Here is a 144179-nt window from a genome sequence, read left to right on the forward strand (position 1 = left end):
ACCTACGTTTTTTTTTCTTCTTAAGTTAAGCGCTCTGTGGTGGTTTCTTTAGATTTTCTGGGGTTTGTTTTCTTTGAAAATGTTTAAAACAAATTATAATATATAAAAATAATTTCAGTTTGTTGAACTTCCGGGGGCCAGGAAAAATATGTTCTCTTGCCGGATGTGACCCGCGAGTCGTAGATTGAAGACCCGTGGCCAAGTGTCATCTGTCGTGCTAGTGCTAGTTGTGTTAAATACAAATGAATTTCGGACCCGTATAAAAGTAACCTGGAAATTTGTACAAACAATTTTGTTTGACGCAATATAAAACGTAAGCACTCATTACACGAGTATGTTTACTCCTATGTTTTTTTGACAAATAACTTTTGTGTACCTTTTTTGTTTCGTAAATGTATTAACTGTTTGTGTTATGGATGTTATCTCTACTAATGGTTATTAACAAGAATTATATTGTCTAGAATGTATTCTGTCGAATCTCGCCACAATGTGATTCGACTTACGCGAAATAGCTATAACGAGAGTTTTTTTTATGAAGAAAGAATTTTACAGCTAACGCGAATTCCTCTTTCGCAACACGGAAATTTTCAGAAGGGAATAGCGGTGCGTAGGTATCGGTCTCGTTATTTCCTCCTAAAAATTGTTTTTGTGGATTTACCTTTATCCTTTTGACATCACTGACAGCTGAAGTTCCAGCACCGTACTAATTTAAAGATGGCTAGATTAGTGTCTACAAATAACTACTCCACACGTTCATTGTTTTTTTTTTTTTTTTTTCATTTTAAATATGAAAGTTGCTGAAATATATTGGCATTAAGAGCGCTGTTTCACATAAAGTTTGGGAAGATTGAAATAAAAAGAGAAAGTTCTCGACACACACAGTCAATAAAAGTAAAGATTTTCGAAGTGCTTGTACTTAAACAACTAAAATGTGCGTCGAAAGCAACCCAACAGTTTGGTACGAGTGGATCTTCCAGATCTACAACTAAAAGTCAAGAAAAGGATATCCTAAAAGTTCAGAATTTTCTTTCAATATTGAAGCTTGCCGAGTCTCGTCTAAGCAAAGTGTAAACGTTATGAAAAGAAACTAAGTAGAGGGGTGTTACCATAGATGGAAATGTTAAAAAGGAAAAGGCAAAGCAACTGTATTTAGAAACATATTAGAATAACGATCTGCTCACGCAGCAGAGATCATTATCATCATCTTCATTTTTTAAGCTGTAAATATAATTACTGTGTCTAGTGTACTGTACTATTATAGCGCAGCATCTTATTATTGCTACATATTGAATGAACTGTACTATTTTATATTATGTCTCTCTCTCTCTCTCTCCCATTGATAATTGATTTTGTATATTGTAACAGTATTTAATGCTGAACAATGCAGTTTTTTTTCTTCAAAATACAGTAAAAATTCAATTTTTTTAATGAAAGGAACAATAACATGCAGTTAAAGAATGGTTTAAAACAGCTATAAAGGTGTTTACAAGCGTCTAAAAAATTTGGGTATGTTTATAATGAATTCGCGAAATTTCGACCTACGCGAGGGGGTTTGGAAAGTTGAGACTCGATTGTAAATAGAAAGTGTTTTAATATGAATTCGCGTTTTTCTCTTAACCAAAACAGCTCCGTTAAAACATGAGAAGGGTAAAAGGGGAAAAGAAATATTATTTTCTTGCACTTCTGCTGCAACTGCGATAAGCATTCCAGTACGTCAATCACTGAGTCATTTTAATGATAGTGTATTGGGAACTGTTAAAAGTGTTTTGTTCAAAGGTTGAACTTCAAACTTTGCTCTGTCTGAAAACCAAGGTTTCCGAAGTATACTCATATTTTTCCTACGCTATTCTACCAGTTTGTAGAACAGCGTAGGGGAAATTGTCTCTACTTTAAAAAGGTCCTTGTTACATTGCCTGAAAGTAAAGATGCAAATTTGAGCACAAAAACAATATTCACTTCCCTTTTTTATTATTTATCTTTAAAACAAAGCGCAAAACTCTAAAGTATAGCTAAAGCATTACTTTTATAATTTTTACATCATATCGACTACATCCAAACGAACTGTAGGTTCAAACTTTTAGCATGATTATGCAAAGCTTATGATGAAGGGTAGTATATTCATGAGTTAAATGCTTTCAAAGCTTGTCAGTTTCTGAATTATACTCAAAATTGTGTGCTATCTTCTCATATGTCATCTAGAGGATGGACCATTCCGTACTTCTCCAGAATACAAGGAATCAATAACAGGCTTATAATAATTTTCAATATTCTTCCTTCGAAGTTTGAAGGCTGCAGTTACCAATCCTGATTCTGGTGTCCATTCTTCAGAACAAAGCTTCACTTTTCCAGGAACTTCAGCTCCAAATAGATGACCTAAGCAAGAAAGATTTTAAATGAGTGAAGCGAAACGAGTAAAGTTAATCTGGTGTACAAAAAAAGCCTTCTTTCAACGGAATTAAATTTAATTTTCTTAAAACGTTAATTACCGTGTTATCTTAATTGGTAACTGTAACCTTTGCAGGCTGAACTGAAAATATTGGCAGATATATACTACACACATAGAGGGTTCTCATTGGAGGGGAAAAAGTGGGTGAGAAAATCTCATTCTCAGTTGAAATTAGAGTGAGATTTTTAAAAAAGTGAGTTTTTTTTTTTTTTTTAATACTTATTTCACAAAAAATTACAACGTTTGAGACAAAGTATTACTACCCCATATTTTTCCATAGGTGAAATTTATCACAGGTTTTATACTTAAAATATGACTGTGTGGTACTTCATGGTATTCAGACAATTTCAATAGGTAAAAAATAATGAGCTTTTAACAATTCATCTTGTAAACAAGGAAAATTTCTCTGATGGATGTCTTATTGAAGTTAACCAGCTCCTAAATTAATCTTAGACTTTTTCGTACACATATTTTCAATAATTTATTCGGAACTTGTTAAATGTCATCCTCATTCCTTTGAATATAATACATGGCTTCTACTTTTTTGGAGTTTATTCCTCTCTGATAGGACATTTTTGTTTAAACTTGTAGAATTAAAAGGTTCTTCAGTCCCACCCCTTTGAAATGCCTTTATTATTCTTATTATTAATAATGTACAGTTTGGGGTATGCTGTTCGGTACTTCTTTTAAAACTCCGCGATTCTTGCTGTCTCGTGCTCCATCGGGAGTCCTGCATACATACATTATGTATGTATGAATAAATAAGTTCATAAATATATGCATACAGAGACATCAATTGGATTTATTTCAAAGCATGAAAATACTACTTGGCATTTTTACATTTTTTAAAGGAGTGAAATTTATTTTTGAGTAGTAAAATATGAGAAAGCAGTGAAGGCCATAACAAAGTACAATTAAATAAAAAAAAACCCAACTTTCTAAGGATGAAATGGAAGCTAGTAGGTAAAAAAAAAATGTTTGCTATTTTGTTTTTTAACAGAAGAATTTTTAAAAATTTTTGTATTGAAAAAAAAAAAATTACTTGTTCCTCATTTGCCACAGTAATAAAACTTTATTTAAAATACAAAGCGGGAAAATACTTTCGGGTAAATTTTTGCAACTTGTTTCCAATAATACTCTTTATAGGTATTAAGAGTCATTTCTTTTAAAGCTGGACGAAGTAAATGGGGCCTGATAGTTGACACCTTCAATTTATCTTAAACTTTCAGGATATTTTACCAGTATTGAGATAAGAAAAATTGCAGCTTCTTTCCTCTCAAATTTGGCTTGTTGGCCCTCGAGTGGAGGTCAAAGTTTAGGGTCGTGAGAAAAAAGAGCTAAATATTTGATTGCTTTTCTTCAAAAGCAATGAGTGCACCTAGCCAATTCTTTTAAATAAGGATAAAATTACTTGTTCCTCATTTGCCACGATAGTAAAACTTGATTTAAAATACAAAGCGGGAAAATACTTTTGGGTAAATTTTAGCAACTTGTTTCCAATAATACTCTTTATAGGCGTTAAGAGTCATTTTTTTTTTTTTTTAAGCTGGACGAAGTAAATGGGGGGCCTGATAGTTGACACCTTCAATTTTCCTGAAACTTTTAGGATATTTTACTAGTATTGTGATAAGAAAAATTGCAGCTTCTTTCCTCTCAAATTTGGCTTGTTGGCCCTCGAGTGGAGGTCAAAGTTTAGGGTCGTGAGAAAAAAGAGCTAAATATTTGATTGCTTTTCTTCAAAAGCAATGAGTGCACCTAGCCAATTCTTTTAAATAAGGATAAAATTACTTGTTCCTCATTTGCCACGATAGTAAAACTTTATTTAAAATACAAAGCGGGAAAATACTTTTGGGTAAATTTTAGCAACTTGTTTCCAATAATACTCTTTATAGGCGTTAAGAGTCATTTTTTTTTTTTTTTTTAAGCTGGACGAAGTAAATGGGGGGCCTGATAGTTGACACCTTCAATTTTCCTGAAACTTTTAGGATATTTTACTAGTATTGTGATAAGAAAAATTGCAGCTTCTTTCCTCTCAAATTTGGCTTGTTGGCCCTCGAGTGGAGGTCAAAGTTTAGGGTCGTGAGAAAAAAGAGCTAAATATTTGATTGCTTTGCTTCAAAAGCAATGAGTGCACTTAGCCAATTCTTTTAAATAAGGATACTACTTGATGATAGGTACATGCTAGCATAAATATTCTGGTGGCGCACTCATGGATTTGAGGGCAAAGGTCAATTGAAACTGCTACTTTTTTAAAACTTTTTTTTGCCTTGTTTAGGCCCGAATATCTGCTAAAGCCGTGAGTAACCCTCGGAAACAAGTATATGATTAAATACTCACCACAGTATAGTACTAGGAAAAATAAAAAATAGCTTTAGTTTCTCTTGGCTTTAGTAGTTAAACGGTCTCAAAGTCGATGATTTTTTAAAAATGCCCAAGTTTAGAGATCAATAACTTTAATCGCGACGGGTCAATAACTTTGGGATACAGCTGTAATAATAGTCCGAGTGTCGTAGCTTAAGGTCCAAGTTAAAAACCCATTTCAACTAATCAACTTTTTTAATTACGCGGTCTCAAAGTTGATAATTTGAAACAAAAAGAATCACAGTTTTAGGTCAATTACTCAAAAACGCATGAGTCAATAACTTTGAGCAAAAGCTGTAATTAGGTTCTATGTGATGTAGTTTTAGACTCTTGTCAGAAAACACTAAGATTTAATCATCTTACGTAAATAAACGGCCTCAAAAATGTTGATTTCAGTATAAAAGAGCGTTTTTTCACGAGTTTAGTTATATGAGTGCTACTCAAAATCTTATGAGCTCAAACTCACATAAATGTTAGAACGAATCAACAGCAAATGTACTTTAAGCTCCCAAAATTTCATGCTTCCAGTGTTATAAAATTTTCTGTAACCTTAACCACAACATGGCAATTCTTCTCACAAAGTTGATCCGCCATTTTGGAGCACTATATCTTGGAGATCCTAGATACTCAGGATATGGATCTCGGAAGCTGAAAATTTACATAGGGTAGTTTCAAAGACATCTCTACACCTGTATAAAATTTCATCCCATTCGGGGATGATCGAGCAGGGACAATTTGAGAAATTTAGGGCAGTTGACGTGGAATCACCCTGATATAGCATTGTGACAATTCACATGCACTTTTTGTTATTTTCGACTTTATAATGATCATAAATCAGTGCTATATTTTAGGAAGAGGATTGCAGTTGGGTAAGAGATTGAGTTCATAATTACAGTAGAATTTGCATATACACTACTTAGTAATAGACTTATATAAATTGACAATTTATTAAATTATGCTCAAAAGTAAAAATATATATATAACATAAAATAAATAAATAAAAAAAACGCAGGTTTGTTAGACAAAAACAAAAGCTGCAAGTTAAATGTGCGTAATGATTAAATCACCGATTCCACGTCAACTGAACTGATTTTTCAAACTGTCCCCGCTCGATCATTCCCGAATGGGAGGAAATTTAATAGAGGTGTAGAGATGTCTTTAAAACTAACCTGATGCTAATTTTTAGCTTCCGAGAGCCGAATCCTGAGGATGTAGAATATCCAAAATATAGTGCTCCAACATGACGGATCAGATTTGTGAGAAGAATTGCCATGTTGTGGTCAAGGTTACAGAAAATTTTATTACACTGGAAGCATGAAATTTTGGTAGCTTAAAGTACATTAGGCTGTTGATTCGTTCTAGTATTTATGTGAGTTTGAGCTCTTAAGATTTTGAGTTGCAGATATATAATCAAGTGAAAAAACGCTCTTTCATACTGAAATCATCATTTTTGAGACCGTTTAATTACGTAAAATGATTAGATCTCATGGTTTCCTGACATGAGTCTAAAACTACACCACGTACAGCATAATTACAGCTCTTGCTCAAAGTTATCGACTCATGCGTTTTAGAGTAATTGACCTAAAACTGGGATTCTTTTTGTGTCAGATTATCAACTTTGAGACCACGTAATTAAAAAAGTTGATCAGTTGCCATGGGTTTCTAACCTGGACCTTAAGCAACACCACTTGGACTATAATTACAGCTGTATCCCAAAGTTATTGACTTGTTGCGATTAAAGTTATTGGCCTCTAAACTTGGGCATTTAAAAAAAATCATCGACTTTGAGACCGTTTAACTACTAAAGTCAAGAGAAACGAAAGCTATTTTATATATTTCTTAGTACTATACTGTGATGTGTAGTTAATGATATACTTATTTCCCTATGTTACTCACGGCTTTAGCAGATATCCAGGGCTAAACAAGGCAAAAAAAAGTAAAAAATGTAGCAGTTTCAATTGTCCTTTGCCCTCAAAGCCATGAGTGAGCCACCAAAGTATTTATGCTAGCATGTACCTAGTATCAAGTAGTACTCACATTTAAAAGTTCACTCATTGCTTTTGAAGCAAAGCAATCATATATTTAGCTCTTTTTTTTTCACGACCTTAGACTTTTACCCCTACTCAAGGACAAAACAAATCAGTTTTTTAGAAAAAGAAACTTCACTTTTTCTTATCATAATACCACTAACACATCCTGGAATTTTTACGAAAATTGAAGACATCAACTATTAAAAGTGTCTAGCTTAAAAAAAATAAAAATGACTCTTAAAAACACACACACATATCGGACTCACACACACAAACACACATATATATACATAGATAATCAGGAATAAAATTCACTAGTTACTCACACTTCTTAGCATAATCTTTAATCGTTTCAGTTGCTTTTTGAGTAATCTCTGCATCGGAGCACATCTGCTCAAAAGACAAGCTTTCTTTCCCAACTGATCTCGCTATTGACTTCAGCTGCTGCGGATTGGGAATTACAAGCGCGATGAGATACATGTGCAAACCACTTCCGTAAACACAGATATTTTCCACTAATGGGCTAGTTTTCAATTCAGCTTCCACTTTTCCAAGAGCAACGTACTCTCCGAATTGTAACTTGACTAAATCCTTCTTACGGTCTGAAAAAAAAAATAAATAAATAAATAAATGAATGATGTTCACGAAATAGGTGAGATCAAGAATGCAGGGAAAACATCGAAATCGATTTCAAACATTCAATAGTATTTACTTCTTTTATTTTTATTTGATGAGAATAAAGGTATTGAAATATTCGATTAAATAGCTCAACTGCTACGCCACTAATATTTTTAAACTGGAGAAAATATGTCTTATGGCTATATTTTTTCTCTTCGTAAATTTTTCTATTGCTATTTTAATAGTTGATCTCTCTCTCTCTCTCTCTCTCTCTCTCTCTCTCTCTCTCTCTCTCTCTCTCTCTCTCTCTATGTCTCGGACATGGCTTTGTTATTTTCGGAATTGATTTTATTTCGTAACGTTTCAATCTAAAACTGTTGATTGGTGATGTTTCGGGCTTCCTTATGCTGCTTATTTGTGCTTTTGTTTGTTTTCTGTTAGATATGCGAAATTTATTATGTTTTAGATGCGATCTTGATAGTTTTTAATAGTTGTTTGACAGTGTATTATGCTATATAAATAAATCGTATTAGTTTGTCATCTTACATTCAAGTAAGTAGATTCAGGTAAATTGATGTGAAATTGACTTATTTCTATAAAAAATATACTTCTTACAGGAAAACTGTAAAAAGTAAGGAAAAAGAAGCACTTTTTAAAAACAACGCTGCAAAAGTAAATAGTAGCTATATCAGCACATTTTGACGTAGAGACAACCCTCTTGGAATGAATATTGAGGTCAGAAGAAAAAATGCGAAAACGGAAGTTCGTCGTATTACTCAATTTCTTCCTATGTGGAGATGTAGTGCAAACGCACTCACATTATTATGCTAACTGTAAGCAGAATTATTTTTCATATGCAGTATAACTTCGATTTAACGATTTCCTGTTTAATGATACATTTCACTGGTCCGGATTTGACTGCATTGAATGTCTATGCTCCTCGATTTAACGATATTCTTGATTTAACGATAACTTTTCCCAGTCCCTTGACAATCGTTATATCAAGATTATACTGTATGTGAGTGTATGAAAAGTAGAAAGTTATAAATAAAATTTTTAGCGTAACATTTGTCTCTTGGTTGTTTTGCAAATGGTCAAATAGTAGTGTTAAGAGCAAGTGTTCACTATCTGATATTTAAACAATCGTGATTTAACGGCTCCAATGTGTTTCCCATTATGAATATCAAAATATAGATAGAAGGTATTAATTTTTTTTTGCCTAATTCAATAATTTCACAATACTTGGCAGAGCTGCTTAAAAAAGGAAGATATGTTACTGATCGCAGACTCTTCTAATTTACTACGTAATCTGAAATAATAAAATTACCGACTACACCTTCTGAAATTAGCTTCTTTAAAAAATATTCCATTGCAAGCATGTATCATCATAGTTGAAATACTCTCATATAAAGTAGAAATAACTTACGCTAAAAATTCAATAATTTAAACTGAGTGTTGGTCACTTTCCGCCAAGTCAGCGGGTTTAAAGCAGGGCCCAAGTAAGCTGACTTTCAGGATGCAAAAATCTCCAGCGTCCATTTTGTATGATTATGCTGCATGTTACACACCCGTTTAGTATCTTTTTGGCTTAGATTTTCTCGGCTAAATTTTGTTCGTTGTATAATACGCATCGGAAGAGATCTGGGACTTACATCTGGTATGAAACGGAGAGTACAATTTTCAAGCGATAACGGCTTCCGCTGATAGTGGTGCCACATGAAACGATGGTGTTGCTAGTCCCTATGACATGCAGGTATGCAAATGGTGAGAAGCCAATGCGCAGCCGCATTAGGAACGATGAACGTCACATTTTATACTGATTTGACAGCAAAACTTTTGATTAACTTTTTATACCACAGTCATAGTCTAACTTAAAACTATAGTTGTACTTACCAATTATTTTTAAGGTTCCGTTGGGAAGCATTTCTCCAATGTCACCAGTATAGAACCACCTGGTCCCATTTTCAATCTTGAAAACTTCGTTTGTTAGATCTTGGTTTTTAAAATACCCATTTGTCAGACAGTCACCTCCTACCACTATCTCCCCTCGTGGGTTTGGTTTGTCCGTTACATGATAGGAACCTAGTTCAGAAAAAATATTTTAGTCAACATGTTTTCTGAAATAAGTGCCTAGTTTGGTCAGCGCCTTCCAAACTGTGGATCGCCGGCCAATCTTTGGTGGTTCACAGCGTTTGAAGTAACGCAATAAGTCAGCGAGCGAAATTTGACCTCAGACCCATTTATTTTTAACTTAAAGTTTTAGGACGATACCTAGCAGACGTAACAGGAGTAGCAACTGCTATTCAATATGTCGCTACCTTTAACAATAACACACTAGTGATATGATACCACTTCTCAATACTGTGTAACAATTCATACTTTTCTCTGTCTCCCGCATTGGGAATGGAGTAGGTGCCTACCATGGCAACAGTAGCATTTCTGGGTAGGGAGTTTTGATGTCAGTCGAGATTTAATTGGTGGCGGAATTCTCATGTTTAATGTTTCTGCTAAAAAAAATCGCAACATACTGTACACTCTTAAGTTATTTCTTAAAATAAAAACAAGCCTCGAAACAGAGGAAAGTAGCAAATAATTTTAAAAGATTTAAAAAATGATTTCGACATAAAATAAAGGCAATTTGGAAAAAAAATCATAAGGATTTTGGCTAATAAACTGTTTTTATGAAACATTATGTGTGTTTAAATGCTCAATTATGAAAAATGCTATGTGCAGTAAAAATATAAACTAATCAATGTCTTTAAGAACGACATTCAAAAGTAACAAATTTTAGAGTAAATTTAAGAAAATTTTAACATTTTACGTGAGAAGAAGTCTAGTTCAATTTAACAGGTGAAAGACTTGAAACGAACACTTTTTGACATGATTTTCTAAGTTGTTTTTTGAATTTTTCAATTACAAAAGGGGCAAAAATCAATATCTCTGCTTCAAAGAGGAAGTGAAACACTATAGATTGGGTTTCAAAGATGTAGTTCCCTTTGAGAACCTCTGAGCTGCACTAATTATTCCGTCAGTTCTATATAAAGCAGTGAAAAGTAAAGGAATCCAAGTGGACTTCAGTTTTGACCAAAATTATGTGGTTCAAACCATGGGTTGGCTTTAATTTAAAAGTTTTTCTAAATCATGCAGTATAGCAGCACCTACTTGGGCTACTAGTACCATCTCTTTTCCTAAAACAAGAAAGTTTCTTCTACCTTTCGTACTAGTTATCTCCAATCCAACACTAGGGAACATACGTTCCAATTTTAAAATACGAGTAATTGCGGTTCTTATTGGCATACACACAACTATGAAAAGCACAATACTACCATTTACTGTGTTGTGGAAATTTTTTCTATATGATTAAATTGATCTACTATAAAAACAAACACATATTGCTCATTTCCTACCTTCATCCCAATCAACTAGTCTCAACTTGCAGGTAGATAATGGTGCTCCTACTCTACCACTGGAATAATCATCAACTACAAGAAACATAAAACTTCATTATTTATGCTTCAAAGTATATTAGTAAACAATTGATAAAAAACTAAATGTACAATTAATTTCATAAAAACTTATTTATTTATCCGATGCTAGTCGTATGGCTGCTTGGCCATTAGACTACAGGCTCTTACTTTTCCACACGACAGGAAAAAGAATATAGTTCAGAGCATTCTGCCGGGGGCAGGTAAACGGCAGTGTCTGCAAGAAATGAGTTTTTGAGATATTTGAAGAAACGCGTTTTGGATTCAATGCTAACGAAAAGGAAATGTTAGAATTAGACGTTTTTCTCGAGCTTTTTTCTCTGCCGAAATCAAATAAGCAAGCTTGTACAATGTACAATAAAACTAACGTAAAATAGGTAACAAGAACGCAAAAAAAGACACTAAATTTGACTAAATATGAGCATTTTCGTTGTTGCAACATGCTTCATATGTCAATACTTTTCTCTACGCCCTACATTTAGCCTAGTGCTTTAAGATTAACTTATAATTTTCATACAGTACAGTAACCCCTCGTTATATCGCGCTTCTCGGGAGATAACAAAAAAGCGCGATATATTCAAAAACGCGATAGAACCGAGATCATAAAAATTAGCCATTAAACTAACTTAAAATTTAATGGCATGTACATCTACATAAATACTAGTTTTCTTAATGAAAACAAAATAAAATTACTCTACCAATTTTTCTTTTAAATTGAAGGGAAAAAAATATTTAATTTTATAGCTTTACAGTAGAATATATATGAATTGAAAGTTGAATCTGAAACTGCAATGAGTTAAGTCTATGGAAAGTATTTTAGTTTTGTTTGTTTATTTAAAAAAATGGAAATAAATTTTCTATGAAATATATATAATTTTGTTTTTGGTGATATCAAAACGTTAAGTAACTTTTACCCTCTTAAACAGAATTCTTCAGTGAACAGAGGAAAAACGCGATACATCCGAATGGGTGATATAACGCAGCTCGATGTAGCGAGGAGTTACAGTACGTTACACAAGGTTTTGACTAAGATTGTTTGAATAAAAGAAATATCTTGTAAATGTTAATCAAAAGCAACTAACGTATGAAATTATGTTAGTTACTAAAAACAAAAAAGTAGCTACTAATTAAAAAGCGCCTGCTGAATACAGGCAACTGTTAACTTAATATTTTAACTTCCATCTAGCTGACATAAACTTTATTTAAAAAGTAAGGAAAATTTTCTCACAGAGATTGGATGAAATTTTGATACATTATTCTGAAAAAAATAAATAAATAAATAAATAAATAAAATAAACGGTGTTAGAGAAATTATCGTAACAATAATCATCCTCATCATTAATCGGCCGATTGTGAACAGCCGAGCAATCGGTAAGCGGCCAATTTACTTATGAGCGCATCTTTAAATTCAACTGTAAATTATATCAATTAAATGTCATCACGAGGTTTTTTTTTTTTTCACACGTCATTCAAAAAAGCATAATACACGAATTCAAAAAAACAAATTGAAATCATTCCTTTCAATGAAAAAATAACATTTTTACTTCCTACTCTTTTGATGCATTTTTTCCACGAAAATGTCCTCTGGTTACGACGAAAAATGTAACACAAAATGCACTTTCTTATGCCTCGTAAACTCATCAGACCAACACCGCTAACCAAAATCATCTGTTGTGCCCAGATGAGTCAAACTCCAAAGGCTGCATTTAGTCCGTGGAGTTTGTGACAAAAATACACAAAACATTTCACTTCCGGATACCAGTCTGAAATTTTGCACAGTGCTTATATACATATCTAAGAACAAAAATCCGCCGGGAGGCATTTGATCAGAGGTCATGAACCCCCTGCGATGACGTCATCAAAATGGCCGCCTGATTAACGTAAGTACGTTCGTTCAATTGCTTAGAACTCCATTATAGATCTTAATATTGTGATATTAAAGTATATCATTTAAAAGCTCTTTAAAAGAACTATTTAATAGTGATTGATTTTTTTTCCTATCACAAATAGTTCGAGTTATTACAATTAACGTCATCAAAATGGTAGCCTGATAAAGGTAAGTTCGTTCGTTTAACTGCTTAAAACTACATTACAGATCTTAATATTGTAATATTAATGTAAATCATATGAAAGAACTGTTTAACAGAGATTGATTTTTTCCTAAGACAAGTAGTTTTAGAGTTATTAAAATTTCCATCATCAAAATGGCCATCGTGAAGAGGTGAAAAGTTTCGTTTAACTGCTCAAAACGCCATTAGAAATCATACTTCCGCAAAATATAGGTACACACTATTTAAAAGCTCTAAAATAAACTATTAAAATATGCATTTGTCCCCCTCCCCCGTAAATAGTTTTAAAACTTTCACTGCAATAACGTAAATACAGGGGACGGGGGGTGGAGCATTCTCATTGAACTGTTCCAACTGTTCCGCCGCATCTAACCCCACTGAAACTTTAAACTAAAAATTCCTTACCGAATTAAATACACATTTGTATTTTCACATAGTAATTAATTTCTCCTGCAAGTGCGAAAGTCTGCCTTCTAGTGACAAGAGTCAGAACGACTACTCGATATTTTCCCGACAACAAGCTGTAACTTTAGATAGCAGTCAGCCTAGCTCATTTCTTTACAGTTCAGCTGTTCTCAGCAATAATTAATTCTATGGTGATATGTTTATTATTCAGATATAATTTTCAATAACTGAATATTTGACTGGTTGATGCTGTAGCAAATAATATCAAAGGTGAGTAATATAATTCTATTACGATTTGAAATCGATAACTTCGATTTTGTTCCATCTAGCATTAAAATTATCATATAGCTTGTATTCATTACTTAATGTCCTTTTTAATAAGCAAAACGTATTAACTCACAATATTTTTTAGAATAAATTTTTCTCCTTTATTTGTTCCATGTGACCTCAAAATACTAACATAGCTTGCAATCATTTCTTTAATGTGCTTTTTAAAAAGTAAAATATTTAATGAATTGAGTGTTTGTAATCTAGGTCCCATCTACGCTCTACTAAAATGTATTCAGTGGGCTATGCCGAATGAGTATGGCAAGGATAAAATGATGGTCATGTTAGGTGATCTCCACATAGAAATGGCTGTTTCATCTGCAATGGGTACATGGTTTGAAGGAAGTGGATGGACTGATCTCCTAGTAGAAGCTCATGTAACAACATCGGGAAGAGCAGAAGGAATACTAAAAGTTTTTCTCGTGTGAAGAGAAGTCGATACGCTCACGAAGTTTCAGTAACCACTCTTCAAGTTCTGTTAGAGAAAGCGTATCAAAATCGAAAAGAGATATAGACGAAACATTTACAGACTGGGTTAAGCGAAGATCAGAAGAATCACCTCAGTTTAAGTACTAGAAGATGGAGCGAGAATGTATGCTTTCAAATCTGCTGCGCACTATTCGTCAAGGTAATTTCTCAGGTTTTATTGTCACTCTTGAGAACATATGTCCATGAATGTTTGCTCTTGATCGTACAAATTATGCCCGATGGCTTTCAGTATTTCTGTTCAATTTGATGCAGTTACCAGAGATGCGTCCAGCTATTTTCCAGGAGTTTCAAAGGAGACTGGGCTGGCTCCAAAACTAAGAGGAAATTTTCCAGTATGGCACACGACTATTTGCATGAGCAAAACAACAAATTAATTTAAAAAAACATCAACTAATCTATCACGTTTAAATCATGAGGCGTCATTAATACAATGGATGGTTGCTGGCCCCGAAGTTGTGTGCACGATTGGGGAGTTTGAAGAAATTCAGAGCCTGGGGGGGGGGGGGAGGTCTGACGTCACTACTGAAGAGCACCATGAAGATACTAGAAGCTTTTGTATTCGGTATCGTACTCATGTTTCCAGGCTAGTTGAAACATTTGAAGAACACGGGAATTCTTTCGAAGATGATGAGTTAACTACAGTAAACAGCAGAGTCATTCCATTTCAAATCAGGCAGGCAGGTATGAAAAGTGTCATATGACCATCACCGATTTTTTTGAAAAAAATACAGTAGTTACAATTAAGGTATATATGAACTATCCCAAAAGGATTTTGCAAGAAAAACTTTTTTTCTTCAGTTACAGCCTATTAAAATTCTGCACAAAGTCCGCCATTTTGCAACCGGCAAAACACTCCATTTGAAATGGACACTATTTCAAAAGTATTTAACCTATTTGAATAATTCTTTTTTCTAAAATAAATAAGGACCCATATATCCTCTAGACATCGTTTTTGAAAGTTTAGTTAGGTTTTTTGATAAAGAAAAAAATTCATTTTTGCCGCCCAAAAAACTGCATTTTTACCAATTTTATGATTTTTTTTCTCCATGAAAAAAAAGTTTTTTTTACTAAACGGAGATGGCAGTCTAAAGCCCTTATATGATAGTTTCATAACATATTTTATTAGAATCCTTGAGTGCATACAGCCTCGTAAATAAAATTTAAAATTTTGAAAATTTTCAAAAATTAGCGATTTTTGAAGTGATTTTACTCAAAAAACCCATTTTTTAAAAATCTAAAAATTGGCTCATTTGTACCCCATATAATGCTTAACTAGTGGATAGACACCGCATCCGGTATTTTTTCCCATAAAATGTTTTATGATTTTTTGAAAGTGACCTTATCGCCCATGGCATGCATGTAAAATAAAAATGTCTAATAATTTCAGTCACTGAAAATCTGATTATATTAATGCCTAATAGCTACAAAAACGGTGCACTTTATCAGGAACAACTAAAATCTTACTGACTTTTAATAATATATCAGTAACAAACTACTTTTGATGATCCAGTCAATTCGTCTTTTTGTAAGACTCTGTGTGTAGTTTATAGGTAGAAGAGCCTTTGGTGATTATATTAATGACTAGCTATGATAATGATGTACTTTATCAGTAACAGTTAAAATCTTTCCTTTTTTTTAAATAAATATTTGTTTATTTCGTCTCCAAATCTATGCATTCACCGTTACTTTCATATGCAGCAACAAATCATATTTTTTCTCTTTCAATAGTCATTCTCTTCAACTCGATTACACGACAGGGGAAATCATCAAAGGGAAGAACAATACAATGCATTTAAAACGATTAATTTTAATTTCGTGCTTTGGTTGTCATTGGCGAATGATGTCACATAATTTTTGGATCCTACCTCGTATGATTACTTTTATACGTAAGAATATTTATACTAAATTCAAACCGTAAAACTCACTTGTAGTTTAAGAATTTAAAAAGCCCACCTGTTTTATGAGAGAAGTAATCAATTGAACATGGTTGTAAGTTGAGGTAACCAAACAGATCTCACTAAAGGTGACTATTATAGCCAGGGATCCAATTTCTAACAAAAGAAGTGCAGGATCCCTATAGTCTTCAGAGCTTTTTTTAATGCTTAAGTGGCCTGAATTCGGTCAAAAATACAAAAATTCGAGTAAAACAAATAAGGAAGTATGGGAGCTCAGCTCCCATAACAATTAGGCGCTGATCAACAGAAAAATATATTTATATAACGAAATACAAAAAGGCGAATTGACTGGGTCATCAGATATTTTGAAAAAAAAAAAAAAAAACTGCTGGGTTTTATTCAGAATGGCATAGGAATGATGTGGAAAAAAAATTGGACTTCATATTCGAATTCAGTTTTGCGTTATTTTGGTTTTACTACAAAATTTCAAGGTGTACGAACGCTTTTGGGAGCCACTGAATTAGTCATTAATATAATCACCAAAGGCTCTTCTATCTAAAGGCTACACACAGAGTCTTACAAAAAGACGAATTGACTGGGTCATCAAAAGCGGTTTGATATTGCTATATTATTAAAAGTCAGTAAAATTTTATTTGTTGCTGATAAAGTGCACCATCATTGTAGCTATTAGGCATTAATCCATTAATATGATCAGATTTTCAGTGACTGAAATTATTAGAAATTTTTATTTTACATGCATGCCATGGGCGATAAGGTCACTTTCAAAAAATCATAAAACATTTTATGGGAAAAAATACTGGATGCGGTGTCTATCCACTTGTTAAGCATTATATGGGGTTCAAATGAGCCAATTTTTAGATTTTTAAAAAATTGGTTTTTTGAGTAAAATCACTTCAAAAATCGCTAATTTTTGAAAATTTTCAAAATTTCAAATTTTATTTCCGAGGCTGTATGCATCCAAGGATTCTAATAAAATATATTATGAAACTATCATATAAGGGCTTTAGACTGTCATCTCCGTTTAGTAAAAAAAACTTTTTTTTCATGGAGAAAAAAAATCATGAAATCCGTAAAAATGCAGTTTTTTCGCGGCAAAAATGAATTTTTTTCTTTATCAAAAAATCTAACTAAACTTTCAAAAATGATGTTTAGAGGATATATGGGTCCTTATTTATTTTTAGAAAAAAGAATTATTCGAATAGGTTAAATACTTTTGAAATAGTGTCCATTTCAAATGGAGTGTTTTGCCAGTTTTTTCCAAAATGGCGGATTTTGTGCAGAATTTTAATAGGCTGTAACTGAAGAAAAAATTTTTTTCTTGCAAAATCCTTTTGGGATATTTCATATGTCCCTTAGTTGTAACTACTGTAATTTTTTCAAAAAAATCGGTGATGGTCATGTGACAGACCCTGCCTGATCTGAAATGGAATGGCTCACAGAATTATTCTCTCGGAAGAAAGTGCCATTTCTGTGGTGTCAGCGCAAGCAATCGGAACAAGCCAATTCAATACATTTGTAGAAGGTCGCTTAGTGTTAATAAAATTATCTGTCCATGAGGTTATTAAAAGAAACAATTTCCTCTTGATGAGCAGCAAAAAAGTTTCTGTTAAGTCCAAATACAAGCAAAAAATTGTTGATTTGAGGAGGGACAGCACTCTTTATGCTAAGCTATATGTTACCTGCCATCCTGCCAAGCAAGGCAAATGAACGCAAAAGAATTTTTTTCCCATGAAAACAGCTCGTGCACACCTTCTATATCCAACCTTGGCAAACTTAGGAAACCAAGTACAGTAAAACCTGTAAAGTTGACCGCCTTTGTAAGTTGTCCACCTGTGTAAGTTGACCGCTTTTGTCAGGAACGGAATTAGTCCTATCTTATGTAATGAAGGAAACCTCTGTAACTTGACCACCTCTCTGTCTTGACCACCTGTCTATCTTGACCACCTGTCTATCTTGACCACTAATATACACCAGCTTTGGTTTGGAGTATTGTAAAAAGCCCTTTGTAAGTTGACCACTAGGCAAAAGCATTAGATTGTACTAAAAGTTTCATCAGTTATGCCTCAAATAAGTAACCAGACATTTTAGAAAAACCTATGAATATATGAATATTTATGTTTCCATCGAAAAACATTGGGCTAATGTTAAGTCCCAGAAAATGAGCCAAACTTCAATAAGAATTTATTTTGTTGAAAAATAGATTATTATGGTTACAAATGTACAAGAAAAAAATCAAATGAAGAATTTGAGTCACTTTTGACTTGTTATGAATTTTCAGGAATTGTTAATATCAAGTAAGTAGTTTTTCATAAGCAATGGGGCTTTTTTTTTATCAATTCACAGAAATTTTAAATTTGTATGATACTTTACGCTTCGTCCTGGTAAATAATCTCTAAAAATATTTAAACAACATATTTTCTTATTGTTTTAAAGTAATGTTAAACAATGAAAGTGAGTTTAAAGTATTCCAATTAGTTAAAAAATAAATGCATAGTACAAGAAATGACAAAAAAAAAAAAAAGTTTTCATTACTACCCTCTGTAAGTTGACCACCTGTCTAAGTTGACCACCAAAGTACTGCACCGCAAGTGGTCAACTTACACAGGTTTCACTGAATAACTCCGACGCAGTTTCCTGTATCGTCCAATCTACTGGACTGGATTTGACGGCCATTCCGGAACCAAATGCTTCTTCTCTAATCATTGATGGGACTGCACTGATTCACATGCTTGTTCCTCAGTCTACTCGAACTGTCCAACAATACTGCAATCAGATTGTGAAGCCGTACATTTTAATGAGACTAAAAAGCGTTGATAGGGTAGATTTAGTTTTTCACCGGTATTTAAAAGGAAGTTCGAAAAGCGACACGAGACAATCGAGAGGATCTGGGCCAAGATTGAGTATTAAATCCAATGTTTTGATACCAGAGTCATTTACTAAATTTCTTGCGAACGATAAAAATAAAGAGGAGCTTTCGAATTTTTGGCAGAAAATCTCGTGAAGATGGATCTACCAGATGGGAAGCAGGTTGTATGCACCTACAAAGACTCTGTAATTGCTTCAGTCAAAAACAATTTTGAAATCATATCTCCGGTATCCCACGTAGAAGACGATGCGAGACTATTCCTTCATGTGTGGCATGCAATAGAATACTCAGGTCATGCAAAGATCACCGTGAAAATTGTTGACAGTGGTGTTGTAGTGATTGCTATATATGTTTTTTCCAGGGCTGCGGAGTCGGAAGGAAAATGACCGACTCCGACCCCGACTCCGACTCCTGGATTTTTGAAACGCCCGACTCCGACTCCAACTCCGACTCCGACTCCAGATTAAAAAATGTTTTTTTAATTGTATTTTTTCATTTCCCTCTCTCCCTTCAGGGGAAGGGGGAAAACCTTTAAACAGAGATTGAAATATCATTTCTTTTTTAAGAAAATTTCGCATTTTGTTTTTTATTGTAAACCCAAGACGCATACAACGTTTTAAATTCAATTCAAAAATCAAATTTTTCAATAGTTACGAGTTTAAATGTGAGATGACTTAAAAATCCCTTTAAAAAAATTGAAAAGGATTAGCTGTAATTTGCCCCCCCCCCTCCCCCCCTTTAATGTTTAACAAAAATATATTGATCAAATCTTGTGCTTTCAATTTTTGAAAGCTGTAACTTGAGAGAAAAAAAGCTTTTTTTCAAAGTTCAAGTTCTTGAGAGGGAGTGGTTTGGTCCGTGTGATACTCATCTGGTAGGTGACACCAAAAGTTAATTTCAGAGTTAAAGCAAGCAAACTGAGGGACGGCTACAGAAAGTTCAAGCTAGATGATTGCCATAATGGCAGTTATTTTCTCATTAGTAGCTTTTTATACATATTTTATTGCCTAACATTTCAATTGGTAGTCAGTTTTTAAAAAATGCAAGGAGAGTCAGTGAAAATGAAAGAAAAAAAGAAGCCCGGAGTCGGGAGTCGGAGTCGGCATGTTTTATAACGACTCCGACTCCGACTCTTTTACCCCAAAATCAGTCCGACTCCGACTCTTCGACTCCGACTCCGACTCCGACTCCACAGCCCTGGTTTTTTCAAGAGTGCCGAAACTGAAAGAGCTATGGGTGGAGTGGAAAATATCTGCGCTATCTTCCTATCCACGTCTTGCATCGTACAATTCCACAAGGTGTTCCAGATTTTCTGCCTTTTTTCCATGCCTTTACAGGAGCTGACACGGTGTCTAGTTTTGCCAGCATTAGTAAAACTACTGCATGGAAAACGTGGATGACGTTTAGAGATGTTGACAAAGCTTTTTTGTACTATACTAAAGTACCCAAGAGCATCAATGAAGAAGATGAGCATTTCCTACTTATTCAGCGCTTCGTCGTCCTTGTGTATCATTCATCAAGCTCAATGGAAACCGTCACACACACACACAATGAGGCTAGGAGAATTTTCTTCACCCAGCAAAACAGACCAATTGAATGTATTCCACCATCTAGCAACGTTCTTCTGCATCACCTAAAGAGAGCAATATTGCAGTGTTCTCTATGGACAAAATGTCTTCAGCGAAATTTTCAGCTCTTGAATCCATGTCAGAGGGGATGAAAAAAAAATCGGTAAAGAGTTTGAACCTCTTTAGTATGTACACCACGAAATAACAATGGAGAAATTACAGGAGGAACTTACTCGTATATCATGTAAGTGCAAAGAGATGTGTACACGCTGTCGATGCATTAGATCAGGTCTGAATTGTACATTTTTTTGTAGTTGTGAGGGTCAGTGTAATGCGTAAAACATTCCTTAAAAAAAATTTACATTACAATTTTCGTTATAACTGGTACTTTTTCTTTGCATTAAAACGTGTAATTTTCGTCCATTTCTCTTATATGTTCAAAATGTAAGCATTTTAAACGAAATTGTTTCATTATATGCTAGTATTAATAGTTCAGTCCTCTATCCATTTGGGGTGGTGACTTTAATTATTTCTGCATTTTGACTTTTCTTTCATTCAATATATAGGTAAAATACTGACTAAAGGTATTAAAGCATGAAGTACAAATTTAAATTTAATGAAACTGGAAAGGTTCTTTCATAATGCAGGTATAACAGTAAAAGTTTTACTCCAATATCGGAGAATACAGAAAAGTCACTGTTTTCTTATCAATTTTCACGTTGATATTGTAATAATTATTAAACTATTTGTCTTAGAAAATAAAACTAAGCACTGCTGAAGAGCTTTTTAAACGGCTTTTAGATAATGTATTTTAATTTTACAATATTATGACCTATTATGTAGTTCTAAGCAGTTCAACCACCGTACTAACCGATACATGGCGGCCATTTTGATGACGTCACCATGGGGGTTCTTGACCTCCAATCAATTGCCTCCCGGCGTTTTTTTTTTTTTTTTTTGCTCTCTTATATGAATATAAGCTCTGTACAAAATTTCATATTGGTATCCGGAAGTGAAATGTTTTTGCACAAACTCCACCGACTAATTCCTACAGCTCTCTTGTGACAAAACACTTTTCATATAATTGATGCCATCTGAGCCCATCAAAGGTCCTAAGTTCCTTCGTGTACTTTGCATATGCCGAATAGCCTCCCGAACCCCTTCTTTATTACTCGAACGATGGATCGATTCATTCATCCTTCATTCTCTTTTAAAAATTCCCGAGAGCCTGTCGCCTATGTTTTTTTTACACCCCTCCTCTGTTTGTTGCACCTCTTTTTTGCTGCATTGACAGACCAATCTTTCTGTCTCTCCATTTCTTCACGACGCGGCAGCGTCCCAAGGGTCATTAGTAGACGATTGCCCGGGAAATTGTTGTTTGGAAGTAGCAAGTCACAATTAACGAATTTTATTTGCAGCATTGAACAAACATGAGATCAAAAGTGAAAATTTTTAGCAATTAATGTTTCTGCATGGATTTTTTTCAAATTCCGCGACGGAACTAGGAGTTTTCCTCGACGGGGGGGGGAGGGGGGGTGCAAGAGGTCCCGACGGGGTGGCAATTGCCCCCCTACCCCCTACTTAGCGCCGCCACTGTAGATGGGAAAATCATTTTTTTAATTCGACATTTAAAATCGTCTGCGCCAGATACTAATTTTTTCTAAGGAGTGAATTTAGCTGAGTGAATGCCATGTTTTTGCCATTTTTTCTCAAGTGTGAACAAATAGAATTCTTCAACTGTTTTTAGGCCTTCTCTAATAATGATGGATTTTTAAAAACTCCCCCCCCCCCTTTTTTTAACGTCTTTTTATTTGATTGTACAGCCTAGAGAGGATCGCTTAAAATTTTATTTTAAATTTGTAATTGAAATTTTCGTTACTGTTGCATTTAATCTTATCTGATCCAAAATTTACAATTTCAAAGTTATTCAAGAATAATAACGTTATTACGCTGATGTCGTTTTTGAGAAAATAGCATCTTTATTCCAATGGGGAGATTTGAGAAATGTTGTCCTTATTCAAAAGAGAATTTTTCAATCCTATATTTTCAATCCTTGTGTTTTTTTTTTTATTTGGAAATTTTTCTCTGTTCTCAATGTGGTTTTTGGGACTATTTTCCGCATTTTGATAGAGATTTTTAAAAAGACGGTTGGCGAAATTCTAAAACTGATAGCCTTGGATATCTCTCCACGGAAGAGGGAGTCCATTGTGACATTGAGTGAAAACCTAACTGCACAACAAAAGAAAAAATGATTTGTGCTTGCTAAAAACATGGTTTAGAGATCAAGAATTCGAAGAAAAGTGCAAAACTCTAGTTGACTCTATGCTCAGTAGAGTGAAAGTGGTGCTGGACAAAAAAAAAAGGGAGAGGGGGGGGCATACTAAGTGTTGATTTTGATTTTATAACTAAATGATTTGAATAATGGTGATTTTGTTTAAAAAATTGGCTTGATTCCATTATTTTTTACAAGGGTGTACTGTATTTAAGAAGCGTTTTCCATTTTATTATTATTTAATCGGCATTGGGAGAGTGATTATCCTCATTTGTATAATAGCCAATGATAGAGTAACGCTCCTGACGTCATCAACTATGAAACTTCGCTCAACGGCCTGATAATTTGATAATATGTTTTGGTAATGTTTAACATGCAGGTAAAGGCTTTATTGTGACAAGGCTGAACTGGATCCGGTAACTTAACTGTTTTACTGGTAAGACTCATTTCAGGGGAATGAAGAAATGAAAAAGTGGTTAACAATAAATGCTATCTGCTGGAGTTTAGGGTTAATCCACTGGAGTAACCCTAAATTTCAACTATCAAAATATCACCAAATAGGCAATTGCTTCGTTCAAATGTAGAAGCAATTTTCACCCGTCATATCTTGAAGGGCGATTTTCTAGTGAATGAATACTTACAATCTTGAATCGTCGAGCTGGCAGCAGTTTCTGTCAATCCATAACCTTGCAGAACTTGTACGTTGAGGCAGCAGCGAATGAAACTTTGTGTATCTGAAGAAAGAGGAGCGCCTCCACTCATAACAACACGTAAATCTCCTCCCATAAAGTTTCGATAGGTTTGTAAAAGTTTTCTGTAGAAAAATATTGCTTATTTATGTATCATAATAAACTTACTGGAGTTCGTTACAAAAAATACTATGGGGGGAAAAAAATAGAAAATTAATATCATTTGATCCGATGTAAAATAAACCCCTTACATTGGAGGAACTGAGTAGATGAAATAAAATAGATGACCAATGATTTTTCACAAGCAAAATACGCATGCGTTGAAAAAGATGTGCCCAACTAATAAAACCATAAGTTCACTTAAAAATATAGTTGGGGAATGTGGGGTAAAGTGAAATGGTTAAAATCACTTACTTTTTTTAAAAGAGCAAATTGGAAATTTGTTTTGAAAATTACGGTACATAAAGAAAGAACACTATATTTTATAATAAAACTTGCACTGAAACATTATTTTTTATTTTTGACAATAAATTTGCACCTTTAAAAAAAGGTGGAAATTTTTCCCTTCTTTTTTTCACGGGTTAAAGTGAAAAATAAATATTTTTCTAATGAAATATTTTCTATTCGATTGTTAAAGATATTTTTGATTGAATAAATGAGTAAATAAAATAATGAATGAAGAAATGAACATTAAATAAATTTATAAACGAATAAATAGATACATAAATAAGTTAATACATGAGAAAAATTAAATGAATTAATAAAATAGCAGATGAAGAAGAAAATAAGTCAATGAATTAACAAATAAGGGAATTTTTAAATGAAAGAATGTGAATGGGGGGAACAACTAATTATCTAATACATAAATGATTTTATAAAAAATTGAATAAGTAAATGAAATGGACTATATTTCACTTTGCCCCATCCACTTTGCCCCGCATGCACTTGACTAACTCTACAAAGTATTTGAAATACAAATAAGCTTAATATTAAGCAAATAAATATTGCATCGTATATTAGTAGGTGTCAATTAATATTTAAAATATAAATAACAATAACTTTATCATTTAATAATAACAAAAATAATTTTTAACTTACAACAAAATATTACAAAATGAGTATCATTTTTTAAAAATTGCTTGCATTATCATATTCTTTGATTTTCAGGGGTAATTTTTTCTTGACTGGAAGAGACTACACGTGCTACTACATAGTTAAAAAAATTACTAGGCAAGTGGCGTTAACAGCAGAGTAAATATTTGAACATTTCACTTTGCCCCATATTCCCCTACTTAATTATTTTTTCGATGAATGTTCTCTTTGGTTGATTAAATACATTGAAAAATAGTAGCTGTTATTTGTTATAAGCACTACATATTTAAGTGTACAATTTAGGAATCCTATTACTGGTTCGTCAAAAATTTACTAGGCTTTTTGCTGGAACATACAAAATGGTAAAATTTATTACATTTTTTTTTAAAACTAAGGTACACTTTTCGTAGATTTGTGTATTCTGCCGTGTGCAGGTAAATGGCAGTATCTGCAGAAATGAGTGTTCGAGATATTTGAAGAAATGTGCTCTGGATTCAGTACTAACAATAGAACCATGATGGAATTAGACGTTTTTTCCAGCTTTTTTTCAGTAGAAACTAAATAAGCGAGCTTGTACAGTAAAGATAACGTACAATAGATGATAAAAATGCAAAAAAAAAAAAAAAAAAAAAAGAAAAAAAAAAGAAAAATTTGCAGTTACTGCCTGCACACGTCAGTATTAATAATAATGCATAGAAATTCAAACAATGATGGACATATAATCATATGACAGAATTTTTAAAAACCGTAACTTGATCTAACTTAATGTCCATAAGTGGCCCTTTGTATGTACATTAACCTTAATTTTACAATGAAAGGAAAACAACGAGTTATTTCCTTGTCGTTTTGGTGGAGTGTCGGTCATGATTTGGGGAGCGTCTGCTGCGAAAGTTTAAAAATCTGAAGCATTCCTAAACGATGCATTTTAAAAGCTACAAGATAATCTGGAAAGATGTTTAATTTATATTTGTCATTGCTGAAGAGGACTAAATTGAGTGCAGTAAAATTCCAATCATCCGCATTCCAGCTATCCGAATCGCTGATTACACAAATCCCTTTCAGAATTTCAAGAAAAAGACAATTTTAGGAAAACTGGACTGACCTGTTCCTTTTTTGTAAATGGAAGAAAATAAACCAATTTAATTGTGTTTGTAATGAATATATTACCCTTATGAAAGGCAAAGAGTATTATGTAAAGTGGCATTCTGACGCTAAGTGAAGCATGTGCCCAAGGTGGACGCAATACAAGAATAAGTCTAACTACATAAGGTGCGAAATTTAAAGAAATAGTTAGAAAATCATGATTTCTTGTAAACTGGGAACAAAATGCCGAAAAATAATGAAGGGTTAAAATTAGTTACATTACTTCTGAACAAATTTCTAAAAAATCAAAGTGATATTGAGTTTGTAAAGCATTGCATGGAATCCGCAGCTGAAATTTCTGACCCCTTCCCTCTAAAGTTCTTGTTTTCAAAAGTTTGCTTACCTGGAATTACTATGGGTAGGAGAATTTTAAAACTGACTCCAGATATTGAAAACACGCAAAAAAAAAAAAAAAAAAAAAAAAAAAAAAAACCTAGCTGTTTTGCTGTAGAAGTTCGTTTTTTATTGTTAGTAAAAAGGCTCTTAAAAATACAGTGTTTTTTTTTTTTGGTTCTCTCATTTTCAACATGCGTATAAGCATTTAATTAAACCCGACCCTTTCTTCGGAAAAAAATTCAATTGTACATATTTTTGATTATCCGAATCAAGTCTGGTCCCAATTGATTCGGATAATTGTGTTATGTATTTTAAAAGGACCCCCTTTGAAATACTCAAAAGCGGTTAGTCTTTTTCAAATAAAGCAATCTGACACTTATTAATTTACATATTAATTTTGCGAAGTACTAGTAGACCAAATTTAATATTTGTCCAGCAAGTCAATTTAAAAACTTTAAAAACAAAATTTAGCTGCAACAGTGTTAGACACTTGTTTATTAATATTTAAAAACGCAATTTTCATGTTTTAAAGTTAACGAAAAATTCAATAGTGAATTTTCCCCACTCTTACCAGTCACTTGTTCCAAAACAGAAATCATTACCTGTTAAGTCTTGGGGTCTGGAATCCAATTTGTGACCAAAACTTTTTATAGCTCACTGCGAAGTCGAACATCAAACGAGTAAAAGTCCCTTCTCTTCCCGCAAGAAGCATAATCATCTTCCTTATTCTGTCCAACATGAGCTACAATCCAAAAAATGTTACAAATAAATCAAAGATAATGTCTACATTGCAACTATATGTATCAAATTTATGTTTTATCAGTTTATGTAAAAGTTTACGTTTAATTCCAGGTTGAAATCTGAGCGGTAAAAAGTTGTTTCCTTCCTATTTTACTGATGTATTTATTTATTGTTACGTATTCTTGTTATTATTATTATTATTATTATTGGTTTATTTATTTGTTTGTTTTATTTTAATTAATTTTATTTTAAAACTCTTAGTAAAAAATTGAATTAATATTGAATTGCTAATGAAACAAAATACATTTATTTATATAGCAGAAATAAAAATGTTTAACTATAATATTTATAATTTAGCAACTAAACTTCCTAATACCAATGCTAACTCTAAATGAGTTATCGTCACCTCAGAGCAACAGTAGGATATCTTAGTGTTATTCCTGGGATTAGTTGTCTTAGTGTTGCTCTGAGGCGATATTATGGTTAATTCATTAGTTTTATGTGTACTTTTAAACTATCAATATAATTATTTCGTTAAAAATCCTTAATGTTATTGCTCCCACGATTGAAAAAAAAAAAAAAACATGATAATTTTATAGCATAAACTTCAACTGCTAGGGATTTTAACAACAAAATAAAACTGAAATTTTAGAACAAGTAATCACGTAAAAAACAGATAAAGTATGAATATTTTTGTACTCCTGTATTTGTACATTTTCAAAATGTTTCTAATGATATATATATATATATATATATATATATATATATATATATATATATATATATAGGATAGCTAGTTTTTCCAGTAAATTTGTAAAGAATTGTTACTACACATTTTCATCCTTAATTAAAAGCTCTTTTCAAGTTCAAGTGTTTACAGATAGTTTCAAACCGAGAGGAGCAAGAACTAAGATTTCATTATTCAGCTTCTGCCGCTTATATACTACGTTCAACACTTCCTTTTTGTTCGCAGAACGCAAGTGTAGAACAATGATGGACTTCGTTTTTGTCGTTGTCGTCCTCAGTCTGAAGATCCGACGTTAAAAACTAAAAATGCTACTCAGTTTGGTTGCCGGGTGGAATTTAAAAGTAAAATAGAGAAAAATAAGATACGCGAAATGGGGGGAAGTTATTAAAAATGTTATCGACTAAAACGTTGTTATATTCATTGCAATACAGCAGCACTATGCAATATAGAGAAAAAAATAAATTTCTAAGTAGACAATTTTTTTACGCAAACGCATTTAACGAAGTCAAATTTAAAATAATCATTTAATATGCTTTTGCATTTATAGAAGTCATTGTGAATGCCTCATCCTTAATTTATTGCTTTCAACGTTGGAGGCAAAAGACAGAAGATCTAAGCAGTTTTCTTAGCTTATTTCTAACACACATTAATCTTCTATCAAATGAATGATTAACAGCTCTTCATCATGAGTTATTTATTAATGCACCACATAAAATATTAAAACTTTTAGATTTAATATTTTATGTGGTGCATTAATTCAAAATTTAGGTTCAAAATTTAGTCCCCTTAAATACATACTTTGATTAAAAAATGTACTTTTAAAATCTTAGAAAAATATGATTAATAAATGCTACTTGCTTCTTACCGGTACTGATACCATCAATGTTGGCTTCAAAACTTTCAAATCTCCCTTTGCTCCACTTTTTACTGCTGTGCTCTACATAAAAAAATAATAATAAATTAGAAAAATAAACAGATAGCTGCCGTCTAGACACTTTCAGTAACTTGAACATAAAGCAATTACTACACGGTTGCTTTCAAAAATGAAGCATTTGTGTTGCTCTAATTTACCGACTGTGCACAAAATATGAATGAGTGCCATTCGAGAATTGAGGCGGCGAGATGCAAAGGGATGAAAACACCAAAATAAAATTTTCGGTGCCTGAAAAAACGGTTCAGAAACGTTTCTGGCAAATGATTGACAGCTAATGTGTCCAATCTCTGCCAGTAACGTAACTTGCAAGAACCAGGGCCGTTCTCCCGTGAAAATCAGTAACCTTCCTGAAATTATCCCTGTATCTTTCTGAAGAACTTTGGAAATCCCCTCGGTTAAAGCCAGTCTAGACTTTTATTGTTAGGTTTAATGTAATTATTTAGAACTTTCCTGTGTAGAGTTACTAAGAAAGCTCCAGAAGCGTTAATACAACCATGGCCAAGGCTTAGGAGGAATTGATAGTAAGGACCAAGCATCTCCTTTGCCTTGCAGCTATCCAGAGATTTACTCTCTCTCAATGAGAGCTTTGTCAACCTGGACAGACCGTAATCGAACTAAAGCCGATATATTCATTAAACACTCTGAGTCAATCTTTAAACTGGCAGCTAAAAATACTTTTTACAGCAATGAAAAGTCTGCATTATAGCAATTCAGGAAACGTTTTTACAAATATATTTGATTTTGCGGGGAAATAAGTGAAAACCCGTGAAATCCCGAAACGTTCCATGGAAATAATCAGTGACTTTTCGGATTTTTTTACAGTGTGATTCTTGTGTAAAGTTCAAACCGTAGGTATACTTTCATTGAAAAATTTTTCATTATCCTGCTGTATAGCGAGCACCTGCCAGCGTGACTTTCACCATCACTTGACCAAAAACGGATGAGAGTTTTTCTTACTATTTGTGCTAGTTATTTCCAAATTTTTATTTTAGCATACCCCTTTGCTTCTAGGCGCTGTATTCAATAATTTTTCAAAATTGCGTTCAATAACTTACAAAATCTGTCAGTGTTTGTGGACTGGAGAACCCCACTTGTACACCAGATGAGGATAAATAGCATTCTGTTAAGAAATTATTAAAAAATGAAATTATAACTTATACACTACTTTCAATCGCAATTCTCAAAATAATAACAAATAATTGTCGTGTCTGGATTGAAATGGAATCTTACCTGATGCTAGCTCTAAGACATGAGCAGCCGGAAGATATGCCACATACGTGTCATCCTCACTGAAATTAAAAGTTAGTCTCAAGATTATTTTTATTTCAAAAAGAATCCAAAACTTTTATTCACATATTAAGAAACGGAGATGTATGATACAGTACAGGAATTAAGACAGGAATAACTGACTTAACTACAGCTTAAAATGACTTGTATGTATTAATTATAATAATAATTTGATAAAAAGTTTACAAAATATTAAATGGAAAAAGATAATTGAATAAAACTTTAACTCATTTTTTTACATTAAATATTGCATAGTGTTGCATTACATAAAATTTTATCAATAAATATCACGAAAATTCTTCGACTTACAACTGATACAGATATAAGTAATTACTTACAATTATGGGAAAATGCATTACATGTTTTAATTTAAAACGTTGCCTGTAAAATGTTGGACGATTTCAAAAATTTTCATCAACGTTACCAGTAAAAAATAATTTTTATGGCAGCCTTTGGCGGTTTCTTGGAAGGTAAGTCATTCTGGTTGAAGGGTATACCAAGAACGTAAAAATAAACTTAATGTAGACGTGTGAACAGAAACAAGCAAATCATGGAAAAATCATTCAATCGGATGCAATGCAGAAAACGTGTAGGATATGAAGTGTACGTTGAAGTATCATTTCATTCAATATTTTCATGAGCTGAGCTGTTAGTAATTAGTGTCTAGTAGGTGCCAATGTGCCTTAGAGGTGCCAAAGTTTCAGATAGCACCATACGGCAAAAATTCTGAGGACATGTCATTTTTTTCTATTCCAAACCACGTCAATACACATAAAAGTAGCACCTAGTGCGCACCAAGTCACTGTAGTTTTTTTTCTTTTTCTTTTTTTTTTTTTCTGCCCCAAATTGACTACAATTGGTTAAGGGTTTTTCCTTCAACCCTTCACTTGTTGATATCGGAATATCTAACAGACAAATCTGTATTTTTTCTTATACAAATTTCATGTTTTGAAAGTATCTATCCTTAGTCTTCCAAACTGCAATATTTAAATTTCAAAATTTACAGCGGTTTGCTCTCTTCAAAAAGTAATAAGGCATAAACCTACTAAAAATGTGCCTTTAATCGAGCGGTTGTGTGTTTTTACACTATAAATTGATATTTAAAATTGTTAAGATTAAACAATAGGAAATTTGTAGATGCTTAAATCATGGCAAAAGGTGAAAGTGCGATTGAAAATACAGTTTCAGCAAGTTATTTGAACTCAACAAAGGAAATTTCAATTCTAAATGACAAAAATAAAAACTCTAATACCGTAATTGCAGAGATGAGTTTTTCAATACATCATCGAATCCCTTGACAGTAGTTATTACGTTTTTATGTGTAATCATCACACCTGAAACGAAAAAGGTTTGCTTGAGTATGTAATTGTACAGCAAAATACATTCAGTAGGAATCTAATAGCACAGTGACTATGATGAGACATTTAGGTGACCTTCGCGTGACGACCAAGAACCGTCACCATTAGGTCATAACAGGTTGCAAAAACTTGGGAAACTTCAGCGGCGACGTCACAAATTGACGTTACCGAGACGTCTTCACATTGTCACAAACCGACCGGTCGCAGATTGATTGTCACAGCTTTATTTCTGTGAGATGTGAGTTTTATCACTTGTTGACTATGACCATTATAACTTCCAGTGACATCATTTTCTCGAATTATTGCTTATCAAGTACGCAAAAGTATCTAATTTTGATGCCCTTCACTTTTTAAATAAATAAAACTGGAACATATCTACTTTAAAAAATCACAGACATAAAACCAAGTATAAACTATTCTTTTAGGAGTGATTTTGAAATGCTATCAGCAATGCAGAAAGTCCAGCATTCCATTAAATTCTTAGGCATTTTACAGAATGCCTGCACTGTCATTCTATAGCCTAATACAATAAACCCTCGTTACTTCGCGGCTCGTTATATCAATCCCCGTCTGGCTTTTTTTTTCTCCCCTTTTTCATTCAAGTGTTTGATTCATTTCCTGTTAGCGGTTAATGTCTCGATAGCGTTAGAAGTTTCTTTTGGTTTTTAAACTATGGAAAAACTTCATGTGCATTTTATTTTGTTACTCTTGATTAACGTTTATGAAACGATTTTGTTTTTACGTAACTGTAATATCCCAGAACATTTTTGACTCTTCATGTAAAAAATCCATAAGTACCTCTATACTTCATTTTCGACACGGTCATGTTTTAGTAAATGTATAATTTCTCACATTATTTAAATAATTACTCGTCTTTAAACTATAGCATATTTGTGACAGCTCTTTGATACCAAGGGAAGGGGTAGATATTTGTTGTTTTATTAAGTTTTAACGTTACTTTGCAAAAAAAAAAAAAAAACTGATCAGAACGCCAAATTTTTTCACAAGTTTTTAACGGTCCCCGAGTTATTAGTATTATTTATTTTATGAAGTTTAAGAAAACGATTAAGATTTCACTGGTTCGAAAAGTTTTTCATTTGCTTTTACCGGTCCGTGGGTCAAAAGAGGTTAAGAAACACTGAGTTAGAGCACGCTCAGATGAAATAAAGCAATCAGCACTTCTTAACTATGTTGAAAACTATGAAACATGATCAAATGCTGTAATTACAAGTTTTAATCATTTCCAGTACTGAGTTCAATGTGAAAAATGTCCAAAACGTAGAATATCATGAATCAAAAGAAAACTATTAAAAAAAAAAAAAAAAAAAAACACACACACACACACACAACTGCATTCAAAAACGCACACAATACGGGGAGGGGGGAAGAGGATCTACAGCAAGGGTTCCATTTCTCTCTCTGAAGGTTCATTTTTTTTCACCCCGGCTGCCTATTTTTTAAAAGGTGCCTGTTTTTCACTCTATTTAGAGGTGCCAATTCGGCTCCGTATTGGGTGCCGCTGGTGAACAAGCGTTTCTCCCCTGAAAAGTGCCGAATGCATCCTATAGTTTTAACAGTGTATGCTATGTTTTCCATCTAGCTAATCTCGCTGCAGTTTAAACTACAACTTCTGACCCGTTTTCCAACATAAAACATTCAAAATACCTTTTTTTTTTAAAGGACAATTGGAAAGTTAATTTTCTTATGTTTTTATTGAAAAAATCGTCCTAATATAACAATGATGTTTTTGTAGGTGAACGTGTCATTAATTTGTACGTTAATTAATTCGTTATTTTTTAGGACCTCCGTTATATCGATTTTTCATATAGCGCGCTTTCCTTTGTTGTGACCAGACAAGAGCGATATAACGAGGGGATGCTGTACTTCAACAAATGCCACCATCATGTGCATTGACGATAACAGATGCATTTGAACCGAAACGAGGCATTTTAAGCAATTGTCATATAATATTTTAAATGATTTTGCGTTGTTTTTGCATTTGATGCTCACGTTCAAATTTTACGTGGACATACTACTCGTCCAGAGAAGATAGTAATACCACTGCCACACTGAATCATTCAGATTTCAAATCACTGTGATGAATCTTAAAAATGTTGTTCGAAGTTCCGTATTTTTACAGAGCATTTAAATTAATTTTTTTTCTAAAATTTTGTATTGTAGATGTTAATATCGCTTCTCGTTTCTGCCAATGACGCAGACAGATTCAACTGGAAAATGTATTTCCAACTTTAGGTGCAATAGCACTCAAACAAAACCGAATATCAAACTTGAACTCATGCAGCTATCAGTTTCTGGTAGTTCTACATTTTATCAAACATCAGATAAGCGCTGAAAGAGGCATTTCCCATTGTTTGACAGTCGACATGATTCCACGTTTCTCAATTCAAACATTTCTCAAGCTGCTCATCTCCTACCGAAGTATGGAAGCTGCCTTCTCCTTTCCAAATAATTTGTAATTCTTAATTGATAATAGTATGGAAATGGACACAGTCAAAGAAATAACGAGAGTTGAATAAAACAGTCATAGTAACAAACACATGAAAAATGACTCAGACTTCAAGGGGAAAAGATAGCAAACTTAGACGTGATGTCTGTAAGCTCAGATGCGGAATAGTTAAAATTCAATCCAAGATTAAATATTCGTCACATACTATATAATCTTGAAATCATATTGCTGCGGGAATTGACTGAAATGATTAATAAAAACGAATCAAGCCCTAAAATATATAAAGATGCACACTACAGTATTTGAAAAATAAGTAATGTTTCAAACTTTAGGACATTTTCTGATTTGACGTTGCGTACGATTATCGATGCAGCTGAACCAAAACCGAAAATGCAGAGTTATACATAGAACTGCGTTAAGCAGCAAAACAAATAGCATAAAGGTACCTTTTGGAACGCCAGTAGAACCACTAGTGTACATAAGAATAGCCAAATCGTCTGGTGCAGGAGGTATGAATGTTGCATCTGTAAAAAAAGAAGTATCTCTTTTGTAGCATATTTCCTAAGTATACGATTGTTTAAAAGCTGGTGAAAAAAAAAATTGAAAAAAAAAAATAGAACCGACTTCAAAATTGCTCTAAAAAGTGAAAAATAATTTTATTCTTTAAACACCATCGACAATACTTTTAAGCATAATTTTTGAAGTTGGCGCAAAAGCAAAAAGTAAAATCCAGTGTAACCATGCTAAATAAAAATTTTTTCAAAAAATCATTCAAAATTAGGAAGAAACTTGGCCTGGTTAAATTTATAGTTGCAGTCGTTTTTGCGCCAACTTCAAAAATTATGTTTAAAAGTATTGTCTATGGTGTTTAAAGAATAAAATTATTTTTCACTTTTTAGAGCAATTTTGAAGTCGGTTCTTTTTTTCTTTTCTTTTTTTCAAATTTTTTTTATTTCATTCTTTTTAGTGTAAATGTAGATATTTCAGTAAAAGTAAGAAATTACCATTACGAAACTTCACCATAATTTTTCATAAAAATGCCCCATACTTAAAAAAAAAGAGAACTATAAGTACGCCTTAAATTTTAAGCGATTGGCACTAAAAATTTATCTTTGTTCCTCTCTGGAATTCATTTGTGTGTTAATTTAATTATAACCATTCAAATATTCCGTTTTCCCTAACTAATTTACATTTCACAACATACAAGTTGCTTGTGATGCAATCATGTATAGTTGAGGTAAACCTAACCTGATAATATTGTGATGGCTAAGATGATCCTGATTACTGCATCCCCTCGCTTCCAGGTTAGGTTTACCCCCACTGTGGAGCAATGACACTGAAGAAACTTGATGCTTGCTTCAGAGAAGCCTTTATTCAAAATTATCATTGCAATTACTATTAATGTTACTGTTATATGGCACCAAACTTTTTATAACAATAGGTTTGATATTTAATCATTTAATAGAGAAATTGCATGAAATTTACTGTTTTTCGCCCATAACTTTTTTCTAAGGAACAAATGTGGTCAAACAAAGTAATGTGACCTAAGTTAAGCCATCCCCTATCCATTAAAAAAAGAATAATCAAAATCGGTTTACTAGTTGAGACGCTGTGAGTGGACAAACAAAAAAAAAAAAAAAAAACATACATACGGTATGAACTGATAACCGCCTCCTTTTTGAAGTCGGTTAAAAAGGTATACCAAAGATAACACGGAGTGGATTGTATTAACTCAATTAGCACATTGGTATATACAATATATATATATATATATATATATATATATATATATATATATATATATATATATATATATATATACAACATATGCATATATATATATATATATATATATATATAGTATATATATATAGATAGATAGATACCGAAAGAGCTCGTAAAATTGTGTTCTTTTGCTCCTCTTTTCCTTTTCTCTCTCTCTCCTTTATTTTTATCGAGTACTTGTTCATATAAAATTTACGTTTAAACTAGCAATAATTATCTGTGCACTAACTAAAAGCATTTATAAATGCAACATAATATGGAATTAAATACGTTGTATTTTTTGATGTGAGCTTTTTATGTTTGACGTTAAAGTAATATAATCGTGTTACGCAAATCCTTAAATCGAAGTTATACTGTACATTCTGAGGAAGTTATTTCTTCTTCATTAGCGTTACTTTAATCTTGAAGAGGGAACAAAATTCTTTTTTTTTTTTTTTTGGAGTTGAATATAGAATTGAATAAAAGAATTTGAAAGAACTTTCCCAGAACCATCTTCCTGGAAAAATGCCCCCCCCCCCCAGATGTGTGAACATACAGCTGAAAAAATTGGCACCCTCCGACTAGTTTCTAAACCGCCCTCTTTGGAGGCCCAGTACGGGCCTGCGCCAATGTAGACAGCTAAGCTTTATTCCAGAAATCTTTACACAGTTTGCACATTTTTATATCAATTACAAATAATATATTACACTTAACGTATTTTTTTTTATCTAAAAGATCTTTAACGGATCTCGCAACTGATTTCATTTCTTCAGTGATTATTTATAGGAATGATCCTGGGAAGCAAACTTGGCAACAATTCGCTTTTTTTAAGATTACAAAGTGAAACAGGGACTACTTAATATTTAGGAAGTAGAAATAAAAGTAAGAGTAAAATTAATTCATCTTGGTGTGTGATCAATGTGTATAGATTTTTATAGAGAAAGTTAAACTAGTCCTAACATAACAAAAAAAGTTCCTATAGTAACCTAATTAATTGTGTATCAGCAGAATCTTCTTTTCTTTCTAATGGGGCTGCAGTTGAAGCAATGCCTTTTGCAAACCTAGTGTGATCCTGTGGCATAGCATCCACTCTTTTACCTAGCACCACTATCGGTGGGATGCCATCGCCACGAGAATTTTGACGCCCAGTTTCTCCCCTAGATGGAGGCACCTGGGATCTATTCGAAGCGAAACTGCACAGAGAATTTAATTTTACCAAGAGATACTCCATGCCAACCGCGTACTCGAGGGATTTTTTCATGAGGCATAATCATATGACATGGAATCTGTCGATTTTCTGCATCTTGAAAATCCACAAACTGGAGCCAGGTTTGATCCTGCGCCTTTGGGAGTGAGAGGTCATTGTCTTAACCACCACACCACTCTGTCGGCGTCATCAGAACCCATACTATTAGAACCTGTGCGTGTATGTGTGTGTGTGTATCTATGCGTGTGTCTTGTGTCTGTGTATCTATTACCCTATCTCCTCCAGACTAGCAATATCAACCAGATCAATACTCATACCGTTGGATAAAAGATCGAGAGGAAGCCATTCCGCTCTGTCTCTCCCCGCTAAACCTTAAGGGGATGACATTCCGTACTGAAGAAAGATATCCCAATGGCATCCTCGTAAAGCATTACAATAATCAATTGTCACCTGTTGCAAGTGGCGAACCGAGATTGGCGACCAAAACGAGATGGAGGCGGAGCCTCCTAGTATGTATTAAGCCATAAATTGTTGTATGATTGTCTGGAGTTTAATGTTTGCGCTCCCTTTTTGGACGGCCCTATACAAGTAGTGCAGGAAAATTACTTTAAGTAATTGGGGTAGAAAGTAACGAAACAAAAACCTTCTATATTCTTCAGTAACTATGCCTATGGTTAGTTTTTTGACCACTTCACGCATCTGACCTACTGGAATCCTCTTGAAATCGCTGTTGAAGTAGTTTCACATAATATTTTTGCATATCTGTTCGTTGTAATGGCTTTTATTGTTCTCCAGGAAACTAGGACGACAAAGACAGAAATGATTTTTTTTATTTATAATGGCAGATTATGAACAGTTACAACATGAATGTAACAGAAACAAAAGAAAAAAGGAACTGAAAACTAAAAATGCTGCAACGAAGTTCATTAATCCAGTTTGTCTCTAGTCTCCCAGTAACGCTCTGCTTGAGAAGTCTTACAAAGACGGTACAGTGCAGTAGGTGGACGCGGTCCATGACACAGATTACATGATGGGGAAGGAATAACTCCGATTCTGAAGAGGTATTTTCGAAGGCAGTCATTGCCATTGGCCAGTCGGAAATCCGCAACTTCTCTGCGTCTTGGGCCATCACGTAACATCAGAACAGCACCTCTCCAGTTTTTATGGAGTACCCGACTATTAAGTTCGTCTCGTGCACGGGCCCAAATTGCATCCTTAACAAGTTTACTAAGACCGCAAAAAGGCATTGGTCGAGGAGTACTCTGTGTGAAGACAGAAATGATAACAACCCTCATTTTTTCACTTGCTGTTTGCACCGAACCAGGAAGCTCAGCATTAACACACCCATAACAAAAATTTACTACCCACGAACATACACTCTTTTGATGTCAGAAAATAAAGATATTCAAATACGAAATTATCAGGGAAGGGGTAAATCGGTGCTGTGTAGTGCCCTCCCTCTCGCTCCTTTTTACTTTCTTCTCTCATAAGAATAAATTTTGCGTTTTGATATACTAATTATATGAAAGTAAATCGCGTTTTATGGCATCCTCTCAACTTTTTTTGTGAAATCTATGTAATAATTGATCCATGTAGAAGAATAAATTATTTCTTACCTTTGTAATTTTCTCCCTTTTCTTCCAAATCAGTGAAGGAAACGATTTGAACACCTTCTGGAATGTCTTCCGTTTGAGGAGGTGTCGTTCCTTCCATGTACACGACATGAGTGATAGCTGGCGCTCGAGGTAAAACATTCTGTCAAAAACAACACGACAAAAAATTCTGAGACGGACTTAAAGAATCACAAAATGTATGTTTCGAAACAATTTTTTACTCAAAAATGCAGATAACAATAAATCCCGATTCAGTCTTAGTCTTGACCTACTCACACGCGTATGGAGGCGGCCAGGGCATTGGTCCGATCCGGCATTTGTTACCGAACGGTATACGGCGATTACCACAAGCATGTGATAGTGTTAGAGAACGATTTGTTGGGTCACATAAAGACCTCCTGTCGTCCTTCTAGGCATTATGACGGCTCGCAGTTACGTGAACGACATTCTAATACCGGGCTGTATTGCCTATGCTATCGAATCCTCGAATACCATTTATCAGCAAGACAATGCTCATTATTATTGGTCAGCTGCATGTGTAATATCACAGCTTTTAATTGGTAAAAACAACTTAGGAGCACCCTTTACCAAAAATTTATAAATGTATGAAATTCGTTTTTGAAAAATTCATTTTTAAAGAGTATCTACTAGCTAAAGTACTGCAATGAAGTAATATCTACCGTTTAGTCCAGACTGGTGTCCCTTGAAATATCATGATGCCTCTTTTTTGTATACAGGGTGTTTCTGAACTCTTGGGCAAAACTTTAAGGGGGGATAGTAGACATCTGGACAAACAATATAATGGCAAAAATAAGGGTCCCAAACGTCTTCCGAAGGAGATAGGCGCCATTAAAGTTTACAGTCTAAAATTTCAAATGATCATTAAAAACGGAAAAATTGGTCAATTCGTTTGTGGTATTCGCTAAAATTATTCTTTTTATCAGTATTTTTTTGGAGATAAATTTTGAAGATATAGTTTAAAAATGCCGATAGAGGGCGCTTTAGACTTTGGAGTAAATAACAGCTATTTTTTACCGCTATTTTTGAATCTCATTAAATGTTTTCTAACGCTTGGACTTAAACTTAAATTTTGATCTCAAAATCTGAATTTTTGGGAGTGATTAAGTAGCGAAAACTGAACTGTCTTCAAAGGTTGAAATATACTTTGTCACAAAAAAATATATGCATCAAGAATTAATTAAGCTGCAACCAACAAACTCGGCAGGATTGTAGTTTGATAAGAGATGATTTAAATTTTGTCGACAGTGACGAAAGGGTAAGCGCGCTATGCGCATACAAGATGCGCAGATATGTACGATTGAAAGTGTGAAAGTGTGCGTTAAAGGGTACTTCAAACAAAACTGTTGAGTTGTAAGGACGCTATTGTGACTAGGACGACCTTTTAGATGTATACGAACAAGTGTTGGACTTTTTAAAGGAACGTACAGTAGGTCTCAAAGAAGCAGGTTAGTTTGTAATTATTTCATTATTTTGTCATAGGCCACATCCATTTTAAGTTTCGTGAAGCTCGCTCGTTTCCTTGTGGTTTAATGTATTTTTTTTTTTTTGTGACAGTGTATTTCAACTTCTGAACACAGTTCAGTTTGCGCGACTTAATAATGCCCAATGATTCTGATTTTGAGCTGAAAATTTAAGTCCAAGCATTAGAAAAAATCTAATAAGATTCAAAAAAGCGGTAAAAAATAGTTGTTCGTCACTCCAAAGTGTAAAGCACCCTCTGTCTGTATTTTTTAAAGTACATCTTCACGATTTATTTTCAAGAAAATACTAATAAAAAGAATAATTTCAGTGAAAATCGTTAACGAATCAACCGATTTTTTCCGTTTTTTATGATCATTTGAAATTTTGGACCCTAAACTTTAATGGGGCCTATCTCGTTCAGAAGACGTTTGGGACCCTCATTTTTGCCATTTTATTTTTGTCCTGATGTGTACTATCATCCCTTAAAGATTTGTTCGAGAGTTCAGAAACACCGTGTATAGATAAAAATTTTTGGTGTTTTCTATAAGAATTCCACGTGCTGATTCCATATCAGTAGAGTACAAGACGCTAAACCTTGAGCGTTTTTACCAAAATGGTAAAATTCAAGATGTCGAACAAAAAATTTGTAAACTTCAATTTTCAGACATTCATCATTTTTTTAAGCTATAATAGGTCTGAAAATAGAAGGTTTTTACAAAGATAAACGTTTACACTGATATATTGGGAGCATAAAAGTTTTGGTTTAGCTCAACAATAAATTCTATGGGAGGAAAAAGGTTTAAAACATGTCCGGTAAATTAAATAGTAGTACCTATATGCGTTGTGGTCATGGGTCAGTCATCAGGTATTATTGGCAAAACGCTAAATAAACAACAGCTGCTACTTAGGCATTATTACTTGGAATATTGAAAAGTAATTTGAAATTATTGAAGAACGGTGAAGTTTAAAATGTACTAACGGTACATTTCATACCGAAGAGCGTCACACTCGTATTGCTTCGGACACATATGACAGGCTAAAGATTCATGAAACACTTTTTATTGGCGTTGGCGGGTTGACGTATTAAATAGCTCATCACCCAAAGAAGGGAGTGGTTAACATTTACTCTGGTATGATTATCAATGATACAATTTTAAATGTAGAAGACTCTTTAAATTGCAGTAGCATGCATATGAGAAACAGTGCTCTCGAGAATTCCACCAAACATTAAGAAAGACGGTTAAAATAATGGCTGTATTCACCAAAAAGAAAACTAAAATCGGTGATTCACATCATGCGCTGGATACAGGATTTTTATATGCTAGAATAATTGGTTTAATTACATTATCAAGGGAAATAGACTCCTTGCAGAAAATATTTAGTCATGAGCTAGTTCCTCATCCTAATGCTTTATATGATGATTATGGAAATATGAGAGATTCAAATAAATCTGCATTGAAGTCGAAATTGAAGGTAGATTACAGGCAAGAGAGAGATGTAGGAGTCCCCCAGAAGACTGGAGAATGCTTGGAGTCCCCCATTCTTGACGCAGAGGCAGTATCTTGTCCCGGCACTCTAGCAGTGGTAGGTAATTATGTTAATGCTGTAGAAAACCATATTAAGTACGGTACCAGGGGCATACTTTATGTTTGACAGATGTGTTGTGTTGTTGCTTGTCCCACTTGGCAGACAGAAACATCATACCAAGTCCATGAAGCCGTGCGAACATAGTCCCTCCAAAACAGCAGAAGGGTCGGAATACAGCTGATTCAGGTCACAGCCGATGCAAGAGATAATATGGGCGGGAGCAGCCTGAGTCAAATTGCATTTTGGGCACAAGGGGAAAACCTTAATACCAGCTACATGTCGCTGTGCTCGAGTGTGTCCACTTCTCAGTCGGGCTAAGACGGTTTGATGTTCTCTACTACTTGCCCGAAGTAAAGCAGCGCCAGGGCGGGATGCTTTGTACCATTCATGAATAGGGGGCTGTCTCCAAGAGTAACTGATGCTTTGCTTAACACGGGTGTCAATTTCTGAAAAAGAAAGGCATTCGTTATGGGGAGAGATCTCTCGGCTCCCCTGACGAGCCAGCCCATCAGCAATCTCATTTCCAAATACATCAACATGTGACGGTATCCATTGAAAAGTAATGGTGAAACGTTTAGTCAAGTGTTTTAGATGTTGGATTGTGTTTAGAGTCGTTTTGTCACCCTGTTTCCACCATTCAGACAGATGTTGAATAGAGCTTCGTCTATCACTCAAGATCCAAATATCAGTACTGACACTTTCTGTGACGCAATAATTCAGAGCCTCCTCAATAGCTAGAAGTTCGGCCCGGAAGACGGAGCAAAAATCAGTGTTTTTAATACAAATCTTAATGCCGTTTCCGTCTGTGATATAAACACCGCTACCGGAGATAGCGCCGTCACCCCTGCTACTGTCAGTATATATTTTCAATGCATCACATGGGATTTGGTGAATAACCTCCAAAGCAAGTTGTCTAAGATACTCCGGGTGTTGGGAGCTCTTGTTGGTGTACGAGCACAAGTGAGGTTTGAAGAAAACTCGTTCATGTAGTGATGGGGCAGCATCCAGACCACAAGTCAGTGAAACATATTCAACTTCATTAAGAAGGAAACCCTCGCTTTCAGCAAAGCTAAGTGGACTCTTTCTCTTAAGGCGTTGATTATTCTTCCAGTTTCGTACATAACTGGAGGTCCTGTTCTGGTCACCGTAACTAACAAGCTTAGCAAAGTATTTAGCCAGGAGATATCTGCTTCGGAGTCCTAGAGGTTGCAGGTCAGCCTCATACAGAGCAATATCCTTAGGGCAACTATTTCGGAGGCCAGTGATGATTCTTGCAGCAGAGAGCTGAACCCTTTCCAGTTTTTCAAGGTTACTGGCAGAGGCAGCCCGATATACTTGAAACCCATATTCCAAAACGGAACGAATGAGAGCAGTATAGTTTGACAGATGTAATAACTTTAGCACCAAGTCACAATGTCGAGCCACACGAGAAAAAGGTTTCTGTCTTGATTTTCAACTTAACTAAGAATCGTCACATGCCCAAAGAGAAGTCAGCCAGAATGTAGCAGCAAATAAGACGAAGTAATTAATTTTGGTTGTCAGTAAACTGAATTTAATGAATGTTCCTCCCCGCTAATGGGTAATTGCTACTAGCACTAATATTTTACCAATTGAAATTAGTGTAGGACCGGAAGCAGACTCCTAGTTCTCATGAAGAAACTGATTTGATTATGGTATACCACATGATATGCGAATAAGCAAATGGAAAGTCACATGTAAGAATAATTTAAGATGACACAGATGTTCTTTGCATCTTAACTCATCATCTTTATGTAAGAACTGGAATAATGCATCAGGGAATTGAGTTGACCGCGAAGAGATGCTCACATGCTTACATCAATGAGTTCATGAGTGTAGCGAGTGCAGGGCTTAACTTGCCCTTTATCCGCTTTGGTTCGTTGAAGATTTAGTGAACTCTTCTGATTAATTTTAAGAACTTTTATTTACACACATTCACTAATTTTCTGTACAATATATACACAAGAATCAGCATAAAGCATAACGCACAACATGAAACAGATCAACTACCGGTCCGAGCCAGCGCACAACACCGCTGCTCTCTATCAGACCTCAGTCATCTCTCTCAAACATCCCCTCTTCGCTCCTCCGCACCCGAGCACCAGGCTGAAGTAATCGTGCGACCAGGAGAGTGGGGTCGAAAAATGTCTCTGTTGTGGTGCCGGACACTACACCTACCCCCCAAGATTGTGATTATCACTGCAGTCGAAAATCACCATCTGAGAATTAATAGTTCGGCAATCCCAACATACACACATAGTAATTACACACACCAAATTACTAGCACTTTACATTACAATACAAGAACAATACAATATCAAAAATCCTCTCCTGTAATAATCACATATGTAAAATTTTAACAGATACTAAAATTTACCTTCAAAAAATGCTAACATATTTTCTTGATGACATGCAATAAATTACCTGATTAGCGTAAATTAACATAATACAACTCTGTATTTCTCCAGTCTACGTACTTAAAGTCTATTTTCACACCTGTAAAATAAACTAACATACGAAAAGTAAGTTTTAAGTTTTGAAATATTATAGCACACAGTAAGAAATTGTCACTATGATAACTAATGTTCAAATTAGTCCAAGTTCGTTCGTTAGTTCAAGTTCTAAATTAGTCCACAGGTAACCGTGATAAGGCATCTGCATTTCCAAGTTTGGCACCTGGGCAGTGTCCGATTGAAATATCGTATCTCTGGAGTGCCAATGCCCAACGTTGTAGTTTGGCTGATTGAGGAACTCCCTTGGTAATAAATGTCAGAGGGTCATGATCCGTTATCAGCTCTATGTGAGCTCCAAAAATCCAGGTTTCGAACTTCCGAAGGCTCCAAATGACGGCATAGGCCTCTCGCTCTACAGTAGGCCATGCTTGCTGCGTCGCGTTCAACCTTTGGCTAGCGAAGCTGATGGGACGTAGGTCTCCTTCGTCATCACGTTGTGATAGACAGGCTCCAATCGCATATGCAGAGGCATCCGATTGAATGACGTACGGCTGATCCAACTTAGGTGTAAACAGCTTAGGTGCGTCACATAACGCATTCTTCAGGCTTTGGAAACAGCTTTCGTGAGACTCTAACCATGGAATATCTTCTTGTACACCTTTCTTTGTGAGTTCTGTCAATGGATATACTAATTTTGAATAACCGTCTATGTACTTTCTGTAATAGCTACAAAGACCTAATACACTTCGTAATTGGGTCTTTGTTTTGGGGGTTGGTAGCTTCTTGATTGCTGAGAGTTTATCTGGACCCGACTCGTGCCGGCCTGATCCAATCACGTGACCCAAATATTTCACATTGTTTTTGGCAAACACACATTTCGTCACGTTAACTGTGAATCGCAATTCTTCTAATTTCTTCAATATTAAATCGAGATGCACTAAATGTGTTTTCCAATCTTGAGAGAAAACTGCAATATCATCGATATATGCTTTACAATATTCTTGGTGGTCACTTAAAGCTGAGTTAATCGCGCGCTGAAACGTAGCGGAAGCGTTTTTAAGACCGTAAGGCATGACTTTCCAACGATATTGGGCTCTGTGTGTTTTAAATGAAGTCAAGTCTCGACTTCCTTCTTCAAGCGGTATCTCCCAATAGCCTTTTAAAATGTCTAAGGAAGTTATTACATTCGCTTGTCCGATGCTATTGATTAAGTCATCGACATTTTGCATAGGAAAATCGTCTTTCTTCGTTGCAATATTCAAAGATCTAAAATCTACGCAGAGTCTTATTGATCCGTCTTTCTTGTTGACACATACTACTGGATATGCAATCTCCGCGTCACTAGGCTCAATTAAATCAAGGCGTTCTAATTCCCGAATTTGTTCGTCTACTTTTGATTTTAAATTTTCAGGAATACGGTATATGTAAAGTTTCTTCCTCGTAACTCCTTCTGCAAGTCTTATTTTATGCTCGGACACTCTAGCAATTTGTAGTTCCCCTGAGAACACATCACCGTGTTTCTGGAGAACTTCTATTAATTGCTCTCTTTCCTCAGTATGTAGATGACTTAAGTCTAACTGAGACATAAGATCAAGTCCATCCGATCTTTGACTTGGCGCTTCATAGATGTCTTCGAATTCATTATCTTCGTCAAAGACCACTCCGACAGTTTGAGCGCGAGGATAATATCTCTTCATTTTGTTCACGTGCACATGACGAATGCTCCCATCGGATAGTTTCACTTTGAAGGAATGCTCCGAACAACGCTCTATCACTATACCAGGACCCGTCCATCGTGCATATAATTTATTAGTCGAGTCGAGAATTAATAAAATTACCTGATCGCCTATATCGAATTTCCTGACCGATGAGCGTCGATTAAAATAATCCTCATATGACTTTTGCTTGCTCGCAGCTACTAAAGACGCTTGTTCTGCCGCCTTCTCTAAGTTAATTTTAAGATTTTGCAAATAGTCTACAGCGGATTCAGTTATATTTGTAGGGATATGTACTTCTCCCGCCCACGTAGATTTTAAAATAGCGAGTGGACCTTTAGCCTCCCTACCATACATTAGTTTAAATGGTGATAGTCCCGTTGTTCCATTTGGCACTTCCCTATAAGCCCATAGCATAAATGGTATTTGCTTATCTCAATTCGACGGATCCTCCCTTATTGCATGGTGCATCATATTTTTGAGAATTTTGTTCCACCTTTCCACCAAACCGTTACTGGCGGGATACCCTGGAGTAGATAAGCGTGGAGAACTGCCTATTCTCTTCATAAATTCCTGAGTTAAACTAGCAATAAAATTTCTACCACAATCACTAGCTATTATATTCGGAATTCCAGTACGAGTAAATATTTAAGCAATGCGTCGCATGTAGCTTTTGCAGTAAGTGATCTTAGGGGTACGGCTTCTGGCCAACGCGTATGCTGATCCATTAAGCATAATACATAACGGTGCCCCCTTGCTGAAGGTGGACTGATTTCTCCAACTATGTCAATATTAACTACTTCGAAAGGTAAAGATGGCCTAACTACTGCAGTAATAGGTGCTCTATCTGAAATCTTATTTTTCTTTCTTAATTGACAACTCTCACATGTTTTGCAATATTCCTTTATTTCTTTTGCCATTTCCGGCCAATAAAAATTATAACGAATTCTTTCCTTCGTTTTCCGCATTCCCATGTGACCTCCAAAAACAGATTCATGTGCTAAACGCAACACTTTCTCCTTCCTATTATACGGTAACACCAGCTGCATCACTGTTTCTCCCAGAACCATATCTTTGTGAAAAAGAATACCATCAATGCAACAAAAGTTTCCCTTTCCCCTCTGGAAATCTTTACGCATTCCCTCTAATGTGGGACATCTTAATTGCTCTTCCTTCAACTTAGAAGACTCAGAATGGGATGCAGATGCAACACTTTCACTTTCCAGCCCTTGGGATAATTTACGATCTCCACCACCCACTTTCGTTCTAGCCTGGTGGTCATTTCCCACGCTCCCCGAGTGATAACAGGACAGCTGCGTTTCTCCTTCCTCCCCCACGAAAAAGACCCCTCGTATTCTGCCGGTGGGGTGTCGTTTTCCTCCTCTTGAATGTCCGTTTCAAAAGTAAAAGTCGGATCATTCGCGTTTATAAGCATTTGGTGAACATTTGGGGGTATTAAACAAGGCACATTTAATTTATCCGTTACAGCAGCAAGAATTTCAGTTTGCTCTAAAATACAATTGCCTGGACTGTCAGATTTTAGGGACACGGGAATTCTACACAATTTTGCTTCAAGTTCTTCCCCGAAAGCAGAAGTTAAAATTACTTTCCCTCGGCTGATTTCATTCAAATTTGGAATATTGGGTTGTTCGGAAAGTCATTTCGTTTTTTTTGGGGAACATGAAAGACAGTTTTCGTATAATGAATAAATATTTTATTAAATTATATATTGGTCATTCTGGTCCAACACCTTTTGCCATCTTTCTGGCAGTAACATAATTCCCCTCTCATAAAAGTTTTGGTCCTTGCTGGCAAAAAACTGGTTCAGGTGGTTTTTGACATCTTCATTTGAGGTAAAGGTTTTGCCATCCAAAAAATTTTGCAGGGACCGGAACAAATAGTAGTCGGAAGACGCCAGATCTGGAGAATATGGTGGATGTTGCAGTACGTCCCATTCAAGCTGTAAAAGTTTTTGGCGAGTGACCAAACTTGTGTGAGGCTCCGTAAGGACATGGGGCACCCACACATCGAGCTTCGAGGTTAACCCCATGCCTTTCAAATGGCCATAAACAGTCGAATTCGACAAATTTAATCTCTCACCGATCTCTCGTGTGGTTATTCGCCCATTTGCATCAACTAATGCCTTTATCGCATCTTTGTCAGCTTCGACCGGCCTTCCAGACCGTGGTGCATCTTCGACATCAAAATTGCCGGATCGAAATTTTGCAAACCAGTTCTGGCACTGGCGTACTGTTAACACGCCTTCTCCATACACATCCGTCAATTTTTTTCTCGCTTGGACAGCATTTTTACCTTTTCTGAAGTAAAAAAGTAAAATATGACGAAAATGCTGCTTATTGCTCTCCATATTTAAAAGGGCACCAACCAAAAACTACTGCGTAGAATTAATAGAACTTTTTCACACACAAGCCTTGCAATATCAGCTCTCAAGACATATAATGGTTATGCGGCTTAAGTGTGAAGTTGGTTTCGAAATAACGTAATTAAGTCCTCTGACGGGAAAAAACGAAATCACTTTCCGAACAACCCAATATATCTAGAATTCAAAATTGGAATCTGAGTTCCACTATCAATTATTGATTCAATTTCTTGTCCATCAATTACAATATTTGCGTACTGCATTGGTTGAATCGGTATTTGAGGCTCCAAAAATTTTGTTTCGACTTTGGCTGCCAAACATTCATTGTTGTTTGTCTTGGGTTTAGAATTTTTATCCCTCGACGAATGCTCATCAGAATTTCTATGACGCTTATTACAATCCCGAAGTAAATGAGTAGTCGATCCACATAAGTAGCATTCCTTAGTTTTGCCCTTGTTACTCTTAAATCTACCCTTTTATTCTTATCATTTCTTAAGTGAGGTGGGACGTATCTAGTATCTTTCCCAGAAGTGTGAGGTGTGTCTACATCAGTTTTAAAGTTATATCCCTCCGCGTGGTTGGTTTTATGGAATGATTTGCCCTTAGATGCTAAATAGGTATCACATTCTTTTCCCATTTGAACAGGTTTAAACCAATTTTCCCCCTGCCGTATGCCAATGTGCATTTGCGTTTCCTGGTCCAGGGTTTCGTACAATTTGTCAGACACCATCAAATCTACAATGCTTTTGACATCACTACACTCCCTCAATTTTAAATAATACTCAAAATTTGTTTTTAATCTAGATGCAAACTGTACATGAGTTTCGTTACTTTGTCGTTTAGCACGTTTGAAATTTGCTAAACAAATTTGAGCAGTGGGCTCGAATTCTCTTAATACTATCGCTTTTATTGACTCATAGCTTTTAATTTGTTCATCGTCGATATAAATCAATATATTCGCTGCCTTTTCCCCTAACAGATTTAGTAAAATCTCTGCTTTGTTTACTTCCTCAACGTTCTTTGCCACAAAAGCACGTTCTAAAGAGCTGAAAAACAAATTCCATAGTTCGGGCTTAGACGGACATGGAGTTGTAAGTGACTTAATTGTTTTAATAATTTCATTCAAACTACTAGCAGCACTTTGGGCGGGCCCTAATTTTGTGGGATTTTGAGCATTTAAGATTTCGATTTGTTTCTGATGCTCCTCGTGTTCTTTCCTGTCTTCCACAGTGGTGACCAAAAATTCTTCTATAAATTCCTTATTTTCTTCGTAAGTTTTCGATTTGGTAATGAGATCTTTTAGATCCACTATCTTTAGGTCGGGAGTAACATTTAACCCACATTCCTCAGCTACTAGCTTCAAATCTTCCTTCTTTAAACCTTTTACACTGAACATTTTACTTTTTAGAATTTAATCTTCTTGTTTGAATAATCAATGATCCCCCAAAACAGAACAATTAATATGAGCTCACCTATCCATTTTGTCATCCAGATGGCTGCGCCAGTGTAGCGAGTGCAGGGCTTAACTTGCCCTTTATCCGCTTTGGTTCGTTGAAGATTTAGTGAACTCTTCTGATTAATTTTAAGAACTTTTATTTACACACATTCACTAATTTTCTGTACAATATATACACAAGAATCAGCATAAAGCATAACGCACAACATGAAACAGATCAACTACCGGTCCGAGCCAGCGCACAACACCGCTGCTCTCTATCAGACCTCAGTCATCTCTCTCAAACATCCCCTCTTCGCTCCTCCGCACCCGAGCACCAGGCTGAAGTAATCGTGCGACCAGGAGAGTGGGGTCGAAAAATGTCTCTGTTGTGGTGCCGGACACTACAATGAGTTTCTAAAGAAGTTCTTTTGCCCTTATATAGAAATTTGGTAAGACCTCATTTGGAGTATGCTGTTCAGTTTTGGTCTCCTTATCTTAAGAAAGATATTAATGTATTGGAAAGGGTTCAAAGGCGGGCTACAAGGCTAATAAATGGACTTTCTCATTTAGACTGTGATTGCCAAGCTTAGAAGGCTAAAAATGTACAGTCTTGAGCAAAGAAGAGACCGAGGGGACATGATTCAGTTGTTTAAGTTTATTAAAATGAAAGATGTTACGGGGCTGAAGTTTAGCACTGAAAAAAGAGCAAGGACTCATTGTTTTAAGCTATTTAAATCTCAGGCTAACATGGATATTAGGAAAATTTATCATTATAGCTGGGTAGTGGAACCTTGGAACAGCTTACTGGAAGAGGTGGTAATAAGCAAGGAAATAGATAGTTTTAAGAGGGCCATTGATCTTCACTGGGGATTGTAAATTGACTAGGACCAGTCTAGCTGGGCCCAGAACCTGTTGCTGGTCGTCACTTTTGTATTTGTATAAATAAGAAAAACATCATGCCAAACCTCCCAGTAGAGCACGCTTTAACTGGCTGTGATACAGTGTCATTTCTTTCTTCTATTGGGAAGTCAACAGTCCTTGTCCTGTTGACTTCCCAAAAGCTAAGTCTGATGAGGACAAAATTCATCTAGGTGTTCCAATGGCGACAATAGATTATGTGATACATTCAGCATCAAAATTTATTTCCCCTGTATATGGCTTCCAGCAGGATGAGCGGCGTCTAGAAAATTTGCGGTAAATTATGTTTCAAAGGGAGATATGAGCGGAAAGAGGAATTTATATCAAAACGTTGCAGCTTAAGTACCTTCTACTGCAGCTGGTTTTTAGCCTCACTGCCTACTTGAATTGGCTCTCACTTGATTGTGGCTGGAAAAATAATAATAGTGAATTACAGCCAGTGAAAGTCATCCCATGATAACTGCCAGCTCCAAGCGAAATGCTCAATTTAATCAGTTTCAGGTGTACTACTGGATGCGGAGTATACTATGCTCATGCCGAAAATTATCCATGCCATGTCCTGGATTCTGCTTATGTTACAAATTTGACTTCATTGATAATTCAAAACTATCAAATGACGATAGTGATAGCGATTATGATAGCAACAATTAAAAAATTACTTTTAAGAGAAAATGAAAACACAATTTGTGCAAAGTCATATGAATCTATCATTTTTCTTTTGCCAACTAAACTTTGTTTCAGCAACAAATCGTTCTATTACTGTCTGTATGTGAGCATAATGATTTTGTTCGTACCCCTTTTACAAATATATCCTTCCAATAACAGTAGAATCTTATTCACCTGGACTTATGATTCAGGCCGTCTGAATTAACAAAAGTAAGAGTTAAACAAAATAACCTATAAATTGAGTCAAAGTTCATGAACAAACTACTGTACTACGCAGTAAAAATTCTCAAAAGCACTCCAACTTGCTGCTTTTGACTCCATTCATTGTCGCCGGCAGGACGGTAACTTCTATCGCCGCACAGTGGAGTATTTGACTGAAAATTCGGGCCAAAATTAGTTTGAAATTTTCACTCTTCTGAAGGCGACACCCTTGTGTGCGTTTGTGCGCTGTACGACGAAGCTATCCCACTTATAGACACGAAACTTGATATACAAGTTGTTTGAAAGGTCTGATGTTACAATTTAAATCTCGATTTTTTAAATTTGAATTTTAAAATGTAATATTTAATATTTTATCCACGGTTTAGACTTTTGCATGTTTACGACCATGAAAACGATCGTAGTAAACGTAGAAAAAAAAACCAATGCATCACTAAATAGGAAAAATAATTTTCTTCAAGAATATGGTTTGTTTAAAGTTCTAACGTAATCAACTGAATTTCTAGGAATTTACAAAGGGAGGTCACTTTTTCGACTTTATCAATTATTCAATCAATGTAAACTAAAATTCCTGCATCCAATATTCTAATAGTGTTATGGCTCTGAAACTTTTTTAAGGAAATAATATAAACACCTTACCTTTATTTACAGCGAAAACGGTGAAGTTACGTTGTTTCACTGATTTATAATGAATTTTTTTTCAATGAGTTGAAATAAAGATTTTCAATAATTTTCACTCGATCCGAAATGGATGCCACAGTTGGCTCTTTGCCAATAATGCTTAGACAAGTGATAAGTAAACATGTTCGATGCGAATAGCTGTTTTCCTTTGAAGATATGTAATTAAGTGCACCGTTCGAGGGGTGGGAAAAAAGCAAAAAGCGGTTTAAAAACCCTAGTAATTCTGTAAAAAAAATTTTTTTCCAGATCATTGCTGCAAATAATGTGCCGGGGGAGGGGGGGTCTTTTCCCCTTATACGTAGCAAAAGGGGGAAAATCCCCCACCCCCCACTTAGCGTTAGGAGACAATTGTAATTGTCTCCTAACGCTAGCTAGCTATCCACATTTAAGACATTTTACCTACTCATTCTGAAATTGAACTTATATAAAATTTTAGTTCCAAGTTTTTGTTCGTACAATTTTTAGCGGGACACGTCACGCTATGTAAAACTAAGGATCAACCCAAGGTACGAGTACAATATATACAATTCAAAACCAAAGAGCTTTTGAATATCTATTTTCGAGTATTTTTACAGTTATAACATCCTAGTTCGTTTATTAATTATTATTTTTTTTTTACAATATAAAAAAGGTTCTTTGTAACCCCAAAACCCTTGTCTTTAATTCTTTTTGTGCATGATTAACTCAGGGTTTTAATGATTGAAACCAAACGAAAAGAATAAAATTGATTATTTTTTTGGTTTTAAATTAGTGTTTTTTTATTTTACCTAAAATCTATCTCAATTTTAAGGAAGAGTAAATTTTTTTTAGCGAGATCACGAAATAATTTAATTTATTAACTCATTAACGTACATGAGAAAATTAACACAATTGAACGCAAGCACATGTTTTAGGGGTGCAATGAATCTCTTTAGCGATGCATAAAGGTAAGTGTTTCGAAATTAATTGGATGATTCTCATTCCATAGCTTACATCTTTATACATTGTTGAAGCGGTTTCTCGTAACCCTGAAACTCGTGTCTGAAATTTTATTGTTGTTTGTGCGCTCAAATATGTCGATCTTTTCATTCAGTAGTACTTATGGTAACTTTTTACAAATGTATTAAATTTTTGTAGGTAAATTCAGTTTAAAATCATGACTTGTCACAAAAAGATCGGATTATGCACATTTAAAAAAAAAATCATTTAAAAAAAGGGCAGTTGTAAGCGGACGATTTTTTTGATGAAATTAGCACTAGAGACTTTGCCAAATACGATGCAACTTTCAAAACAGCCCGATCAAGCCCGACACCCATTTAAAAAGCTTTCTCTAGTTATAAATTAAGTCGAAAAGCCTTTAAAAATCTCACGTACTAAGTTTTTTATATTTTTTTTCACAAAAAGAAAATAAAAATATTTACTTTGATTTATAATTAGCACTAAGCCCTGACATTTCTTTATACCGTAAAATTGGTTTAATTCATTTCCATTCATTTAGAAAGCCACAAAAAAAATCTACATTGAAACGTAATAATTAAGCTGAAACGTAACAAAAAAGCGAAAATTCTTATAGAAATATCATCTTTCACCGAGACTATGAGCAATTGTACATGACTCAAGTTTAAAAAACAGGTGCCGATCGATGGCCAGTTGTGGATATGATAGTTGACTAACTGGTGCCGATGCAGCAGTTAGTCAACTATCATAGAATAAATTTTCATAAAAATCGGGTAAATTTTTAATTTTGGACTATTGGCCAGGATTTTCAGTCAAATACTCCACTGTGCGCCGTGCCACAAGCATATATAACACAGACCTAAAACATATATATTTATTGCGCCAACTCGTCTTTTATTTGTACAATCTGTACATCTAAATGTACATGGCAGATAAAGCGAAGTTCGGTTTATTGGGCTTCGGACGAATGAGGGTTTACTACAAATTTTGTCCTGACCAAAAAGTTATATAATTTTTAAATTTTAATTTATTTCATCGCATTTATGTTGCCTTTATTTCGCTTCTCACGTTTTAAAGCCGCCATCTTAGATTTGGACAATTTGACAAAAACACTCAAGGTTTAGCGTCTGGCACTCAACGAATTTCGAATCAGCAGGTCAAAATAGTATAGGAACAAAAAAAATCATACACATTCGAAAAAGAAGTATACGGTCTCCTAGCCTGGACTGCTTTTACAAAGTGGAATAAATACTTTTTGCAGTAAGTTACCACCCTAAGCAAGAGCTAAAGCAGAAATACATAAAATACGTAGCCAGCTCAGTCATTTCATCCGAGGACTGCAGTATCGTGCTTTTTAGCACTCATCAGCCTGGAATAGGAAGTAACTGAGCTGGAGGAATTACTAAAAAGCACGAAACTGCTGTCCTCGGATAGAATGACTGAGCTGGCGGTGTATTTTACGTGCAATAAATACGTTTTAAACTTTGTCTAAAACATAGTTTGAAAATATTTAGATCTTTTGCATATCTGAGTTCGTTTCTATCACTTTTTGGCAACTAAGATAATTTCTTACACGCATAATGAAACACTACTAAAAAGATTCTCTTACCTTTAATTTTGAGAAAAGTTCAGATGACGTAACAATGTGTGTAACTTCAGTTTCTAGAATACCGTGAAGCAAACCCTCTTCTCCAAGTGTAGCATAAAGTGTTACGACTGGAAAATATTTTTAGAATTAAAACTGGCCACAGCATATAAACATCAATGTAAAGCAAACACAAACTCAAAAAAAAAAAAAAAAAAGAAAAGAAAATGTTTCTGACAAATTTAAATTTTTGCAATCAAGAACAGCAGCCAGTTTTTAAAAATAATGTTTTTCTATTTTTTTGAAACCGAAAGTTATACCTTAAAACATTGAAGCAGTCATTAAAGACTAAATCATCGATGCATTAATAATATTATACCAAATAATAATATATACTCTAATAACATATTCTGTTGACACTTAATGGGCATTTTCGTGATATATACAACCGAAAAGTTCTATTTGATGCCGTTAACCTTCTGCAATAACTCATTCTTAACAAACTGAATGAAATATTTCCGTTTGAAATTCCATTTCACATTTTGCAGACATGCCATTGATCTGTTCTAAGTTCCTCAATGGCCACCTCTGCTGAGGATACCCCCCCCCCCCCCATCTACTTTTTACTACTGCCATCTTTGCACAAGAATAAATTTCCCCCGATTTCTAAACAATATCCTTTTGGCCCAGCAGTTTTTCCGTCCTAATGTTATAGTAGATGGTGTAATGGTAATGCATTTGTATTAATTAACAAATAAATCATTGCAAAAAACGTCCAATAGAAAGCTCAATTTTCCATAATAACTATATTTTTAAAAACCTGTAAACTGTTCGCACTTAACCTATAGCGCGAAACTTACATTTTTCAATAATTTTCTTTAAAAAAAGTTATTATGCTTATTTCAATGTTATAAAAGCTACCAGACATAGAAGGGACAAGCAAATCATGCTTTTATACAGGTTATGAGAGTAAAATAACTTGGCTTTACGTTGCTCAGTCTTCATTTTTTCAGTTCTTAACTTGAATCAAAGTATTACCTCTTCGACCCACCTACGATTTTAGTTCCGACAAATGTCTGTAACTGTTTGGTTGTCAATTTAAAGTCTCAAATCGGCCAGGAATAATGCACTTAGTAGAGCTTAAACTTACGAATTAATTTCATAGGCAATAAAAAGAAGTAATATTTCAAATATTTACTTTAAAAAATAATGAATAAATTGAAAAGATTTCTGAAATCGTTTCCATTTTATTCATAAACTGTTTGAACAGAATGTGGACGGATATTTGTGGACTGTTTGGGGGGGGGGGGGAGTGTCATGATCCCCATGACCCTCCCCTTGTAATTGCCCCTGCTACGAGACACATCATCCTATGCTGTTCAGTTTTTATTTACGATGCTGAAGAAAAATCTTCACTTATAACTGTCTTTTTTTTCCCGTTCCAGCTGTTTATGCGTAAAAACGTCTTCATTTACATTTGAAGTAATAATTCAATAGTTTGAAATAATTGAAACTAAATAGATTACTCTAAAAGAGAAAAACAACCAATTAGAACAAAGAACACGGTTGATAGCAGTGAACGCAAAGAAAGGGCACTCCAGAGTTGGCAGAGCATGAGCGGTACGTGCACTTAGTGCAGATTTGAAGGACATTTTACACTTGCCTAGGTCATTCATCTAACTGTACATTAAGTATTTATTTCTATATGGTTCCATTTTAACCATTCATAGTTTCAAATGAGAGATAATTATTTTGTCAGTCCATTTTTGATAGTTTGGTAAAAAATCTGGCTATATACTTAAAAATGAAAGTCAAATAGGCAGCTAATGATATTATTTGATTTAGCTGAAATTTTGTATAATAAATAGGCTTGGTAAGAAGCAAGTTTTAAAGATATAAGCGTTACATATTTCAGTTTTGTTTTTTTTCACTCCACCCTAGTGCACATATATGATAAAAAACATTCAAACTGGAATCTAAAAGAAGAAATACTGCAATGTGCAAAATAAGCTAAATAGTCGATTTTGGGTTAATTCACAAAACGTTTAGGCTTTTGCGCGAACTAAACACTGTAAAAAAATGTAAATATTTTCAAAGATATATAAAAAAAAGTGTTAAAAGGACGAATTAAAATGGTATTGAACAAAAATGTCAAACATTTGGATTTTCATGAAAATATTTGAAAATTAACCGCATTTTACCTTTTTTATCATTTTTGCAGTCAATACACGATTTGAAGACATAAATGTTAAATTTTTAAATTGTTTTCCTCTTATTTAAAATTGCAGTACACAACTTTTTTTTTCTTTTTTTTTTTTGCTATTAGAAGTTGCTTCTCACAACATTATCCTTTTTTTTTCTCTCTCTCTTCCCTACTACTTACACATGCAAGAAATACAACAGTTTTTGAAAGTCTGTTCACTATTTTTCAATAGCTTATCTGATGATTGTTAATGCCCCCCAAAATAGCTGTTTCTATTCAACGAATTAATTTTTAAAAAAAAATCTTTTTTTTATGTCCAATGATTTGTTTTTATTGGTAGGTTTAATTTCTCTCGCTAAAATGAACAATTTTACTAGAAAGAAAAGTAGTATGCCCGAAAAATTGAGCCGTAGTTTAGAACTAGATTCTCAAATGTGTTTTCTTTTCTTTCTATCTTTCTTTTTCTTTTTTTGAGAGGTATCTTTTTGAAATAAAACATAATATAATCAAGTAGCTGTTGTAATGTTTTTGAAGAAAATGCTGAGGTAACTTTTAACAAAGAAAATTGAACGCATTTGTAGAATATTTCCAACTTAATTACGAAAGAGAGAAAATCTTTACATGGAAGCATCGGTTGGCCAAAAGTCATCACTAAAGGGGACATTTACCGTCGTTTCATAATCATTGCGATAACTTTGCGTTAAGCATAAAGATATTAATAAAGAACAGAAATTTATTTATTAATAATCATACCTCATAATTAGTCCGATGTGGTATGGATGAATTTAGTGACAAATAAGTTTTGTGTGATCATTCAGATGATTGCTTACCTGGCACATTAATTCTAAAACAAGCTTGTGCGGTTATAATCCATTCCACTCTAGTTTCTGCCAAAAGTACAACAGGCGTCTTTGACTTGATTCCCAAAGACAACAAACCTTTTCCAATGCGCTCTACCTTTTGGTTAACTTCGTCATACGTCAGCCATTTGTAATCTCCAAGCGATAACTTAAAGAAATGCAAATGAAAAAAAAATCATGAGCATCTGATAAATGAGAACAAAAATGACACCCGAAGTATGAAAATAAAACTTTAAAAAAAAAGAAAGAGTGTGCCGATAAAGACATTATAAAAGTGAAACTTTTCTACTATAGGGAAGCATAAATTTAGGGAAAGGTTGACAGTTGGACGAACTTGATGAACCAGTGACTCGTCCCAGAACACCTAAAGGCAACCCTATCTTCCATTTTGGTTACAAGAACCCTTTGGATCCATCCTTATTTCAAGCAATTTGTTAATGCACTTTCCTATCGCCGGTGGTTGCTATGTCGTAAAAAATAACGGATGAAAAGTTGTGTTGTTAAATTAAACGTACTTTAAGCAAATCTAGCAAGGTAACTAATTTCATAAAATAAATAATGGCTTCTCGAGAAATATTTCCCGTTAAGAACCCAATTTTCATACCTTACTTGCTTTGAATGTGAATAAATGAAATCTTCTCCTTTTATTAATTAAAACATCCAGACATTAATCAAACTACACGTCTGAAGTTTCGACATCAGTTTTCCTTCAAAGCAATTTTCGTACACATACTAATATTGCCGCAAAGTCACAATCTGTCTAACAATCGAAGTGGCTCAATCGGCAAAGGACGAAGCTTCGAACCCATCTGACCCCAGCTCGGTCAACACCGTTTAAGCATATTAACACAAAAAAGAAAGTTTATTTTAATGATGAAAATAGATTATAAACAGCGAGAACACTAAAAAATGCTCGAAATGCGTTGGTTATGCACGTATATTTCAACAGACGTTCTGTTGATAACCAACAGTTGTACTCATTGACGCCATGTTGTACGCCATGCGTCCCCTCAACGTAGTACAAGCAACCACAGACAACGAGAAAGGAAGGAAAAGAGCGCATGTGCAACTTTTTGTCAAACAAACAACTACAGCACTTTTGCCACACACAAAAAGTTAGCGGATCAAAATTCCAAAGAACTTGTACAAAAAGTTTCACTTCAATGAAAAAATAAATTATTAAAGTAAAAAACAAACATACAAAAAAGGTGACAAAACGTATTAATCTGAATTTTTATTTATTTATTTATTTTTTTCTATTGTTCTTAGGGTTTCTACGAACCAACTTTTACAATCGCTTGTTCGTAAACAAATGCATATTTCTCCTACCATTTGCAATGGTTATCTCTAAATTTTAAATTTGGCAACTACGAGGCACCAATGTCGCGAAGTGAAAAAAAATCTGTCGCCTAGATGATGAAAAATGTTCTAATGCTTTCTTCAGAGAAGCCTTCATTCAAAATTAGCATTATGATTACTATTATCATGGTAAAGAGTTTCGTAAAAAAGGATTTTATATTTATTGATCATTCAATAGAGAAATTAAATAAAATTAACGTTTTTTTTTTGAGCAATCACGATTGCTTATTGTTCTAATTTGACCGTTTTTGGCGTCCGTGCCTTTTTCAACTTGGACCAGAAAAATTTGCAGCAACCACCGCCCACCGTCCTCTGCTGGCGGCGGCGCGGCGCGGCTGCTCCGGTTTTGAACTATCCGCTTCTCCTGGTCGGAGGCGTCCATGTCCTACACACACGCACGTTCACACACATACACACACATACACTCACACATGCCTACGTGCATACACACAGATCTACGCACACACACAACTATGCACACGTAACCGCCCAGGAGGAGAGGCAGACTTAGGGGGGGGGGGGGGGGTACAGGAGCCATTTCTAGAAACAATAACTCCAATAAGTAAAGTCCTGTCTCAGTTCGTGATTGCGAAAAACATAATTTGAATACAAAATTTCAGAATTCAAATTAATTTTCTTTTTTTTTTTTTACAACGGTTTATTACATGAAAACTCATCTTTCTGTTGGAAAAGTAACATTGAAAGAATCTTCCAAAATGCATATAAATTATATGACATGCTTATAATACAAACAGACGACCGATCTGTAAATTTAACCGTTAACCAACATAGTACGTGTTTTTTTTTTTTTTTTTTTTTTTTTCCATCTCCCACCAAGAGTTACGTTTTGGGGCTGCATTAAAGAGAGTTCTCCATTATTTATTTTATTTCTTAAAGTTAGAACAATTCATTACAAATTTTTCTTTTTAAATAGGTAACACACGCAACTGAAGTGATAATTAGACGTCTTTTTTAAACTTTTTTTTTATTTTCAGAGGTGATATAACTGATGAAGACAATTAACCAATTTTGTCTATAAACCATTCTCATATCCTTCATTTAACCGCATAATAAAGTAAAGTGATGATTTCAGTTCTAACATGTTCTAACTATAAAGTGAAAATGATTCTTATATACAGCGATTTTTTCAGCTCTACTTTCGTAACTATAATTGAAATTTTGTTCTTGTTGCCCTCGGTGATGTTCAGAAAATAAGGGCTTCAGGGATGGGACGGTCTCTCCATCTCGCGTCGCTACGTTACTAATAATAACAGCTGAAAATACATTTTTGCGGAACCGCAGCTTTATGACTACCAGTATTTTTATAAACCAGTAGTTAGTAAGTATTTTCGCATGTGTTTCTCGTTCGGTACACAAGTTGCTTCGTCATGTGAGGTGCGCCGATCGAAAGCGCAGCAGTACCAAATTTACAATTAATGTAGGTTACAAGTAAAGAATTGATCCGAGCTTTTTAAATGAATTTTAGCAAATTATTTCCTCCAAAGGGTGGCCGTATTTTGTCCATAGGCGGATTTAGGCTAGGAATTCTGGGGGTGCAACAAAAAAGCAGTGGCGTAGCTAAGGAGGGGAGGAGAGGGTGGTCCGCCCGGTGCGGCGATTCAGCACTTTTGGTGTGAAAAAAAATCAAATAAAGGAATCATACTTTAAATCCAATACTGGAGGCAAAGGAGAAAAAAAAAAAACCCTTTGAAATGCAAGGTTTTGGTATGACTGAACGATCATTTCAGTGTTCAAAGATGTAATACTTCCGTCGTGAGCCCTTGAATCTTCCTCATTCTTAATGTCTTTAAATTGTAAGTCCTTAAATTGTAATTCAATACTTAAATTGTATTTTTAAAACTCAAATTTCGGAAAATATTCAAATATGTAATATCAAATATATTTCTGGAAATATAACATCTGTTTCTGTATATAAGTATCAAATATATTTCTGTAAAAGTTGTTTCTTTGCCAGTGCTGAATTAATACAGGGAAGACAAATTATTGGAACTTTGTTACGGAATAAAAGCTGACTCTCTATCGTCCCCAAGGGTTTAATCTGACTTCAGTTTTGATAAAGATTCGGTAGAGAACCCCATTCCCCCAAAAGTTACTTTAACTGCAATTTTTGATATAAATTCAGAATATTTCTCCGAGATAGGCGCCTGTCCCCGCCCCCTTCATTTTTGTAGGAAGAATACGGATTAAATTACCCTTTGCTACCTTAAATGAAGTTTCCTATTTTGAGCGATAGTTTTCAATGCTTTAATGTATTAGATACGTCTCAATGAAAAGGTGGCAAATAGAGGAACCGTCCCGGGCGACAGAAACTGTAGCTACGCCATTGCAATACAGTGGACGGGGAGGGGGATACAACACTGCAAATGTCGACTAAAGCTGCTATTTTGACGGCAAAGGCGACTATTTTGATGACAAAAGCGAGTATTTTGCAATCATTTGTAAAATACAGCGACTATTTTAGTAAGTGTAACTAAAATTCATAAAAAAGATTTTTTTTTCTTCCTCCTAGAAGAAAAAAATTGTAAAAAAATTAAAAAATCGCTTTTAAGTTTACTCCCTACTTACCACGAAAAAAAAAGGAAAAGTTTTACCGCGTTTAATTTTTGAAAACAATTTTTTTAAAAAGTAGGAAAATGAAATGTAATAAAACATTCACGACCAGAAAAAAAAATGTGAAGTTTATATTTTTGTATAAAAAAAGTTTCGTAAAGTTTCGTCTCGATCGTAAACGATCGCAAATTTCGTAATGGTATCGTTTTTGTGAGTGCGATTTTTGTAAATTATTAGTTTGTGCAATCGCGATTTCTGTTTCTCAACTTTTTCTTTCTTTTTTTTTACTGTTTTTTTTTTTTAAATTTCTTTTATTCGTACTATACATTTTTTTTTTAACGAGAGTTAATTTTCTCTAGATCGGAAATATGAATGTGACGGCTCTTTTTGTAAGGTCAGTATTTTACTGTTGACTTTAATCAACAGTCAGACAGTAAGAAAAATATACTAGAATCTATCAGTGCTGGTTTCTCTCTAGTGTTTATTCGGGTTGAGCTAAAATTTTGAAAATATTTTTTAAAGTTTTCTTTTTTAAAGGTTGTTTGGAGAAAATTTACCCCACGTAGATTTGTCCCACTTCTTGGCATTAAAATGATATAAATGCTTTTTTTTAGGAGACTATTTTAGAAATTATTTTCTGTATCTGGTAACTATTTTGGAGACTATTACTCAGATTAAAGGCAACAAAAGCAACTAATTTTAGTAGAGGAACTCAGTGATAGCACTGCCCCGCCCCCTTCAGAAAATTTTGAAATTTTACAGTGGAAATGTTGGTTTTAAGTTGATTTCAGAGTGATGTTATTGTACTGTTTACTGGAATGATGTGCAAGGACTTTATATTGTTTTTGAGGAAGTATATCACAATAGCCATATTTTCTGATTTTATTAGCCACGGTTGTTTCAAAGAAAAAGAAAATTGTAACCAATACATACCCAATTACAGAGTATAAAGTTATCATATAATACAGCGCTGAAAAATATTAAAGGAATGTTTTTATCTGATTTATGTAATTATTGATCATCTTTCTTTTTTAAATGGAGAAATACTTCTTTTTAATTCGTGTAGCACAATTTCTCTCGCACTGGCGATGCGTGGTGACCGGGTTACACAATAAGCTGCCTATTATTGTATGTTTGGGTTTGTTTTCAAGTAAATTAACTTGCATTTAGCTGTAGAAAAATATAAGTTGTTTTACAAAATTCTCGAGGAGAAACATATATTTTCTCCTGATAAAATATATTTCATTTAAATTTTCTTTGAAAATCCAACCAAAATTGTTGGGGGTGCGGCGCACCCCCTGGCACCCCCGTAAATCCGCCTGTGATTTTGTCCGAATTCTTATTCGAATAGGTAAAAGGTGTGGAATTACACAGCATCTTCACGTAGCATTCCTTTTCTGCAAAAACTGAGCGAATGGCGGAACTGCGCTGTGAAAAAATGGAAAGACAGAGAGGGACTAGTGCGAAAACAAAATAACATCCACACGGGTAAAAGGTTCGGTTGTCCCCTGCTGATGTTTGTCCTTGGTCTAATCTTGTCGCCCGTACCCCAACAGAAATTGTAAAACACACACGGGGCGAGTGTGGGAAGCCGGTAACACCCCCTCTTCTTAAAATTGGGTGTACTGAGGTTGATTTTAAGCGGGAACTTGAGGACCTGCTTGTTTTGAATGAAAGCCGTTTTTGTCCACAGAAATGTTTTCCTATCGTAATTCAGCATGATAAAAGATGTTGTTCAGTGTTCAGTCATCAAAAAGGTAAGAGGGCTTGCCTTTTTGATGATCTTACCTTAGGCTTTGCTTTTCATTTTGTTATTTAATTCAAGTCGAGAGCATATGCTTTTTCCTTTTAAAATACATGTGAGTAAAAAAGAAGTATATAGTGACATGGTTTACCGTTATAACTAATAATCGTCATACGTCGTATTATACGGTACCGTTATCTGATTCTTTTTATATTAAGTGACAGCCACAGAATGTAACTGCTGTCGGAACATTAAAAATCGTAGGTAGCACAGATTTCAGTATTATCAACTGAATTCAAACATTTCGATGATTTGTGTCGATGTCGATGAATGTTCCCGTCCTTTAAAATACAATCTAGCTGGGGCGGGCACAGGGGCACGGGAGGGGGGAGGAGAAGGGACGCCTGTTAGGCCGGGGCCCAGCCTGAAGAGAGCCCAAATTTTTAATAGTGAGGGGTTAAACATATGTAGGGACCTAAGTGTAAATAATGTGGAGAGAGTCCCAAAATTTTTGTGCACGTCCCTGCAATCAAGTCGAAGTCGTATACACAAATACACATGCTGGGGAAAGGGAATAGATCATTGATCAGTGGAACATCATTAGAAGATACCCCAGTAGCACCAGAACGTTCAAATCTGGTACAGGAATCGTGTTATTGGTCAAATGACGGTGTTAAGTGTTACTTGCACGTAAAATTAGACGTACAGCCACAGTGATATTATCACGGTGCCAGTCTAGTTCTGAGGGGACGTCATATTAGACGTTCAAAAAACGTTCTAATGCCACGGTGTTATTCCCGTGCTAAAATGACGTGATATTTGACGTTCAGATGTCACCGCATCCGAGCGCCCTCTATTTCTGTTTACCGTGGAATAGTTACAGAAACTTTCTTTGCTTGCCAACTTCAACCATTTTCGGAGCAACTGCTGAAAAACAATACGAGCAAAGGATTATTCTTTTATCAAAAGTAAGTGATTAATTTAATCATAATTACTTTTAACTCTTTCACATGTAAATTTTGTTTATAAGTCGAATTTCATTTAAATTTTGAGTTAATTGGGTTTTTTTCTTAGCTTCGAACATTCTGCAAAACTTAATTGTTCCATTTGTATAACTTAATATCAATGAGTATTTCGCTAAAGTTTCTTTGTGCAATTTTCATTTCTGATTTGAATTCGAATTGATTGCTACATTTATTTTCCTTAAAGTGGTTGTTTTAGTTATTCTTGTTCTCGACTATGAATGTTAAGTTGCAATAAGTATGTATATATTCTGTTTTCGCTGAATCTCAGTTTTTGATGTATTTAAAATGAATATACTTTTAAGGAAGTAGACGGCTCACATAATGATTCTGTTACTGCAATAATAAACCTCCAAAATTTTTATTAAAAATATGTTGCTGCTGTAAAATGAGGTACATACTGCACAGAAATCAGAAAATTAGTATTCTTAAATATTGTGACAGAAAATGAGTAATTATTTAAAGATTTTTTCAATTTAAAATATTCATGATAAAGAATCAATTTTATCAACAGAAAAGGTCTCAATCAAAATTGTATCTAAAAAATTTATGGCGTTGAAAATAGTCAAGATTATAAAAACAAAATTCGTTTTTTTCAGAAGCAACTTGAAATAAATTGCTAGGTTATGTTTTCGGTTTTCAAAAACACGAGTAGAATGCTTATTGCTTGTTTATTTTATCGCAGCAAAACAAAATGGCGAGCGAATACCAGCTGTTAATTGTCATCACCTGGTGCTTGAAAGTTTTCTGCGTTTAATATTCCCGCACAGATTTAACAAACAAAAAAAAAACAAAAAATGTTGGCAAAAATCAACTAATGAATTGAAAACGGATGGGAAAGAAAAATAATATTAAATAGTTGACTTTAAGAGTTAAAATTATCTCCCAGTGTTGTTAGTATTACAGACATATTCGCCCTGTAACTAATTGTTTGAACTCAGTTTTTTTTTTCCCAAGTCTTTATTTCGAGTTTACGGTTCAAGTTTTGAATTTTTAATATCTTTTTGACGAAAAAAACCCAGCCTTGCTCTTGCATCAATCGGCATATTATAAGTGGAATTAAATTGTATTTAACTATGAGTAGAGTACGTTTTGTGCCATTTTTAAATGCGAAGGAATGTATGTCGAATCAAGGAGCAAAAAAATCCTGAACCTGACCTTTTCATATTTTCATGAAACTTTCAAAAATCTTACTCTTCCACATCTTAAAATTGTAAATAATTCTGAGAAAGAAATTAATCATTCATAACTTATGATTTTGAAATTCGTTAAAAAGCATTTGTTTTGCTGGTCGGCAGTGCTTTCAAATGCTTGACTGCACTTCTATGGGAACTTCAGTCTTGTAAAATAGCTACTTATAAAAGACAATTACATGCTCGTTAATTTCATATGTAAACTGAAAGCCTTTTCAAAAATTGTTTCTCACAAAATTTCAAAAATATTTGAGATAATCTTCCATCTCAAAAAAATGAGTGCTAATCAGGGGGTCCTTGTGATCTTAAATTTCCAAAAATTTTGGGCTGACGCATTCTAAAACTAAAAAATTATTTAAAAAAAACCTTTTAAAGTGGTACTTTTCAAATGATTTTTCTATGCATATTTGATGAGTTTTTTTTCACGGGGAGAGGGTGGGTAAAGGGGGGAAACTTCCAAAATGTCACAGTCTCCAGAAAATTTTACTTGAGTCTACCATCACCCCTGGTGCGAATCCCTTAACGGCTCCACTCTGAAAATCTTTTTTTTTTTTTTTTTTCAAAATCTCTAAAAGACAATATCTCAAAAAAATTGAGATTTTTTTTTCTAAATATTGAATTATACGAAAAAAAATATTTTCGAAGAGTATTTAAGTTACTGAACAAATTACAGTGCATGTAATTGTCAGCTATTACACAATCCTGATACTCCCATAGTTTTAAGATATCATTTCAAAGCACTGCAGGAAAGCTCATTAATAAACCTTAATATTTCTTTACTCACTAGCTGCGTCGCCTGGCTTTGCACGGTCTAAATCGAAAATAAAAGATATGTCAAGTGACGCGTGTTCAACAATTACACTTTAACAAAAAAAATCAATAAAATTTTGCGGCAAATTCGGGAAAAAGAACCAAAAAGGAAACATTTTAAGTGTCATGATGACAGAAAAGCCTCAAAGCAAAACCCAGAATTTTATTTGTTCATGTTCGAGAAAAAAATGGCAACAGATCTTTCTTTTCGATGATTTTCTTCACCACAAATTTCAATAAACGCATTGTTACGGAAAGTTGAGATGAAGCACTAATAATTTGAATGGAGGAAAGCCTTCGAAAAAGAGGGATTTTATGTAGAAATCTAAGTATTATAATTAATAGTTTTTAATTGATATCTCCGCTAATTATTATCGAAGGATTATGTTAAATAGGCAAACATAAAGACGGGAAAATTACGAATCCATCGATACCTGGTTCGATGGTCAGTTTACTGGCGTTCGGGAGAAGTAACTCGAACATAGATAGATATATAGATTAATACATAGATAGATAGGTACATACGCTGAGTTTTTAATTATGTAAGATGAATTATGAAAGATAGATTATTTTTGAAAACCATATGTATCTGATGATATAAAAGAGCAAAATTTCTGAAAGTTTCACGTTAGTATGAAATGGTCAGGTTCAGTTCCTAGTTGATTTAATATGAAGTGATCCAATACGAAATAGAACACAAACAAATTAAAACAGTAACAAATAAAATAAGCTTATTAATATGTTTTGAATTATATTATCTACAACTCCCTGACATTAAATTCAATGACAGATCTTTGCATCTTTCGAATTCTAAACAAAATAAAATAGCTGAAGGGTAAAAGCTTCTGAGTACTCATTAATACACTTGCTATAATTCGTTACTTAATTCTAAAATAATTGGAAGACAAATGTGTTAAAGTACTTTAGAGCGTGAATTTGAACAAAAAAGAAAAAACTAATATTAGACATGTGTGATGCTCGTATATAAAATATGAAAGTAAGATGCATACAAAATAATCAAAACAATCATATGTCATACCAAATAATCAAAATGACATTTTCTCATTAAACACCGCGTATTCTCAATATAAAAAGTACAGTATGTGCTTCTCTATAGATAATGGGTCTTCTACAACTTCAAAATAGTGAATAGTATCAAAAAGAAGTGATGAGTTTAAAAGGTTTTATTTGTCTGTGTTTTATTGGGAATGTTTTTTAATTCTTCAGAAAAATTCCAGATTAATTTCGGAAAGATAGCTGACTTCTATAGAGACAAAAACTTTTCTGTTTTTTTCAGGATATGTTTCCGGCGGTAATTAGATACATTAGCTGTCCGTTATTTTCCAGAAACATTTCGGATTTTTTTTTTTTTTTTACAATGAAAAAACCAAATTATTGCACATCTCTTCTTTGTCCGACAACTTCCATTTCATCCTTTGTTATAAGTCTTAATAAACGCGATATTGGAAAAATATCAATGAATATTTTCATATTTTGAAAATAATTCTAGTAATATCTCTGAATATATGTGTGGTACATTGATTCTTACGTTTCTTCATTACTCACTGTGAAATGTGCACAAAATGGATAATAATTAAAGGAATGCAACTAGCATCTTCTCCCGAAAGCAGCAGGCGATGTTTTATATGTGTGCAAACTAGTTTTCCTATGTAGAATTAGAATCGAATTATCACACTTAAAATTATTACCCAAATAGATTAAAAATGCTAACCAATTCAAATTCCATATCAAACGACAAATAAACGCGCAAAAATGCAGCGTAACTGCAGAAATAAAGTCTTCAAATCAATATATTTTCAAAATAATGAAAATGGTTCTTTGCAGTGCCTAATGGTGGAAAAAAAAAGTACTATCATAGAAAATGCATAGAACTTTCTTAGTGATTTTTCCCCGTTTGGACAAATTAAGGGTCTTACTCGATATATAGCACACAAGTCACAAACACGGGTACTTGAGTTGAATTTTGAAATTCTTTTAAAAGCAGCATGGTATTTCTGTGGTTAATACTAAAAAACTAGAATCCTCTTTTATGTTTTTTTTTTACATACATCATTATATTATTTTTTTCATAAAAGAAAATTCTAGCACAAGTCAAATTGTCATTTATGTTTAAAAAATGTATTGCCTCTCTATATAACTATTTCTAAAAATGATGAACATATTGGGCTCTGAAGGTATGATATTTATCTACGGTTGGGCATTGTATTATTGGAGTTGAACACTTCGGGTAACATTTTTTTTCAACTTATTTATATAGTTTATTTTGTATCATTCAAAAAGTAAGAATGTTTACGTCAACCAATTTCTGACTGTATTTCAATTTTTTTACGCACTTAATTTTATTGTTAGCTGTAATTTTTGTCTATTTATTTGTATTTTAATTTCAGGCAGACAAGGTCATAAATGGCGCTAAACGATCAACTCCTTTCTTTTTAATTCCTTTTTGGTTGTTCCTAAAATCAATATATGTGTAAAAGTTTATCATGTAAAATGAAGGGTATTTTGTGATTAAATTTTTTATTAACTTGTATGTGTTACTTAATTGATTTTTTGTGTGACTTACGTGATTCTTTTTGCAACTAACTAAGGAATATAAGAATATAATTCACACGAGTTTTTCTGAGGGATAAGAAACATACTTGCATTTTAGAGAGAGAAAAGCGGGAGTAAGAAATTCAGGGTTTTAACCAAAAAATTCTTTAATCAATCAAAAAGTTAATATCGTGAAATGGCTTTACTAGGAAAGCCCATTGAAAATTTGAGGCCCTTTTCAAGTAGAATCATAAAATGATTCAATTAAAGTAAATTTTTTTTATCATCCAAATATTAATCATCACAGACCAACTAAAAAGAAACAGGCACTTAAAAAAAAATCCCTAGCAAATTTTTACATTTGTGATAGTTTTACTAATGCTGCTATGTTTTATTTTTAAAATTTATCTCTTTATATATGTAGTAGACACATTTTAGCCATTAAAGTACATCATTTGAAAATTGCAAGAATTTTAAGGGGAGTCCAGTACCCTAAATACTTTTAAAAATTCGATTTTTTGATTTCTATACATTTTGAAAATCCATTTCAATACCTTTTTAATGATACAAACATCTTGATCGTGCTCATATTAGAAGTAAGTAAAAAAAAGCTTTAAAAAAATGTAAACCTATTTTGATAAGGTGAGATTTTCCTCTTTCAATTGCTATATCTCAAAATCGTATTTTTCAAACTAAATGTTCCTTTCTCTCAGAAACTAAATTGTGTTAGGCTTTGAAATGTTTGCCACGAACTCCATACATATAATTAGAATTTCAAAAAAAAAAAAAGCTTTCTTTCTATAAAATTTTACTTCAGTATAGAGAAAAGAATCTACTTAAGATATAGAAAAAAATCATAATTGTATCTTTAATAGATTTTCAAAAAAGGTACATGAACCTGTGCAAATTAATATTGACGGTATAGGGGGTACTGATTCCCCTTAAAATATGTATTTTATTTTTTGAATTATTCTAATTTATTAATGTACAGGATTCGCCAAACCGGGCCCAGAACGAAAAAAAAACAGTAAGTTTTTTTTTTAGCACGGGTCACTTGAAAAAAAATCAACTATCTCGGTAAAATGGATTTTTTTTTTCGAAATTTACTGCATATTGAAACAGTTTCTTCAGAAATAAACTAAATGTTAGAATTAAAATAAATAATACCAAGTACGAAAATTGGCATCTATCTTTCTGAACTTCGTAAGTTTTAGGAATTAAAACTGCATATAGATTTCATGATTAATTAAAAAATATATTTTTACCTTGGAAGCCAAACTAAGCAATTTACTTGATTTATTTCAATCACTTTTGCAGATTTTATTTTATTTTATTTTTTGTTTGTATTGTTGGAAAAAATGCTTTGATAAACTTCAGCAGGGAATCTCTTTTTTTAATAAATGCTTAATGCAAGATTGCAAAATAAATAGGTAGATTACAATAATCACATAAAATTAAACAACCTGCGTGATGACTACTCTAGATTCCATAAACTGTAATCATAATTGAAAATTTTCTAACATATTTTGAATTATAGCCTGCAAGATTATTTTGTGACTTAATAATTACTAATTTTAATACTGTTCAAATTTTTATTTCCAACTTCTCGTGTACAAGGATATATAAAATACTTGATATGATTCATGTTTATGGTTCATGCGGTTCTTTTTAACGTAAAACTTGATGAGGGGTTTTTAGAACAGACTGAAGAAAAAAAAATACTACTAAATGCCTTTTGGGACTACAAGCGGAGCTTTTCTCAAAATGTGACGAACTTGTTTCCGTATGGATGAATCTGTTTTCTACTTATTGTGTGGTCATGTTTCAGAAAAATTAATTTTGATAATATTTCACCTGAATTCTAAATGTTTTCAGTTTTATTTTCAAAAGTTAGCTGGCGGTTTATGTAATGCTAAATGATTTTCAAATTCATTTTTTTCTTCAATTTTGACATTTTTTGCAATAAATTTGAGTGAAAATAAGATCAGGAATTAAAATTATACATAGCTCTATGAAAAGTAAAAGTAACAAAGTTGTACAGTTTAAACAATGTTGAAATAGTGATTAAGATTAAATTTTTTTCTTGTAAAAGAGTCCGCAATTTTCATCAATGACTAGGGTACTTGATAAAAAAGATCCAGGGTAGCTGGCTTTTTTTTTAATTACCCCGGTTTTTCTTCAAACCCTGTTCATATATTCATGGGAAGTTACTTCCGAAGTTAGATTGTAATACACCTTGAATATGCCCAAGAGTCGAACCTCGAAATTGTGGTGTGGCTGCAGTAAGCGCTGCTATAAACTGTTCTATTTAGTTGCATTTCAGGACAGTAAAGCCTCTACAAGTATTCGTTTCGTCAAAATCTGTAAATTAATCGGTATTTTTGTAAATTTTGCATTGTTATTTACGTCTCTAAAACAGAAAATATAAAAGTTTAATTTACAAAAATTCTACTCATTTAACAGATATTGTGAACGAAAAGGTTTTAAAAAAATTACTCTTAGGGAAAAAAGTGCACGAAATCTGAGCATTGTAATTCAAGGTAGTATTTACGGGAGGAGTCGAAGAACACTGACCCTTCACAATCTGCCAAATTTCGCAAAATGTTAAATTTATATGTGCCAAATTTGGCTAAGATTTGACATAAACTGGATATTTGTATAAGATATTTCTGCATTTTACTAGAGAGGCAAAATCTCCCCTACGTGAGTTTTCGAGCATCAAAGCACTTCTGTACAAAATTTGGAAAAGATCCATCGTAAACTAGATTTGTCAAAGGAAAAACCCTTTATGAGGGGAGACCGAAAACCCTCTTTTGTAATTTTTTTAACATCAAAGGAACTATGTGCCAAACTTCGCAAAGATCATAAACTCAATTTGTAAAATGAAAACGCTCTATGGGGTTTTTCCGCCCTCAGGGTGGGAAGAAAACTCTCCTATGTGAATTCCTGAACATCAAAGGACGTCTGCAACGATCCAACATAAACTGAATTTTGAATAAGAGAAAATCTTCTTTAGGGGAATTTCCACCCCATAGGGAGGCGAAAACTCCCCTATTTGGATTCGTGGAGCATCAAAGAACATTATGTGCAAAATTTGTCAAAGATCCAGCGTAAACCAGATTTATTGAGAGGGAAAACCCTCTATGGAGAGTTTCGCCATCTATGGCGAAAGTCTATACGTGAATTATTGAACATCAAAAGATCTATGTGCCAAATTTGGCAAAGAGCCGACGTAAACTGAATTTGTACAAGGAAAAACCCTCTACATATTGTTTCCCCTCGGCAAGGGCGAAAATCCCAAGGGAGTTCTTGAGCATCAAAGGATCGACGTGTCAGATTTGGTAAACTCGATTTGTAAAAGGAAAAGTCCTGTATGTGGGCATCTACCCACCATAGAAAGGGGGTGAAAATTCCCCTATGCGACTTCTTGATCATCAAATGACTTCTGTGCCAACTTTGTCAAACATCCGACATAAATTGGATTGTTGTATGAAGAAAAATCCTCTTTGTGATGTTCTTTGAGGGGGGGGGGAGGTCTTTCTATGAGAAATTTTCGATCATCAGAAGACTTCGGTACGAAATTCGACAGAGATCTGACGTAAATTGAATTTGTAAGAGGAAGATCCCCTTATGGGGTTACACCCCCAATTTTTTCGAAATTTTTTACTTTTGAGAGCAAATTATTCAGTAATGTTTTATTAACATCAAAATGAAACGTCTTCCTATCACTTTAACGTAACGTAATATTCCACGTTCAAAATTGGTGCAAAAGCGGTGGTACGACACCAGATTTCGACGTGCTATACGACATCGATCGATGAGACACATAGACGCTTTTTAGACCGTTCTGAGAGAACGTAATTTGAACGTGTCGGCTGGTGTGCTCTGAACGTGTTATGGAACGAGTTTTGAACGTCTTTGTGCTGCTTGGGTATGCTCTGAAAGTTTATAAAAAAAATGCACTGAAATTATTTTTTAATGTTCTGCTGTGTAAAAATAAAGGAGTTTCCCTGCAATTCAGAAAATAGTAGGGTCTGGTGGGGGAAAGTGGTCAATAAGGTAAAGTGGTCATTCGTCAAATAAATGGCTACAGCTTGGAAATAAATGTTCGAATGAATGTGAAACTTTAATTATAGAGTAGGGCAGGTAGAAACTACATTTTGAATACAAAATGTTACAACTGGAAAAATTTTATTTGGTAAAAAAAAATATTTTGTGTGAGTATGAAAAGTTTTTAAATCTAAACACCTCTTTTAACTTCCTTGGGAAATTTTGTTTGTTAGAATTATGAACAAATTGACTGCATAGGAAGCTTCCTACATGTCTCAAGAACTCTTACTCATTAGCAGTTAGCTGAATCTATTTTAGATAATTTTTTAGAACAATTTAAGTAAGATGGGGTAAAGTGGTCATAATATTAGGCTAAGCAAATATTTTTCTTCTAATGTCACTTAATCGTTAAGTATAAGGCAGATATAAATTAAATATTAATTTCACTTAATATATATATTGTTTTTACAGTAAACGGAATTGTTTTTACAGTAAATATACGATGCATATACTTGTGTAGGCACTTGTATAGACGTATTCACATAAGTGCACCAATAAATACGCATATGCGTATCTGCAAGTATTTTTAATCAATACAGATATACATTCGGCTATACACGTATATACTCGCTTATACTCGTATATATATAAACACATATATACCCAGGTAGATACGCGTATGTACTCGAGTAGACACTAACATACAAGCATAGGATATACAAATAAACAGGGTGAGTTTAAACTTTTGAACAAATTATTAAAATGTGTTAGAGGGGAGGATATGAAGCAAGAATCACATAGAAGGAACATATGGTCACAAACAGAATGCTGACGCGCTACATGCACGCAAAGCCAGCGACTGATTAATGCAAAGAGGTCACAAATTTATTACACACAGAGGATTTTACACAACATTTTAGGTCTCAAGAAAGTTTTAAAGCGATTGATGAAATTTGTGGCCTGCAGCTGTAAAACATGTGTGTCGCAATCACAAACCACTCTCTTTCGCAATAACGAGACTTTTGAAAAAGCTTCATCTGTCGCTGCGCCTTTGTTGCGACTATATGCAGTCTTTTAACAACTGCTCTAAATATTTCTTAAAAACTAAAATGTTGGGGGTAAAATCATCTTTGTGTAACAAAATTGAGATTTGTTTGCATCCATCAGTTTCTGGCTTTGGGTGCATGTAGCGCATCAGCGAACATAAGTTCCTTATAATTTTTTGCTTCTTATCCTCCCCTCTCACACTCCTTAGATTTTACCTAAGAGCTTGAATTCATTATGTAGGCATACATGTATATAAGTTATATACTAGTGTATACATACATCTACTGGTATATGCACGTAAATGTACGTATATACGTCTATACAGGTATATAATCGTGTTTGCACGTATACATACGTATATACTCGTGCTTCACAATGTATATATATAAGAGTAGACGCGTACAAACACGCACTGGATGTATCCACGTATTAACTCGTGTATACCCGTAAATGTGTGTATGTACACTTATATATGCGTGTATACGTCTACTGTACACGTATATACTCAGGTATGCACGTAAGTACTCGAGACACAAGTGCATACACGCATATGATGTTCGTTTACATGCGTACACACCCGTACGTAAATGTGACATGTACGTACACGTGACACGTATATACTCGTGTAGACATGTATGCACTCCTGTAGGTAATCACTTATACATGCTTATATACCAGTGTATACGCGTATACACTTGAGTAGGCACGTGCATGCATGTATCTGATGCATACATATATCTACTCATATATGAACGTGTTTACTAATATTTACACGGCACGTATATACTCGTGTACACACACATATGCTTGTGCATATACTTGTAACTATAAAAATAACCGAAATTTACAAATATTAGGGTTGTTTATAACGGTTTTGCATCTATTTGCAACTATGACCACTTTACCCCATGCTATGACCACTTTCCCCCACCCCATGGGGTAAAGTGGTCATAAATACAAAGGGAAAAGAAATTGTTATAAAACTACTTAAATCAATATTTATTTTCCTAAAACTCAATGTGCTGTGTTCTTTAATAATGCAATGTAAAATAAAAACAAAAAAAGTTAAAATGTTTAGAGAATTTATTGTATCTATTACTCACATAAGTTGAAAACCTACGATTTTATGACCACTTTACCCCACCAGACCCTATACTTTTGCAAAATATATTATCTGTCTCTATCTATTTAATCTACATTTTTTTTGTCTAAAATATTATATTTGTATTAAAACATCATACTCATACATTATAGAAGGGGGACGACTACGCTATGCCACTAACCCTCCTCGTAGTTTTTCAGAAAAGGGATCGCTAACTTCATTCCGTGCTTTAAAAAAAGAGAAAACTTTTGCAGTGCTTAAAAATTAAGTCAAAAATAAAAAACACATAAATAAAAACATTAAAAGCATTTTTTCTGTTAAATTTAAAAATTGAATTCGATCATAAAATATTATTCAAGAATATCCGGGAATCTCTGTATTATTAAGATTACTTAACAAAAGAAACACACGGATATACGTTTCACATGTTTTTAGCTGAAAGAAAGAAAATGTAACATAAAAGAAAATTATGCTAACCGTAGTTGAAAACAAAATTAATAGATTAAAGGCCACAAATTTCCGAAAACGCTAATATAGCCTGTCGCCCGCCCTGCCGCTGATATATATTTTGAGAGTAAGAGTGACGAGTAATAGTAAAGAGTGTAAAAGTAAAGTGAAAACAATAGTTTTAAATGCTTAAAGGGAAAAAACGGAAATATTGCAAAACTATGTTATGCAGGGCCCAATTAAGATATCGAGGGGCCATAGGCCAAATATTTTTTGGGGGGCCCCCTGAATTCAAACTGTATAACTTTAGCCACTGGCTGAAACAACCTTAGCCATAGAATAAACACTAAAGTAATTTCAGCCATGTGGGGTCGCTAAATATCGGGAGCTCAAGGCCACGACCTAGTTCGCCTATTCAGTGATCAGGCCTTGATGTCATGAGATTCAGGGGTCATATAATATGCCTGCATCGATTTAGTCAGAAGGGGGGAGGGGCAGGGAGAGGCTACTGCCCCTCTCTAAAGAGAACCTCCGACTCCCTCGCTCATTCCAAATGTCACCAAAGATAATTTAAAATTGCAATTTTAGGATTTCAATTTCGACACTTGACGAAAATTGCATCAAATGCATTTTTAGGGAAAGAGGACTATAATTTCAAGCTATTTCCAAAGTCCTCACTGGGGGGGGGGGGGGCTGCTAAAAACCACTATCTTGTTGCGCTCATGTTTGTCCCTCCCTAACAGGAATCCTGGCTATTACCATGGGCATATTTAAATTATATAGAAAAGTTACGTCAGGTGTCACTGTAAAGTACCACCTCTGTAAAAATGTTGAAAGTTTTTTACTGAGGCCACAAAATTTGGATTCCAAACATAGTCCGAATAAGGCCCGAACCCCAATGTCATTAAATATGGCCTTGAATTTCTGAACAAAAGTACATTGGATGACAAAAATGCAAAAAAAAAAAAAAAATTAGTTTGTTGTTTGCCCTTTACCTGCCCACCACAGCAGAATGCAATGCTCGACACTGAAAATGCATCACCAACAAGGAGTTGTCCGGTAGGGATGAAATTTGGCAGATTCAGATAACAGAACGACAACAGCGTCGACTCAGTAGGATGTAGGACCTCAGAGAACGGCAATGCAAAAAGAAAGACATATAGGTACAGAGTCAATAAGCGTGCGGGTGGTGCCTTGAAGGAATGGCTCTCCATTAGGGTGGTACGAAAAAATCGATTTATTTATTTCGGAATCGCGTTACCTCTCAAAAGTTGTAGTTTGATATCCTCAATTGGGAAAAAATAATAAAAAAATTCTAAGCTGACATCTTCAATTCGCGCATGAGGCTAAAAGTTTGAAAAAGCATGCTAAAAATTGAATTTTTCAAAAATTAATAAATTTTTTTTTTTTTTTTTTTGTAACGCACCAGCTCAATTTTTTTAAAAACTGTTTTTGTTCCCAACACTCGATAAAATGAAAAAAATATGTTTGGATGCGAGTTGGAAATATGATATGAGATTGGTGGAATTTCGATCCTGCCCCCCCCCCCCTGATCTTTGAAAAATCCCTGTGTGCGTCAATGTCTTGATAGGTTTGTCTCTCACTTTGTAACTATAATATGCATTTATGAGCTTGAACTCATAATTTGCATCAAAGCTCCGATAAATTAAAATGTTTAAAAGATGTGATAATGTCTATGATATTAATTTTTTTTTCTATATATGAACTCTCAATAAGAATCAACATTAGCGTCAAATACGTCATTATAATGAATCTCTTGCTCGAAAAATAACTAAATCACCCCCGTCCTCACTCCACACACGAACACACACACACACACACACACACAAATAACCAAAATTTAAGAAAAGTATGCAAAATATTAGTATAGTTTTTAAAGTATTTTTCTATTTAGTTTAACAGTAAAAAATATAGATCAATGTTCCAAAATTATTTGCCCAATTCACTAATAAAAACAAACTCACTAATAAAAGTCACTTTTCAAAACTATAATATTAATAATATGTATTATTAATAATTCGTACTTTCATGAAACCATAGTTACTTGTCCTTTAAAATAATCAAAAGTTTTTATAATCGTAGGGCAGTCTAGCTTCTTAAAAACACAAAATTAAAAATATTTGTTGTTTTTTAATTAAATAAGATCAGTAGTTTCTTCTAATTTATGTGATTCACTTAAACATACGTATTAGTTCCTAAAATTGTTACTAATGAAAAGCACTATTTTTAAAGTTGTTTTCTTTGTTTTCCCATTTTCTACAGAAAAACAATGTCTTCACAAAGACGCCATCTCAATTCTTTAATGCGTTTCATATTTTCTAATTCTGATGCGATAAAAGTAACTTTTTTAGCCCTCTATATCTCCCAAGTTCTCTAAAGCTATACGTTCAATTGAGATATCACAAAGACAAGCTTTTTATCAATATTTATCTATGCTTGTAAATCTGCTAAATGTGTATTTTGAATCGCTAGGAAATAGTGAAATATGAGATTGGAGGGAGGGGGTAGGAAGATATCTTTATCAAGCTTTTCAGCACAAAACGTGTTTTGCTTTATCATTAATCAGTGCGCGTCGGTGTTCTAAATTTCGCTCTTTAATGTAAGTTTTTATGTCATAGCCTCCTCCCTCTTCCAAAGCCCTAATGCTGTAACAGGAATGTAAATAATTGGCATTTGATTAAGAACAGTAGATCCTCGTTTTACGAAGAGCTAAGTTCCATAAAAATGCCGCGTAGATCAAAACAGCGCAAATTAAAATTTAAGAATAGAGTCAAAATAGGTATCCAACCGCGTTTTCTTCAACGTCTTCGACATCATTTTGTTATGTATCATGTTCTCTACTCTCGTATTTTTTCGTGATCGGACTGTATATATCAGAGATCCATCAACATTATTGTGATCATGATCAGGATGTCCACGTTCAGAACTTTCTTCCCGAATTGACTTCAGCCATTTATCCATAATTAATTGAGGATTAAAAAAAATATATGTTGAAAATCATCGACTAAAACAAACAATCACACGGCAATATAACAACGTAAAGCAAAAATCCAGTGTTCTCGAAATAATCGAGAGTTAAGTTTAGTTCTGCACTGCCTCAAAAGTCAGTGAACGAGATGTGATGAATTCTCTAAAACAGTATTTTATACATTTTAAATCTCACATAGATGACTCATTTAAATAGTTCCTAACATTATTTAAAAATAACCCAGGGAAAAATAATTCTGCCGGATCTTTCGAGCAATGAGGTTTTAAGTGGGGTTCCTCAACGATCAGTGTTAGGGCCTGTTTTGTTCATTGTTTTTATGAACGATATTCATAAAAATATTTCTGGGAACATGAATTGCTTTTCTGATATTGTCAAAGTTATGGGGAGTGTAGAAAATGAAGAACAAGCAAATCAGCTGCAAGAGGATCTAGATCATATTACGGAGTGGGCTGATAAACGGGGTATGGCTGTTAATGTTGGGAAATGTCAAGTGCTACATTTAGGGCATGGAAATAAGTGTACAAGTTATTATTTGCAAGGTTCAGTCATTAGTCAGGCAGAAAAAGTTACTGATCTTGACGTTTTAATAAGTCAGGATTTAAAGTTTAGCCAACAGTGCAGCATAGATAGTAACAAAGCCAATAAGATGCTTGGGTTTATCAATAGATCTATTTCAAACAAATCTAAAGAAGTTCTTCTGCCCTTATATAGAAGTTTGGTAAGACCTCATTTTGAGTTTGCTGTTCAGTTTTGGTCTCCTTATCTTAAGAAAGATATTAATGTATTGGAAAGGATTCAAAGGCGGGCTAACAAGGCTAATAAATGGACTTTCTCATTTAGACTATGATTCCAGGCTTAGAGGCTAAAAATGTAGTCTTGAGCAAAGAAGAGACCGAGGGGACATGATTCAGTTGTTTAAATTTATTAAAATGAAAGATGTTACGGGACTAAAGTTTAACACTGAAAACAGGACAAGGGGTCATTGTTTTAAGCTGATATTAGGAAAAATTATTATTTTTGCTGGGTAGTGGAACCTTGGAACAGCTTACCGGAGGAAGTGTTAATGAGCAAGGGAGTAGATAGTTTTAAGAGGTCCATTGATCTTCACTGAGGATTGTGAATTGACTAGGACTAATCTAGCTGGGCCCACAGCCTGTTGCTGGTCGTCACTTTTGTATTTGTATATCTCCGGCGAGTCGCTATTCTTATAAGGCAAACTGCTTTACCCATGCGCAGTCGGTTTCTGAGCATCAAGAGCGAGGCAGCCAGCGAATACGCAAAGCGAGTTGGTAAGTGGCATACACACTGAAGCAAAATATAACGTATGACCTTCGCAAAAGAATGGCTCTTAACTTCTAGAAAAGTTACTAACCCCTGTCCTGACGCATAATAAAGTTGCTACAAGTGCTAGAAGTGACCAGATTCAATCTATATTAAAAACGGTTGAAAAACCGATGTCCAATGTAAGGCAGTGTTTCCATATTAAAAACAACGTCTTTCCCTCTCGTCGAAGGACGTAAGAAAAAAGATTTCGACTTTGGCATGAGGTTTGACAAGAGTGGCACGTTTCGCGAAGTTTATATAAGTTTAAAATTGGAGCTGAGAGTTGAATATTAAATCGCTGTTCAAGAAGGAACTTTGTGTCCGAAAATGTGAACACAGCGACAACTAGAAGGCAATGTTTGCTGGCTGATGAGAAAGAGAGTGGGATGGGAAGTGTGATAATTTCTGGCGACCCCTTAGAGCAGTAAAATTCGTATGACCATGCAGTCGTTTTACGCGAAGCGGTCAGTGAATTCCATAAGGAAGGACGACAATTCTGGCTCTTTAGCCTGATGAAAAGGAAGTTTGCACATTTTCCCCCGAAAATTGCTCCAAATTGTTTTAGGGGTCAATTGTTTTTATTCGTTAAACTTTAGAAAAATTATGTAAACAAATTTGACTTTTCCGTAACTTTTTATTGTTTTCCGTACCGCCGTAATTTTCCCACAAATCCATAATAGTTACAGGCAAATCGTAATACTTGGCACCTCTGTTGTCTTGGCACCTTTCGAATTGTTACAAGTCACCACTTAGCCGCTTAATACTCTTCACACTATACTACCGGACCCCCTGCCCCTGTACTAACCACTACAATTGGTTTAAACGGTTATATGGAGCTCTGAAGAGCTTTCGCTCCAAACCAGGAGCCGAGCAACCCCTAATCCAGCACCCCTGACGGGTTTGATGTGAAATAGAAACTTGGATGATGTTGAAACTCAGCTGGTTATGGGTTTCTGGTTTGATTGGGGGGGAGGGGGGTTGACTGGGTTTTTGACTTGATTGAAAGGGATTCGTTCCAATTTGCTTCATGGCGTGATAGTACGGACAAAGAAACATCGAATTTTGGAAATAGAAAAAAAAAAACACTTTCGACAATTCCTGGATTGAGCTAGTTTTGATACAAAACGGCTCACAAGAAAGGAACTATGTTAATTAATTCAACATTTAGCTAAAGCATTCGCATTCTTCGGTAGTTACTAATCAATTATCCTTGACACTGATTAATAATATTGAATGTTATGGTTAGATACGATCCAGTGTATGCAGAGCTACAGAATTTAATGAGAGACTTTAAATTAATTAAACCCACTGTTAAATTGCCTTAGAATTGAAAAACTCTAGCCTGTGTGTGGAGGCTAGTTATTTTCCATTTTCTACGAGAAGGCATTTCGCCCCACCTTATCGCACGCAGAATTCCATTTTACACGGAGGTGGTCGTTAAACGTATTATTCCCCTGCTTGTAAATGAGACAATCAGACAACCTTAACTTTGGTGTGCATTTTAATGTGCAAAATAAGTTTTAGTATTCTTTACATTACTTTCTTCACTTGTCTGTTGCTACTTTCGTTATTCTTACATTTTAAAAACTGCTGCTTTTACGACAAAATGCTATGATCTGAATATGCCTTCTGCCGAAAACAGAGAAACAGAATCATCGGATACCACGTGATAAAGGCGGAGTCTAGTGCCTTCTCGTGGAAAACGGACAATACTTCAGTCGATGGAAAATTCAAGCAACTGTTCAGTGATCTTTAAGGCCATGTGCTGGTATGTCTACCGGTAGACAAATCAATGAACAATTCGAGAAGAGGATTGGATAGTACATTGATTTGTCAACAGATTCAGTCGTTTCTATCATATCAGAGCATTCTCTGACTCAAGTTTAGGCTTTCCTACTTTTGTTTATCATTTCAAAATTGAATTTAACCTCAAAACGTAATAACTCAGAACTAATAACGATGTACATTTTTCGTGCACAATATTTGGCTCTAACATTTTCAGTCTTCACTAAATCGATATGTAATTATCCTTAGTTCTTATTCTGTGGAAGCACTACAGCCCCTTACAGGCCTTGGCAGCCTGAACAACGCTCCCTTCTGGCACTTTCAGTCACACACACACACACACACACACACACACCAATTTTCAATTTTTAGAGTCTAAGTCCTTTTTCATTGTATTCTTAGTCTTTCCATTATGTAAATAATGCGAATTTTCAGAGTACATATAAGTTCCTTTTACGCCTTCGTGTTCAAAGAAGTGGTTTACTTAGATTAACTAAATTAAGCGAAAATGTCAATTCCATAAAAATTTCCTTCTTTCCAATAAACTTAGAAAGTTCGTATCATCAGTTGATTTCCTTCGTATTACAAATCACAAGATAACTTTGTCTTCAATACATGCCATCAGTGAACTTGGAGATCATTATCCGTACTTAGTTCAAGGGTTTTATGTAAAATATGTTTTAATGATATACACTTCATCAATAAGCTACTTTAAAGTATGAAGGGAAAATCTTACCTTTTTGAAAATCTTCCCAGATTTTACAACCTCTTCTTCTTCCCCTAAAACTTCTCTTACTCCGAAGCACTTTTTCTGTCCGTATTTTTCGACTGCATTTTCGAATAATTTATCCATTGTCTGAATACCATCGTCTGTAGGAATGCAATGGTGAACTTGACGTATGTAGCAACTGTAAGGATCGTTTTCAGCTTCTAATTTTGCCTACCAAACAATAAAATCTTTAATACATGAAGGCAGAATTTTATTTGCTTTCTATAGATTACAGTTTTGATACGTAATGCGAACCTTTAAGTCATCGAGATTATTTTTATAAAGCAACATTTTTAAAGGTTGAAAAGTAGCAAATTAAGATTAATAATGATGATATAGTAATAATAATAGTAAGAAGAAGAATTAAACAATCTTCTTCTTGTACAACAGAAATTATTTTAAAAAAAATCTGATTTCTGGTTGAGGAAGGATAATCAGTATAATCTTTAACAATAACGATTACCGTAAGTACTCAAAAATCAGTAAATATCAAGTCCATCAGCATTCCAACTGAAACCAATTTAAATTGGGAGAGAGAATGAGAAAGAAATAGAGGTGGGAGGGGGAAGACAGATTAAGACCCTCTTGGCACGAAAAATTAGTTTAGGAGAAACATACACACACATTTTAAACTTTCGCAACGGAATTTGCAAAAATGCAGTTGAGGGAGCCTCATAAATAAAATTCGTTTAAATTGTATGTGAAATATGCAAGTAAATTCCTGATAGGGCCCTCTTGGCCTAGTGGTAATTCTTGCCTATGTGTGGTACAGGAGGTCGTGGACTCGGTTCCCACTCGGTACCTCATCATGGGTATGATTTCCTTTCTCCGAGCAGTAAATCTTTCCTGTGTCATCTTGTCTGTTGTACTCCGTATGCCAGCACATTTTTTTAAAGTTTAACTATCAATTTTTAAAGATTTTTCTATCTAATAAAATGTCTAGTAATGTTATAGAAAGAGCAAAAATCTAATTGAACGAAAAGACGAACACAATGAAAATGAATACGATCACAATATAGTAAAAAAATGATGATAATTTCCGAATTTCACGATTAGAAAATGAAAAAAAAAAAAAAAAAACATATAAATGACATTTTAAATTACGCCAAATTTATAAAAATACAGTTATTTTCCAAAAGGCATGAGAGGGACAATACCTCTCCTGACCCTCTCAAATGTCGGACCTGTCCCCTTCCCCCTAACGAAAAAGAAATAACAATAAGAAGAGTGTATAACTCTAGAAAACACACTTGTATTCCACATAATTCTATGTTTTGCCAAATTTTAACCCGATTCACATGTAAAATCTATCGATACTCGTCAAATGATGTCTACAGGTGGCTTATATGTAACTTGAAACCACTAAAAAAATTATTTAGACCATTTAATTGCCAAAAAACTATCAATTAAACATCGCTCTAACCCTATTCCTACGAAGATCCTATGCTGATTCTCCCTTAGCAACGCGCATAACAACGGCATGATTGGAAACTTCCCCGAGTTTCTGGCAACCCCTGACGTTGACGTTGCTAAGGAAGAAACAACATAGGATCTTCGTACGAATAGGGTTAGAGCGATGTTTAATTGATGGTTTCTTGCCAATTAAATGCTTAAATAATTTTTTTAGTGGTTTCAAGTTACATATAAGCCACCTGCAGACATCATTTGACGTATATCGATAGTTTTTACATGTGAATCGGGTTAAAATTCGGCAAAACATAGACTTATGTGGAATACAAGTGTGTTTTCTAGAGTTATACACTCTTCTTATTGTTATTTCTTTTTCTTTGGGTGGAGGGGAATAGCTCCGCCATTTGAGAGGGTCTGGAAAGACATTGCCCCTCTCCCCCGCTTTCGGAAAATTGCTGTATTTCTATAAATTTTGAGCAATTTTTCGTCTTTCGATGCAATATGCATTTACTGTATATGATTTATCCCCCCCCCCCCTTTGCAGAAAAATTTGAAATGACGATATTTTTTTTTTTTGAATCCTGTTTAAAGTTTTCTAAGAATATGATTATAATTATTTTCTTCGGGCGGGATTTTTTTTTTTTTTTTTTAATGGTATAAGTAATTTTTTGTTTGGGGAAGGAGAATTTTTCAGTTTTCTCGATTGAGATGCTTGTTTGCATTGAAATTATTTTTTTTCGAATGGGAGGGGGGATGTTAGGTTACATTGTCCTTATTCTAATGCGAGTTTGATTGGGATATTTTAGTTTAAAAGTTTTTCTTCTGCGAGAACACACACGTAATTTAAGTTAAACTCCAATTGAGCTCTATTCCGAATAGGAATAAAAACTAGCTTGAAGAAATTAACAAAATTCTCATTGAAGCTAGGAAAAAAAACTAATATGTATATCCTTGTCCCCCCCCCCCCCAAAGAGCAATTACTTAAAACTACGCGCAGCAAGAAGAAATATCCCCTCTCCCCGAAGAAAAAAAGAATTTAATTGAACTATGCGTTGCAAATAGTAGAACAAACTGAAATTTTCAATGTATATTTATGTATATTGATACAAAAAGTATGTATAACAAGTAGAGTAAAGTAAAAATCCCCCGCCTCGGAATACAAAAAAAAAAAAAAAATGATTAAAATACTCGTGACAATTTGAAGAAAACACGCAATTCTACCTTTCCCCCAAAGAGCCCGAATGAATGGAGTTTCATTAAAATATGCATTATTACTGGAACAAATGCAGAAAAATTCTCCCCCCCCCCCCGTTCCAGGTAAAGCTGACTAGGCTGACATGGTCTCTCGTCTTCTAAAGAAAAGAATGCATACAATTCAATTAAAACTACTCCTCTTCCTAAAAAAAAATAATAATAATTAAATTTCGCTCTAAACTTTAAAAGAAAAATCTCACCCCCCCTCCCCCAAGTCATGATATATCAAATTTCCTTGAAGGGTACGTGCAAAAAGGAAAAAGTCAATGTACGAGTATGTTGTGTCGAAAAACAGCAAAAATTACGCCAAATTTATAGAAATACAGTTATTTTCCAAAAGACATGAGAGGGGCAATACCTCTCCTGACCCTCTCAAATGTTGGACCTGTCCCCCTCTCCCCCAACGAAAAAGAAATAACAATAAGAAGAGTGTATAACTCTAGAAAACACACTTGTATTCCACACAATTCTATGTTTTGCCGAATTTTAACCCGATTCACATGCAAAAATTATCGATACTCGTCAAATGATGTCTACAGGTGGCTTATATGTAACTTGAAACCACTAAAAAAATTATTTAGACCATTTAATTGCCAAAAAAACTATCAATTAAACATCGCTCTAACCCTATTCCTACGAAGATCCTATGCTGATTCTCCCTTAGCAACGCGCATAGCAACGGCATGATTGGAAACTTCCCCGTGTTTCTAGCAACCCCTGACGTCACACTAAATGTGTCTATCTCGCTGAGTGGCGTATTCAGTACGCCGTCGTTATCATATGCAAAAACGATTGAGTGAGCGAATGCGTCCGTGTGAAATCTGAATAGGGAAGTATCAACCTATCAAATATTCCAATTTTAACTATTGCACATTGTTGACAGGCTTACAAAACACAAAAATTCACCATGGCCGGATTTTTAAAACCAACGATTGATTTTTTATGAATTTTTTAAAGAGCGATGCGCAAAAAAGAGGTGTGGCCTAAAACGTCAGCAGCTGACATCATTTCCCTGTTCCGATCAGAGCTCCATTTCCATGCCGTGTTGCGCCTACCAGGAGGTGAATAGCACTGTCTTTTTCAGCCTTTTTAAAGCCTTTAACCAGCATTTGTTCCATCATGGAGCTAGGATTCACGAAAGGTCAATCCAATAACCTTCCTCAAGTAAAGTCATTCTTGGTGTTTGACTTTTTTCGAAAGGACGAGAGATTTAATGTCCTAGAAGTACGGGGAGTGAAACAACAAAGTGTCACCATTGTTATTCTTTAAAATTGTACGTACATATCCGTCTATGTTTGCAGTTCATATTATTCGCTTTAGTTTCCCTTATCAAGATTGATCATTTCCATTTGTGAGTCGATGGTTTTTTATCTGAATATATAAATTACAATGTAAGAGCGCTATTCCAGTTCTTACTGGAATAGCGCTCTATCGCTACTCTATGCGCTGAGGCGCGCATTTTGTAACAACCCTACTGCAATTGATTCCAGTACTAAGTTTTAGAGCAGTTTTTGCATGAGAATTTTTCGCTTTGTTGGCGATAAAAGTTGATCTGCTTTTTTTTGTGGAAAATTGTTTTAAATCCATTAATACATGTTTATTATCCTTGAGTTTTTGTGCAACTTAGCAAAAAAAGGAAAAATATATTTTTTTGCTCTTTTGATAAAAATAATAAATTTGAAAATGGTGTTCATTTCATACAATAAGTATTTGCATGTGAGAAAGGTCTTGTATATATAGAAACGCTTCTGGTGATAAACTGAAAATGTATTTTTAAATTATCAATTTGTAATAGTTAAAATTTGAAGATAGTTTGAATGTTAAAAAGAAAGTATTAATAGTTTTTGCATTGTTATTAAAATGGTAATAGTAATGCATCTATTACTTTCTATTTAAGTTTATTGTGAAGGGTTTAAATTCCTTTGTTTACTTGCATTTTTTAAAAAATATCTCATATGCTTATTAAACATTTATTTATGAACAGTTGTGAACATATATTTCAAACTGTATTTCTCACTTGACGTAGTTTTTAATTAAAATGCAGTGCAAATTTTCATTTTCAAATTTTAATTAATAAACACACTTGAAAACACTTGTTTCGAAGATCCTGCTGGGACGGAACAATAACAAATCGCTTGTGAGGAGTTTTTTTAGATGTAGATACGCATCCAGGAACGAAGCAATACTTGTAATTGATTCTAGTAGCCATGACAAAGAAAATCAAATTAAAAACAATCGCAGAATGCATTAAACCCTACAGACAGCAAAGGATTTTCACTAGCATTTTATGCGCGCTGCTGTTAGAAGGCTCTTGTTTTCCCGCGCTTTCCCCCAAAGATCGCCAAGCACTTCTTTGTCCCAGCCAACCCCGCCGCTTCGCAGCGCGGCAGTGACGTCAGTCAAAGGACTGATTTCGTTAACAAGCAAATGACGTCACTCGCGCGTAAACCGTAAAAAATTATTTAAAAAAAAAAGTATTAGTCGTATCGTAAAATGTTTTTCGCAGATGATATTCATGTATGTTACTCTATCATCTATACATATAATAAAATAAGATGTTTGTGTGTGTGTGTGTGGCGCGCATCCTGGGAAAACGGTAAGGCCTAGAAAGATGAAATTTGGTATACAGGTGCAGTTTTTGCTGAAGATGTGCACCTCGGGCTGTGATTTTTAGCACTTTTTAGTACTTTTAACCTCACAGACCCCGATCCAATCGTGCCAGACAAATATTTTTTGTACTATAGTGTCGGAAATTTAATTTTAAGTATGCTGAACAATTTTGAAGATAGAGCAATTTTTGTATTTTTTATGAATTTTTGAGAAAACCTTTATTTTGCTTTTTTTTTTTTCTGGGTTTAATTTTTTTCTAAACGCATCCCGCGAAGAATATAATAGTCTCTTTTCTACAATTTTACTATGTAGTAGCCAGAACATTTCGTCCTCTACAGAAAAAAAAGTTTTCAAAAATATTCAATTTTTTTTTTTTTTTTTACAATTTTTTAAAGACAGAACGAAGATATGCGCTATCGCTTCACCGAAGATCTGCTGTCCGCTGACCGCTTCGAATGTGACGTAACGCACCCAAATGTGATCTAACTGAAGTAACTTGCCTTTTTCTTTCCTTCCTTTCGAAGGATTCATTCGCTTTTTTTTCTTTCTAGGTATTTCATTTGTTTCTCCCCCCCTCCCGGACGTTTTGCTAAGCATTCGATTTCGGTTAATCAGACGGACCACATCGGGACGGGATCGTTTTGGCCCCAGTCTCTCTTTTTTTTTTTTAATTTCAATGAAAGCGATGATTTTTATACTTTTGCAAACTCCGGGTACCACAGAGACACCAATTTTTGGTGCTATTTTAATAAATAAGTAAGCGAGCTTTTTTTGCATGATTTTCTTTTTGTTAGGGAATAAGATTGGAAGTTATATCAAAATAAATAGAGATAGATGAGAAAATTTAGAGATAGATCGAATAGGTAGACAGGCATTGAGTGTACAAATTTTTTTTTTTTTTTTCGAATTAATACTTTTCTTCTTTGAAAAAAAGATTGTTAATTACTATCAGAGGTAAATTTGCATGGATCTAGAGAAAGATAAATCTACAGGTCGATGAACAGTGAGAGATATAGACCCGTTATTTAAAGAACAACAACTGGAGGGGGGTCATAGCCCCCCCCCCCCCCCCGCCGCTACGATTTGAAAACATAATGCATTCACATAAAAACAGACGCGATTTTTTTTATTTTTCGACTTCTTGGCGTAAAATGGTGAATGACAAGTAAGCCAAACAGCCGCCACAGGCGGCTGCTTGTATATAAATAAAAAAAGATTGTTAATTACTGTCAGAGGTAGATACGCATAGAACGTATCGATAGATAGATAGACAAATGTAGAGGTCGATATAGTAGATGGACAGCAAGAAAGAGACATGCCCGTCGTTTAAGGAACTTCAACGGGGTGTCAATGCCCCCCCCCCCCCCCTACCCACACACACACACACCGCGACTTTGAAAAAAACAATGCTTTCACGTAAAAGTGGAAGTGTTTTTTGTTATTTTTTGACAAAATTTGCATGAAGGGTAAGCCGTTTGTGTCTCCCCTCCCCCTCCTTAAAAAATATTCCAAACGACGGAACTGGAGATAGATCTAGAAAATATTTTATTCAAATTAATAATGATATAGATATAGATTGGTTGATACCGCCACGAAAATTATTTAGGCAGCCGCCGAAGGCGGCAACATTGGCGTAAAAGGCGAATGATAGTATTGATATATAGAGAAAAACATTGATTAATACCGTCGCTAAATTGTTTAAGCAGCCGCCGAAGGCGGCAACCCTGGCGTAAAAAGGCGGCTAGTATAAAAATAAAATTAGAAAATCGAATACTTCCCTATTCGTGTTAAAGAAAATGTGTAAGTAGTTTCCTTTATGAAATAAGAAAATCAACGTCCCGTAATCATTATTATTCAGAAGTCTTTCATTACATTGAAACTCATTTATTTCAATGCAACTCATTCGGTACATTTCGCGGACATAACAGAAGTCTATCTGTAACAGATTCTTTTAAAGTTCTGTTCCGCAGTGTGTTCAAAAGAGCAATTTGTCACTAGAAAATGAAAGGTTTGATACCCCGTTTCTCCATTTCTCCCTATTCTCGGAAAAAGAAAAGTCTTTCGGTTCTAAAAAAGCGAATAAAAACTCAATAGAACGTCGAGCTCACCAGAATATCGGTTTTAATGGACTGAAAACAACAAGCATGTCTGGATTGTGAGGATAAGATATTATTTACAGAAATAAAATTAAAAAATATGAAGTAGACAATATCGTAATTTTACTACATAGGGAACGGGAAAAAATGAATGGCAGACGCTGGATATAGATCAGCACGAGACAAGAAAAAGCTTTATTTTATTTTTATTTATGTATGAGTAGAATTTATGTAAGCGGAGATTGATAAACCTCTAAAATTAAGGGAAGCTCAGTCTCAGTTTGTGGCCCACCTACTTTTTTAGAGTTTTGTTCCAAATTCTGCGCACTTAAAACAAAATTTGCTAATACTACAAATATTATTCTCCAAAATGGCTCACAGAATTCAGAACAGGGTTTATTCTTCCCTACCTCCTCAAGATATCCAAATGTTGTACATATATGGCTGCACATTCGTTCTAAGGTTAGTTGCTGAAATAGATTTATCGCTTATAAAACTACATCATTCCGAAGTTTGGTGATTTCTCACATTTTAAAAAAGCTTAAGGAGTCCACATTTTCTGAAATTAATTCCCATTTGTACTCAATTTTTGCAGAATTAACTGAGTTTTTGATTGAGCCAGGTCCAATCTTTGCACTCTTTAAAACTGCATATAATAAAAAATGTAATTTTATATTAGTTTCTGATATTTTCGTGCCCCCTAAAGTTTTAAAGAAAGCTCAAGCTTCCTGAGTCTTTTCAGCCCTGTATCTAAGGATGGAAAGTTATATCTCTTGACGGAGTAATAACGTGTTGTTAAAGATAATTACAATTCTTTTAAACATCTTTTTGTATCACGATCTTCTTTAGAATAGATTAATTTTTTAAGGTTTTTCAGTCTTACGTTTAGTGTATGGAAAACTAATATTTACGCATGACGTATTCCGCTCCTCTAATTTACGAAACTTTAAAAATAAAAAAAAAGAATACTTGTAATTATAAGCATTACAAAAAGCTCTGGGGCAGTGAGCTTTGAAAAGATCAATCAAGAGAAAAAAATTTACAGATCAATATGAGCAGAAAATGGTGATTCACTTCGGCTCGCCAAAATTTGCAATCGTAGATCCGATTTTCTGAATAAGGTATTTCTGGATATGGGAACTTGAAAAGGGCAGTGGAAAAACTTGGCTCTTTATTTTTTGAAAATATTCAAATGTTGCTCTTAATTACACATGATGAAACCAAAGAGTTCTTGAAACAAGATTTTTTAGAAAAAAAAAAATTCCGAAAGTAGACGGATTAAAAACTTAATTCTTTAAAAAACGACGTTGGCGAGTTTTAATTTCGACATGATGAACTAATTTCAATGCAAGTCCAACGGCAAACATTTTCATCAATGAGAACATTTTAATCATTAACAAATGTTGGCTGATTGATCCCGAATGTAATCAGTAAACATTTTAATCAGTTTGAATTATCCACAAAAAAACGTGCAAATCAATGTATGTTCAAAATCATTACGAAAAAATAATGAAGTTGTTTTTTACATTTTCGTTGATCCGATTGCGGAAAATTTATCTTTCCGCTTTTTTTTTTTTTTTTTCTTTTTACATTTACAATTCATTAAGAAATTTCGTGATATGTACAATCACTGTTTCTGAAACAAGAATGTTTTTCTTTAAAACTTGCAGATAAGAAAGTTACGTAACTATTTTAACTCTTGATTACTAGCGAAAAACAATTTTGATAAATTGTGAAAAAGAAATCTATATTCTTTAAGCAATCTAGCTCTAAAATAAGCAAATATCAATAGATTTCACATAAATGGGAAAAGGGATGAGAACTTAGTTAAAATTTAACTTTGTTTTATGCTTCGAAAGAACGACATTGTGAGTGTACTGATAAAAAACGTTATCTCACACGAATATTAACTTCTAGTTGCGAGTAAGAACCAAGCGTCTCCCTTGCTTGCAACTCTTGCCTTGCAAAGCTGCAGCTATCCAGAGTCTTAGAAAACTATTTGCTATAAATTACATCCCGCACCCCCCCTCCCTCCCTGCAATTTCATGGCAAATTGAACACAACTAATACATGTTTTTAATTAAACCATTTTAATAATAATATACGTACTATGAAATGTAATTTCATTGAATTCCCGGACATTAGAAACAGTTCATTTATTCTTCATAGTTTAGGGCGTCTGTACAACCCTTACAGTTCTCTACACCACAAAATGTTTTATATTCATCATGGGCGCCCGTATGGCTGGGGCGACAAGTAGGGGCTCAACCTCCCCCCCCCCCCCCCCCCGCCTTAGAAATTAGAACTTCCTTGCTTTTGGAACTTTTTTCTTTGCAAAAATGTAAAAAACATTTCCCCTCCTGCCATTAATGAATAAGTAATTTAAAATGTAAAATTTTAGTAACTCTAATCTGCACTGAAATCGGTTTCCATGGGAAAAAATATCCCACTAAACCATAGGGAAATATCTGAGCCCCTCCCCCTTCCCCCTCCCCCCTCGTAAAGTTTTGCATATGGGCGCCTATGATATTCATGGAGGGAGTTGAGCTTTCTAGATCTATGAGACTCAAGCCAAAATGGACCCGGAGTGAGAAAAAAATTTATCTTCATATACTTTTTTCTAAGCTAGACAAAAATAACAGTTTTCGTGAAGGTGACCAATGGATGGAAGATCAGTGTTCAATACATTTTTTTCTATGTTTATTCAAAATAAAAATTTATTTAATTATATTTTAACACGCTCGGTCAATCATTAAACCGGCAGCTAAAGATGTATTTCACAACAGTGAAAAGTCTGCATTAGTCCAACTTGTAGCAGTTCGGGAAACTGGGATTTTACGGCTAAATAGATGAAAACCCGATAAATCCCGAAACGTTATACGGAAATAATTAGTGACGTTCCGAATTTTTTTTTTTTTTTTTTTTTTTTTTTTTTTGCAGTGCAGCAGCAACAAGAGTCTTAGCTACACAAGTGTAAAAAAATTATTTTTATTTTATTGGATGTCAAAAAAAAAAAAAAAAAAAAAAAATGTAGAGCGTTCTGTGTATTTCTGCAATTTTTCGAATTTTTCTCACTAAAGTTTTGTTTCCAACTCTTTTTATACTTTTTTACATCAAAAGAATTAACTCTCTTATAAACACTAAATTTGCACCTTTGAACTGTTCGAAATTGTTCTGAATATGATGAAACTAAAGAAATATATTTATGCACGCATTCTCTACATCGAATGCTCTTTGTCTGAAATCTTGCTTTGTCTAAACAAATCCCTTGTTCAGAAGTTATAAGGGGTTTAATTTATCCCTTGACTAATGTTGAATTTTTCGGAACACGTTATTTAGTCAACAAAACTTTATTTAAATAAAATTTACTTGTGAACGAATTGTTATGGCAATGATCTTTCAAATAAATGATTTCCTCAGAACCAAATGAAATAATAAAAAGTTATGTGGGAGGAAAAATACAAATAAACAGAACAGCTCACATTTTTCCCGTTTATTGTGTTTGTGTGTGAAAATGTCTATATTTTTCTAATAAAAGGACATGAATCTCTTAAGTAAACACTACATTTTTACGTTTGAGAAGACCCAAAATGATTATAATATGATGCAACTAAATAAGTAAATCTATTTATACCCGCTTGAAACACAAAATGCTCTTTGGGATCATATTCACTTAGTTATGAGAAGTTATTAAGAGTAAAAATTTTCTCTAGACTGTGTTGAAGTGTTTGAAACGTTTAAATTTTAACATAAATTTCTGCAAATTGGATTACATACTTGAATGAGTTGCCATGGCAAAAAATTTACAACGAGAAATCATTTGATGTTCTCAGAATTGAGTGATTCCATCAAAAGTTATTTCGGAGAGCGACCATAGACCAACGGACCGGCTTCTTTATCCCATTTATTGAAAGCGTGTTTTGAGAATTCCGTTCTTGATTTCTAAACTTCATTTCATATGTGTTTAGTTTGCTTGATTTTTCCATTTAACGATATTTTTACCATAAATGAAGTCAACGTGTCATTTTATTTAATTTGTTCTATGTTTATTCTTTCTATCATTATCACGCTATAGTCGGGAGACATTAAAGCAGAGCGATATATCCGAAAACGCCATCTAGGTCATAAAAAGTTAAAAATTAACAATTCAATAAACGCAAAAATTAATGACATGTGCATCTACGAAAGTATTAGTTTATTATCATGTGAGGGCGGTTTTCTGAACTAAAAAAAGGAAATTTGTCCAGCCCCCCAATTTTTCTTTTAATTATTGTTTTCTTACTATCTTCTTATTGTTTTATGGTGGAATACGAATTGAAAGTTGCGTCATAATCCGCAACGAATTATGTAGATGGAAAATATGCCATTTTAGTTCATTGATTCAAAAAATAAAGATAAAAAACCTTTTTTCTATGATGGTCAGTTGTAAAGCAGCGTTTCTTTAATGTAAATTTTCGGGAGACTAAGGATAACCGCGATATATCTGAATGAGCGATTTCACGAGGCTCGATGTAATTACTGTATTTATTTTTCATGAGAGTAAGTTTAAAAGAAACCAAAGGCAGTGTTATTTCTACAGATTTTTCGGTTCAGGCTTTGCCTCAAAAAGCGTTAATTCGGAACCACCAAAACTACCACCTGCAGGAGTTCTCTGATAAGTCTGGCAGGGGTAAAATTGAAAGTAAAGCGGGAGAAAAAGGAGAGTATCTTCACTTTTCTAAATTAACCTTTGATGAATATTGTTACTTTCTTTGTTCCTCTAGAAATCAAATTTGGATTACTCCAAAACTAGCTTTTGATCTATTAAATGCTACTTCTTACTCATTTTTATTCCGCTAAGTATTCATAAATATAATTTTATGAATTCTTTTTTGTGTATTTTTCATCACTCACTCTGAATTAAATTATTATTATAGCTTGACCACGAAAAGAAAGCGGATGACTTTGAAGCAAAAACATCATTTGTAATAGGTTGTTTGTTATTATTTTGGAATAGATAGGATTAGCGAGACCATGCCGTTTATTATTCGGTGCTTTCTGGTAGATTCTACCTGTTACAAATGATACAAATAATGTTTCGCTTCAAGGTCATCCGCCTTCTTTTCGTGGTCAAGCTTTAACACAATACTTACTCCTAATGTTGACAAGAAAATTTCCTCAGGAACCGGGTGAAAATCTAAAACATCAAAAATGGTACGGCATTGCGTGAAGTTCAGTGAAAAGCACAAATGTTTGCACCTGGTAGGGAGTTTCGTGAAGTTTGACGAAACGCCCAATTTGTGCACACGGTATAGGTAACGTGTTTATACATCAGTGTCAAGTACAGAAGTTGCACTGTATTAGCAATAAGACTAGCTGAGGCAATAGTTAGCAATGAGACAATTTCTAATGCATTACTATTTTCTTACAACTTAAACTGTCAGTGGCTGATGTTGTAATTTGTGACCAGTTTTCGGAAATTGACTGACTGAAATCCTTACTTCAACTCGCTTCCCAAATTACAACTACTAATGTTAATAATAAGTTGTACTTGACATGTTTAAATGATTAAAATACGGATCGAAATTGCACAAATGATAAAAATTCTCTAATTAATGATTTAATAGTATGAAAACAACTCACCCAAACAACTCTGTTCAACTTCCAACGATGCCATGGTTTGTCAATGAAAAAATAAATAGGTAGTGATATGATGTCATGTATGAGAACAAGAAATTTTATGAACCAGACAGTTATTTTAGCAGGCCATCCATCAAATGCCATTGCCAATGGTCTGAAAGAAAAAAGAGCAAGTGAATGATTCTGAAAAAAAAAAAAAAAAAACATGGACGAGTATTCTGTAAAATTATATTGCCTAAAACTTTAATGTATATGTGCTGAAAAGAGAAAGTTTTTTCTTTTTTTTCCCAGAAGCCTTAGCTTTTTATAGACCTAGTGCAATCACCCGAAATCAATCTTTCATGGACCACTCACCTAGAGGCACGGATGCCAAAGGCACAGAGAATTTCAACGCCCAATTTTCTCATCAGACGGTGAGTACTTGGGCTTCACTATGCGAAATTGCATGAGGCATTTAATTAGGCCGAGAATGTCTAAACCAAATAGGCACTGAATGATCACTAACTTGCAGCATAATCATGCATCAATGGGCATGATAAAATATTTCATTTCAATATTATTTTAAGAATTTTTAAGCTGTATACGTCTGAACAATACGCAAGAAAACGCTTAAATATTTGGGAACTGAAGCATATGTTGGGGAAAGTGGTGCAAAACTGCACCTTTACGCTGTGAAGCGAAATTAAAAGACATTTAGCAATATTTCTACGATAAAAATTCGATAGCATACTTCCTTATATATTTGAGAGGCACTTTTCTGAGTTTGGGAGTGTTGAGGCACATAGTGATTTCATTATTGATATTTTTTTCAATTTTTGCAAAATGGTGGTTTAGTCCCACGGTCTTAGCTGAATCGTCATTTTACCAAGGGCTATGACGCAAAACATGGACATTCATTACTTAGCTGTAATGTAATACTAAATAGAGTGAATTCATATATTTATGTACTTGTTATGAAGTATTAGTGTTTCTAGTTTTAAATAGGATTTTTACCACCTTAAAATCAGACAAAATGCTTCAAAAATTTTCAAAAAATTCCACACCTAAACAAAATGGCTGAAAGACACTAAATATTGCATCAACTACTTTTGTAGCAGTTAAAACTTCAATAATTGATTATATTTTCATCAGATAGCAGAATGTATAGCTCATACATAAGAGAGACCGGTTAGACTTCCATATGCGGTGGTTTTATCCCTCTTTCTTCTAAACATTGCTTTAAAAATAGTAAGCTAAAGATCCAAGAAAATACTGAGTTAAGAATTTATCGTAGAACTCAAACATTTTATTTCACTTCAAACAACTAAACGACGTTTAAAACTGAAATAGATCGGAGGAAAAAGAAAAGGGGGGGAAAAACAGCCTCTCGATAGTACTTTAGCAACTCTCAATACTTTAAAGCTGGTTATTCATTTTGAATTTAATAAGTTATTGTTTTCTCAAGAAAAATCAAGCAAGATGTTATGAAAGCCTGCTATTTTTTGAAATAAAGGTTTAATAATTGCAAACAGAAAAAATAATACCAATAAGAGAATAAGGTTAAAAGCTGCATCTATATGGTTCTTTTAATCTCACAATTTTTTTTTAAATATTTCATTTATATATGTACTTACAGAATTTGACTGCAAATATTTCTTAAACTTTTACCAGACGCTATGCTGAAGAATCAGTTTTTCAATCTGGAAACGCTAAGAATTTTCCAAAGTTCAGTTGCACACTGACAATAGGAAATTGGATGGGATACAATACGATAAATCTATCGCTCTATTTTCTGACTGCGATAAGGCTTTGAAGTAGTTTGATAAGACTACAACTGTGCAGGTTTACTTGAAGTTCAAGATCAATGGTATATTGTTAGATTTGAAATAGATATTCGTTGTCCTGACCTGTCCATAAATAAATTGAAAACAGTTTATTTCACTTCAATTTTTTTTAAATCTTCTAAAACAGTTCAAAATAGAATATGGATTCCATATACGCGGCAGCTTGAAGCAAAGTTATGTAAGTGATAAAATAAAAGTTTTGAATGAAATGGGCAAAATTCAAACCTCCTTCATTGAAAAGTTTTTCTAAATCATGCTGTAAAGCAGAACCAGCCTGGCCAAAACCAGATGAAAGTTTCTCCTACCATTTGTAGTTGTTATATCCTAATTTTTGGTTTTGGCACTTAAATCCCTTTGCTTATAGCTGCACTATATGTATGTTCCTTTAAAGACTAAAAAATACAGAAGAGCGCTTTTTAAATCTGAAGAATTAATCATTAATCTCAAAATTTGGTGAAGAAGTTTACAATATGTTCCCCTCTGCCCCCGCCAAACCCCCTGTTTTGTGAACATAATTTTGTTACAGCCCGTTTATGCCCCAAGACTCCATTCGTAAGGGTTTATCCTGTTTGTAATTACATGCTTAGAGACTTAAAATGTAATTATGATTAGCAGTTGCGTAGCGTAGGGGGGGGGCAAAGGGGGCACTCTGCTAGAGGCGGCAAATTCTGTAACACTACATTAAAATCAAAAAGTTTTTTTTTTTTTTGAGACGGCGCTTTGCTAGGGATGGCGAATTTTGTTTCACTAAATCAACACCAAAAACTTTTTTTTTACTCTTCAGTTCTAAATTATACCAGGAAATTTTTCCCGCTGAGCCACGAGCACGAAATACTGGATGCTAATATGTATGCGGATTATTTATCACTGGAACTGACACAGTAAGACGAGAAGGGAGGGTTCAACAACGTTGAAGCGGATTATAAATATCACAAAAATCGACAAGCAGTCTGGGGCGAACTGGGTCTCCCAAGAGAACGCCAACCTTTACTACCAAAGGGCGAAAAAAAAAAAAAAAAAAACGCGAATGCGCACAGGTGATTGGAGGGTGTAAAAAAAGAAAAAAAAAGCCGAAGGCGCACACGTTCGAGGACGCAAATAATGTAATATAATTTCTTTTTAAAAAATTGAATTTTTTACGTCTTGAATTTAAATTACGTTTTTTGCAATCAAGTGTGTGTGTGTGTGTGTGTATGTGTAGACGTGTGTGTGCGTTTAGGCGTGTGTGTAACCGAGGGTGCGTAGGTTTGAGGACGCAACAAGAAATGAAGGTGCAAAGGTTCGAAGGCAGAAAAAAAAGGAAAAAAAATACGAAGGCACACGCGTTCGAGGAAGGAAAAAGAAGTATACATGTATAACAGACGACACACCCGTTCGAGAGCACAAAAAAAAAAAAACTGAACGAGCTGATATTCAAAGGCGCAAAGGTTTTTATGGTGAAAAAAAGTGCACAGGTTTGAGTGCGTAAAAAAAACAAAGGCGCACAGGTTCAAGGGCACCAAAAAAAAAAAAAAACTGAAATCAAGAAAGAAATAAACAAAGCCGCACAAGTTTGAGGGCGCCAAAAAAACCCGAAAAAAAAGAAGGCTTACAGAGGACGTTCGAGAGCGCATCGGCCCGCAGGCCAGTCCGCCCCTGCAAGCAATCATTGCCAGTGATGTTCTCATCAATTTTTCTGAGGGTTTACTCCCAGTAATCCATTACGTACAATATGTGTATGCGATCATATGAGCAATGCGTTACAATTTGAAATTTTTTGAAGCTTGAAGGTATACGCAATATGTCAAAAAAATGTTTGAGAATATACGGCGTGTATGGTGTATACCCTATGGCAGGGGTTCTCAAACTTTTAGGCATTGTAAACCTCTTTTTAGACTAAATATTTTAGTAGCCCCCAAAAGTTTTAGGGCCGTTTCCATAGACACTTTCGACCCCGGAAAAAACTTGCTTTTCACCGCATTCCGGTTATTTGTTGGGTATATGTGGATTTTCTCTCCTCCTGCTTGCTTTTGGGATTAAAGCGGAATTTTACGCAGAATGCATTACGCGAAACAAGTTCGTCTATTAGCCGCTAAGGATACTGGGTAAAAACCGCTTTCTGTGGTACAATGGGAAACCTCTTTTTACATGGAAACGAGGAATTTTTCAATCGGTTTTTTGCTGAGCCAGAGCGGGGATATACCGGGTCGCAAAGTGTGTTGCGAACGCGGCTAAGTGCGTCTCCACGTGTTTCCAAAAACCTTATGCACCTGTGGTTTTTTTAGCGACCTTTTTTTTTTTTTTTTTTGTGCTCTCAAACCTGATCTTCCCCGTTTCCCTCCCCGTTTTTTTCTTTGCAACCCCCCCCCCCCCCCCCGAACATGTACACCTGTTTTTTTTTTTTTTTGCACCCTCAAATCAGTGCACACGCATACATATACACCTACACACACATGCACACCACCACACACACATACACATGCTCATGCCTGCACACACAGACACAAACACGCCTACATACACAATTGAAGATGCAAAAAGCAAGAACATAAAAATGAAAAAAGGTGAACCAGGGACCGACACTTTCTCAGGGGGAGGACCGGTCCCTAAGTTCACAAGGCCCTTTCTGTTTAGCAAGAGGGAAGCCCCAATAACTTGCTACCCTCCCCGAGAGCCTTGGAGGAAAATTGAACAAGTAAACATACCTGAAAAATGATGAACGAAAGCGTATTCTTCAGGTGAACCATCAAAAGGAAGAAATAAATAAATAAATAAATAAATATATATATATATATATATATATATATATTAGGGTGGTCCTTATTTATATGGGGAAAAAAATTCGGAATTCAACAAGTGACGCCCCCTAGTTTTGTGACACTATAATAAAAAGTAACGTGTGCAAAATTTGAACTCGATCGGTCAATAATAACACGTGCCCCCAGGCCGTTGAACTTTAACACTTTTGATAATTTGCCCACAAATCTTCCGAGTTTTTACTTCAGACCCAGTACATCGTTTCTCCTAGGTTTGCAAAATATTTTTACAGTGAGGTAGCACTAAAATTAACCTTTTTAATTACTTTATATCATCTAAAGATTTTACGTTGAATAAGAATGAAATATTGCTTTAGAAACTTTCCTTAATCGTACTCTTTTCTCAACGTATCTCGATAGTGTGTATTTTTTCCCGATAGTCTTGGACGGTCTGTAAAATAAATTGCTTTGTGACTCATATTTGGTAAACTATTTGTGAAATTCTTAGATTAATTAATTGTGCTCCTCTTTCAGTTGTATCATTCGCAATTTTCAGTGTATTTTAACAATCTCTCTTCCCTTTAAATAGCTTCCTTCATTTTGCCGTGAATCAGGATCAAATAGGAAAAAATCTTTTTGTGTTTGTAACTTATCAAACAGTTTTATTGACTTGTAATCGATTCTATAAAGCGGAAGATCTTTACTAAAAAAGTATTCCAAATCATCTACTGTTATCTGAAATTTGTTAAACAGTCATCAGACACGTCTTCCTTATCACAAGCATTTTTTGGACTAGTCTTTTCCTATCTTCAAAGTTAATTCCTTCATCCAATACGGACAAAGCCACTAGTTTATCCCCTAAATACCATAAGTGATTTATGAATTTTCCAATCACTGCTTCTTCTGCAAGTTTGTCGTCATTTTGTACCCTGCTAGTTTTTCAGACATATTACATTATTCAAAGGAGCCTCGATTGGGTTGCTGCGAAAAACCATATATCAAAAATACTGTAAATATGAAACGCAAGAATATTTTTATATGAAAATGAGAAAATCCGCAATTTTTTCTTCGAAATACAAATATTCGAAATACAGCATTTAATTGTAAAACAGCTTTGTAAAACAGCATTAAAGGGCTTTCTTTTCACGTAAGGTCAATTTAAATTGTTTCCTAAATATAAAAATTTTTAAACAAAAATTCCTCTTGCCACCCATGTGGCTCAGGGATAAGCTCCAGGTTGCCGAAAATATATCCCTGTAGGAGGAAATTCACCAGGAAATATTATTACAAGTTATGAGAATTCTCTGTAATCTTTCTCAATTCCGCTTTTTACGAACAAAAATATGTCATCCACTTCGTCTTTTAGAATTTAAGTGGTATGTGTACTTGATTGAAATGTTACAAGTTCTGAATAATGGAGATCTTTCCACAAAATTTTAAAGCGCTGAAATAATTGAATATTTGATCTAGAACTAAGAAAGGCAAGAACTTCTTTAAGGACACACTCTGCAGTACGATTTCAAGTGCATGATGATGGCAATCCAAATGTTATGTATCACCGTTTAGTTTTTGCTGTAAAAAATTGCGCACAATTTGTACGGTTGGTATTGCAAGTCGTTGTATCAAACACTGCAGCTAGAACAGTTAGCAATAAAGAGCTATCATCTAACATATCATATACAACTGAAGAAATAGCTAAGGAATTCCGAGTAGCTGTTCAATATTAGGACCTGAAGCTATTACGGTAATCCTGTCGGCGTTCTTTTTCCAGTTACATCTGAATGTAGCTTTGTATCCCAGTGAATAACTACAAAATCTAAATTTAAATTCATGAAATTTAATTTTACCTCTCGAAGATTTCCTTTTGCTCTCTTAAGGAATGTACGATTGCTCACTTGGTCATTTGGATTTAAATTTACTGCATCTACACTGCTTGACAATTGCTAAGGAACAAGTGATTTATGCAAATTTGTATCTCAACCACCTGACCAATGGAAATAAATTCAAGTTCAGATGGCGTGGTAGACCAAGACTCGTTATCTGTATAAAAGACAGTGCACACACGCTCAAGATTCGTACGAAAATTCTCGCTGTTTGGTTTTTAACAAGAATAGTGCAGGATGTTAAAAAAGGTTTTTCTCTGAAATTCTGTTTGGTTCTTGAAATACTTAAGAGTAAAATGTCAGCAAGACATCATTTGAGTATCTACGATCGTGGTCGAGCGGTTGGACGACTGGAAGCAAGTCAAAGTGTCACCACTGTGACTGCTGCAATGGGTGTATAAAATAGTGCCGTCTCCTGTTTAAAGACGGCCGCTGAAGGTAGAAATGTTTTGCAAAATCATGTCGGGGGTCGTGGTAGGAACACCACACCTTCAGAGGATCGCTATGTATCCCTCGTGGCAAAAAAAAAAAACAGAAATTTCGTTCTTGGACAGATAGCTGCAAATCTAACAACAGCTACCGGTACGCATGTTTCTGCAAGAACCATCTCACGGCGAGTAAATAATGTCGGTTTGTATGCAAGGAAGCCCGTAAGTTGCATAAAAGATCAACCACGCCATCGTCGAAAGAGATTATGTTGGTGTAAGGAACATGTTGGTGGGATCATCAAAATTGGTCTAGAATGATGTTCTCTGACGAATTTTGTTTCAGTGTGACAAGTGATTCTGGTCACCAACTACTGTGGAGAGAGCGTGGAACACGTTATGCACAAAAATTTGTTTGCGAACGTGATTGGTACGGCCCAAGCGTCATGGTGTGGGCAGGCATCATGCACAATGTCAGAACACCGCTTCAAATTTTTGAATAAGAAAGCGATACTTTGCAAATGTATTGCAGACATGTTATGCTGAACCATGTTCGTCTTTTTGGTGGGGGGAGGGGGGTTGTAGGTTCAGACTTTCTCTTTACGGACGACGATACACGGCCACACTGGAGCATTGAAGTGTCAGATACACTGGAAAGTAAAAACATTCTCCGTAAGCAGTGGCCTGCTTACTTTCCCGACTTAAATCCAATTGAACTTGCATGGGAGGCTCTTGGCAGACGTGTTGCGCAAAGAACTGTCCCTCCCAGAACAGTACAAGAACTCAAATCCGCATTGAGAGAGGAGTGAGAAAACGTCCCCCAAGCACTCCTCTATAATTACTGCGGAGTATGGAAAATAGATGTAAATTGTTCATCAGTGTCCCTGGTAATCATACATCATATTAAGGTACTCATGTCTCCATCATTCTGACCTAGATAATTTTTTTGTGGTTGTATGAAAATCATCTAAGTAGGGTTATTTTTTTATTTTTAAAGTTTTTACTTCATTGATGCAGTAATATCTGTATTGTTTTGTACATATAATAAAGACACATCCTCCCTACTAACTATATATTTCGTTCGGTTTCTTTAATCATTATCTATTCTAAACTATTCCAAAAAACGTAATTGTTCCTTAGCAATTGTCAAGCAGTGTACATAGGCTGTTAATAAATGAACAACATCTTTATCCCTAATATGGCATTTGTCTAACAGTGATGAAAGGCGAGCAGATATCAATAGTTGTCAAGCCTTTTTGCATTGTGGTAGACCAGTTGTAGAAAACAAAAGTTCAACAGGTTGGGATAGATACCCATTTCGGTTTCTAAATCTTGTGAATCGGAAGAATTTGATGATAATAAAGTACTACGTATTGAAATAGAATAAAATTAATTTAAAGTATAGATTTCTACATTGTTCCGATCTGGATATTTTTTTAAATTTATATTTTAGCTATGGAAAATACAGTATATTTTTATGTTAGCAGTAATCGAGGATTTTTCGAAATTTTTATAATTTAAAAATTAAAAATTGCATAAGCATTTAGGTATGTTTATAACTAAAAAACAGCGAATTAAAATATAATTGCAATTACTTATATTTATAGCAATGAAACCTTGCGACTCTATTTGACACACCTATTACATAAACAGGGAATTTTGTAAATCAACACCCCCAAAGCCTGGAGGAGGCAATTTGTTGGTGTCAAAGATCGTTCATAAATGGCCTAGGTCATTCATTAATGAACTATAGAATCCCTTGCGTCCATCTTGATGGGAAGAAACGTTCCCCTGCCGCTTGGTTGGAACAAGCGCAGAAGAGCGGTACGCTTGACCCAAGGCCATTGGGGTACATTTTATTCTCGGTAACATGTTAAATTTTACAGAATGAAAGTGAGAAAATTGTCTTTCTGGAACTAGCAGCACCTATTGAGATTCAAAATTACTTTAAATATAAAACGTTAGAATATTTTTACATAAAAATGAGAAAATCCGCAATTTTTTCTTCGAATCTCAAAGAAGGGGGCCCTAGGGGCACGTGTAATATTCATGGATTGACTTTAAATTTTGCAAGGATCATTTATTTGTACAATGGAACAAATTGAGTGGGCGTCGCGTAAAATATCTGCAACTTCAAAAAAAAAAAAAAAATATATATATATATATATGCGTGTGTGTGTAAGTAAATTCCAGTAATTTGCTAATTCTCCGTTTTTTTGTCACGTTAATTGTATGTTTTGTTAAAATAGGATAAAGTTTAGATTTATTAAATTCCATATATACTTTTAAAATGTTTATAACAATGTTGTTACATGAAAAACAAGTATAGATTTCAACGTAAAGCAAGTAATTGAACTTTTTACCTTTTTTTTTAATTGTATCAGCACAAAATAATCTTTTTTCGTTAAAAATTTGAAATAGCGCCTGTCGAATAGTTAACGAAATGAAGAAGAGAATGTTGAGTTGTTTGTGTATTTTTTATGCAATGAAATTTGAAATACTTAAAATAGTAATAATAAATGATTCTAGAATGAAAACGGTGTTATTAAGCTTCGCATCAATATTCCTTTTGACTTATTAAATTAGTTTTGTATTAAAATCGGTTTATCAACCAGAAGAGTTTTCTTTTGTTGCTCGCAGCATAAATACACACTATACCACCCTAGGATAGACAATATGGCTTAAAACCAAAGATTCTGGGCGGTTAACCTTCAGTATTAGTTATGGATCTACTACATGGATATACATTTTCTTATTGTTCAATTTATATTAACCTCTGTATAGCTTTTCTCCGCTTATTACATTTTTTCCCGTCATTCCAGCCAAAACCGTAACTTCTATTCCCTTGTGGTTACACGGCTGGCTAGTACCATCAAACGTATTATTGTTATTATTATTATTATCATTATTTATTTATTTATTTATTATTATTATTATTATTATTATTATTATTATTATTATTTTGAAGCTATCAAAAGTATAGGAATAATTTGTGAGTAAACTTAAACAACCAAAATAATAATACCTACGTTCATTTCATGTTTACCTCGATTTTGGGAGGGGCCATGGTCTCCTGGGCCCCTTTCTAAAATATGCCCTTACACAGAAAAATCATTGCAAAAATGACCAGTAAAATTTATAAAATCTTTTGAAAAGAAAATTTTCAAACTTAATGATAGATTTTATGAAAAATAAGTAACAGAAGAATTAGCCAAAATACTTTTATGCAGGAAAATGAGTTACATGATGGAATTAACGGTAATATAACACAAATAAAAATATATATATGTCTGTTTCTGAGTTAAAGATAATTTTCACCAATGTGAATTAAGTTTGAAAAAAAAAAAAAAACAATGAAAGGAGGAAAACGTAATCAAGTCTTCGTGATGAATAAAAATGTGATGATAAGGGATAGTCTTTAAGGTGAGAAGAAATTAATGTCATAACGTTATATAGTGAGCATCTATTATGTAACGCATCTATAATGCATTATTTAATTATTTTTTTCATTCAAAACAAATTAATTCCACATTTAAGGACAGAGTTAGTTAAAAGATTAAGGAAAGTAAACGTAAACAAGTGAATCGCTTACCTGCAAAAAATGAAATATTATGATAATGTTAATGAATGAAAATCATGCGGCTCGAAATGCTTCCAAAAATGATAGTGTGTTCTTTTACGGCGCCAGGTTTAGTCTTCACAAACAGGAGGCATACCAAAGTTCAATTAGTTGTTAGAGGGGGATCGATTATCTTTCCCACTGCACTACTCCAGCTAATCAAGAGTCTTGAGTGACTGAGTAATTTCGTTTCTCTCGGAAAATTTAACAAAAGCTTATCTCTCTTTCTTGATGCTTTTTGTACGTGAATGTCTAATAGGGAAATTTGATACGAAAAAAAATATTTTGCATGAATATATGCACTGTATCTATCTTAGCAACCAATTTGGTTTTTTTTTTTTTTTTTTTTTTTTTTTTTTGAGGAAAAATAAGTTTTTGAGAAATATAATCAAACTAAATCAACAACGAAAAGCTTTTATTCGACGCCAAACAGAAAAGCTTAACAAAAAACCGAACTGTGACAAAAACTATCTTTTTTGTAGAATGACTTTGACTTCACATCCAGAGGAGGCAGAAAAGGATTCAACACCAATCATGGAAAAGGGATCCGGACAAAACGTCCAAATCCAAAACGTCCAGGTCCAAAACGTCCGAGAGACAAAATGTCCGAAGGACAGAACGTCCGACGGACATAACGTCCAGCGGACATAACGTCCAACAGACATAATGTCCGACGGACAAAAGGTCCAAGGACAGAACGTCCACATTTTTGGACAGCTAGGACATAACGTCCAGTTTTCTGAGCAGGCTGGACAAAACGTCCGGATTTTAAAGTTTTTCCTTTGTCTCAACTAATTTTGTTGAATATATTTGTGTTTGTGTGATATGTGATGCAATCACCAGCAAAAAACGAGTTTTTCATATAGAATGAGTCTGAATAGATCCCCCCCCCCACACACACACTGACATGATGGAAAAATAAAATTTAAGTATTAGGGTCCCCCTTTTTTAAAATAAAATATGCTTTACGGCAAATGCAGCGTGGAGACGACCCCCGTATTTTCACGTGATTTTTCCGCTTTTAGGCAGATGTGGGGGTGCAACTAGGGGTGAGCCGAACTTTTGTATAGAACTTGCACCCCATTTCAAGTAATCACTAAAATTTAGGCATTCTATAATATGGTGGAACGAAAAATCGAATCTCGTAGAAAGAATCGATGTTGCATGCAATCGCTGTCTTTCGAACATACTATCACGCATGCGAAGTTCTTTCTATTTGAAATATTTTTTCCGATCCCTCAAAGCATATTAGCCAAAAATTGGTATTTATTCAAATTTTAAATTCATACTTAAAATTAAGTAATAAATAATCGACTTTACAAGTTTAAAATTAAAACTGAGAATGGTGAAATTCTTATAAAATGAATATGTATTAACGTTCAACATTTCCCTTTTTTTTTTCTTTTTTGTACATTTCACATTGTAACAGGATCTTAACCGACTTCGAAGACCGAGAGTGCGTACCAATCACAACATTTCCTCAACAAAAATACATTACTTGGAAACAAAACTACAAGTGTGATTTTATTCACCCACACCCATTTTGGTTAATATGTAGACAATTTTTATTCTAAGTGGGGGGCGGGGGGGGGGGTACAAAATTAGCTCTTGCATCATTCTTATTACTGTAAAATAAGAGAAACATTCTGTCGGTTCGGTTTCTAGCCGTATGCTTTGTTTTGTTTGAAGGAATATGGCATTTTTTTTTCTTGTTTTAATATTGATTTCAGCGCATTTCGAAAAATAAAAATATTAGTTAAAAGTTCAAGAATTGAACATTATAATGTAAACGTGGAACGTTAGAAGAAATATCTAATGAAAAAGAAATAGGGAACTTGGGATCATTTTTGAGCTCATTACTAAAAAAAGCGAGTGTTTTAACAGAATCTTATCTGCTGAATAATCATTTATTCCTGAAGTCCAAAATGAAAAAACGACGGTACTATGCGAGTCGAAGACAGCTGACATTGCTTAAGTGGTTTTTTAAAAAACTGTGTTAGCATGAATCAAAATGTCCGTTATATCATAAGAAAGGTATTGAAAAGCAACAAAATGTTTCGATAAGTAACGGACTCCTCTTACCGCCTGATTCACCGTTAACCTGGGGCCACCTTTGGCCGTTCTAGGAAGATTGGGTACCGCATTTTGGGCGTCGAGAACTTTGGGCTCCGAGCACTTTGGGCACCGAGCATTTTGGGCGCCGGGAACATTGGACGCCGAGCACAATGTGCTCAATGTTCTGAGCACCCAATGCTCCCGGCGCCCAATGTTTCCAGTGCCCAATCTGCGTCGCCCAATCGACGGCACCCAATCTGCGGCGCCCAATCTTCCCATTTCGGAGTTTAAGGATGTGGCTTTCCTCCCCCTGGTTCTGGGGGAGTGGGAAGGATTTTACTATAATAAATATTTGTTTGAAACTTTTCAATACATTTAAAATAAATTTAAAATAATGATTTAAGAAAATAAAAAAAGAAATCAATTCATGTTAAGCTAAGGACAAATTGCAATCAGTGGCAGACTGGCCCTGCGCGCGATGGGCCCGCGGGCCGGTGCATTGGCTGGCCCGCCCCTGTTCGTTCTGATCACCCTCCGTCCTGTGCGCCCTCGAACATGTGCCCCTTTAAATCTGTGCCTCTTCGTTTTTTACTTTCTTCTATATCTAATATATAGAAGAAAGTATTGGATAAGTGCAAATTTTCGAATTTTGACGGATTCGAACGTTTTGAGGTGTGTTGTTCATTTCGACCATTTTTGGAAAATATCTGTCTCTGTGTGTGTGTGTGTGTCACGTATGATGTGTGTGACCAGTTTTTTTTTTTTTTTTTTGTAGCCGCTCTACAGCAACCGCATGAAATCGAACGAAATTTGGTACACTTATGTGCCCCTATATCAACTTGTGCCCCTTGGTTTTTAACGTGAATTCCTCCAAAAAGGGGTGGAGCAATGGGACGTTTTTTGAGTTATGCGTGCCTTCTATTCCCCAAGAAATAACTGGCGGAACCAAACAAAACTCGATCCATATGTTGCCCCTAACAGGTACAGGTGCTGATTCAATTTTGGTGTCATCAGCTCAAACGGGGGTTGAGCTATAAAATTTTTTTGTCGTCTATTGTGGCTGCTGTATCTCAAGAAATAATGATCGGAATCAAACAAAAATTTATCGACAAGTTGCCATTAGAGGGTAAAGAGCTGATTCTATTTTGGTGTCAATAGCAGAAAAGGGGGTGGCGCAATCGAACGTTCTTTTTTTTTTTTTTTTTTTTTTTCCATTGTGAGTGCCATATCTCAAGAAATAATGCTGCGTTCTGGATGAAATTTGGAATAAATGTGAATCCATGTGTAAACAGGCGTTGGGTCAGTTTTTTCGCCTATTGCTTCATGGAGGAAAGGGGGCTGATTCTTTTTGTGTGAATAAAAATAGCTTTATTAATGCAACAAATAAGAAAGATAAATCGTAATAGACTGTCGCCTGCGTATTTCGCGTGATTTTAACTGTTGGAAAATGAACAGATAATCGCGATGATTTAAACTTTTTAACTGTTGCCACCTTGTGTTTGTTAACAAATAAATGTTTGTAATTATTTTAAGCAAGGCTTTTAAAATAATTTTTCAACTTTCATTCTTTGCTTTGCTTTGGAGATAAATCGGGAATGGGGATGGTCGTCAAGTTTTGGCGCGTGTAATTTTGTTTTTGTTGGGAATATTGCTTCCTCGTCAAGCATGGTGAGGGATCAGAATTATAAAAATGATATAGAAGAAAGTTTCGTGATGGCCTCAACATACTAGTTTCTTCTTCTTCTTCTTTTTTTTTTTTTTTTTTTTTTTTTTTTTTTCACCTTCAAAACTGCGTGACTTCCAGTGGCGGATGGAGCCGGCGGGCAGCCGGGCAAATGTCCGGTGGGCCGCCTCGGTTTGGGCCGCATTAAATCTTTCAATTGAATAGTACAAAAAAAAAGCTTTTTTTTTTTCATTTTTTCTTCCTTAAAAAAACTAGTGAAAAAATCTGTCGCCTAGAAAATGCGAAATCAAACCACTTTGCGACATTGGAAAATCTAAAATAGGTTCACTCATTTTTGTAAACGGATTTCAAATCTTTGTAAAAATCTTAGGAAGACCCCTGCCTTCTTTTTTTAAAAAGAAACCGTCGACTCGTACATGACGAAAGCCTTCTTTTTCTTCCCTTGTGGACCGGTCCACCACGCACTCGGCAATCGATTAGCACTCCATCTCATTAGCCCTTTCATTGATGATAGTCTATAACCATTTCACGGCCATCTGTGTACAGATGACAGGGACCAGTACAGGAACACTACTTGGGACGGGACGGCAAAAGCAGTTTGCGAAACGGAAACAGCTGTTTTTCATTCGAAGATGCAAAGAGAGAGGAATTTTTCCGAGAGTGAAGCCGAAGGCTGAAGGGTCGGGATTGTTTCCTGGAATTCTTTTCAGTAATTTTTGCTTTAGGGTAACTGAGGATTATACCACACCTACCACTTCCTTTTTTTGTGCCTTTATGTATAAAAGGGATTCGCGCGTTGAAACTTGTAGGCACTGGCAATCTATTTATTTTTTCTCCAGCTTCGAGGCAACAGGACTGAAGAATGATGGAGTCATTTGTAACACGTTTTAGCTGTAATTAAAAATCCTTTTAAAGTTATAATGAAATTGAAATTCATTTTGATGATTCAAATAAAGGATTTTGAAGAGCAAGTTTGGTTCGTAAAAAAATTTACTTATTTCTAAAACTTTTACTTTAGTTATCCATTACCGCTTTTAATTTGTAAAAATGTTTTGGAGACTTTTGTTATTTATACTATCATTTCCAGGGCCGGATTTACATTTTAGTTGAAAGCTATTGCTTATAACGAAAAGTTGTGTGAGTTGTCGTTCCTAAAAAAAATGGAAATATTTGAAAAAAATCAATTTCATTTTCAAATGCTTGAAATGTTGCAAAAATGTGGCTACAAGCCTTGAATTTCGAAATTTCTAACAAATTGGAGTTGATAAGGGGGAGGAGTGCCAAAATATGTTAAATTCAGTGTGTGTTTCAAAGTATTCTTCAATTGATTTAACCTTATACATCCTGATTTTAACCAATTTCATTCCTTTCTCTTTTTAGCACGGGTTTTAAATAAATATAACAAAAATTGTAACCATTCTACAGAAAAAACATCATTTGGTAAAGAACAATTTAGGTGTTGATTATTACTGTATTCTTATTAAGTAAGAGCAGTCTTTCATAATCTAAGTTGTCTACAAGTTTTATGTAGTAACACTAATTTAATTTATCTTTCATGTGTTTCAAACTAAGATGCTTGCTTGCAGGTATATAGTGCTAAAGCTATTGTATTATTCGTTTTTACCCGACTACGGCAAAGTCAAAAGAAAGGGTTATGATTTTAGCAGTCTATGTATGTTTGTATTTATGGTTGTTTCACCACAGCGCCAAAACTATTCATCTTATTTTGATAAATAAGGTGTCATTCGTTTTTAAATTGTAACCCGGCTAACATAGGCTACATTTGACACTTACAGTCCTGAATCTTTTAAAAATATCTTCGAACGATACGAAAATCACCCACGAAAGTTGGATGACTACACTGTAAAAAAAGGCCGAAGTTACTGGCTATTTCAGTGGAACGTTTCGGGATTTCGCAGGTTTTCATCCACTTCCTGAGAAAATCGAGGATATTTGTCAAATAGTTTCCTGAATTGCCAAAACCTACACGAATGCAGACTTTTCACTGCTGTGAAGAATATTTTTTCGCTACCAGTTTAAAGACTGACTGAGCTTGTTTATTAACTGTGTCGGCTTTACCACGATTACTGTCTGTCCATACTGACTAATGTATCGGCAAGAGCGAATTAGTCAAGGATCGCTTCAGCTTTGCCAGGAGTATGCTTAGTTCTCTTACTTGCAGTTATGTCGTGTCTGCGTTAATGCTTCTGGAGCTCTGTTGGTGGAACGGCGAGGTTCTAATTAATTATTTAAAACCGACCTACCACATTTTTCTCGAAGGCTCCCGAGACATGGCTGGCTTTAACAGAGGAGATTTTCCAATTCTTTAAAAAGTTTCAATAGCCGTTTCAGAAAGGTTACTGACTTTTGGCGAAACATTTTTCTGTTTTTTACCCGGCTACGGCGAAGCCAAAAGGAAGGGTTATAATTTCAGCAGTTTATGTATGTTTTTGTATTTACGTATTATCCACCGTAGTGCCTAAACTATTCATCCGATTTTGATAAATAAGGTGTCAATCGATTCCCTATTATAGCCCGAGTAACATAGGCTATATTTTAACCGACTTCAAATGTAGCATGAGATGATTTATTTGCTTTAAAAAAAATTAGCAGTCTTTGTATTTGTGTATGTTCCACTGTAGCACCTAAACTATTTATCCGACATTCATGAATAAAGTGTCAATTGATTCAGTATTACGGCCCAAGTAACGTACGCTATCAATCGACTTCAACAATAGGAGGAGTTGATTGTACCTTGTAAAACTCGATTTTAAATTATTTTTTTAGCGTGGGTTTTAAATAAATTTATTAATAACCCGACTAAGGGAAAAAAGGGTAAGAAACAAGTTTGGTGTTGATTACTATTATAGTCTTATTAAGTAAAATCAATCTTTAATTGTTTAAATTTTCTATCAGCTTCATGTAATAGCAATAAATTAAATTTACCATTCTTATATATCAAACTAAAATGCTTACCGTAAATTACTCACGCTATTATTTTTTGTCCATCTTGGATTAAAACGGAAAATATTTAAATAAAAATAAAAGATTAAAAAACTGAATCCCGACTACGGCAAAAAAACATAAAAGGTAAGAAACAAGGTAGGTGCTGTTTAATACCATCGTCCTATTGAGTAAAACCAGTAATTTTATAGGTTAGATATTCCTATTTATTTAGTTCTATTGAAATCCTCTGTCACTTTCGCATTAATAACATTATAATTCAATTCAAATACCGTAGTCGTGCGGTATAGTAGAACTGTAGTTGAGAACGCACGACAACGGCATTTGAATTGAATTGTAATGTTATTAATGTGAAAGTGACACAGGATTTCAATAGAACTCAATAAATAGGAATATCTATCCTATCAAGAGTAGTGTAAAAAGGACAGTTGAACGCCAGGAGGCGGTGTTGCGGTGTTAACACCGCCTCCCACTCTTCCTCTTCCTCCCCCTCCCACCCCCTCACGATCTTCCTCCGACCTCCACTTCCTCCGACCTTGGGTTGCGCGTGAAACTTGAAGAAGATGACGGGGGTTTTTCCCGCGTTTTTGAATATTTTCGCGCCTTTTTTTGGACTTTGTCGTTTTTCTAGTCATAGAAGACTAGGAGGTTTTTCACTTTTTGAATGGCAACCTCAAAGTTTTGGTTGTTATGACAACCAGAGTTTTTTAGTTTTCAGTTGGCAACACTTGTTGCTATGTTTTAACTTATGCGGTGTTTAACGTTCGTGGCGCCATCTATTGAGAGGTTGATTTTTATTTCCGGACTTTTGAATAATTTCGACGAATGGTTGTCAAGACAACCAAAGTTTCGCGAATTTAATTATTTTTACAGAATGTGGCGGCCGGGAATCGAACACCCAAACTTTGAGTTAGCAAAAACGTATGCTAACCACTATGCTATATTTTTCATTACTCTTTCAGGCTTAATGTGAATCTGTACCATGACAACGAATATTACAATTAAATTAATTTTAAAACCATCAGTTAATTCACTCTTTAGTACTAATCATGACATATCATTAACTGTATTTCAGCTCATAATTGAAACTATCATCATTATTATTATTATTTTTCATAATTACAAAGTTTTCACTTAAGAAAAGATTTATTTAAATACAACCCATTCGAGATTTTAGATTTGGTTCAATGCTTTGTGGACTTGAAATATATTTTAAACTTTGATTTTCTTTTTCATGCATTTCAAACTTTATCCTTTTTATTTTTTCTAACTTGTTAAATTTTCTTAACTAATTTCTTTTTTCTTTGTCAAATTTACAAATAATTTTTCGAACTTGCAAAAATTTCGAAGAAATAATTTTCTTAACTAATTTTTTTTTGACTTTCATACAACAAAATATTTTTTCTTATTTGTTAAATTTTCTAAGAAATAATTAACTTAAATATTCTTTCATACATTTTGAACTTTAACGTTTTTTCCTATCATTTAGCACTTTGATTTTTTTTTTCACTATTTTAGCGTTTTTCAATTATTTTCAGTCTTTAACTATTTTCTTAGCTTTTTAGTCTTTAACTAATTTCAAGCATTTCAGACTTAGATTATTTTTTCGTGATTTCGATTTTTTTAGTATATTTTAGAGTTTGATCATTTTCTCGCTTGTTTTTACTTTATCGTTTTTTTTTTCCGATATTTTTAAACTTAGAAATTTTTCACAAGTAGTGACAGGAATCGAACCTTCAAATTTTTCGAAACATTATCATGTCTTCAATTTTTGCAATCATGTCAAACTTGCAATCAATTTACTCTTAGTAGTAATTAACACTTATCATTAACAAATTTTTACGGATTTTAAAAAATCAACTTAATTAATTTTTTCCAGTAAGCAAATTTCGCACTCAAGTTACATTCCAACACTGCATATACGTTTCAAGAGTTTCATTGAATTTATCACATTCCATTTAATTAACTCTAATAATTACTTTTTCATTAATACTTAACTTAATCATTTTATCATACATTTATTCCAGTTACAAAATTATGCTTAAAAGTTATTTATTTTTCTTAGCACAAGAGATTTTAACATGTTCCTACTAAAATGCTTTTCACTCTAGTTTGAGTTTACTAAAATAGCAACTCATTTACGATTTAGATTCATTTAATCGTCTTTGATTCTTTTTTCATTGTTAATATTTTACATTATCACATACGTTATTATTTTTATACATTTATCCATTTAATTTTCCAAAATCTACAATCAATTTACTTTTCGTATTAATTAACACTTATCACTATCAAATATTTTCATGAATTTTAAAAATTATCTTCTTAAATAATTTTTTACTGTAACCAAATTTCCCACTCAAGTTATATTTTATCACTACATATGCTTTTCATGAGTTTCACTTAATTTATTTCATTTAATTAACTCTAATAATTATTTTTTTATCATCGATATTTAAGTTAATCATATTTTCCTTTATTTTTTTTTTTTTTCATGCAAACACTCTTGATGGAATAAAACAAAATTTTCAACTTTCATGAATTAAATCCCCTCTGACTATTTTATTTTACTTTACCATACTTTACTATTTTACTTACTGCGTTTTACTATTTATCATTCATTACAGCTTTTCCAAAATATTACTTTACAACCAACCAATTTCATTAACAGAATTTTCATTACAATTTATAAATTTCACTTTTATTTAATTATTTTTACCTACGGTAAAATAAAACACATAACACAAAAATGTTAAACATCAATGAAGAACCCAAGAAATGTTAAAATTATAAGTCGAGTATCAAAACTTCATGTCAGCAAATTTTAAAAATAGACTTACCGAAAAATAACTTCTACTGAAATTCATTTCAAAACTTGGAATCAATTTACTCTTAGCATTAATAAACACTTATCATTAAGAAATTTTCATGGATTTTAAAAATCAACTTATTTAATTTTTTTCCAGTAAGCAAATTTCGCACTCAAGTTACATTTCATCACTTTATATGCTTTTCAAGAGTTTCATTTAATTTATCACATTTTATTTAATCAACTCTATTAATTATTTTTTTGATTAGTATTTAACTTAGTCATTTTATCGCATAGTGTTTTTTATTATTATTTTTTTTTTTTTTTCATACAAGCACTCTTGTTAGAATAAAACAAAATTTTCAACCTTCATGAATTAGAATCACTTTGGCTATTTCATTTTCCCAATAATATTTTACTTTAACAACTAATTTCTTTAACAAAATCGATATCATTTATTTTAGTCTTTATCCTTTTCGAACGATACATTCAAATGGACAGCTATACGTTAAATTAAGAAACTTAATCTAAATTTTGACAAATTAAGTTATAGCTAAATACTGACTAAAATTAAGTACAAAAGACTAACCTTTTTGGGGTGAAATCCCTCAAGTACCAGCTATCGCGAAGTTATTTAAAAACAGTGAATGAAATTGTAATAAGTGGATTGTTAATTATAACTCAATCTCACAAAATTACAATTACACGCATGTTTTATTTGAAATCGCTGCATACGGCTGGCTGCCCATCGTCGATTTGCAGAACGCATGCCGTGATATCGCAAATCAACTCGGCTGTTGAAAAAAACTACCGTAATCCTACAGCACTTCGGATCGTCCACACACACACACCGAGGCGAATTGAGAAAATGACTTTATCAATATTGCTATCTACCCCTTTACCGATAACAGATAACAAACCCCACGTGCTAGTATTATTCACCACCTGGCCTACGTCTTTCAAGTGATGTCACTGTTTCTGACCAATTAAAATTAGTTCACGTTTCTCAAATATCAAGCACATAGATCGACAATAGCCTGATGTCAGGTTTTCCAAACAAAATTTTAGATTTTAATTCGTAGTTTCGAATTAATTTCTTTTTCATTTCAAACTTATAAAAAAAATTTCCAGCTTGTAAGAATATTTCTTTCAAAAACAGATTTTTGATTCAAAACAGTATTTTTTCAAACTTGTAATATTTTTCTACTTAGAAAATGAAATCAAAAATTTTTGTTTTCTTTAATCATATAAAATGTTTTTAAGAAATAATTTCTCAAACTTGTAATATTTTTCCACTAATTAAAAAAAAATCAATTTTTTTTTTCAATCATATAAAAATAAATTTTTAATCTTACAACAGTAAATTTTTCCGCAAAAATATTTTTTTCAAATCAAAATAATAATAATAATAATATTTTTGTAACATATTGTTTTTTTTTTCCTTTCAATCTTTTTTTTCAAAAATTTTCAAACTTACAAAATAAAATTTTTTCAACTGAATCTTCAAACGAAATGATTTAATTAAATTTAAAACTCAATATCACTTTACTCTTAGTATTAATAACCAATAGCACTTAACCATTTACTCTTTGCACTCTAAGTATTAATTAACACACACGCATTACAAATAATAATAATAATGTTTAAGATACTTACAAATCATTCACTCAAGCTTTCAAATATCCATCTAGCATGTTATTGTTCATTCGTGTGAGGGAACTTGTAATAAAACTTTACTTATCAACCGAAATTATAAGCGAAAATATCGCATTTTTTAGCACTTAATATAATCCTACAATTAACAAATTGGTTTTAACTTTGAATTTAAGAAAAATAAAAACTATTACACACTTAGTAACATATCTATCGATGTATATTATTTCATGACAAATCACAAATAGGTGAGGATCTTTTATCGATCATGTGACCAACTAAGTTAAGAAAGAGCGTTCTTATCTCATATGAGAATTTATAAGTCTTTAATATTTCTCTTTAATGTAAGTGTATTGATACGTACGAGTTTGTGTATGTGAATATAACTGTGTATTGTTTTCAAACCATTGTTCATGTTTAAGCTTTACGGTTCTAATTTTGACTTTCCACTTAGCATTAGTCGAAGTCCTTCGCATGTATTAAACTATAGAAATATCACAAAAATTATATTTTCATTCAGTCTTAATTACAAAACCATACAATAAGATGAAGACAACACCGATAGTATAAAGATTACTTACAAGAAAGTGCATATAAAAAATATATGTAAGAGTGATTTCAAAGTATAATCCATCAACCATATTCAACAACTCAATAAAAACACAAGTCTCTTTTAAAATGATAAACACAATTTATTCACACACACAGTAAAAGACAATTAAATAAACTTACATCTTTAAGTAAAACTCTTCAAAACTTTCAAGCATATTTTTAACATCGATTGCATCAAATAAATCAGACACATGACATTTTAAACATGGACTATCAACATTCAAAGTAACGAAGTCACGAGTCAAGTTTTCCCAATTAAGATTAAAAAGAGCCTGTTCGAAAAAAGTGTCGAACTTTCGACCCCTTGTTAATGATTCCCATTCATGCACTCTCATGTAAAAAATGAATCCATTTTTACAACCCACACATTCTTTTTAGAAAGGTACTTTATGTTGCATATGAGCTCATCAAATAGTCACTTACGTAGAGAACCAGCGCATGACATGGTCAATCACGTGTAATTGATCATGTCAATTTGCATGAGATGCTAAACCGTCATCGACATTCGGTGTGATGTGAAAACCTGCTACCATCTTAAAATTACTCGTAGTAGGTCAGGATGAATTTGGAAGTCAAAGTGTTGGCATTTTCTAAAAATCTGAATACTGTGTAAAACAACTCAATTCTGCTCAAAAGTTCGTGTGATATTCTATGACGTCAGTAGCAAGAGACTTATGTACACTTCTCATTGGTTAAAGTGAATATTCATTGGTTTATAGTGGATGTTTGGAGAATCATTTTCAGGGTGATTCTGAGCTTTGAAAGAGATCGTGAAATTTTATTCTATGTACTTAGGATTTTTCTTCACCAGCTAGTGTTAAAACCTAGTTTGATTTATTTTTTAAGTTCACAGGAAGTTGTTTTAGTATTGTGACTCCTAATCCTATGAGAGTTAAGAATGACTAACGCTGGTGAAAATCATTCTGAAACTTTGAAGCCTGAAGATGAACAGATGGGATGCAACGAACATGAAAATGAACATTGAGGCTTCTCCACAGCCTGATGATATGATACACTTGGGTGATTGTATTTTCACTTTTGGTGAATACTTTTCGGAAACGTACACGCGTGCATATTAGAAGATATACGTGTGGGAAAGATGGTATTTTTCGACCAACTATGGATGGTATTTCCTTAGAACCAGATGTGTGGAGATCACTTATTTCAAGCCTACGTAAAAATATAAATCAAAAATTAATCGAAGACCGTGATTTCGCTTTTGTTATAAAAAAGGAGAGTCGAGTGCGAATGGTAACATCTGTGTTAGTGTGCAAAGATTGTTCAAACTGAAACGAGAAGTGTTCCAGTTGATGCCTGATAGAGTTCTACTTTTGGAAAAGCCAGATTGACAAATTGTGTTACGCGTCCCCTTGTATCTCACGTAGTGTCAAAGACAAACTTATGACTTATACTCTAAAAGAGTACATCCTTTCGGAAATTGAGAAAAAATATCCCTGTGATTGTCGATGTGATAAAATCAGCACATATACATCACAAGAAGTTGGTAAACTGGCTGATTCTCTACGTAAGTGACTATTTGATGAGCTCATATGCAACATAAAGTACCTTTCTAAAAAGAATGTGTGGGTTGTAAAAATGGATTCATTTTTTACATGAGAGTGCATGAATGTGAATCATTAACAAGGGGTCGAAAGTTCGACACTTTTTTCGAACAGGCTCTTTTTAATGTTAATTGGGAAAACTTGACTCGTGACTTCGTTACTTTGAATGTTGATAGTCCATGTTTAAAATGTCATGTGTCTGATTTATTTGATGCAATCGATGTTAAAAATATGCTTGAAAGTTTTGAAGAGTTTTACTTAAAGATGTAAGTTTATTTAATTGTCTTTTACTGTGTGTGTGAATAAATTGTGTTTATCATTTTAAAAGAGACTTGTGTTTTTATTGAGTTGTTGAATATGGTTGATGGATTATACTTTGAAATCACTCTTACATATATTTTTTATATGCACTTTCTTGTAAGTAATCTTTATACTATCGGTGTTGTCTTCATCTTATTGTATGGTTTTGTAATTAAGACTGAATGAAAATATAATTTTTGTGATATTTCTATAGTTTAATACATGCGAAGGACTTCAAATAATGCTAAGTGGAAAGTCAAAATTAGAACCGTAAAGCTTAAACATGACAATGGTTTGAAAACAATACACAGTTATATTCACATACACAAACTCGTACGTATCAATACACTTACATTAAAGAGAAATATTAAAGACTTATAAATTCTCATATGAGATAAGAACGCTCTTTCTTAACTTAGTTGGTCACATGATCGATAAAAGATCCTCACCTATTTGTGATTTGTCATGAAATAATATACATCGATAGATATGTTACTAAGTGTGTAATAGTTTTTATTTTTCTTAAATTCAAAGTTAAAACCAATTTGTTAATTGTAGGATTATATTAAGTGCTAAAAATGCGATATTTTCGCTTATAATTTCGGTTGATAAGTAAAGTTTTATTACAAGTTCCCTCACACGAATGAACAATAACATGCTAGATGGATATTTGAAAGCTTGAGTGATGATTTGTAAGTATCTTAAACATTATTATTATTATTTGTAATGCGTGTGTGTTAATTAATACTTAGAGTGCAAAGAGTAAATGGTTAAGTGCTATTGGTTATTAATACTAAGAGTAAAGTGATATTGAGTTTTAAATTTAATTAAATCATTTCGTTTGAAGATTCAGTTGAAAAAATTTTATTTTGTAAGTTTGAAAATTTTTGAAAAAAAAAAAAGATTGAAAGGAAAAAAAACAATATGTTACAAAAATATTATTATTATTATTATTTTGATTTGAAAAAAATATTTTTGCGGAAAAATTTACTGTTGTAAGATTAAAAATTTATTTTTATATGATTGAAAAAAAAAATTGATTTTTTTTAATTAGTGGAAAAATATTACAAGTTTGAGAAATTATTTCTTAAAAACATTTTATATGATTAAAGAAAACAAAAATTTTTGATTTCATTTTCTAAGTAGAAAAATATTACAAGTTTGAAAAAATACTGTTTTGAATCAAAAATCTGTTTTTGAAAGAAATATTCTTACAAGCTGGAAATTTTTTTTATAAGTTTGAAATGAAAAAGAAATTAATTCGAAACTACGAATTAAAATCTAAAATTTTGTTTGGAAAACCTGACATCAGGCTATTGTCGATCTATGTGCTTGATATTTGAGAAACGTGAACTAATTTTAATTGGTCAGAAACAGTGACATCACTTGAAAGACGTAGGCCAGGTGGTGAATAATACTAGCACGTGGGGTTTGTTATCTGTTATCGGTAAAGGGGTAGATAGCAATATTGATAAAGTCATTTTCTCAATTCGCCTCGGTGTGTGTGTGGACGATCCGAAGTGCTGTAGGATTACGGTAGTTTTTTTCAACAGCCGAGTTGATTTGCGATATCACGGCATGCGTTCTGCAAATCGACGATGGGCAGCCAGCCGTATGCAGCGATTTCAAATAAAACATGCGTGTAATTGTAATTTTGTGAGATTGAGTTATAATTAACAATCCACTTATTACAATTTCATTCACTGTTTTTAAATAACTTCGCGATAGCTGGTACTTGAGGGATTTCACCCCAAAAAGGTTAGTCTTTTGTACTTAATTTTAGTCAGTATTTAGCTATAACTTAATTTGTCAAAATTTAGATTAAGTTTCTTAATTTAACGTATAGCTGTCCATTTGAATGTATCGTTCGAAAAGGATAAAGACTAAAATAAATGATATCGATTTTGTTAAAGAAATTAGTTGTTAAAGTAAAATATTATTGGGAAAATGAAATAGCCAAAGTGATTCTAATTCATGAAGGTTGAAAATTTTGTTTTATTCTAACAAGAGTGCTTGTATGAAAAAAAAAAAATAATAATAAAGTAAAACACTATGCGATAAAATGACTAAGTTAAATACTAATCAAAAAAATAATTAATAGAGTTGATTAAATAAAATGTGATAAATTAAATGAAACTCTTGAAAAGCATATAAAGTGATGAAATGTAACTTGAGTGCGAAATTTGCTTACTGGAAAAAAATTAAATAAGTTGATTTTTAAAATCCATGAAAATTTCTTAATGATAAGTGTTTATTAATGCTAAGAGTAAATTGATTCCAAGTTTTGAAATGAATTTCAGTAGAAGTTATTTTTCGGTAAGTCTATTTTTAAAATTTGCTGACATGAAGTTTTGATACTCGACTTATAATTTTAACATTTCTTGGGTTCTTCATTGATGTTTAACATTTTTGTGTTATGTGTTTTATTTTACCGTAGGTAAAAATAATTAAATAAAAGTGAAATTTATAAATTGTAATGAAAATTCTGTTAATGAAATTGGTTGGTTGTAAAGTAATATTTTGGAAAAGCTGTAATGAATGATAAATAGTAAAACGCAGTAAGTAAAATAGTAAAGTATGGTAAAGTAAAATAAAATAGTCAGAGGGGATTTAATTCATGAAAGTTGAAAATTTTGTTTTATTCCATCAAGAGTGTTTGCATGAAAAAAAAAAAAAATAAAGGAAAATATGATTAACTTAAATATCGATGATAAAAAATAATTATTAGAGTTAATTAAATGAAATGCGATAAATTAAGTGAAACTCATGAAAAGCATATGGTAGTGATAAAATATAACTTGAGTGGGAAATTTGGTTACAGTAAAAAATTATTTAAGAAGATAATTTTTAAAATTCATGAAAATATTTGATAGTGATAAGTGTTAATTAATACGAAAAGTAAATTGATTGTAGATTTTGGAAAATTAAATGGATAAATGTATAAAAATAATAACGTATGTGATAATGTAAAATATTAACAATGAAAAAAGAATCAAAGACGATTAAATGAATCTAAATCGTAAATGAGTTGCTATTTTAGTAAACTCAAACTAGAGTGAAAAGCATTTTAGTAGGAACATGTTAAAATCTCTTGTGCTAAGAAAAATAAATAACTTTTAAGCATAATTTTGTAACTGGAATAAATGTATGATAAAATGATTAAGTTAAGTATTAATGAAAAAGTAATTATTAGAGTTAATTAAATGGAATGTGATAAATTCAATGAAACTCTTGAAACGTATATGCAGTGTTGGAATGTAACTTGAGTGCGAAATTTGCTTACTGGAAAAAATTAATTAAGTTGATTTTTTAAAATCCGTAAAAATTTGTTAATGATAAGTGTTAATTACTACTAAGAGTAAATTGATTGCAAGTTTGACATGATTGCAAAAATTGAAGACATGATAATGTTTCGAAAAATTTGAAGGTTCGATTCCTGTCACTACTTGTGAAAAATTTCTAAGTTTAAAAATATCGGAAAAAAAAAAAACGATAAAGTAAAAACAAGCGAGAAAATGATCAAACTCTAAAATATACTAAAAAAATCGAAATCACGAAAAAATAATCTAAGTCTGAAATGCTTGAAATTAGTTAAAGACTAAAAAGCTAAGAAAATAGTTAAAGACTGAAAATAATTGAAAAACGCTAAAATAGTGAAAAAAAAAATCAAAGTGCTAAATGATAGGAAAAAACGTTAAAGTTCAAAATGTATGAAAGAATATTTAAGTTAATTATTTCTTAGAAAATTTAACAAATAAGAAAAAATATTTTGTTGTATGAAAGTCAAAAAAAAATTAGTTAAGAAAATTATTTCTTCGAAATTTTTACAAGTTAGAAAAATTATTTGTAAATTTGACAAAGAAAAAAGAAATTAGTTAAGAAAATTTAACAAGTTAGAAAAAATAAAAAGGATAAAGTTTGAAATGCATGAAAAAGAAAATCAAAGTTTAAAATATATTTCAAGTCCACAAAGCATTGAACCAAATCTAAAATCTCGAATGGGTTGTATTTAAATAAATCTTTACTTAAGTGAAAACTTTGTAATTATGAAAAATAATAATAATAATGATGATAGTTTCAATTATGAGCTGAAATACAGTTAATGATATGTCATGATTAGTACTAAAGAGTGAATTAACTGATGGTTTTAAAATTAATTTAATTGTAATATTCGTTGTCATGGTACAGATTCACATTAAGACTGAAAGAGTAATGAAAAATATAGCATAGTGGTTAGCATACGTTTTTGCTAACTCAAAGTTTGGGTGTTCGATTCCCGGCCGCCACATTCTGTAAAAATAATTAAATTCGCGAAACTTTGGTTGTCTTGACAACCATTCGTCGAAATTATTCAAAAGTCCGGAAATAAAAATCAACCTCTCAATAGATGGCGCCACGAACGTTAAACACCGCATAAGTTAAAACATAGCAACAAGTGTTGCCAACTGAAAACTAAAAAACTCTGGTTGTCATAACAACCAAAACTTTGAGGTTGCCATTCAAAAAGTGAAAAACCTCCTAGTCTTCTATGACTAGAAAAACGACAAAGTCCAAAAAAGGCGCGAAAATATTCAAAAACGCGGGAAAAACCCCCGTCATCTTCTTCAAGTTTCACGCGCAACCAGGGCTGTGGAGTCGGAGTCGGAGTCGAAGAGTCGGAGTCGGACTAATTTTGGGGTAAAGGAGTCGGAGTCGGAGTCGTTAGAAAACATGTCGACTCCGACTCCGACTCCGGGCTTCTTTTTGTCTTTCATTTTTACTGACTCTCATTGCATTTTTTAAAAACTGACTACTAGCAATTGGTTCGATTACATGTATAAAAAGTTACTAATGAAAAAAAATAACTGCTACAATGGCAATCAGCTAGCTTGAGTGCTTATCGAACTTTCTGTAGCCGTCCCCTAGTTTGCTTGCTTTTTAACTTAACTAATATATAGCAACTGTCAGCAAACAGTTTTATCGCCTAACATTTTCAAGTAATCAATTTCAAATAAAAATAAAAATATAGTGTTTTGTTCGATCTCAGTTATAAAATAGTAAAAGGGACGTAACAATTTAGTAAGTCGGGGCCCGTACCTCAGGTGGAAACTTTTGAGAGTGATCGACAAATTCAAATAAGTTCTTGCGCGAAAACACGAATACAAAAGATCCGATGAAATAATCTAATGTTTTTTTTCTTTATTAAGACTATTTCTATAAGTTTGGTTCTCACTAAAAAATTTGGAGCAAAATAAGTATAAATGATTTCTTGATTACAATACTAAATAATTGCAGTTAATCTTAAAATCTTCACATTAAGGTTAATTCTAAAGCAGCCAATAAAATTGAAATTAAAAATTTAGCGAAGAAGAAATATAGGTATAGTAAAAACTATTCGTATAAATCTGTATACCGCCGCATTTTGTGTAAAATTTGCTCCTGACGTATATGTGCCCTATTTTCGTTGAAATTTTATTGATGAAATATAATTTAAAATATAATCGGGAGAATTTTCAAAATTAAAGTATTTATACCTTTCATAAACTCTGAAATTAACTTTAGGTGTCACCTACCACATGGGTGTCACCCGGGGCAAACCACACCCTCTCAAGAACTTGGACTTAGAAAAAAAAAAGCTTTTTTCCTCTCAAATTACAGCTTTCAAAAATTGAAAACACACGATTTGATCAATATCTATTTGTTAAATATTAAAGGGGGCAAGGTATTCCTTTTCAATTTTTTTAAAGGAATTTTTAAGTCATTTCATTTTTAAACTCGTAACTGTTGGAAAATTTGATTTTTAAATTGAATTTCTAACGTTGTATGCATCTTGGGTTTACAAAAAAAATGCGAAATTTTCATAAAAAGGAATTAATATTTTAATCTCTGTTTAAAGGTTTCCCCCCTTCTCCTGAAGGGAGAGAGGGAATTGAAAAATACAATTAAAAAAATCCGGAGTCGGAGTCGGAGTTGGAGTCGGAGTCGGGCGTTTCAAAATTTAGGAGTCGGAGTCGGGGTCGGAGTCGGCCATTTTCCTTCCGACTCCGCAGCCCTGCGCGCAACCCAAGGTCGGAGGAAGTGGAGGTCGGAGGAAGATCGTGAGGGGGTGGGAGGGGGAGGAAGAGGAAGAGTGGGAGGCGGTGTTAACACCGCAACACCGCCTCCTGGCGTTCAACTGTCCTTTTTACACTACTATCAAGTTACTAGTTTTACTCCATAGGACGATGATATTAAACAGCACCTACCTTGTTTCTTATCTTTTAGGTTTTTTTTTTTTTTGCCGTAGTCGGGTTTCAGTTTTTTAATCTTTTATTTTTTTGAGCTACAATTTCCGAGAGAGTGCCCCAAACCTCTTCTCCTCTACCATTATCAAAGACAAGTAGAATGCATCTTTAAGACTGCAAATTAGAAAAATTTCTTGTTGCGGGCCCTAGAATCACTCCTCCACGTGAGCGCATTGAACTCCGTTTTTAGCACTACAATTGCAGAAAAAAAATCCGCCGGACAACCCCCGAATCACCCTCCTCTGAACATTATTGGACATAATGTTTGCGTTTTGAACGTTTCAATTTCGAAAAACGGGCGTGGGGAGGGAGTCGCACCCGAGCGCATAATATTACGAAAGACAGTTAGAATGCATTTCTAAGATTAAAAATAAAAAAAATTTCCTGGGATATGGACCCTCAAATTTCTCCTCACTCTAACATCATCAAAAAGATCGTCTAAAACTGTTCTCTTAGAGCTACAAGTTCGAAAAATAGACAGGTGGGCGACACCGAACCTCTTCAATCCTAACATTACCAAAGATCGTCTAAAATGCGTTTTCAAAACTAAAAATTTCGAAAAATTTACGGGAGAGAAACCCCCGGACCCCCTTTACTTCGGAGTTAATACTATGCTTAAGGTTTGTTCATATCGGCTTCCATTTAAATCAGAAATCCTATACAGCCGCCACACAACAAACAGTACTTACAGAAATACCACTTTGAGGCGACGATTTTGCATACATTTGTTGAGAAAAAAAGGCTGTAACCTTCTCAATAATTTTTATTCTTATGATAAACTTATGTCGCCTAGTAAAAATTCCTTAAAAAATGTTCTTCTGTGAGCAATAAGATGCTTTACTGTGTGTCTGCAAATTCATCGGTTGACCGATAAGATAACTTTATTGCATAATTGTCCAGGACCTTCTAAGGAGCTAACAGCTGCCTGTAATAATAGTCTGGTAGGGGGACAATGAACTCGTAAAGGCAGGGCCACCTCCAGGGGTGGCGTAGAACCGTGGCTGCCAATTTTAATTTATAGATGAACAAAGTAAAAAAAAGAAAACCTTCTCAGTATTTAAAAAAATTTAAATAGAAGTAACAAAATACCAAGTGGAATTCCCGTGACAAAAAATATTTTCTTAACAAAATTTTGAAAGAAAATGCAACCCTTGAATATTAAACCTTTAAATATTATTTAGGAACATCCACGGTTCTTTATTATAATTTACATAACTAAAGGCAGCTAAAATTTTTCGAGACATTCTGACAAATTAAAAAAAAAAAAATCAAGCAAAAAAGTATTCAGTACATTGTAAAAACCTATGACAAATTTTAATTTAATACAATGAATGAATAGCTAGATAATAATGGAGGTTTCATAGGGGCCGCTGAAGCATGTTTTAAATAGAAAAAGAGTTAAAATGCAGTAAGGGAGATTTAAAACATTGTAACGTAATGAATACTAAGTGTTTGAATGTATAAAACAAAAGTAAAATAAAACTTTATTAAGATATTCTAGCTGGAAGGTATTTAAAGTAAAATAAAGTTGGAAGAAGATCTGGTGTCCCTGAAAAGTACCACATCAGTCCAAAATGTTAAAAAATATTTTGACGAATCTCAATCTCTTTGTTTTCAAACAAATTCAAACACCAGGTTGGAAATTGAAAATTTCACTATGAAAAAAAACCAAAGAACTAAAATGATCTCGGAAAAGATATACTGGGGGGAGGTTTTCCCATAACATTTGTATGAATAATTTAATAAAAAGATAGGGACTTAGCAAAGAATGCGGAAGGGAGAGACATCCTCTAGCTTCACCCTTCATTTTACACCTCCAAGGTAGATTAGAAACGTGTTTAAAACTTTTATTTTGAAAGAGTGCAGGGGAAGTTTCTAAATCGGAACCCAGTCCCATCTCATATCGCCTATCGTTATCAAAGATGGCCTACAATTCGTATTTAGGACTTCAAATTCGAAAAGTTTCCAGGAGAGTGATCACCTAAATCCCTGCAGAAGTGCCTCCACCCCATCTTTAAGGACCATTTAAAATTTTGTTTTTAGGACTAAAATTAGGAAATTTTTCAGAGGTCATCGAATCTCTCCTCCCTCTTGTATCACCAAAGGTGGTGTGAAATTTCGTTTTTAGGGCTTCAATCCCGAAAAGATTTCTGAGAAGAGCCCCTGAACCCTTAGTAACATCAGCGAATATCATCTACGACTGCGTTTTAGAATTCAAATTTCGAAAAATTACGGAATGAAAGTCCCCGAACAGCTTCACCCACTAACATTACCGAAGATCGACAAAAACTGCGTTTTAAAAGCTAACTTAGAAAATTTTTTGTTCCCAACACGCTCGCCAGCATCACTAAAGGTCCTCTCAAATTTCGTTTTATGGGATTCAATTCCAAAATATGTCCCGAAAATTCCTCCCTCTCACGTCATTGAAAGTCGATGAAATAACGTTTTTTAAGCTTCAGTTTCCCAGAATTGTCAGTCCCCTTTACGTTATCAAAGAAAACCTACAATCCCTTTCTTTAGATTTCAATTACCAAAAAGTTCCTGGAGAGCACCTTCGAGCCTCTTCTCTCCCAAACATTACTTAAGATCACCTAGAATGCATTTTTAAGACAACTAATTGAAAAAAATTCCCGGAGGGGAGGGGGGGACACCGGATCTTTGCTCTCATTAACATTGTCAAAGATAATTTAAAGACGTTCATCAAAATTATACGTTCTCTTTTCACGCGATATCGCGTGAAAAGTTCCTCATCAATCGCTATTGCACATAAGACCTTCAGATACTGATTTTAGGAGGGGGGGGGGGCAATTTATAGGTAACAAACTTTTTGAAGAACTTCAATTTCAAAAAACATAGCCCTCCCCCCAAAGATCGTCAATTGTCACCTAAATTGGCGCTTTGGGAACTTCAATTGAGAAATTTTTCCCAGAAAGAATTCCTGAACGCCCTAGTGTTACAAAACAATGCTTACGCATACGTTTTAGAACTCTGATTTTGAAAAAGTTTTGGGGAAATTCTCCAAATACCCCCTCCCGCAAACATCGCCCAAGATCATTTAAAAAGTCTAACAATGCGTTTTCGAAGCTATAATTTTGAAAATTTTCCGTTGGAGTGCCCCTGAACCCCCTCCCCCCCCCTCATTAGCTAGAATATTAATTTTTACTATGCAGGTGTTCGTATTATTGATTCTTTTTCTCCAAATTCGTAAACGCAGTTCTCCTAATTTGAATACTTAAAGTCTAATGGTGACTCCCTACTAAAACTAGAAGATGTATCCGCTCCATCTTTTATATCTGAAAAAAAAAACTTAAGGACGGTGGGAGCGTCTCCTCTTCAAGGAGCAAGTCTTAAGGGGACCGGCTGGTCTGTAAATGCCAGGGCCGGTTCATGTTGCCCCATCCGCCACTGGTGACTTCATTTTTTAATTCTTTTAGGGCGGCTTTTCTTTTTTTGCTCCCTCTGTGAAATTTACTTTTTCTATTTGTTTTTGCCCTCGAACCTATGCGCACGAGTACTGGTCAGTGGGGTGGGTACGTGCGAGAGTGTGTGCTTTCAACCACTAGCTTAAAAAAATTAATAAATTGAAATTTGAAAAGCTATTAGGAATAATTTAAAAATGACAGAATACATCAAAAAAAAAAAAAGACTAAACTTATGTTCATGTCTACGAGCGCCAGCAACAGGTGCATTCTCACTCCCGTTGACTTTTAACAATAAAATAAAATTAATTAAACAAGGTCTACAAAATACTTAGGAGAAACTACAAAATACATCATGGGAAATATGGTTCTCTTTCATGTCCATTAGCACCGGCAATGGGCTGCTTCAAGAGAGTGCACTTTCAACCCTTGGCTTTTAAAAATAAAATTAGTTGATTTTAAAAAGTAATGTCACTTTTAGACTTTAATATTAAATTCCTTTTATTTATTTTTTACTTTTTCCAAACCTTTCCTTTTCTTAATTTAACTTTCTTTGCTAAATAGTTTCAACAAAGATAAAAATACAAGTCACTATTCGATTTAAAGAAACCCAATGGCTCTAGCGCATCCACGCCACAGATCCGGGTTCGATTCCCGGGTTGGGCTTGGTCGACTCAGCCGTTCATCCCTTCAGTTGATTGATAAAATGAGTACTAAGCGTGCTTGGGAACTAAACACTGGGGGTCCCACGTTATAGGCTGACCACCTAGCCGGAGCATCTGCTCGTGCAGTGGCGGATTTACTAGGGGGCGGTGGGGGCGACCGCCCCTTCTGTGACCGTCATTTTCTGAAACCAATGATATAGAATTGAAAGAAATACTAGCAATCGCTACTAACTTTAATCAAGTACATTCCAGAAATTTGCTATAAATTTATTTTAGAAAGTTAATGTAGTCGAGGATGGACAGCGTTACCCACTTTTTAATTTGAACCTAAGCTCGCGTCTTCCCATTTTTTCGAATTTTGATAATTTTGGTATTTCCATATGTGTTTTTCAACCTTTTTCTTCCACGACTACACTATACTGGTATGATAAGACATTGCTATGATTTAAAACAGTTGTTTCCAATCCTGGTGGGGATCGCCTCCAAAGGGACGATTTGGCACTAAGGTGGTGAAAATTCGTTAGAGGCGATTAGTATTTAAAAGAGAGAATAAGGGGGGGAGGGCATTTGACTCCTTGTCCCTCTACATGACGGTTCGGGAGAGGGGGGATGCTTTTCACGGTTTTCACCCGCCACCCCTTGAATAAACTAAATCTGCCCCTGTGCTCTTGCACCCCACAGCCCTTGGTCAGGAAAACTGAGATGGGCACATTAGCTCTGGGCCCTCAAGGGCTGTCGTTCCGCTGGGTTTGGTTTGGTTTATTCGCTTTAAAGTAAATAAATTAATCTATACATATAAATAAAACAAAGAATATGTGTGTATATACTATATGTGTATGTGTATATCTGTGTAATGTTCTCTATACAAATCCACAGTTTACGTCGGATTTCGACCAAATTTGGAAGGGAGGTACTTGTGGGCACCCGAGAAAAAAAGTAGGGCGCGGGGGGGGGGGGGGGTTCGAACGTCAAAAAGGGACTGAACCGTTCGGATTTTAATTTTAAAGCCCGAGAATGGCATTAAGTGGTTCTTTCTACCCAAAAAAAATTATCCGATTTCATTGATTCAGGTCCCATTCGAAAGTTCGCGAAAAACACCCATAGAGTTCCTTCATTTCCTTCGAGTTTCAAAAAAAAAAAAAAAAAACTGTAAAATCACCGGAAAAAAAATTAAAAAGAACTGCGAAGCGTAATGGAACGTAAATTTTAAATCGGAAAATTATCCTTTGCGCGCTCTTATTTTAAATTAGCATTCAGAAGGTTGCCACATTTTTTTTTCTTGGTTGTCACTTAATAAAATTTTGTTTTTGTTTTGAGGTGAAATTTCCCCCTTTTGGTTATTATTTAGCGACTTATCTTCATTCTTTCTTTTTTTTTTTTTTTTTTTTTGATTTTAGTTGTATTTCTGGGGAGTTGCGTTTAATTTTTTCGAGAATTTTCGATTTGCCGTTTTTTTTTTTTTTTTTGAAAATGTATTTTACGGAAAATTTTGTAGTATTTTTTTTTCCTCTAATCGAAGCATGAATGTTGAACACGCGTCACTTGACAAAACGTTTTTTTTTTCCAGGTAGATCGTGCAAAAAAACCGGGCAATGCAGCTAGTTAAAAATAAACGAAAAAAAAAAAAAGAAAGTTGAAGAATAACTTTTTTTTTTTTTTTTGGCGATTTGCATGCAAGTGAACCACACCCCTCCCCCCCATATTTGGTTCTGTCGGCACACATGGGAGTGGTTTATGTCTAGTTATGTCTCATTAATATTTTTAGAAAAATTATGCTTAATACTTTCCTGAAAGTACAAAAGAACAATTCCTTTTTTAAACACATTTAACCATTCATTTACTGAAATTAATAACTTCTAGGGACTGATTTACGGCAGGGCATTCGGGGCCCGGGTCCGGGGCACCAAATTTCTGTCATCAATTTTTTTTTTAGAGACCAGTTTTCAGGGCCTCTAACTAGAGGAAACAAAAAAAAAATTGTCATTTGACAATTTATTTAATTAAATGAAAGCATATTAGCCAATTGTTGTGGAGAACGATCATTTTCGCTACTGAAGAGTCCTTTTAATTAAGTGTCCTTTGCGTACTCTCATTTCTGATGGTAAATTATCTTTATTAGCTCTGTTATCAATAAAATTAAGTTTGACCTAAAACTTGATTATGAGGACATTATAGATGAATTTACAACAAGAAAACAAAGGAGAAAATACATAAAGAATCATTGATGCGCAGAAAGCACATTATGATTTACCTTAACCATTTGTATTATAGTTTTTCCATATGTGACTGTAAAAAATTTTCTAACATGAAAACCATAAAATTATTTTAGATTTATATTAAATGATTTCTTTGCGAAACATCTTAATTATTAACTTTTTTCTTATGAAATCGATATCTTAAGGTTTTCTTTCTATCAAAATAATGTCCAACACTTACCTTCATATTTTTTTGTGTGGAGGGGGGGGGGCACCATATCTGTCAGTGCCAGGGGCACCCAGGTGAGAAAATTGGTCCCTGAGTACTTCACTGTTGTTACTGTCAATTGGCGTGGAAAATAGGGGGTTAAGCGCCACCTAAAGATTCCCCCCCCCCCAGGATCTTTCTAAAAAGATTGCAAAAATTTCGAGGAGTATCTTCATTCTTGTCCCCTTTCTACCCCCTTTCCTATTCTTTGCAAAATAAAGCTTGAAATATAGCCTCTGAGGCTTCAATTTTGAAAGATCCCAACAAAGAGAGAGCCCCGCACCCCCCAGCCCCACTCTTTTGTTTAAACACCAGAAATAAATTAAAATTGGGTTCTTAGGACATCATCAGTTCCGCAAAATTTACGATGGAGAAATCCCAAATCCCCTATTCTCGGTATGGAACATTAGGCGCCGGGAACATTGGGCGTCGAGCACATTGTGCCCAATGTTCCCGGCACTCAGCCAGTCTTCCCATTTCGACCTCTGGCATCCATTCTTCAAAAGAAAAAAAAACAGGAATACAGAACGATAACAAACTATCTTGCTATCTTCAGTAAATTACCGCCCATTAGCCAGGGCTAAAGCAAAAATACGTGAAACACACCGCCAGCTCAGTCATTTCCAGCCGAGGACTTTAGATTCGTGCTTATTAGCACTCATCAGCCCGGCATAGGAAAGTGTCTGAGCTGGAGATGGAAAACCTCTTAAGGAAGCCAAGAGTGCGAAACAAACTGGTAGCTAATATAGAATTAGCAGTTCAGACGAGTGACCGAAGCAATGGTTCGGTTCAACTCGAATATTGAACGTGAGGCAAGGTATATTCAGTAAATAACCGCCCATTAGCCAGGCCTAAAGCAAAAATACGCGAAATACACCGCCAGCTCAGTCATTTCCAGCCGAGGACTTCAGTTTCGTGCTTATTAGCACTCATCAGCCCGGCATAGGAAAGTGACTGTGCTGGAGATGGAAAACCTCTTAAGGAAGCCAAGAGTGCGAAACAAACTGGTAGCTAATATAGAATTAGCAGTTCAGACGAGTGACCGAAGCAATGGTTCGGTTCCACTCGAATATTGAAAGCGAGGCAAGGTATATTCAGTAAGTTACCGCCCATTAGCCAGGGCTAAAGCAAAAATACGTGAAATACACCGCCAGCTCAGTCATTTCCAGCCGAAGACTGCAGTTTCGTGCTTATTAGCACTCATCAACCCGGCAAAGGAAAGTGACTGAGCTGGAGATGGAAGTTTCGCACTCTTGGCTTCCTTAAGAGGTTTTCCATCTCCAGCTCAGTCACTTTCCTATGCCGCGCTGATGAGTGCTAATAAGCACGAAACTGCAGTCCTCGGCTGGAAATGACTGAGCTGGCGGTGTATTTCACGTATCTTGCTATCATTGATCGGACATCGGGGTGGTAATTAGTATTCCGTTGTGTCTGTGGCCGTGAGATGCATAGTAACACTGGAGTGCGGATGGGGTCGAATCGTATTGGGGTAGAGTGTAACCTTCGAATCTCGCCAATTTTCCCCTCGTTAGGCTTAGGAAATGGTCTTAGCATTGGAGTCTACGAGGACGCTCGCAAGCTTCAAAAAATATTTAAAAATAACCCATTTGCTTTTTGTTATCAAATGACCGGTTTTTAACTAAATCACTTTGCCGGTCTGCTGAATATATACATCATTAAACAGAACAATTCTTTGCTTTTATTTAGTATAAGAATAAAAATTTGGCTCCTTTTCGGCAACCATTATTGCCAAGATTCGGGTGACGTGAGATGACGTAGAAGGAGAGGGAGGGAACTTCCATCGCTCGGAGCGCTCGGAGATATGTTTTTCTTTCCCTTCGTTTCTTGTTTGTTTCGCTTATAAGAATAAGAATAAACAGATAATTTGTTGATCAAAATTTTAATTGAAAATTAAAAATGTTAGTATTTTTCATCGAGAACGTAAGATCATTTAATACAGTACTTCTTAAACAAATGCAGATTTATTTCAATTTAATTACCATTTACCTACTGTAAAAGCACCTACACGAGCCGTCATTTTTGCGAAAATAAACGCATCGGTGACTTTGCGAGATAAAAAATTTAGTGAATTGTATGTGAATCGAACAGAAAGTTTAAATATTTCGTGTGTCTTAAATTTTCGCGATAATGATGAGCTCCCGAAAATTAAAGTAAATCATTTTATTGTTTTATTGCTATTCTGAGGGCTAATTTACTATTGTGATGGAATGAAGCAGCTCGCTGGTGACGAAAGCTTAAAAATATTTGTGTGAAATTATTTTTAACAGAAACTAACCTAAAAGTTATTACTATTATTATTATTAGAATTATTATTATTCAAATTTGGAAATGGAAAACACAAGAACGAGAACATATTATTTGTTTGCTTAGTTATAATTTCTGCTATTTTTTTTTTTCCTAACAGCGCGGATAAGTGTGGGAATTTCGATACATTAGAATTGCATAAAATAGATAAAAAAGTAAACTATTGACATTTTACTTCTATTATCTTGTTAAACTCTAGCCTGAAAAACATTTAAACTTCTAAAAATATGTGTAAATCATAAAACATAACGAGAGTATTTCGGTGAGAATGACCCAAAAATAGGATGTTTATGTGCTCATTGTCAAGGTTATTTAATTACATTACATTTACATTTTAAATAACTTTACTGTTTAGATTAGACCAATTCTAAAGTTTAAAACGATCTGGCAACTAGTATTTTTTGATCCCAGAATATATGTATTGTTGAGACTAGTGGATTAAATTAACTATTTTTTTCAATAGTTATTTACAGCTTGCTGGAATTCATGGTTTTATACTTATTTTGTATTCCTGGTTTTATAATTATTTATACTGTCACCAACAATGTTTTGCAATATTTATTGGGGTAGTTTGCTGTTCCAAATAAAAAAATATACATTTTCAAAATCATTGACACTGTTACTAGAGCCGAAATCATTGATAAATTAATTACTAATTTTTTTAAAGTTTCAGCCTTTAATTTTTTGGCTTAATTTTAAATATTTTCTATTTTGGAAGGGGGCAGCTTCCCTCCCTTACCTACTCTATAGATACGCGCATGTATGTATTTGTAGACATCTATCTTGTATTAAATTGCTACATAACCTCACATATTTATGCATTGATCACCGCGAGTCTTGTAGCTCCAAAACAGGATTGTACAATTTTTTTTCCTTTCTTTTCAAATGTGCATTTTAATAACATTCCTTTTACATCTTTGGAGTGTAACATTTTTGGAGTGCATTTGGAGTTGAACATTTCATACGCAATCAATCGCTTGTCCCCTCAAACTGGAAAAATTTGAAATGGCAGGCTTGATAATTGTTATTTTAAAATTTTCTTAAACGTTCTTTTTTAGAAAGAAAACATGCCAATATCATTTATGTGAGTCAAAACATTATCTAAAAGTGCCTTTGAAACCATTTTTTTTTAAGTAGTAAAAGGTGGCTTATTACACCACGAAAATATACCCCATAGATCAATCTAACAGTTTTTCAAAACCATGAAAATGTAGTGCATGGTATAACATAAGATAAATAAATATCTTTCTGCTGAAAAGTAAAGTAAGAAGTAACAACGTCAGAAAGCCCAAATTGCAGATTACTGTAGACACGTGTTTCAGCGTTACAAGGAACGCCTTCATCAATGCAAAAGAAATGAGCTTATGGATGAAAAGACGTCCATAGACATAGTCTTTTCATCCATTTTAATCCTCAGCTTTTATTCATGCATGCGATTGGTGACGAGGGAAAGATCACTGACTTAAAAATTTTATCTGTTGCCAGTTTCTGTTAAATTAACAAAATACTTCATGTTTGTTTCAGCAAAAAAGGCTTTGAAAAAGATTTAAAATTTTTCCTTGATCCCACTTTTGGGGGTAGCAACACTTGGAAGTTTAGTTACGTTTCCTTTTCCGTGTTGTCCTCTGTTATTTAGAGAAAAAAAAATCATTTGAATTTTGACATCTTGAGTTTTCCGCAAACAGGAATTGCGATAGGACCCTACTCGTTGAAGTTCACATTTCTACAGATGAAATGGAATGAAAATGGCAAAGAAATCTGCACCCTTCCTATTGTGACTCATGATTTTCCAGAATAGATAATACGAGGCATATCCATGAAAAATAAAATAGTGATAAGGATGCAGTTATTAAGATTGTGATTTTATGGCCGATATCCACCAGTACATTTATCATAAAGATTATTTACAACGTATTACGTTATGTATTTTTATTTCTAATCAGTGTTAACTAATCGGGAAATTTTGAATTTAGATAAAGTTTTACTGCTTAAATTCATCCATACAGGCGTTTTCGCCTGAAAAAACGTAATTTTACCCAAAAAAACCTTCTTTTTTAAATGTAAAGTCTGCTTGAGTTAGGCCCTGAAAAAAAAATGAATAAAACCAATCCGCTGACAACTTAACTATGATGACGAAAATTTCGCTCTCTAAATAAATACTAAAAACAACCATCGTCATGGTAATCTGTAAAAGGAGAGTAACATCCTTTTTGGTGAAGTGAGGAGAGTATACAATTCGTGATTGCTCAAAAAAAAAAAAAAAAAAGCCCTGAAAAAATATAAATAAAATCAAACCGCACATGATTTGTAACTATGAAGGCGAAAATTTCGCTTCTAAGTACTAAAAACAACTATTGTCATGAAAATCTGAAAAATCAGAGCAACATCAAACTTGAGAAAGTGAGGATAGTACGCAATTCGTGATTGCTCAAAAAAAAAAAAAAATGATTTTATTTTATATGTGTTCAGACTGACCCGTTGATAGCAATCGAAAGAACACATTTTTCCTGCTTACGAAAGATTTCGTTCGGGACTTTTGATTCATATTGAACTGAAGTTATAAATAACCTTCTTCAAATAAGTTTCAAGAACAATTCTAAGCCTTTATTTGCGCGATTGGTAATGATTTCATTATTGGCACACAATAGTAGAAAGCTTAATCATTTAAAATTCTTATCTACTGTCAATTCCTATGAGTTAACAAACAAAACACTTGTAATTGATTTTAGTAAAGGATTTTCAACTTTTTCTCATGGTTCTGCTTTTACGACTGAGCAAAACTCAGTAGTTGTGATTATCTTTCTTTTTGTGTGTTTTCTCATTTCTTGTTAAAAATATTTAAATTTAAAGCGCGCTTTTTCCCGCGAGATTTATCTGAAAATGAGCTGAGGCAATCGAAATCGCGATTATTTTAATTTTTAAATTTCTTGTACTACTAACTACTGCAACATATTTCACGTAAAATATAATTGTTCAAGTCCACCCTTTAAGGCTGTTGTCCCAAGAGATTGGCGCCAAGGGAAAATTAATCTACTCAAGTAATGAAAATCAACAGCAAATAGTCTCCCGATCTTTGTTGCATACGACGGGATTTTCAGTCTAGAATCGATTGAGATAATATTGTAGAAAAATTTTGCGTTTTTATAATTTAAATTAATTTTAAATGAAAATCTCGCTTGGCGACGGTTTCAGAATAGCAACCATACACGCACTAAAAAGTGAGCAACTTTGCGTCCTACTACAAATCCCGTAATAATTTTTGGGGAAAAAACAGTTATCGATGATTCATAAGACTTTGAGGGTCTTAATGATAATTTTTAAATTTCATTTTAATCAATTTTTATATTTTAAAGTGTGGATGTTTTAAAAAACTTGTTCAATCTCCGGACATTTAGTTTCAATTTTCTCATGCAGGTGTCGCTGAAGTAAGAAATCTGAAAAATAGCGCTCTCTTGCTCTTTTCCTAAATTACTGCCATAAATCACTTAAGCTTTTCCCCCCTTTTTCCCAACGCGAGCCACTAGCGAGCTCCGCCTTTCTTTAAAGTCTGATAACGATGTTTCCCGAGGGCCCAGGGAATCGACTCCCCATCGGTGGTTGAATGCGTTCCTTTTGCTAATTTCAGCTTTTCACTGAGGCATTTCGCAATTTTTAATTTTGTCGGTCTGTATTTTGTTATTGTGAATGCCATTCATTAATAAAATGAAAAAAAATAAAAGCGATTTTTTGGCTATTTTGAAACGAAAAGCATTTATATATGTTTTTTTATTTATGAGATAAATGATAAATCATAGTGCGTTTAACTATATGTGAGCAAAAATTTTAAATTTATCTAAACTTGTCACGTTTGCTGTATTGTAGAGTTTGGTTTGAAGTTACCGGTTTAACGATTGCTTCGGTTTAGTCACTTAATAAAGGGATTTCTTCTCAGGAAAAAGCAGGCGCCATCAAATTATATGTCTTGTTCGATCAACACTCAGAATAATTTCTGAAATTTCAACTTTTTATCATAGTTTTCCTAAACATTCTTGACTTAATATCTCAATGAGAAAAAGTATATGATTTAGACAAACACAAACATCGTATATGAGCAGTAAAAGAGAAAAACGAAAGAGGAAAAAATGTGCAGACCAACTCCAAGAATCTTTCCTGTTTTGAAAGTTTTAGGGTTGTGACTATTTTTCAAGAAAATGAGGAATCTCCTTTCAATAATGGTTTGGATAAGAATTTGATAATGTTAAATTTCTTCTTGTCTTCCTTTTCATTTTCTTTTTGATTTTCCCTCATGGAAATTGATCATTAATTTAATTTCTTCAACATTTATGACTCCTTTTTGTTCAGTATTTCCGTAATAAATACCTACTCAGCACATAACAGTAAATTTTAGTGGGGGGGGGGGCTTTTCCTAGGTAGTCAAAACTTACAAGAGACTAAAAAGTCATCTGCAATGGTACGGAAAGGCTTGGAGAAAGTAATTTATTTCTGCGATCGAGGCATTTTTATCTGAAGTTATTACCTTCAAATTAAATCAATCAAATATAGATTACTTTGTTCCAGGAAGATTTCACTTAACTGGAATTGATAATTAAATAATACTTGAAACTCATTCCCTTAGAAACGGTTCACTGGATATAAAGTAAATATAAAATCAGAAACATGATTCACTTATTATTGACAATTTTTAACATGCAATTTGATGACTAATGATATAATGAAAAATGTGGCGGTGACTATAAATAAACATTTATACACGAAATAAACGGCTACATTTTGTTGATGAGCGCCTCAAATGGATTGTACACGAGAAGCTCTGCAGTTTATTCACTCAATATGCATCACAGCTCACAAGATAAATATATACATATCATACAAAGCGAAAATGTTTCACTCAACTGGAATTGATAATTAAATATTTCTCGAAATTCATTTTCTTCAATAAGGAAACGGTTCATCCGTTATAAAGTAAATATAAAATCAGAAACATAATTAACTTAATATTGACATTTTTTAACATGCAATTTGATAAGTAATGATAATGAATAAAGTTGCGGTAATTATAAATAAACTAGCAAAAATACCCGGCGTTGCCTGGGTCAGTAATAATTATTAGAAAAAATCGTTACTTGCTTTTGTTTTCTGTTTTAAGTGAAAGAATTTAAAACACATCTTTTTGACGTGATTAAAAATCGAGTTTCTTCCTTACCCATAAAACTAAAATAGCAATAAGTATAAAGAACAAAGTAATATTGATTTAGAAACGAAAGCACTATATTTAAGCATATACAAATTTAAAAAACATGAAATTAATCTTCTCATATTTAAAAAGATTAATCTGTTGATACTTTTTTTCTAACATGGAGTCTAAAACCTTCTCTGTATTGCTAATGAAGTACGAAGTGATTAAAAAAAAGTAGCTGCGCTCGTAATTCCCTTATACTTGCTTTAGTTATTTCGGGAAATTTCAATCATTGTGGCTCTTGGTGCGATTTTACCGAATTTGCGAAAGTCGTTTCGGGGTACCTTCGATGATGCTCCCCCATTCTTTCCTTACTTTGTAAAACGATATGATATTAATTTTCGTTACAGAGATATCGTCGCTAGATGCTGAGATATTTTTGGTCACCATAAAATGGCGCTAAACAGTTTCATCCGAAATGTTACCAAAATAATTAATACAATTTGGTGATTGTTTGAAATTGTGCAAAAAGGAAAATTAATGGAAGTTTTTGTGCTGTTTATGGATTTGCCTAATTTAGTTGCTGGATTATTTAACACAGTAAAAAAGGTCTTTTGAAAATTCTTTGATTGGCGATATTTTGTTTACATGGTGAAAGCTGAGAAACATTATGACGTAGTCTTCGGCTTCAAAAACAGCAACGTTGAAAAAACTGCCAAATGCATCAGCTACGGAAATCTTTCTGCAAAAATTTTGGCGATCTGCTGGTTGTTTGGATAATGAGTAAGTGTTCAATCAGCATAAATAATAATAAAAACCATTAATTACATTAAAGTTCCGTTTAAATGGAAAATCATCAGCCAAATCATGTATTATTTGCCAATCTTGTGCAAAAATCTTACTTCAAGATTTGACTTGAGAAAAGCCTTGAACAATCACGAAAAGCAAAGAAAGTCAACAATACAACAATTGTCGCTATCGACAGGGAGTTGAGATGATACACTAAATACTGTATTGAGTTGAGGAAAGCCTTCGAACATGGATCTAAAAAGCTCATAACTCGTTTTTTATTCTACTTAGAAATTTCGAACAGGTGCCATCTTCAGCAGAAAAATCAGAGCTTTCGATGGACATATAATGTAAATATGTGCAAGTATTTTTTCATCCCAATATTAGAGAATTTATACAAAAATTGTGTTTTATTGCCCCCTAAGGGGGTTTTGCCCCCCATAACGGGACGAAAACTACCCTATGTGTTATTCTGATGCATAAGCTATATTATTGTAAAGTTTCATCAAAATCCGTTCAGTAGTTTTTGCGTGAAAGAGTAACAAACATCCATACATACATCCATACATCCATACAGACAAACTTTCGCATATATAATATTAGTAAGATATTTATACTCGAAATAAATTGCTACATTTTGCTAAGGCGCGCCTCAAATCGATTGTACATAAGGAACTCTGCAGTTTATGCAGTCAATATGCATCACAGCTCACAAGATGAATATATACATATCATTACAAAGCGGAAAATGTTTCACTCAACTGGAATTGGTAGTTAAATAATTCTCGAAATTCATTCTCTTAAAAACGGTTCATTGGATATAAAGTTAATATAAAATCAGAAACATAATTCACTTTTTATTGACAATTTTTTACATGCAATTTGATGACTAATGATATAATGAAAAATGTGGCGGTAACTATAAATAAACATTCATACACGAAATAAGGGATTGTACACGAGGAACTCTGCAGTTTATGCAGCAAGTTACCTTTTTGAATCTTCGATTTCGGAGCAAAGTTCGAAAACCCCCTCATCTGTTGCCTTAACAGCATTGAAAGCCGCTGTTTGCAATTATCAATTAATTACAGCATGGTTATCTATTTATTTATTTATTTTTCATGGCCCTATAGTTTCATAAAACATGTTTTCTATCATTCTTTGAAGTTTTAAAACATTTCCTTGTAATGGCACGCAGATGAATTATTGAAACATGATATAGACTGGCAGAGGCGTAGGAACTATATAAAAGTAGGGGGAGCTGAGGCTCATGATAGGGATCCAAGGGACAGAAGCAGTAGCACCACCAGATTTTTTTTGGGGTTGGAGCACTTGAAAAAAATTTTCTTATTTGAAATGATTGTCGATCCTTTCGTCTTCCTCTCTCTTTTCCAGTAATGTTTCCAATCATATCTAATATATAAATTCAGGCAGTCAGAAGCAAAGGGATGTAAGTGGACTTCAAGTTTTGAGTAAAACGTATCAAGTAAGCCTTCATTGATATTTTTTCTAAATCATGCTGTACAGCAGCACCTACCAGGGCTATTAGTACAATCTCTTACCCCAAGACAGAGGAGAGGTCCCTCTACTGTTTGAACTGGTTATCTCCAAATTTTAAATTTTGCCACTTACATCTTTTTGCTTCTCACTGCCTCAATTGTATATGGAGAGAATGAGGTAATAAAACTTCTGGTTTTTGGAAGGGGGTCGGTCAGTTCTCGAAGATGCGCACGTATCAATAGGGGGGTCCTGGGGCTTTAGCCCCAGAAAATTTCTGAAATCTTAGTTCTAAAAACGTAGTTTTAGACGGTCTTTGGTAGTGTTAAGGAGAGAAAAAGTTGGAATGCCCTCCCTGGAAAATTTTCGAATTTATGTCTTTAAAACGCGAATTCAGACCATATTTATCACGTTAGGAAAAATGATATGACTCAGGGATTGTCCTCGATCGATTTACATCTCTTTCCCAATATTTCAAAATTGAAGTTCTAAAAACGCAATTGAAGACAGTCTTGAATGATGTCAGGGAAAGGGGGAGGTTCTAGGGCTCTCTGGAATTTTTTAGAAACTGAAGTCTTAGAGAGCGTTCCTCAATGAGGTTATTGGAAAAGATTCCTTCTCCTTAAAGTTTTAGAAATTGTAGTTTTAAAAACTTAATTTTCATCCTTCTTTTTTGATATCAGAAAGAAGAGTTTCGGGTGTCGCTCTCCGAAAATTATTCGAGATAGATCATATTTGTTAATGTTATAGGCATAGCAATGTTTTGAAATTGAAGGGAATATTATATAATCTATCATATTGTGGAGGTCAAGGTATTCAGTCATGGGTTCTCTTCCGGGAATTTTCAGGAAATCGCTCTCTAAAAACAAATGTTGCAAGGCTTTTTAAAATTTTAGGAGGTAGGGGAGGGTTTCTGCAGCGTAGCATTTAGAAGATTTTCTTTTATGAGAACTAGAAACAGAGGAATAAGTTGAGAAACAGTGCGCCTGAAATGTGTTTAAATAAAATGTTCGTTGTATAGTTCAGATAAATGTTAGTAAAAGTACTTCAGAAAAACTATGAAATATTGTTGGTGCTTTTTTCTAACAATAATAAGTGAAAAGGAAAATTTTTAATCGTAAAAATGGATATGAAAAAGTTTCCCAGAACCTCAAATATTTTGAGGGGTGCTCGAGTGCCCTCTTCCACATGCATTTTTTTTAGCATGAAAACATAGCTGTGACAAAAAAAACCCTTAATTTTGAGAAAGCAAAAAAGAAGAATAAATGTAACTTCATAAAGTCTAAATGTTCAAAAAAATTTTGTTTTCAATAAACTCGCACTGTTTTTAACATCGTAACAGTGTTTACAATTATTTATTAGTGTTACAAGTTTTTTTTTTTTAAATATTCTAATGAAGATTTCACCGATTTTGATTAGTGAGAATTTTTGTTTCTGTGTCGTAGTACCTTAGAATTCTTTAAATTATATTTATCTTTGCAAATTTTTAACTTCATGAAAAAATTAATCCCTCAGGCTTTTAGATATAACAAAATTATGGATAAAAAGTTTTTTTTTTTAGTTTTTACCGTGGAATAGTTCTGGAAATTGTGTTTTTTTTTTTTTTTTTTTTTTTTTTTTTTAAATCACAGTAATGATATGTATCCGCAAAAGTAATTTCTGGGTATGTCACTTATTTAGGTTGTTTCTTCTGACAATATTTACAATCAAAAATAATAAATGTAACTTTTATAGAATTTTAAAAATTTGTTCGAAGAATTTGTATCTCAGGCTTTTAGTCTATGCCCCCTGTCAGCAGATCACTTTTGGTTTCGATAGACCATCGAACAATGATATTTTCGCTATCTGATCGTATCTTTTGATCGAAACATGGAATTTAACACCCGAAACATACGATCATAATCCCTCGAAAATTAGTTTAGAACTTTTTTTTGTTCTAAAACTACATTGTTAATCTTTTGAGAACTCGCTAAAGAATTTTCTTTGGTCGGGGCTGAACTTCTTATGAAGAAATGAAAAAAATAAAAAAGAGAAAGAAACGATGGATTAAAAAATGCTAAATAAATATGTTTGTACATTGGGCTTTTTTCTTTTCTCCCCCCTCTTCTCTCTCTCTCTCTGCATTCTATTTCTTTTCTTTTCTTTTTTTTTCCTTTTCTTTTTTTTTTTAATAATTGCAATACATAAAAATATTATATGACCACTCGGTATTTTAGTTTCACTTTCGTGTCATATTTTGCAAGTTTATTTTAATCAACGAATCTAAAAGGATTCGCCGGAAATTCTTTAAATAGCGTCCGGGAGGTCAGATA

General features: G+C 33.9%; 1 protein-coding gene across 2 annotated transcripts; it reads right to left on the reverse strand.

Moving 5' to 3' along the window:
* Positions 1 to 1966: 1966 nt before the first annotated feature.
* On the reverse strand, positions 1967 to 105726 carry LOC129218170 (fatty acid CoA ligase Acsl3-like). Of its 2 annotated transcripts, none has more exons than XM_054852384.1 (17): positions 105605 to 105726; positions 95150 to 95300; positions 82125 to 82328; positions 57343 to 57520; positions 54334 to 54440; positions 38235 to 38373; positions 34094 to 34171; positions 31075 to 31156; positions 29766 to 29824; positions 29591 to 29655; positions 28467 to 28538; positions 26715 to 26854; positions 23494 to 23666; positions 10863 to 10937; positions 9349 to 9537; positions 7164 to 7439; positions 1967 to 2373 (listed from the first exon to the last, which is right to left on the reverse strand). In XM_054852384.1, the coding sequence occupies exons 2-17, from the start codon at positions 95288 to 95290 to the stop codon at positions 2192 to 2194; spliced, it is 2160 nt and encodes a 719-aa protein (XP_054708359.1). In that variant the 5' UTR covers positions 95291 to 95300; positions 105605 to 105726; the 3' UTR covers positions 1967 to 2191. The 2 variants fall into 2 exon arrangements, with proteins under 2 accessions (XP_054708359.1, XP_054708360.1); XM_054852385.1 differs by lacking the exon at positions 105605 to 105726 and adding an exon at positions 96760 to 96856.
* Between the last annotated feature and the right edge of the window lie 38453 nt (positions 105727 to 144179).

This window comes from Uloborus diversus, chromosome 3 (assembly GCF_026930045.1).
Source record: "Uloborus diversus isolate 005 chromosome 3, Udiv.v.3.1, whole genome shotgun sequence".
In the NCBI taxonomy this organism is placed as follows: domain Eukaryota; kingdom Metazoa; phylum Arthropoda; class Arachnida; order Araneae; family Uloboridae; genus Uloborus; species Uloborus diversus.

What these genes read in the sequence shown, in the direction of transcription:
- LOC129218170 (XM_054852384.1), bottom strand. Translation starts at nt 95,290, where the DNA reads ATGGCATTTGATGGATGGCCTGCTAAAATAACTGTCTGGTTCATAAAA. An exon ending in AACTTTTCTCAAAATTAAAG is followed by an intron (nt 38,374 to 54,333) that starts GTAAGAGAATCT and finishes TGTTTTTGACAG; the next exon opens with AATGTTTTACCTCGAGCGCC. An exon ending in CAGCTCGACGATTCAAGATT is followed by an intron (nt 10,938 to 23,493) that starts GTAAGTATTCAT and finishes TGTTTCTTGTAG; the next exon opens with TTGATGATTATTCCAGTGGT.